Here is a 109651-nt window from a genome sequence, read left to right as displayed (position 1 = left end):
TCAGCTCTGCCAGAAGTGACCTGTGGAAGCTGTCAGTTATCTGTTATTTAACTCAAAAAAAAAAAAGAGAACAATTCCTGCAGATATGAGGCTTTATTCCTAAAAGTTCTAAAAGATTAGTGACATTGAACAGAAGAGCTGGAGATAGACTTTATTATTTCAAGGTTGCAGCTTGAGTGTGCTTTTCTGTGAAATAATCTCTTGTCCTCTTTATTTGTCTTCCCCCCAGCCCTCCCAAAAAAGAATTAAAAAAAAAAAAAAGAAAATGCTATTTCATGAGATTTTTCATGTGTCCTAGGAGCCAAAATTATCCTTCTTGTGATAAATTTGTAGGAAAATATATAGAAGTCACCAGAGGCCACATTGGATTAGATTGGGAAGATGTTACATCACTGAGGAGGATCTTCAAGTTCTTACAAAATCCACTGTATTTGCTAATTTAATAATCTTAATTCAGAAAGACTTGTTTTGGAAAGTTATATAAACCAGAAGTGACATCTTTCATGCTTCTTAAAGGGGAAACAGTAAAAACTCCATTCTCACTGATCCCAGATTCCTGCCAGATGACTGAGATGTTTGCTAAGTTGGTTATTCAGGGATTTTTTTAGTTCGTTTTCTTTCTCTGAAGACCCTTGCAAAAACGTGAGGTAATGCAGGACCATGTTATCTGCTGTGGGAAAGGAAACTAAAATGATTGGTGAAAGCTCATGAGTGTTTAATCAAGGTCTGAAATCTATAGTAAAGGAAATGCAGGATTTTCTGTACCTTGCTAGGAGGTGATTCCTGGAGGTGGGTGTTGAGTAGGGGTTTATGCAAACTGAAGGATATTTTTTTAGAAAAGATTCTGTATTTATGGCTTTGTGATACTTTGCAAGCAAGGTAGCACAGGGCAGGGACAGGAAAAAAGAGAACCATGGAAATACCTGCAGTGCAGTAAAACCCAGGGTGGCCTGTGGTGAGGATTGCTGTTCTCCATTGACATGACATGACATCCCAACACAGCAAGTACACAAGGGGTTGAGCACAAATCTGTGGGATACCTGCTTCCTTCACTGCACATTGTGTTTGCTACAGCAAGGCACACTAGGGATGAGTGCTCTCACTGCTAGATGTAGCTTCACATTTAAGTTTGCAAGGCCACTGAGCTTACTGCAAACTTGAACCTGAACACTCAGCTGAATAAAATCTCCTGCAGAGATGAAGGCATGTGCTATTGACATGTGACCCTTTTGAAGAATGGCTGCAGAAAAAGGAGAGACTGTGGGATTGTGCTGCAACCAGTTTGAATAATCCCCAGCTGTTAAAACTGCAAAATATAACTTGCCTGAGTTCTACTGGACGGTGTGGTGGCACTGGGGCAGGAGAGGCTTCAGCCTCAGTGACTGACACTTCAGGGAAAACTTGAAGTGTGCTCATCTCAAATCTGTGTCCTCTGGATGCAAGCTGTGATTGCATTTATACTGAGCTTGCAGATATGCCACGGGACCTGTAGGAAATCCATGATTTTCTAGGGTAGCATCTGGAGACCTGGAGATCAGGCAGGATACCAAAGGGCATTCAAAATGGCACCAAATGTGCACACAACTACATCAAAACTTAATCAATCACCTCAGAAACAGGAGTGGGGAAAAGTCAGACTGCATTCAAGTGCATTGCAGCCTCTCACTTTTTCTCTAGACTTCAGGAACTGAAGCATTATCAATTCTCTTTTGTCACAGTTCCTTGTCTGCCTCTGTCATTTGGGGCGGTGATGGTGGAGAAACAGATACATGGAAAATTCTAAATTGGATGAACAGATCCTGGATACTTCAAAATTTTCCTAGATTAAGCCTACTGCTAATTATGAATATACAATCAGTGAATTTGACCCTTGTTCTCCTGGTAACAAGCTCTTCTTTCTGGAACAATTGCTTAGGACAGCAAGCAATTACTTTCTTCTGTACATTTGATTACTAATTTCTTACCAGAACAATAAAAAACAAGTAACTTCTCTTCCAGTCCTCACATTATAATTTTAATTCTGCTGCCAAAGTGTGCCTGGCTGCTGCTTTGTACATTTGATGTGCAGCTGTGGTAGGAAGCCACAAATAGCAGCATGGCATCTTGAAGAGCTATGCTGCCAAGGGTAAAAGGACCCTGCAGGGCATCTCTTCTCAAGAAGCCATCCTAGCTATTTGGAAAATTGCAAATCATGTTGTGGTGTGGGAGATGCAGAATTAACTAGAAAAGTGTTCTTTTTCCAACCTTCTCCACTGCAGGAAAGATAGTGGCTTTTGGCCAGCATACACTAAAGAAATGGGTACCCTTTCTCACTGGTTTGAAAGGCTGCCACGGGCTGCTCTGGCTGCATGTGTTGTATATTTATGGAGGCATGGTGCAGGAGGAAAGCATTATACCGTAGATGGCTGTTTGTTCTTTTCACCTGCTGTAGTAGGTGAGGGATACTTACAAAGCAATCAATCTGTAGCATGCCTCAGGATTAACTAAAAGGGTTTTTTTATCATTTATGGTAAGCGTGTGCCTTTTACACTCATTAGAGGAAGGGAAGCATCCTGAAATTGTGCACAGTGTAAACCAATTGCTAGCTTTGATTACAGTGCATGAATATGCACGGGCAGCTGTGTCTGTCTTCAGGTAAAATTGGGAAGCCTTTATAAAGCTTCCATGACTGGCTGTGGACTTTTCAAATTCTGCATGTCCCAGAGACTCCTAGCTCTTTTTAGCCAAGTGCTGGAAGCATAGCACTACTTGAAAGATAAACGTGGGTATTTAATTAACATCTAAAGTAACCTTAAATTTCATCCCTGTATCTATTTTCTTCTCATAGATGCTTCTCCTGATAGCACCACCTCTTTTGAAATTGGTCTGTCCTTTATTTATAATACATATTCTCAGCTCTCTCTTGATAATATTGCAATGAATCATTCAGAGAGGGGGGTGAGTTAGATGATTTCATCCAAAGTAAAAAGTAATATTCAGTGATTTTATGTCTGGATCATGTTCCTCTGAATCACAGGGAAAAGGAGTTTTGCCATCTTTAACAGGAAATGTTCCCTTGCAAAGCACACTGAATGTGCAGTGTTATACAGATGATGTAGGTCCTGGGAAAAAAGTTTAGCAGTCCAACTAACTGATCATTCTGCTTATTTATGTACTTCATCTTCTCATGCCCAGGTACATTCACTAGTAATTTTGATATATATATAAGAAAAATCCATACATTCTTGTCCAACAGAATGCCATTATTGAATTTTTATCAAATTTGATCCTGTGTTCAGAATAAACATGAAACTGCAACCTAAAAATCCCTAAGGGATTCTGAGGCAAGAAAATGAACAGAAGCCTGTGGTAACTTCAGATGTTCATAGGAACACAGGTGTCAACAAGCCAGAAAAGATCAAGAATCTGAATGATAAAATGTTCTGCCTCCTGCAGTAGCCTGTAATTTACTTTCAAAGAAAGTTCACATGGCCTATTTCCATACTGAGTCAATCCTACCTGAAATTTTTGTTAAAATCCTAGTCACAGGGGTGTTCATCTTGAGCCCTAAAGCATTTGATTTGCTTTCCCAAATCATTCTATTTTGAGTTTGCTCTTCTTATTGCACCCCCCCCCCCCCCCCCACACTGCTCCTTTAATCTCATCTTTGATATTTAGGAGGGAAGTCAACCCAAAAAATGAGATTCCTTTAGCTAAGTGTTTCCACATTATTTCCCCATATTTTTTTTCATTAATACACTGGCTTCACTATAGGACATGAAAAATTCTAGTGACATAGAGCTTAATTTCTATGCTTTTTCTCGAGGGATCTTCATTGTAATCTGTATCACTACTATTACTGCCTTAATAATAACTAAAAGAGGTCATGTTCTAGGTTAATAGCCTGCAGCTGCAATGAAGAGAAATCTGCAGTACTAAATGCAGCTACTCAAATAAACTAGATATAGCTAATAGTGCTATCCAATGATGGGAAGTATTTTCACACAGATGTTGACATTAATCTGTAGTGCCAGTTTATTTCACTCTGCTGGAGTTTATTGCATTTGCAGCTACACTGAAAAAAAAAAAAGTAAGTTTTGGAAACAAGTTGACCAGATAATTCTTTCAAGCTGAGGAGTTTCTGAAGGTGTCCAGCTGGAGAGAAAGGTGCCCAAAGCAATGATTTACAGGGGATTTCAGTCATCTTGACAGTCTTCACTTCAGATGCTTTTACACTCACTGTCAAAACTGACTTTGTGAAGACTTCTTCACCTGTGTGTTTGATGGGAAAAAAAACCACAAATCCTACATTGACTTCAACAATACTTTCAGATTTTTAATAGGGACACTGACAGTGTCCACTATTATGTTATGCTCAATACTTGTAGAGTTCAGTAGTCAATTTCAATTCTCTTTCCTGTCAAATCTAATAGTCAAATATCTGCATATATATGCTCAGCTATCAGGAGAGAGCTTACAATGAGAACGTGAATCAAAGGATTTTCCTCCTATATCTAACATGCTCAGTCCAAACAGTTTCACAGTCTCTAGCTTGCACCTTCACAATTCATTATTATAACCCAAGTACTGTTTGCAGACAGCTGATGGGTCTGTCTTGTTCTTTTTCTTTCCTTACAGAAATTATTTAAAAGGCACAAAATTATGATTGTCTTCCACCAAAAAAATATACCAAAAATCACCCCAGTTTTGAAATTTGCATTATCCTCTTTGGCAAATGTTGGTCAGAAGGAAACATTACAAGAGCCTGTTTTTTGTGGCATGCTCAGTAATCAAGCAAGGATGGAGACACTAACACAATAGATGAGATTTTATTCAAGTGCAGATGAACATTCTCATTGTCTGAGAAGATCAGAAAGGCAGCAGAGAGAATAAGATATCAAGAGTATCATTTTCCTGGACAAAGCACGCACAATTGCAGTGGATTAAAATAATTTTATCTGGCACAGAAATTAGCACATATGGCATTGCAAATTCCCCTTGCCCCTAAGATCCTAGTGTAATCTTATTTATATGAGTACATTCTGGTTGTACAAATTAGCCTGTCAATTTCCAGAACTTTCACCATATGGAAAGAATCACTTAGAACTACAGATGTTGCTCAGAGCACAGATGATCAGAACAGCAGAGTGCACATTTTGAAAGTTAAAGGTGCAATGGTGGCATTTCCAATGTACCCTCTGTTTGGTATACATCAATCCATGAAAAAATGAAACTCAGTGAGGCTCCACAGACTTTCTCCATCACCAGACAGCTGATTGACTCACTACTGTTAATCAGCTTGGTTAGTGGAGTGGTCAGTGCCAAGGCACCTTTATATCCTAGGACACATCTTCAACTGATGAAATTTCAGTGCTATTAATAATACTTTTTGATTTATGAATAATAGGTGGATTTAATCCAATGGGAAGAGCAAACACGTTGAGGGCTTTAAAAAGACAGGAAGTAAATGCAACCAATCAGCAAATCTTCTGTTTCTGGAAACAAGTAATGGAACAAGTAACTATTGGACTACCTGGAGGGTAACACACAGAGAGTAAAAACAGTGTAATTTTGTATGTGAGTGTTTGAGAATAGATTATATCAGAATAGTCCACTTTTGTTCTATAATGGGTAAAGATGCTGTAGACAAAGGAAAAGCAATTGCTATTGTATGATTTTACTTTAGAAAGGCTTTTTTGATGGTGGTGGTCATGACATTCATCTTAGAAAACTAAAACACATGATGTAGATGAGTCTTGAAGAGAACAGTCAAAACCCACATTGGAAAGAGAGACAAAGAGACTTCTGAGGTGTACAGTCAGTGTGGGTGTTTGTTTTGAATGGCTTCTATGAAGGTCCAGCAGTATTCAAGTGATACTCGCAGCAAATCAGTTCTCTGGGAAATCTTTCCTGCTAAGGTTGAGAATAAAGATTCTAAATGCCTCTCAGGCAAGTGACATTCTCCTTAACTGAGTTTTTAAATAACAAACTAGGAAAAAACCATGCTGAAAGTATACAGTTAAGACACTGACTATGGTAACCTCTCAACATCCATTTTAAGTGTCTGCTTTGATACTCAAAGACGTGAACAAATACATCTGAGATAATCTTAAAGGTTCATTAACTCAGTGCTTTAACCATAAACACATATAAACTGTATATGCCTCTGTTGCAGTTTCCCATTTTTATGAGCTGTTTAAAGTCTCATAAAGGTTTCTAGAGCTGGCAGCTTCTAATGAACTCATGGATTTTCCAAGACCCTCATCAATCCACTTATGGTCTTAAGCTGACACCAAGCAGCAGCATTGAAATCTACAGTGTAATCATGTGTAAAAAGTACTTCTTTTTGTTTAATTTTAAACCTTCTGCCCAATACTTTCACTGCAGTAATTTAAGCCTTCTCATACACTGTGAGTAATAGAGGCATGACTTACCTCAGGCAGAGGCACTGGAGTTACTGTTACTTACCTCAGACTGGCAAGGAGAGAACATCCTTTGTGTTGCTTTTGTTCAACCTTTCAAGAAACCTAAGCACACACCTGATGGCAAATGTCTTTACTATCAGCTAAAATTAGCCCTAATTTTTCAATCTCACTGTTTGCATTTCTTGCTCTTGTGCCTCACAGTTCTTGGTCCAGTGTTTGCTCAGATCAAGGTGTTACTGTTCTGTGCTGCAGCTGCCTTCCTTCCTGCACTCCTGGGTCTCTGCAAAGGAAAGCAGACATATAGGTCAGGAAAGATATCACCCACAGCTCATCCTGAGAGGAATGGGGTTACTCCTGAGCAGGAGTTCACCTTTTATGCCTGCCCCACCTTGTCAGCACCAGTCTTTGTGAGGTGATGCAAGCACTGATGCCACACGAGACAGCATAGTCTGTGTGGCTGGAACCTTCCATCAGCCACAGAGAGCAGGACCTGCAGCGTAGCCAGAGCCACAGCTTTTGCTCACAACACACAGGTTTGCCACATCTACTCTGTGGAGGATCTCTTTGCAGGTTTTGTACCTTGGCTTCGTTGTACATCTAGATTGAGGCTGAGCAATGTGTCTCACAATGGCACAAATACTTCTGTGCATCCCCTGGAAATGCCCTGTTTCACAATGCTAAGCTAAACTGGTGTACAAAAGAGTGGCTGTGCAGCTGCACATTATCAGTTCTTGCAAGTAATTTCAGCAGAGCTGTACAATGGACTTTGGGCTGAGCCTCAGCCCAGTGTTTTGCTGCTGTGCCAGACTGTGTGAGGCAGACATTCACATCAGTGATGCTTTGCCAGAGGCTGATATCACTCAATGTAACTTCATAAACCTTGAATTATGACAATACGTGGCAGATGTAGGACTGGTCCTATTTATATTTGCCATAGCTTTTAATGAAGTACTAACAAACCACCATCATAATGTGAAAATTTTACATTCCTGAAATTCTTTCCTGCTTTTAGGAATAGGGTGTTATATTAATTACAACAATATTCTATAATGGATAAATAATCTTTATTAAAAAAAAAAAAAGCTAAATTTTTGCCACTACTTCAATGAGTAGATACTTTTCTAACAATGGTCCTTTTTGGCTTAATTTTCTGATTTTCTGTGAATACTGACAGAAAAAATATTACTCAACTGGCTTAGGAATGTAAGATCACCTGGATCACTGTAATTGGTAAGAAACCTAAGGTTATTAGAAAAGCAATAATCAAGATGTGGTATCAATATAGAATTTTTCCAAGCTAATATACACTGCAAATCCCAATGTTACTGACAGTAAGAAAAATTGCATCTTTCATTGTTCCTACATCCTTAGACACTAGTTTTGTGGAAGGGTCCCTTATAAGTAGAAGAGGTTTTCCTGCACACGTGCAACATGGTTGGGTGGGGTGCTGAAGACCCTGTGGTGTGGGATGGACACACAACTCTTAGGCATTATGCTACAAAATCAGGTATTTCAGCCTAGCAGGATGAAATCATTAAAAAGGCATTACATTACCTCAATTGTTTTGGATCAGCTCTCCTTGTTAATCATAATCTGACTAAACCAGGACTACCCATGTAATAGTCTGCAGGATCTGCTCTACACAGCTCCTGCAGGACTAACCCTTTGAAGACTGCTGTTGTCAAATGCTGTTCCCAGACAACATGGAATAATTCAGGGAAAAAATATGGATGAGTGCCAGATCACATAAACATAAAATATCAATGATTTTTTTTCAGTCTTTGAACCATGTGTTAATTGCAAAAAGATGTGTAAAATTGATGAAAATGTAGAAAATGCAGTCTGATGGGCTATTCTGCACACTGATAAAATCTCTATAGAACTAAGACATGTGTCTCCAATTAATCTTGTAATTGCCAAAGGCAGTTCATAGGCCCTCTCCAATTCTCTTCATTCTTCTCCCAGAATTCATGGGGTGAAAAACCTGGCATGCTTTCTCTTCTGCCAGTTAGACTTGTGGAACTTTCATGTTATGACTAGCAATATCATCTCACATTACACCAAGCTACAACAGTTATTAATGCTAGAATAATGTTCTACTGTCAAATTTTGTCCTAACTGAACTGTTGATTTTGGTATGTCAAAGTGTGCATTCTTCCCATTTGACACATTTGTATTAAAAGACTTGAATTTAAAAGCTACCATTTTGGCCTGGCAGTATTTTACACAGGCAGGTATGCTTGAGGTGTGCTTGGTCTGTACTCTGCGTTCATAAGACTTTCACCTGGGAAGTTTTCTCCCAGTTATAGGATAACTGGACATTAGTATGGTAATGAAGATCAAATAAGGTATCTAAGCCCAACCTGAGCAGAACAGGGTGCAGAGCAGTGAAAATCTGTAGCAAAACTAGAAAACTTATTTTTCTTCTCAATTTAGTCCTCTTAATCATCTCAGTGAAAAAGGTCTTCTCACATGTTTGCAGAATCTTTTTCTTTAAACCACTGTACCACTGACCCTTTGAAATCTGTTGTTTCATATGGTTTCAGATGACTATGAAGGATTTGCCTGGGCAAACATTGGGGACTTTTTTATTAAAAAAAATCTTGTATCTCCCTCATCTTGTGTATAAGTTCTATGACCTGCTGCCACCTTCTCTAGTGCTTTTTCTACAGATGATCCACAAGTCTTTTCTCTGGTCCTTGCTGCTTCCTTCAATATGCTTTTGTAGTCAATAGAGTGAAGAAATGTCCAGTCTGAAGGCAGAGAACCCCAGGAGATCACTCAAGCATTCAGACAGTGCTGTTTGGGAAGGTGTAGAGAAGTGGCACATGATCTCATGAAACCACCCACATGAGAAAATATTTCTCAGTGTTCCTTGTGGACAGCCTCTATACAGTTCTTTTTGTCTCCCTTTAAAGCTGCTGGCAGTAATTTTGACCTCTCACAGGCTCCTACACTTTTCATTCTCATTCCAAGAACCAGGTGATTTAGTGTCTAGAGCACATAAATGTTCCTGCATCTTAGATCTCCTCCTCCTCCCATTCTACCTCCCACAACGGGCCCTCAAGAAGAGTTCCCTTGCTCAAATGAGATGGAAACTGAGGGACTGTTTTGGAATCTTAACTATGTCAGCCTGGCCTGAGATTCTCAGGGAATGGCTGAGATTGGAAGGGTCTGCAGGTCCTTTGGTCAAATCCCTGCTGCTCAAGCAAGTGACACCCAGAGCTGGTTACCCAGGACTGTGTCCAGACTATAGTTTTGGGTATTTCAAAGGATGAAGACTCCATAACCCTCCTGAACAATCTGTGCCAGTGCTTGGTCACCTTCACAGTGAAAAAATGTTTCTTGATGTTCAGAGAGAACCTCCTGTATTTTAGTATATGCCCATTCCTCTGGTTCTCTGACTGGGCACCACTGAAGAGAGCCTGGCTCTGTCCTCTTTGCACCCTCCTTTTGGATACTTACCACATTGGTAAAACTCCCCTGAGCCTTCTCTTTCCCAGGCTGAGTTTTTCTTACAGAGAGATGGTCCAGTCCCTCTGTCTTATTTGTGGCCCTTCATTAGATTCTCCCCAGTATGAGTTAGGGTCTCTTGTACAGAGGATCCCCAGACCTGGACAGAGCACACCAGGCAAGGCCTTCCCAGTGCTAACAGAGGGGGTGTCACTTCCCTGGACCTGCTGGCAGCACTTTTCCTGATGTAGCCCAGCATGCCATTAGCTGCCCCAGTGGCAAGGACACACTGCTGGCTTGTGTTGATGCTATTCTGCAAAACATCTTTTCAGCCAGGCATCCCTCATCATGTTTTGGTGCTGGAGCTGCTCCTTCCCTGGTGCAGGACTTTATAATTCCCTTTGTTGAGCTTCATGATGCTCCCATCAGCCCATTTCTCCAGCCTGCCCAGATCCCTCTGGATAGCAACACAACCCTCTGGGTGTGTCAGCCACTCCTCCCAGTTTGTGTCATCAGCAAACTGGCTGAGGGTATGCTCTTGAGAATACTCCTCACCTTATCCAGGGATGATAAAAGGAGATGAAAGATATCAGAGTCCTTGAAACTGCATTCCCTAGCTTACATGTAATTTTGCAGCTGCTTTGATCATTAGTTATCCTTCCTCATATTACAGCTCATTAGATCCTGACCATGATTTCTCAAATGGAGAAAGAAATTGGGTCCTCTTTTATTACTTTTTTTTTTTTTTTCCCATCCAGTTTCTTTAAAATACAAAAAATACTTTCATCTATGGAAGTACAGGCAGGAATCTATATCTTTGTATCTGTCTAAAAACTCAGTGTGTAAATTGCTCTCTGAAACATACAAGAGTAACTTCTAAAAGCTTGAGACAATTATAGGGCCTCTGCTAAAGAGCTTCAATTTCATTATGTAAGGTTAGAAGAATAACTGTAGTGATGGTGAAAATTAGTACATCATATGACTGTTCCTATGTATTTGCTATATATCACTCTGCTTAATTCAGTTGAAGAGCAGCATAAATACTCCTGTTAAACACAGATTAGCAGATGTCTAGTATTTTTCTCAAAGCAATGTTTTGTAGAAGGGCTGTGTGTTCCAGAAAGGAAAATCAATATTATTAGTTTAAGATCTGTAGCTCTCTCCCTGGCCCTAAATGGCCACAATTTACTAGAGAAATAAAAGCATGTATGGCTTCCTCAGCTTTTCTTCCAAGTTGTGCTTACCCAAAGGGAGAGACCCATCATCATGATCAGTTTACCCACATCCCGAGATGTGGCATCGTCCTGCCAGGAAGCAAACAAATTCACATTAATTATAACTGATCCCATTGTTCAGATAATAAAATCTCAAGTACTTTTCTGCAACTACTCCAAGAGCAATAGGAGGAAATAGGAAGCAGTGTAATGAACAACTCTTTCTGGATGTGACCTCTGATGGAGCTGGTCACTCAAGTTGTCCTCAAATGTGGTTTTTTCATGGTTAGCAATGGGTGAAACACCCCCATAGGGAACCAGTCACTTTGAGAGGAATGAGACTAAATTAAACTATTTGTAAGCTTTCATTATAAATAATTTTCTCTGGTCAAACCATGGTTTTACTGGTACCTCTTTTTAAATCTATTAGAATACTGAGTTGATGAGTGCAGCACAGAGAGGAAGCAATATGCCTGGTTTTGTTTGTAAAATAAATGCTTTCCAAAGTTCTGAATGTGAATCCTGGAAAAGAATGGTTTTGATTTTCCCTTGAGCAATGGGCTGATGCATTTTTGTCAATAGTCATCCTTTTCAGATATAAACCAAATTCATTCTGGCCCTGATGAATGGCTTAAGAGCCATATACCCTGGCAGCAATAATACTGTCAGCTTTCTCTCATATTAAATTCACACTTGAGGAGCTGTAGATGATGAATTTTAGATTTCTCTAATCCTTGATGCTGCTTTCGGATTTTGAGCAAACTAATGCAGAATTTGCTTGCTGGAAAAAAGAGGAATAAAGAGTCTGTAAATAAGGGTCTGAGCCTTGAGGTCATATTTTGAAACATTAAAAAAATACGTATTTTTTAATATATATATTTCAGAAATCCTCAAAGAGAGCTGATGTTAGGGTGGCTTAAATAAGCCAAGCAGAGATCAGGACAACTAAGGTATTGAAGTAAACTTCAGTTATAACTATACATTTTAGAAAACCTGTATCTTTCTCTCTTCTGGTATGTATTTATCATGGTAGATAGGGCAGAGGCAGGCAATTTTAGTGTTATGAATGTTTATACAATATCATGAACATTTAAAAAAGATGTGCCCATTCAAGGTGCAAACATGATTGCATTACACAGTGGCCTTGAGCTCTGCATTTAATTTTATGGAGAGAGCACCAGAATGAAAATCAACAAACAGAGGCTTGTGATCAAAGTAAGAACTAGAATGGGAAGCACAGCATTTCTGGGAGGAGGCAGAAAACCAAGGAAGGGGCAATTCTGAAGCAAAAAAAAAAGGCTCAAGCCCAGCTCAGAAAAAGATATTTCAGAAAGGAATTGGTATCCTCTTTTGATGCTTTCTTCTAGTGAGTATTGGCATGGCACTACTAGCCTGTCCACAGCCTTTCTAGCTCAATACAAATACTCTCTCTTGAGTGTAACTAGATGTGACAGCAGATAATCCCATTCACCAAGGCAAGCAGAAAGAAAAGACACATTGAGAACATATGGTTGCTCTAGGTCCTGCTTCTGTGTCCACCCTCAATACATGCCACAAACTCTCCCAAACACTTACTATATGACTTCAGCTCATCTGTCCACCAAGAGATTTTTCTTTAGAATGAAGCATTGCAATTTATTCCTGGGGAACAAACTTCCCATCCTTACCTCAACATAGGAACACAGCTGGATTCAAGCAGGTTCCTCCTGGATGTTCTACTTTCCTCCTTAGGCTTCTTTCTGTTCCTAGAGCTATACTCTGTTCCTGATTTACTGGGCCCAGAATTTAGGCAGAGTACACTTTAAAGTCATTATGATGAATGGCAAAAAAATGGCAGGCTTCAGATTACCAATTAAGTCTAAATTGAAAAGTCTTATAATAGCCACTATTTAATACAGCTTGTACAAGAGAAGATAGAAATAATTAAGACAACATCATTGCAGCATGATCGTGGAGAGAGTTATGTGATTTGTTTCAGTTTTGAGGAAATCAGGCTCAGTGGGAGAAGAAAAAAGTATCAGGCATAAGAACCAGCTGTAGCACTAAAACACAGACAATAAAATAAATCCTGATTTTAAAAATATCCTGAAGCATGTTTGGAGATGCTTCTTTGTTGATCAGGATGGGACAGTTGTACATGTTTATTTGTATATCAGGAACTCCTCTGAAATGATCCACTTTGAACCTGAAATAGGCAGAGTGGATGCTTCACATGATGTTCTGAACATCAGTCTGTATCTTTCCTTTTACAATACTCAGTCCAAGGTATGATGCTACCTCCAGAGTCACAAATCCAACATGTATCTATCCATTTTAGCCCTGACACCACAGAACCTGTCTCCTCACTCAGGTGTCAGAAATATCTGCAAGTACTTCTGGAAGACACAATAATTATTTGCATAATGCATTAAAATGCAAAACATTGCAATTCAATCAATAGAATGAAAAACGTACATAGAGAAGTCTTTCCTCAAAGCACCAGATTCAGGTAACCCAAGCTAACCCAAGCACCAAATAATGTCTTAAACCTGGTAGCAGCCAGGTTCTCTGTACACCACAGGTGTAAAGATGGAGAGAACAGAATCAGGTAGCCGTGTACATGCTGCACTTATCAATCCAAGAGAAGCCCTTCCCACACCCAATAAGGAAAAAGTTGCAGGGAAAAAGAAAACCACAAAAGAAAAAACAGAACAGATTCCTGTACACTGAGATGGTCCCAAGCAGCACCAAATGTAGGGAACTTTCAAATTCATTTTCACACTTGAGTGCTCAGGTTTGTGACTGGTATTTTAGTACTTGGACATCAAAAGGACCAAAGAATTTCCTGTCACTAAAATAATTCTAATTCATGTATGTTTGAGTACTCTTAAAAAGCAGTGACATATAGGTACCCTGGACTAAACTGGTGAAATGCAGAATCAGCCATCACCAATGCACAGTGATAAAGAGTACAAACACACTGCACCACAGCTCCTGCTGGGCATTTTACAACATGATCACACATTCCCTCTTCTTAGCCTGACCAGAGACAGACATGGAGCAGTACCAGGACAATACTAACACAACAGTTGGCTCTTATTTTGTGGTTTTCTCCCTCTCCACATTTTAGCAGTATGTGGCTGTTTGTATTATTTCCTGATCCGAGTCCTGTGTGTGTGTGGAGATCTTGCTAATGGCTAATTGTACTCATGAAATTCTAGAAGGGAATGCATTTCAGCATGAAATACACTGTATATCCTGCATTCATTCTTAATCAGGAAGCTGAGCTTCTAAGGAAGTATGCTGATACATCTTCTTTATTTTTATGTCTGGCACCTTAAAAAGAAGAAAAAAATAAAAGATTGGCAAGACCACAATCTTTATTAGACTGAGGATTTAACTCCTTCAGAGCTTTGTGTTAAGGAAGGATGAATCAGTCTGAATAGGAGAGGCCTTCTCCTCCTTCATGCTGTGGAGAAATCTGGTAGTTCTCTGGAGGTGGAATTTCAGAGTGATGTTATTCCTGATTTCAAATGCTAGCAGGAATTTGAAAATGCAGATATCACCAGCCCACTCAAAACTGAAAGTTTGTATTGAAAGATTTTGTGATGTGCCAGCTAGTTTCCTGATCAGTCAGTTCCACGCTGAATTTGATCCAAATTTTTACATCTCTTGGGGTAGAGAGATGCACGTGAACTGAGGAAATCCATTTAACTGCCTTCTCAAGTCATTGAATCTTAAGGATTTCACTGAAGCTATGCCACCACATACCAGTGTGGAGGCATCTGCTGAGGGGAGTGTTTCAATACCAGCAGATGTTGTTATGGATGATGACATTGCGTGTCATTGTTGCCTGGTAAATAACTTAAAAACAAGAGAAAAAATAGCCAAGCGTATACAAAAATGTACCCTGCATCCAGAGTTAAAACAAAACACTTAACTCATCCTGATCACAAAGAATGTTTCATCAGAGTGAATTTCTTAAGGCTACTCTATGACTTAACAGGTAACCAGTTACCAAAGAGAGGGCAAGAAGTAAAAATGTACATTAGAATATAGGGTCAGAAGTATTATGCTGAAAAACCTGAAAAGTCTGTTTATGTTTCCCAGAGAGAAAAACTCTCATTTCATGAAATCATGCATAGTGGCAGTCAGAAAGGTTTTCAGAAAAAGGTACTAATAATATATGCTTATTTTTAAATACTTTCTTTAAAAAATTATGGAAAAATGTTCTTTTCAAAGCTTGTATACACTGCATTTAAATCCCAAGCAAAATGGTTTGGAAGCAGTAACTTTCTGCAGAATGATGGAGACAACTCAGAAAATGGCCTGGTTTGGTCTGTAGTTCAAACTGTAGCTCAGACCTGGAATGTGTGTGGGAGTACATATGCAACTCTACATATACACACAGCTGCATATAGTGCTGGACCAGTAAGGCAAGCTGACTGAAAATCTCTAGGGACTGAAAAGGGGGAGCTGGAATATACAGTGCTCTAGTGGAGGCCCCTCTCTTGGCTGAGAAAACGCAAGAAGGACATCAAGGCTCTGTCTGCCCCAGAAAGACCCCACACAATTTACCCTGAGATCTTTCAACACTTTGAAGAAAAGCATGGGAGACATAGGAAGCAACAGCTACTGCCCTTCAGTCATGGCAGAATATCTGAGCCATTCTCTTCTGACACCCAATAGTGCCATTTCCACTGGGTGACTTGCCATGCTGTGGTAAGGCAGTCACCTTGGCTATACATGATGAGGCATTGTCACCAGCTCTCCTCAAGGCACAGATTTTGGGGTGGTGGGCAGGGGGGAACGTACAGACTGGACAAGTAGCTGCACACAGTACAAACTGTTCTCACAGCTGCCCCTAACAGACAACCACAGTTCAAGATAATCTATGCTTTGACTGATAATCTTAGTAGTATTTATGGGAACTGTTGTGTAAAGTTACACATGGTGTTCCTTGCCAAAGGATCAATTTAATGTTCTGCCCTGAAGGTGCATCAGTTGTCTAAATAGTTTCCTCTTTATGGATTTAGGCAATATGAGACTGCATTTTTAGATATTCCTGGCTGGGATCCAATCGAGGATTCACAAATAACATTGCTTCAGAGAAGGAAATGAAGGAGATGGGGAGGAATGGGGGTAAGTACAGACCATGATAGTCTGTGTCAGACAGACTGAATCACTCTTCTATTACCTGCATTGGAGGGATTGTATAAAGCAAAGATTGGCTTAAGCAATGGCTCTGAATCACTCAGCTCAGTTTCTAAGTAACCAAGAAGCTTACATTTCTGTGATGTTCATTGACCTTTAAAATTCTTCTTTAAAAATATGATTGTGTTTACTATTCAACAGATTAGCACTTGTCAAAGTGAATCTAGTTTGGGTATTGGAGCAGGCTCCCTTCTTCTCCCCATCCCACCCTTTCCAAGTACTGGTTTCATTCCTTAGTATTTTGGATCACTTAATGTATTTGTAACTTCTTCCTCAGAATCTGGAATGCTGTTTTTTGCAATTACCTGAAGTGGTGCCAAACTTCTACATTCTCACTGTAGCCAATTGACCATCTTAACTTTTCCCCTATACACCTTTATTCGGCTAAGGTTGGGATATCCAGTCTGATTTGCATCATTTGCACAGCACCCATAGAGCTGAAACAGGAACAATAAAATTATTGACAAATTATTAAAAGCAAGAGATATGCTATTATGTGCAAGATAGAGGCAGGGATGGGAGACAATTAAGAGCTGCTAGACCATAACCAAGTGCAGCTAGTTGTGCTCAGACATGATTTTATCAGATTTGTCTATTCTTTCAGATAGAAATAATTTCTGCAGATTATTTCACTGGAATTTGTTAGGAATTCTGCTAGAAACCTGTCTAATTTCTCCCTGTTCTTCTGTCCAGCTTCTGTGCCAATCTCTTTGTAATGGCATGGGGGGAATGGAAATGTCTGATTCTCAGTGTCCTGAGATTCAGAGTAAACTCTGTGTCCACGAATCTAGGGTTTTCCTTCACAAAAGGAGAAGCAGCATTTAATGAAGGGATATTGAAAATGTTCATCTCTGCACAGGACCACCCAGATTCACTGTAACTCAGATCCCCATCAAATGCAGAAATTAATTCTCTCAGCCCAGTTCCCTATTGTGTCTTATGTCTAGCTCTTCAAAATGTGGGGGAAAAAAAAGCAGAATTGGATGCTTTCTGCTTATAAAGATGGGGATTCACAGCCAACCCACTCAAGAGTTTTGTTTTAGTAAGGGAGAAAAAAAGAAAAAACCCAACATGCCAGCTGTTGCAAAATGGCATGTGGAAAAATAAAACCATAGGACACATTTGTGAGATGCTACTGAGATATCTGTAATATATACCACACATTGCCTGCCATGGTATCAAGGTTTTAAAGAGTCTTCTGAAAATTTAAGATTATTATTTTCTGTTTTCCTGATTATTTTCTCACCATGTTTGATAGCAGATCAGGTTTCATAGCAGATCAGCTGCCTAACTCTATCCACAGTATTTGCTCCCTTGCATCTGCTTACATGTGTTGATGTTGCTTAACTTAAAAAAAAAAAAAACTAAAAATGTGCAGATGAACACATGCACATTTCTTCTCTAATTGTTGTTTTCACCAGAGCAGTACATTCACCTTCCTCGGGAAACGGAACTTTTTCCACCTTCTGGAAACTGAACTGTCATTAGATTTAATCTTGTGGCACTTAATCCACACTGTGGCTTCTGAGAGGAAAGAAACAGCTGTAGGATGGAAAGGGGAGGACAATGATAAATAAAAATACTTATAAACTCAAGGTCCACCTTCAGCCAGATGAACACAAAGCAGGAAGAAAGTGTCCTTTCAGAAAATAAATTGCAGAATTCTCTTTGAATGAGGTTGTTACATGTATTTACCATCAGCTGGAATTAGCAGAATGGGAAGAGTTACATAAATTCTGTGTACTGATTGCACAGGGGTGGAAAAGCTGGCAGGGGTGTGGGTGGAGGGTGGAGAGATGTGGTGAAGGAGAAAGAGAGTTAGAAAGGTTATTTTTTATTAAATAGCGTTCCTATCTGTTGTTGGAGGTTCAGTTTCTGGCCTGTGGTTACTGAATTTCATGAATGTAAATGTGTGCTTTCACATGTTGCTGAGTGTCCTGTCTGTCAGTCCAAGGGAACTTGTTCCCTCAGATGATGGGCATCTCAGGGAGACTGCAATAGGTCTATGCTAATCTCTGCAGTAAATTAACAAGCTCAACTTAAGACATTTGAAATCTATCTCTGAAATTGCCAATAATTTAGTGCTTCACTAACTTGGCCACATTATCAATGATAGTTCCATCCTCTAAAGCATCAGATAATGTCTTCAGGGTGAACAAACACTTCCAGGTTTGTTTCAACCAGGAGCACTACTGCATGCAGAAATGCTTTCTGGGCTTCTTTCCTATTCCTGGCCATCTGTTACAATGGCATCCAGGCAGCTTAGAAATCCTTGGGTTTGTTTCATTGGTGCGTATATGCCAATGTAATACTAATAATACTAATAGGTTGACACAGGCAGGCTGTCAAAATCCTTCAAGGGCCACTTCTGTTGAAAGTCTCTAGGAAAAGACTGCCAACCACCTGTCGTATTTCTCTGTAAGGCACTTTGGTACCATGGTGATGAATGCACAGAGAAGATCAAACACTGCTTTGTTATCAGATGAGAAATCAGAATTCTTTAAAGAAAGGAAAATAAAAAGTTCCACATTATCAAAACACTTACAAAGTGCAAGAACATCTTTTCATTGCACAGTCTGACTATGAAGCCCATTTTCTATTATTCCTTGTTTTATTTGCCAGATTAATGTCTCTAAAATCTATAGTTGCATTAAAAAACCCCAAACTCCTGCCAAGACTTCTCTGCAGGAGAATATCAAGGACAATGGTAAAAGCATTTAATGAAGTATCAGTCAAAGAGTACTTTGCATGTGGTGTGTCAGTGAAATAAAACATCCTCTGGGATAGGCCCCAGGTGCTGTTGAGCTGTGCAGGTTAGGAAGATGTAACCGTGGAGAGAACCACCACTGTGTTTCCATCCAAACCAGAAAGCCTGCACAGAGCCTTTATTTGAAGAGAGCCAGCTCTTTTCACCTGGATATGAAGGACCATGGGTGGTCTGCACTGGCTGTTTGTTAATTGCAGGACAGTTAAAGATGCTTTCTTTTCACTCACCTGCACATCTCTGGTCTGGTCAGGACTTTTCCAGGAGGACCAGTGGGTGGGTGGAAGGAAAGCACTGTTGTCACTGATGAGATTTGTCTTCCAGCTCACATTACTGTCCTCTTGCACCAAGTACAGTCCATTGGTAAAGGGGACCTTCACAAACAGGAAGGTGGTGATAGTGGGTTATTGCCTGAAAAAAAGCAGCTGGGTTGGTGGTGGCTGAGAGGGCAGCATGGACACTTGCTGGGCACCAAGGCAGTGAAGTTTGATGCCTAGGGAGGGTACTCAAGGTTACCAGAGTGAAACCCCAGGTGTTCAGGAATGCTGGCACCAAATGGTAGGAAAGGGTAAGATGGTATGCTTAGGATAAGGTTTGCTGTTGAGAATGGGACTACAGTCCAAATATCCTGAATTTCAGAATACTAGTTTCTTGTGAGGAACCTTGGGGGCAGGTAGATGTCCTGAGTGCCAGTAGGTGGATGAGTCTTTGGGTAGAAAGGAGGGATTTATTCCTGTTAAAACCAGGAGACAGGAATAATCTGTACAAAATGGATGTGCTATAGGTTAACTGAAGCCAATACTTTAAAATATTAATGCTCAAATGAGAACAAGAATGGCCATAAAGCAGTTCAGGTCAACTGTAAACAGGAAATTAAAAGGGTAAAGGAAGGACTAGAGAAGTACTTTGGAATGGATGCTTATGCTGACAGCAAGAATGTTATGTAAATACTCAAAGGTGTGAAGCAGTAGGAAATGTGAGATGGTTGGATGACCAATGTATAGAATGGACATTCAGGAAGAAAAAAGAAAAGAAGTGAGCAGAGAAGCTCAATTAAACTTTTTCTTTCCTTTTGCTGATGAAGATGATGGGGAGACATCTGCTCCCCCTGCAGTGGAAATGTGGCTGTGCAACACATCCCATAGCTTGGCCAGCAATGCTGCAGCACCACAGCAGCACGTACACAGTGCTGTCTGCCAGGGCTGGTCCCATCCCAAAGCACAGCTCAGAGGAGGTTCTGGGAACCACAGATTTGTGACCCTCCCTCCCACCCCTGGCAAGAAGGACTCTGCTTTATAAATTAGGTTCTCAGAGCACAAGATGAACACAATCAGCTGGGAAAGAACCAGCAAAGCTTGCATAATGGAAAACCTCCAGTCCAGCCTTCTGGACATCTGTGTGGGTGTCAATAAGCACATAAATACAGGAGATCCAGTCAGCCTCATTCACCTGGGTTTTCAAAAATTGTTTTATAACGTTCCATGTGGATGGTATTCAAGGGTGTCCTGAAAAAAAAGATCCTTCTTTGGATTTAAAGGACAGAAAGAAAATGGTTGGCTTGATGGTGACTTCTTAGGATGTAGACTACAGAAGGGCTCACCAAAGAACCAAAGATCCTGAGATGGATTGTTTTCAATGTCTTTAACAATTCCCTGGAAAAGGAACACTGAAATCTCCACAATGGTGGAGGTAGTTGGAATCTTTCCAGCAGCAAAATACCCACCTGATGACAAGAAACTTGTAAAAATGTGTGTCTGTGTGGTGGAAGTGGTGATAGATGAGCTTCAGGATCAGAAAATATATGTTATGTATTTTGGAGGGAAAAACAATCTAATCCTGCATGTACATGATGCTGAACCTGCAGTTATAACTGGAGGGGTTTTGGAGTTACCACTGACAGCTCACTGAAGCTGTTTTTCACTGACTGCTGCACATTGAGCCAACAAAATGTGAGGAATCATTATGAAAAAACAAGACTTTTGGCCCTAAAAAGATTTTGCACAACTACAATGATCTTAAGTACTGTCTACAGTCCTGTTCACTGCATCTAAAGAAAGGGAGTAAAGCTGGAGAAGGTTTAGTAAAAAGTCAAGTGAATAAGCACCTGCCTTTGTAAGACGACATTTATAGAGGCTGAACCTTCAGTTTGGAGATGTGGAGGTTATTCCTAGGTAACCTCAGGAACTCATTACAGGCAGCTTTTGAAGGCACACTGGATCAGTAACTCAAGGACAAACTCATTGACCATGGAGGGATGCTAAAGGAAATAAGCAGGAATGCATCTTTAGTGCTGCTGCTAAAAGAGGTATGATTGCAGAAGAAACGTGAACAGGGATAATTGAAAATGGCCAGGTTCACAAACTCCTGATAGTGTCTTTTTTTGCCTTTGCTGGCTCTATGGGCCATTTGTTCAAGTGGATTTTCCACAGCATTGTGGCTGTTTTTGGAAATGGGATATTAAAACTCAGCAGAGGAGAATGTGCAGTTTGTTTGTGAGGCACTATAGCCAACCTCATTGTGTAAAGCCAGGTTGGAGGGCAGACCCAAAAATCAGAGCAGTGCATGAAAACAATTGCCCCAACTTCATGAAGGAGCCTGCATAGAGTTAAACTCAACTCGATCACAGTCAGACAAGGGAGGATGCTACACCTGAGTCCTCTGCCCAAGGCCATCATTATTATTCAGCTGCTTCTAATACAGACTTTGGATACTGAGGTAAGGTGCTAAGGATGGGAAGGAGGAACCAGACTCACAGGTCTGGTCTGCATTACTGAGTGTGAACTAAAAGACTGTCTTAGCCTTAGTAAGCAGGAGTTTAAAACAGAACACAGCAGGAAGCAACACAGGTGCTTCCTGTCTAGCACAAGCTGCTGGCCTTAGAAAACTAAGACTAGCCATAGAAACCTCCAAAATATTGTCCTTGGAGATGTGACCTGCTTATAGGATGCAGCCCAAACTATTGGGCTGAGGGACGGAAAATCTGTGCAGGGCAGTTACAGGGGAACTCTTCTTGAAAACAAAATAAGAGAAGTGTAAGAAGCACACTTAAGAAGCTGAAGTCAAAGACAACCAGAGTCTAGTGATGCTCAAGGCTTGTGAGACACTAGGGAAGGAATGCTAGTGAGAATCTGACAATGCTGATTTGGGAGTTGGATAAGGAAAAACGAGTCAAAGTCAAATACAAAGATCGCATGTTGTTTATACAAATAACTGCTCAGCTTTTTTGTGGTGCCCACAGAGCAGTGCTGCCAGAGTTTAAAACCCTGAGGCTTTTAAAATGTTTACCATTAATTCTGTTCTCTCCTTCAATGTCTTGTGGAGTGTGTCCTTACCTTAGAGATGATGCCATTTCCAGTTATAAACTTTAGGACTCAGGAGGAAAGCTGGCAAAACTGATGCAGTCTGCTGCTAGAGCTTTGGGAGGGCATGGGGGTAGGCAGAGAAGAGAAAGGGGGCTGATCCTTAGTTACTCCTTAAAACAGAAGATTCATGAACTGTTTCAGCTGCAGGAAAACATCAGTATCTTCACAGTGTCATAAAATACCAGGTTGGAAGGGACCACAAGGATTATCCAGTCCAAACTTTCTTGGCAAAAGCACAGTCTAGACAAGACAGGCCAGCACCCTGTCCAGCTGGGGAATCCACTGCTTTTCTGGGAGGGGTTATTCCAATCCTTGCTTGTTCTCATCATGAAAAATATTCATGTCCAATTGGAATCTCCCCAGGAATGGCTTTCACCCATATCTCTTGTGTTTTCCATATGAAAACACTCTTTTTTCTTGTAAAAAGAGTGTCTCTATCTTCTTTGTTGCCAGCCTGTAAACACTGGAACATGGTGAAAAAGTCTCCCCTGAGCCTTCTTTCCTCAAGGCTGAAGAAGCCCAACTCTCAGCCTTTCCTCACATGGCACACATGGCCCTTCTCTGGACCCTCTCATCCTGTCCACAGTTTATTGCATAGTGAGGACCTAAACCAAATGCAGTATTCCAAGTGTGGCCTGGCAAGCACTGAGTGGAGTAGGACAATGACTTCTTTATCTCTTCTGGTGGTGTCCTTGTTGATGCAACCCAGCATTCCATGGGCTTACTGTGCTTCAGCAGCACACTGCTCACTCATGCTGAACTTATTCACCAGGACCTCCAGGTCCATTTGCACTGAGCTGCTCCCTGGCCAGGTAGATTCCAGGCTGTGCTGCTCTCCTGAATTAGGTTCTCCTAGGTGCAAGACCTTACTCTTGTTCTTGTTGAACCAGATCACTCTTTCAGCCTATCCAGGTCTTCCTGCAGTGTGGCTCTCTGAAGTGTCCATTTCACCTCTCAGTTTGATTTCATTGTCAGACTTCATCAGAACACGCTTGATCCCATCTTCCAGATCACTTTTGAAGATATTAAACACTGCTGGGCTCAATACTGATCCCTGGGGGACCCCATGTGTGCCAGGCTGCCAGTCTGAAAAGAATCTCTTTCCCACTCCCTCTGTGTGCAGCTCATCAGAGGGTTCCCCACCCACCCCACCACCCACCACAGGAGGTGGCTGTTGGAAACTGCACTGAAAACCTCAGAAAAATCCAGGTAGGCAATATCCACCACTTAACTCACATCAGCAGAGGCTACTTGGGTAACCTGCAAATCCAGCTCTGCAGTCATGTGTGCAGACAGACTAGTCCATTAAGACGAAAGCATGGAGTTCTTCCCATCAAAAAGAAAAATAATCAAACCCTGAATTTTGGATGCATCATTCAAGCTGCAATACCAAAGCACTTTTACATAGACTGTAGTAAGAAAATTATTAGCAGGGAGTGAGGGACAGTTAATAAAAGCTCTTGCTTTTCTGCAGAAAAGCTTAAAAATTCAATTCATATGCACCCTAGAAGTCCCCACTGGAGGAAACATATGATGGTTGGGTTTCCCACTTTTTGATGTAGAGGAGAGTTTGTTATTCTATACAGCAGGGACTGAGATAAGACTCTTAATTCCTATGAAAACCTGCTTCTGTGGCACTGGAGCCTCTTCTGTTCTTCATGGCTCTTTTTTCCAATGTCCTGTAAAAGGAAAGTTAATCCAACTATGCATGAAAATATTTTAAAGGGTTCTTGCAAGTTTCTTCTAATTTAAAAAATATCATTTGGGGGGTGGAGAAGGTGCTACAGAGCTGCTATTGCCAGTACACACCTTGAGTCCAGCACCACCAAGACAGGGAACTTCACCTTTGGTCTGTGCAATATCAACATTTATTAGTCTCTACAGTGATCTGAGGAAGACGAAAACAAGTTTTTGTAGTCTCTCTTTTGAAAGGATTGAATATCTGCCAGTACTGCAGTGATGTTTTTCAAAATATACAGAGTTCAACAGGATGAATTAATTAGTACATTAAGATAAGAGCATGGAGTTCTTCCCATTAAAAAGGAAAACAAAACCTAAAGTTTATACTCATCATTTAAGATGCATTACCAATGCACTTTAAAGTAGACTATAGCAAGAAAAATATTATTCCTCTCCCTTGCTGTGGCACACCTCTAATTGCATATTAAGTTGGTGGATTTGTGAAAGAACAGGCTTTCCACATAAATGCACATCACATGTAATTCACTATTGGAGGCTGATTCCTTCGATTAAAGCCCCACTGATCAATGATCATCTCTTTTGCCACTCCTCATTATCTGTTACTCTCCTAGGGATGTTTACCTTCCAAAGCAGCCATCAGTAAAGCAAAATATTGCTGAAATGCTGCAAAATGTCTTGGGCTTTTGTTCTTGACTTCAGCCCAGACCACAGAGGAAGAAACTTGTCAGGACTTCCTGTAGATCTTAAGGACAACCAAGTCCTACGCTGGATGGAGTAATTTCTCCAGTACTTCTTGGTTTCTGCTTCCCCAAAGAAAGTCCCCATACTGTCCTACATCTCTAGAAATGATGCAGAGGACAAAGTGGAGAAGAGGACAGTGGACAAAGCGGACAAGAGGACAGTGGACAAAGCTCTACAGCTGAGTATGGAGCCTTCTTATCTGCCCAGGTAACAGAAGACACCACCAACAATAGCAAATGCTTTCCAAATGAAATGGCACTGGCAAAAGGGAACACCTGAGGCCACAACATTCTGCCTATTCTTATCAAGTATTTAGCACTATTCCTATTCACAAATAATTCATTCTTATCAGCTAGATCAACATCATTACTGATGTTCTTCATACTGCTCCTCCAATAAGTCATTAACTTCTTTAAGGTTGTTTAACCATGCTAATAATATGCAAAAAATATTTTGATTTACAGTGCTATCTTCTCAATACAGACCATTTTAATGTTCATCTTAACTTACAGAATGTGGCTCTAAGTGAGATAAAAAATCCAGGTCATGAATACTGTAAAGAGAGCTCTGTATGCTGATGTGTTGGGCTCCTGACATTAGGAGCCAAATAAAATGCAAGCCTAGGTAAATCAGAATATGCTGTACTACTGAACTATCTACATCTCACACAGTGACACTATGGACCACAATCTCATCAGAGATGATGACTATTAAAGGAGATAAAACAGTGAAAAGGGAAGCTATGAAATTTAGCATCAAATTTAGAAGCTGTTGCACTTCAGCTGAGAGGCTGGAAATGTGTGCTGAACAAAGGCTGCCATTTCCTTTAATGTTACACAAAATTTATGACATTTGAATCACGAGGTCCAGTTTGTCCTGCACACAGCTCTGCTGGGAATGTAAAGGCTAACCTTTGTTTTCTCTTGGCTGGAAATCCTGGAGGCTTACACTGAGCTGGAGCTCAGTGTGGCTGTGGATGGGCCATAGGAGCAGAAGTGGATGGGGCAGATGGAGACACAGTGTGTGAAAGCAGGAGAGTGTGGGGCAGCAGTGGGGGGAGAGCTTCCTGGCTGTGGAGGGTCCCACAGAGCAGGTGCCAGAGGGAACACATGAGCCCCTAAGGCATATTCCTGCAGGAAGACTCCATGCTTCCCACCCATATGGTGCCAGAACTAACATTAGAAGCGTTCAGCTTGAGTGAAGCACCAGCTCAGGGAAAGGCAACAAGGCTGCTCCTAACAAATGTGAAACTCTTCATCCACATGCCCCCACATGCCATCTGCCCAGTTCATCACCCAAGCAAGGGAAAGCTGGAAGAAGTTCCAGGGTGAATAGACTAGTGAAAGCAGAGGGAACAGAGGGCACACTATGTCTTCAGGAGTCCTGCCAGCACTGTTTGCCATGGTATTCATGTTTTCTGAAACACCCATAGTGAACTATTTATCAAAGACTGGTTTCTGTGATGGGGGCAAATAGTTTGGTCTGTAAGTGGAGCTACAACAGGCAGTGCAAATGAACAGAAATCTTGGCTGTGTCCCTCTGCTAGGTAGAAATGCAATTGCCTTGGATGAATAAAGGTGAAGTGACCTTTACTGCAGTGCACAGACTTGTTATTTGCCAGCTGTGACTGTTTCTTTGCATCCTTTGCCCCATTCTCTTTTTTTTTTTTTTTTTTTTTTTTTTTTTTTTAGCCAGCTTACCTCAGTGCTCTGAGGGAAAAATTCCCCTTTTCAAAACATCTGCTCATGACTTGGTGCTGTCTCCAAGTGCAGGTTCAGGGAAGTCAGTTCTGTTCTTTTCTCCTTTCAGCACAAAAAGCAAGACCAAACAGATCGAGTATTAGGCCACAGCCTCCACTGAACTCTCAATGCACGTGCCAGGTGGGAAGCAGAGGTGAGATCTCCTGTGCAAGCCCCTTAACTCCACAAGATGGATCAGGTTTTCCCCAGGGCTGCAGGAGACAGCACTTCCCCTCTCAGGCAGACACTGCAGTGTAACAGGCTGTGATAATAGCTGGATTGTGGTCAAAGCTGTCAAGGTACAGCACAGGAGCTCTTACACTCTCAGTAGCTGGAGTGAGTTGCTTCCAGTCAGCTGGCTGAGATTCACATCGTGGTGGTTTCCTGCAACTTATCCCTGCATCAGAAATGGTTTTGCTTTTTAATGGATGTACTACAGCAACTGTATCACAAGAAGTAATAGCCTGCCCTGTCCTCTTGTGGCTAGTGTGAGCCATATTTGACTCCAAGGCAATTTGTGTGTTTGCTATCGGATGTGCACAACAGTTTGCATTTCCAATCAGGCTGCTGTAATATCTTCAAAGTTCTACACCTCTGATCAAGACTCTAACAAACTAAGATAGCAAGTTCTGTCTCCAAAGACAGAAAAAACCTCATCCAATGGTTTGTCCTGTTTGAAGTCATTCTGAATGTGCTGGGTCCTTGCAAAGATAAGTGTCTTCCACAAGTGACTGGATAGGAGACACTGTTGGAAGGAAGCTCAGAGATCACTGCCCCTGATGACTGAATCAGCATTCCTCAGTATTTTAGTATCAAAATTCATGACATGCAGACATCAGACAGAAGGAAGAGGAAAGCAACCAGGTTAACACATCCCATGTTATCCAAAGAAACTGAACAACTAAAATTGTGTTTGTAAATAATGCAAATTATGCTATGCCAAAACATCAGGTGGAATCAGAGATCTTACAAAAAGCTGAGTTTTGCAGGAGAACATCCCCAATGTTGTGTGGCTCTCCGTACTGTAAAAGAGACCTTGGTGCCTACTGCAAGATTTCCTTTTCCTTCTGTCTGGATATATTTACTTTTTTCTTGCTGTAACCTTGATCTGCATTTGTACTCCAGATAGAGCACATCAGAGAGGAAGATGAACAGATGTGCAGGAATGCTGAGGCTTTTTGCAACATCATCACCTTGGTCAAGGAGGGAGATGGCATTTCAAAACCTGCTGGGTACTCATTCATAAATTGATGCTGCTGCATAATTGAAGGAACTCCAGTTTAGTCTTCAATGGCTCAAAAAAGTCATCAATTATAGCACAGTACAGAGAAAAAAGCAAAAGCCCTGTGTGAAAAAAAAAAAAACAACAAAAAAAAACCCCACCCACCGAACCAAACAGAAGCAAAAAGGTTAAAATGGAACTAAATCAAATACATTCCATCTACCCGAGAACCAGTCACCAATTCCATATCTGGAAAATGCTGAAGTGGCTATATTTCGTATTTATCTGAAGCATTTGGTTAGTTTATAAGAATATCTCACCTGCCTCTTCAATGGACTTTTAAAACAGTAATTACTCTGTAAATATTATCCTCTCAAAGTTCATTGAGATTCCTTTATTGTAGGCTGCAAACTTTTACACATTCAGTATGCAGAGGTCTTGGACTGCACAAAACCTTTTCCCCTTATCATACTACTTTATTCTTTTCCTCCAAACCCTTTAAGCTGAGCAGCAGATTCCATTTTTTCTCAGATAACCTTGAGAGGTGCTGTTAGGTGACTAATGAATTAAAGCAGGGAAGATCAAGGTTCATATATCCAGAATTCTCAAGAGTTTCCCTCTGAGATAATATCTAATAGGAATGCATGCCTTGTTCACACAAGGAGACCCCACATTTAAGATGCAACTGGTACACAGTAAAACCCTGAGAAACAAAGATTTATTAAAGATGAAAGGTCTTAGCAGCAATGGACTGCTAAGGAGGGAAGCAAGCCCATAAACTGCTCTCGTAATGTTTTTACACAAAAAACACTGAGAGGGATCTGATTAAGAGCATCAAGGCAACCAATTATGACTTTTTTATGTGTGCATGTAAAGTTTTGAAATGCCTATGGTAAAACTGCTTGTAAGAACTACTGACCATGTGGGCAGGTGGGCCACAGTCAATGCTCCTGACACATGACTTAATGCCTTCATTAAGGATGACTTTCTATCCTAGGCATGGCTACTTCTTGCACTTGCCACTAGACATCAAACCATCCGCTAACCAGTCAGAAGGGGGTTATTTTCCCACAATCAGTGAGCCAGTAAAATATTATACAGAATATCAGAGGATTTATTTATTCTCTCTACTTCACTGATTTGCTGTTAATATCTGCTGCTGTCACAGACAGGCATATAAATGGGCTTGGGAGTTCAGGAGCCTTCACGCTGGAATGCCTCGCTTAGCTGAGCACGGGAGCTGAGATCTGCTCCTGCTGACACAAACTGCAGGAAAAAAAAATGTAAAAAGTTATTTTGCTATCAGAGTTCCTTTGGTTGTTTGCTAGAGTTACCAAGTGGCTTCTTTTGCTTTACTCAGAGCTCAAATTTCTAATTGAGGGCTGGTATCAAGGAACAAAGCATGGATATGGGATTACTGTACTGAGCCCTGTGAGCTCCTAGCCAGCTTCAGATGACCCAGGAACAAGTGGAACAGCAGCAAAACAAGGACATAAGGCAAGGATATCTAACCATGGAAAGAACAGGTGGATTTCCAAATGATTCAATGCTTCATGACCTTCTGAGTCTGGGTGATCTCGCTGTTGGGACATGATAAATGTTCAAGGTGGGCTGACTGCAGTTTCTGGCACTGATTCCTGACCCTGAGTAACTCTGGAACGCACGTAGAGCTTTGGCTGTAATCCTGCCCAATGTACCTCAGCTATTCTTGATGGCTGTGCTGGGATCACTTCTTGGAGCCATGCCACAGTACAGAAAAAAATGGATGATTCATGGGGCCAAAAGACCAAGTCATTTAAAATAAAACTTCAAAGGCATCTTGCTGATTTCTATATTTAGCTGCCTAGTAACAAGAATTTGAACAGCTGGCCTATTAATTAAGAAGAGGACACCCTCCTGCAAGCACTTAAAGCTTCAAGTCAGTTCTGGTCAGCTATTTGAAAAGCATCTGCCCTCAGGAGAGAACTCTCTGCTTCAGATTACAACTCAAGACAAATGCCCAGACCTGGGGGAAGACAAGATGTTGCATTAGATCCTGCTGATTAATTCCTGATAGCTCCTTGCTAGAGAACTGTGTGGGCACAGCAGAACCATCTAATCCTCTCTGTGCTCTGTAAATGGCTATGGGACCGTGCCATGATTGCACTGCTCCTCCCCTCTTCCACAAAAGGCCATTTTTCTGTCAGGAACTGTGCTGCAGGAAGAACCATGATGGCTTTAGGTGGCAAAGAGTCAAGGACAAACCTAAGCACAATGTGTTCTCTCATGCAGCTAAGTCAGGCATGGTCCAGTTCAGCAGACAAGGAAGGAAACCAAGACAGACTCTACGATGAATTACGGGGCTTCTATCGACACCTGTTGACAAAACTCTCAAATATCCACGAGTGAAGGACACAGCTCTGCACCTCACACTCCTCCCTTCTCTGTGGGACAATGTACCTTCCACTGGCAGGAATGCAGAGGTAAGTGACACATCCTGTACTGAAGGTGAAGAAAGACAATGCCATTTACCATTCATTTACTTGGATGTGGGATCAATGTAACACATGATTAGAGTAACAGTCTGGGTTTACCTTTGCCCTATGGCCATTTTAAGGTAATAGCAGTTGGTAATGCAGTGGGAAAAACCCCTTGAAACAATTCTTCATTTTGAAATGCCATATTTTGAAAGCCTGCACAGTATAGTTTAGTTAAAATATGGCAACTTGAATGGCAGGATCTACTGAAACGCCATGATTGCAAGGACTTAAGTAAACTAGGTATCACTGGCTCCCATAAAAGATGTCAGAAAATATCTGGACTGTGCAACACTTCAGTGAATATTTTATCAAGATTTTCAGTGCATATATCATGAGCAAACACACAGCTGCTCTACCTGTTAAGGCATTAGTGCAGTAGAACAGTGAAAGACCAAATGCAGATCTTGCCTAGGAAAGCCAGGCTGTTTTCATGGCTGTAAAGCACAGAAATTTAAGGGTGGAATGCTACCCAAGCCAGAAAAAGAGAAGCCAACATATCTGTAGATGACTATATAAACCTTACAAACCATTAACAGGCATTGGCACGGGTAGGAAACGTGAAATTGTTATCGCATGGGTGAATTTGGTTGAGGAGGAGCAATGCAAGGCAAATCAGCCCTGAGGTTTACAAGCATGCCCTCTTTTCTAGCTTAAAAGAACCAAAAATAACAGAGGAAGCTGAGGCATGGACAGCACACTCAAGCTTCAGCTGGTGGTGAGGGCTGCACCTCCACGTGCTGCAGAGCCTGATGTGGTTGTGCTGCAGAGGCCAAAAGCTCTGGAGCACTGCAGCCACATGACACAGAGAGAATGCTCAGGAAAACTCCTTCCACCCCACCTTGCTAGAAAATGTCGCCAGAGCTGAGTAACAGATTATCCTGCTGCACTGCTCTTACACATCTGAAGTCCTTGGTCTACCCATGTGTTACAGAAATGCAATTTCTGTTGGTCTTGTGACTATTTACTGAGCCACTCAGTTTTGTAGACTTCTTGCTGGGTCTTCCTGGCATGCTTTAAATATTAAAGTTCTCATTGAGCTGGTAGAATAAACAAAGAAGTGTTCCAAGGAGATGTGTATCTTGCTACAAATTTCATTTTTGTAAAACATCAGGTTATTCTTTGTGGCCTCTAGAACTCAGACAAAATGAAAAGATTTTCCTTTTCCCCTTATAACATTTGCTCCTGCTAAGTTTGCTTTTCAGGTTATTGATTTCCATTCATCCCTACCCAGACCTGTTTCCTAAAGGTCCTTCAGTAAAGAAATATTAAGATATGATGTTATCTAATGATGTGAACATGCAGTTATTCTGAGTCTTGGTACACATTCCTTTTTGCCTATTACCATGCTGCAGGAGGAGCAAGCCTCTTACTTTCACATGAAGGTTATGGAATTTACCACTGTAAACTGCTGGCAAATACGAAGTTGAATACATAAATAAAGTAAAAAACAAATAAGATTGCAAGACAAGAAGTGACAGAATGTCTCAATGTTAGATGACCCTTTTCCTTGCGTAAGAGAACTGTATGAAGACATATGTGCTTGGTAATGTCATCATTAAAAAAACCTGCTAAAGGATTGCTTTTTGCTTTTGGGAAGAGTCAGGTAACTTTACATTGGGAAGCACTTTCAGAGTGATTGTGATTCCTTTCCTGGCCCAGCTAGGATTTATCACTCTGCCTTTTAGTCTGGTACACTAGAAGTGCAGAAATCCTTAACACAAAACCAGTTACAGGTGTCCTGTCACCACTTCTATGGTTCCTCAAGCACCTAGTTTCTGCATCTTACACAGTTTGGGATGCAGTGGGAGACAACAGAAATTTCCTCTGGATCACAAGTGCCTTTAGATAGTAATTTTAAATATGTAGGCTCTGCCAGCTGCAGAGGATTTGATGATAGTCTGGTAACCGCTATTCTGCAACTGCAGCATGGTTGGATTAAAGCAATGAAACATTAAGACTAAAAGAGTTTAATATGCATTTTTACTTTTCAGTCAGGTGTGTCCTGAAGCTTATTTATAAGCTTCCATCCATTGTAGGTTATGACAGTATGATCCCACTTGAGCCCCTGCAGTGCTGTGTCCCACCAGCAGCACTGAGCTGAGTGTGGAGGAAGATGCCCAAGCCCTGACCAGATGAAGCCCACTAGCACAGGATGCCTCAGTTTTAATAGATCAAAAGTAACTCTTAAGAGCTGCAGAGGAGAATCTCCCTGAGATGCCCCTCTAGCATCAGCTGTTAGCTAGGCAACAGTGCAACACCTTTACATGCCAGAACCTTTGCCTTGAAGAAACCAATCAGGGATCAATAGTGAACTCTTAAAGGGCTGTATTACTTTAATACTTGTTGACTTGCAGCTTCAGCATAATTAGCTGTTAATTTGTTTAACATTTCTGAGTCTCCTGTGTCTCTGCCACACTACATCCATATGCTTCTCTCTTTCCTAGCCCACTCCTTCCAGATGATGGGTACATGCTTTTCCCTCCAGTAGCATTTGGGTTATTTATGTAACTGAAGTGTACAAAACTGAAGAACTGCTTTGAAAAGGAGATGCCAGATGCACAGATGTGCTCTAGCAGCTTAACCAGTTCTTTCATTCTGCTGCTTCATTATGCAGTGCCTGATGCAGCACTGGGATCACTTCAATACCCAGCTGTTAATGGATGGAAGGCAGGCAGAAGCCCAAACTTGTCCAAAATGAGGAACCTTTGCTATACTTCTTACCAGCCTGTCCTACAGTGAATGCACAGCTTAAGGGATTATTTCCTGCTCTGGGAACAGCATGCCCACTGAATTACAATCATACCAGGAAATTCTTGCTGCACAGTACCCACTGTACTGTGAGACAGTCTCAAATCTACTCATTCTAAGAGCCAAAAAATTAAAGGTTAGAGCAGGGGAGCATGAGTGCAAGGCTGGATCACAGCTGGAAACACAGCTCCCTGATAAGAACAAATGTAATTTGGAATTCCCATAGAAAAAATTGCCCTCAGCTATCCTTTGTACAGGGAGGTAAAATCTGTGTGATTCTGTGAAATACTCTGACATAGCTGGAACTACCTACAAGCTGTGCAGACTGTAGCACTGTGGCTGAAACCTGCTGACAACCCCCATATACTTGCTCCAGCCATCCTGTGGCAGCAATGCCCTTCCAGGACCTATATGAAGATATAAATAGCAATTCATCTCACAGAAGCCCGCTGCTAATCTTGACTCATGGTAATGGTGAGCTTTTCAGTCTCACCCTAACTCTGTTCTGCATGAATGCATTCTTACTAGGCTTTACGTATTTTCCTAGTAAACATAATTCTGGGACAAGCTTTCCTACGCCCTCTGCTGGTTTTCCAAGGCAGCCATTTTCCCCCGAATACTACAACTCTTCCTATACAACACCAGTAAGTTCCCACACCTCTCTTCCATTTTCTTCTGAGTAAACTGCAGCAACATGTATAGGACAGAATCACAGGTGCAAATTATACCAATTACTTCTTTCTGCTTCCCTGTGACCTGCAAAATGACAACCAATTTTCATGTTTACTTACCAGCCTTTTTTCTGAACTAGACCATTCAGGAAATTCAGGCAATCCCCATCTCTTCATGAATAGAAGGCTCCTTAGAGCAAGTCTGCACAGAGAACAGGAGTTGCCTTTGGTTCCCTTTCACATTGAGGAGAGTGGCAAACTCCATGCACCTTCAGCCTGAACCTTATGGCCACAAAGTAATTTGTCAGTGGATCAATTATCTCCTTTTATTTCTGCCTTCACTGCCAAGACTCCTTAAACGCTTAACCACTAAGATTTAAGCAATTGTACTAGGTTATTCCCAAGACTCTTCCAGAATAATTCTCTCTGCTTCAGTTTTTCCCTTCACTCAGATCTGCATATTTTTAAACTGTATTAGCCAGTTTACTTACTAAATGCTGTGCCAAACCTGTAGCCTCCATTACTGCTCAATCTCTTTGTTCTCAGAAAATGCAGGAAGAGAAAAAAAACCTTCCAAGGCAGTAGAACTTTCACTAAAGAAACAAAAACACACTAATGAGCAACACAACACAGACAAATCCACAAAACCAAAATGCCCACATAGCATGCACCTCTACTATGAAATTATCACTTTCCTAATAGTCCCACAAATACACTGCTCTCTCAGAAGTGCTGACATGATGATGGTGCTGCTCCTTCTGAACTTACCTCTTGGGGAGGGAGACTAGAGAACTACTTCAAGTCAAAATACAGTGTTAACAGTCTCTTCCCTACTATTCTCAGTGACATCATGGACACACCACTCACAAGAAAGAAAGAAAACTTGTACCAAAATCACACCAGTGAAAGCCACGACTCGGGAATCCAGAGCAATCCTAAAAGCAGAAGTGAAACCTGACTGTAGGCAGCTGCCTTCCCAATGAACTGAGAGGCAAGGAAACAGCCATGTTCCTGTGGCACACGCTCAGTGTCCAGCACGTGACAGCTCCAGGTGTCAGCAGCCAGCCCATGTCTCTGAAGGTGCCCACCTCCTTACAGGAAGGTCAGAACTGATAAAGTTATGGAAATGTTTAACATTAGGTAATGTTTAGCATTAGGTAAGCACTGTCGGCTTCTGAGGACAGTATGAATCCTGGAGTTATGTTTTCCATCATTTCTTCAAACATTTATTAACCTTCCATGAAACTCTGCTCTCAAATTTTCACCTCAACAGTGCCAGCTAGAACTCCAAAACACCCAGCTAATACGTCTGGCACCACAACTGAAAACATTCAATACACTCCATCTGAAGATCTAGGACCTCCTCTTGCCTTCAACCAGTTAGCAGAACTGGAAACAGAAGATATTCAGACAAATGACAATGTGAACTGCCCCCCATAAATGGTGTGCACAAAGATGGGCGCAGGACTACGCATGTGCCTTCAGTTATAGACATGACTACTCTGCCACATGTTCCACTGAAGATACTTTATTTTTAAGTTAGGTCCACCATTATTTCTGAAGAGACAAGTTTCCTGCTCTTCTTCTTTTTACAGAGGAAGGCACACCAGGAAACACATCAGCATTTAACATGTAGCAAGTCCATTTTAATAAGAGGATCTGCAACCCCGAAACCATTAAATCTCTCTTCCCATAACCAGTTGTAGGCAGCTCTCTTTGGAACTCAGAATCTGACTTGCATCCGGAAATGCATCTGCTTTGTAGCATTGTTACTCATTCCTGTTTTGAGCATCCACTTGGACTTCATCCTCTGCAGGTACTGCATGTCACGCTGCTGAGCGGAGATGGACCCTGCAGGGAGAAAGAAGGAAGAGAGATGGATCAATGTCTGTCACCTTTCTTACAACTTGTATGCAAAGCAGCTGACCTGCCCACACACTTCAGCAGCTACCTATAGGTTTTCCTTCCCATACTGGCACTTTTCACTTTTCTCTGGGCAGAGCCAGAGAAAATACCTCTGCAAATACCCATGACCGTGATTAAGGCAAAAGGTTGTTTTGCATTGCAGGCATGATTCTTATATTTCAAAAGTGGATAGAGACCACAACACTGTTCCACAAGTGGAAAAGTATTCTGTCAAAGCATGACTTATGTTATTAACTTGCAAGAGTAGTGGCTTGGACAGGCAGAAACCAAGAAATCTCAGGAAGTCACCAAGTATCACAAACAATGGAATAAAACGTCTGCATAGCAGCTGCACTTGATTTTAGAAACAAACTTTCTCTATCTGCTTGGATGTCAGGAATTAAAATGAACCAAGTAGAAGGCAAACTACTGCATAAACCCCACGTGTAAAGCAAAATGCTGGTGTACTAGAGCCTCCTCCTCCTCTGTGAAGCCCTCCCCTGTCACTCACCTGCCTGCCCCGTCCAGCCCAGGGCGCGGTACTGCTGCAGCACCCGACCCACGGCTTTCTTGTTCTTGGCAACAGCCACGGCTCTTGTCACACCGAATCGCTGCTTGTAGTACCTCATCAGGGAACGGTGACCCACTCTGGCACCTGCTCACAGCAGGGGACATCTATTATCATCATGAACCAGCTCCTGGAACGGAGTACTCAAGCACATTGTGAAAAATACAGAAAACCCCTCTGCTAAGAAATGTTTTTAAACGGTCCAGAACTATAAAAATTTTAGAATTATTAGGAACTCAATGTAATTCCTGTAAGAGCTGCTTGAGGAAAAAAGCACAGAATGTGCTGCTGTTCAAGAGGGCCTTAGGTCAGATAACAAGCAGGCAGTTACCAGAAAAATTTTAATTAGTGGAATGAGCAGAGAGGTGATGCTGTTTCAAGTAAACAGTGAAGCTACTTGCTGATGTTCAGGAAAAACTGTCTAACTGCAGAGCTGGCAGCACTTCCAGAATGAATGGGCTGAAGTCCCCTCATACAAAATCACCAAACAAAAAAGAGCAAGCAAGACTGCCAAATGCTGAACTAGAGAAAGGCTATGTAATAATTTAATTTACTGAATCAGCTAGGAGCTGGCTCTCAACAAAAAAAAACCCTTACACTAGATAACCTAAGTTATAGTTTCTCCAAGTTGTACTCAAATATGGAAACTCTTGTAGGAGTATACCATGAGAATCATATGATAATGAAGATGCAAAATGGGCAAAGCACCCCACTGCTACAGTCCACATATCCATCAGTGCTAAAGAACTTCTGGGCAGTGGAAAATGATGGAAGGTAAGGACATAACCCCAAAGACACTTAAATGCAGAACTACCTTCTCCCTTCCCAGAGGGAAACGCAACAACGGCCTGTGCTGCAGATACTGGAGGCAGATATGGGAAGCACAAAGTTAAGTTACAACACAAACTCTGTCCCCACCTGATGGAAGGATCAGCTCCATGGTGTCATCATCATAATCCAACTCTTTCTCTGCTGGGCGCTTTCCAGGATCCTCCACATCTTTCCCATCCTCGTGATCAGGGTAACTGCTCCTGTGGAAGAGCAACAATACATGGTTTAAACAGGGTGAGCAGCCACAGCTATCCAGACCCACTCTACAAAAGAATCACCATGCACAGCTACAGCAAAGCACAAGCATTGCCACATTTCACCTGCCTTGATCTGAGAGTTCCTAATAGCAGGACCTTGCCTTGAACAGAGCCTGAAGACAATGAACCTCTTTCCTCCACCCGGTTTTGCAACTCCACCTGTCATATCTCATACCATAATATGAGGCATTTCTGACCAACATGAACACAGCTTAGGATACCTTGCAGGAAGTTCAACAAGAGGCCTCTAAATCACAGCAGGCCTCTAAACCACAACTACATAATAAAACTTATGTAAAATACCCAAAGCAGGTGTTAAGCCCACAATCTGTTTAAAAGGTAATGGGAAAGACAGTTATGACCTTTTATGGCCTTTGCTGGAGCACCGAAATCTCAATTCAGCAACAGCAAACATACAAAACAGAATTCAAAATGTACTTTGATGTAGGACTGGTAGTAACAGTCACAAAAGACAACCAACCTTGTTGTTACCATTACCTAAAAGAGTGGGGGAACCAGCAATGCAAAATAAGTACTGGAACCTGAAACACCACTTCATTTTAAGAATAAGTAATAGTTTCTAATGTAATATTTAACTGTTCTTTTGTCTGTCCCCACCTGTGTCCCATTCAAAGAAAAACGACCTCACCTAAAATCATAGAAATCTGCAAATTCCAGGGCAGCATCTCCATCTGTGAAGAGTTTGCAGTGGCTTTTATCATTCATATGAGCCTGGACCGCTTCCGTAGAGTAGAAGGATTTCCCCTTTTCATTGCACCAGATGCAGATTTTCCCAACGCCAACTTTCTCTCCTGCAGAAAACACTGGCATTTCTTTTGGTCTGAACAAAATCTTCCTAGTCAGTAATTATCATTTCTGTGACAAAACCTTCCCAGTTTGCAGGCAGAGAGACTTAAGAGGAGCCTTGAGCCCTAATTTCTAGGATAGCCCTGCTGTTTGTATGCCTCGACCATATGATCCTATTGGGGAAAAGTCTGGCTATACAGATTTGTGACAAGATATGGGCCATTCAGTATTCTCAATAAAAAATTTCACACTTCCAACGTGTTTTTCTATTTAATATTCAGAAGTAATTTTATTCTCATCATTACTTTTAGACTTGAAGGATGATACATCCTTTTCCCTAGCTTTTAGCTCTCTCACAAGCATTGTAAACCAAAGAGACAAATACTTGTGGCTCACTAGTAAGACAACACAGCTCATATGCAAGCTTTAGCAACAGAATTTTCTCCCAAATTTCACATTATCTGAACAACTTTCTCAACATCAGTAAACTATGTGAAACCTACAGGGTACATGACCATGTTTGCTCATTCAAGTTTTTTCTCATTCTCCCTGAAAAGCCTGTAGTCCTGCTCATGATCAAAATACTGACAGCACTCAAACAACAAAAAAAGCAACCCAAACCAGAACTTTTGGTGTCATATCCAAATGACAATTAGCACTATCAGAATATAATTATCCTGACAAAAAATCAGAGAACATGCAGTCATACCAAGATACTTGATTAGTCCTCTGAGATCCACAAGGTACTCTATGTCAGGAATAAAGAAGCTATGGATTTTTGTCATATGTGCCACATTTTTTGTGAGAGATCTTGAGTGATGGGAACAGAACAAGCAGTCTGTGACTGGTATGGCCCCAACAGCAGGAACACTTTCAGCCTCTGCCTGTTGTTCCTCTTCTCCCACACTTTCCATCTCTTCATCGGAGCCAATGTCTTCATCAGAGCCAATATCTTCATCAGAATCCATATCTTCCCAGTCTTTTAAAGGAAATTGTAAAAAAAAAATATGTTTATTTTATCCTTTTCCCAAGCAAAATAAGTCCCAAATAATTTAGAAAAACTTACACACACAAAAACATTCTAGAACATAGTGCATTTTTTTTTCTTACAGCTCAGTGCCACGCAGTCACTTCCAGGTGTAAGATATTTCTTTTTAAGATGCACAGTAAAGCACAAGGCTGCTCATAAAAACCGTTGGCAGATCTGATACTTTTCAACCTCCACTTTCTCAACTATTAACATTTTACTGCTGTTTCTAGGCCTCAAATTTAATTCACCACAGTGCAAGAACACAAGCATGGCTCACTGAAAGCAAGAAAACTCTGGTAACATCAGGAAATTACTAATGTCCAGCAGTGAGGGAAAACATACTCTTGTTCACACATTTAAAAGAACAATTAGCATTCAAAAACCTACCAAGATTTTCACAATACAATTTATGACTAACACATTAATACTAGACTAGCCAAGCAAGCTGGCTTCTTCTTTAGATGTTATAATGTATGTTCAGAGGCAAATGTTTCTTCTCCTGTAGAACAGATTCACTGAACTGCAACTGAAATTTCAAGAGCACAAAACTGCTGTAACAGATGCAGTAACGTGACACAGGGGTTTCAGAAGCTGGAATGAAGTTCCCCCTCATTCACACCTATCCCCTTGCTCAATCACCCCATTCAACTGCTCCAATAGGTGCATTTGGAGCTGCACTGTCAACTACAGCACTGAAAGCACCCATGTTAAAAATAACCCTTTTCTGGAAATTCTGAAGCTCTGATCTTTTCAGCTGTCTGCTTTCCAGGCTGACCTCCAACACAGAGCTGTATTCACAGGAAAAGACCACTGAGGTGGCAACTCTTAAACCCATTTTGACAGATATCAGCATGCTGAGAAGTGACATCACACAGGTTAAAGAGCAAGCTTTCTCCTCTGGTCTTGGTAGGCAGAGGGAAACAAAACCAACCACAGACCCACCTCCCTTCAACAGCTCAGGAAATTAGTTGGGACAGTAGCAAATGATCATAACTGGAGTTCTGTTCATTTATTTTTCAGAAGTAGTTTTAGGGTAACCTGTTATATTAGCCTTCTTTAAAGGAAACTTCCTTTGTCACTTTATGTGGGAAATACTGCTTCTACTAATGACTATTTATTTCAATCTTTACATGCATTAATGTCTGTCTGTAAGTTGAACAGCTGGTATTTCAGACAGAGTCCTTGGCTGCAAACATGGGCCAACCTTAACTCCTTTGCTGAACTGAAAATTTAATCAACAGCAAGATCTTTTGTGATGGAAAATGCTGCACTGCTACAGAAGTAGGAAGAAGCTTTTGCTCAAACCATAGCTTACCCCAAGCTATCTTATGTCAGCGTGTCTACTGCCTTACCTTCTTCATTATCCTCTTCTTCCTCTGCTTGTTGCTTAGCCAGCTTCCTTGCTTGCTGTTCAAACCACTGCAGCCGTGGAGGTACTTCTGGCCGTTCTCTGCTCTGGGACAAGCTGGCGCTCTCCCTGGAAACTGGAGAGCTACTCACATTACTGGGAGGTAGAGGTGTCTTCTTTGGGGATGAAGATGGCTGGGCTCTGATGGCTTGCTGAATAGCTGTGTTCATTTCATCTTTATTTACACTCTCTGGGGCCAGCCCCTTTTCCAGATTCTTCTCGTTTAATATTTTGACCTTCTTGCTGACAGCTTGAACAGCTTTCTTCTCCAGCTCCAGGTGCTTCTTGGACTTGAGGTGATTCTCATAGGCATTGAAGGTGGAGAACCTCTTGCTACACACTGTGCAGTAAGTGGCAGTGATTTTGTTCTGCTCCTCTGCTACCGCTCTCTGTGCCAGGACTCTCTCTTGGAAATTCTCAGCAGTGACAGGAGGCATGTCAGCAACTTTACGCTTCAGGTTGTACCTGTGCCAGTCGGTTTTGTAGTGGGCACGCTGAATGTCACCATCCTTGAAAGCCACACGGCAAGTGATGCACGTGTAGGTGGCCATTACTAGGAAGTGGCAAACAATAAAATCATGCTAAAAAAATGGAGTAACAGACACAAAAATACTGCAACACAACATCCTGACAACTTTCTTTTAAGGCAGTATTAGACACACAGTTCTTGCACAAAATTAAACTTATTTAGCATGAGCATCAGTATTCGTGGGCAGGAGCAAGAGAGAAAACTTATAAATAAGACTCTGAGTTTACTGGTACCACAGAGCAGCCGAGCATCCCAGCTCTGGATGCAGAAGGCTGTGCCTGTTGGGATTGGGATGCAGGAGACAGCCCCTAGTCACATACTTCTCTACACTTTTTTCTCTACACTGAAGATCAGTGACTAAAGGTTCTTAACAAGCTCATGTTCTGCCAACCGTAAGACTTTGAAGAGACTGGTGATTCCTCAGAAATAAGGGTAAAAAGGCAAAACCTGCTTAGAGGTCTATTTTCTATTTTCCACAGCCTTATTAAATAGCAAAAAAAAAAAAAAAAGTTACCGCATTTAAAAATAAAGTCTGCTTAGCCATACATTAAACTTAGCTTTTTATTTTTTTAAGAAGTTGAAGGAATCTCTTAAATGGTCCAAAAGCAAAGAGCAAAAAAACCGTGATCTGGAGATCACAGAAAGTGCCATCATCCTTTAATTATTTAGAAAAACTATGGCTTAATCTGGAAGAAAAAAAACCCCAAACATCAGGATGAGGAAGTCTGAAAGCAGGGGAGGAAAAGTAGCCCCTCCCTGAAGCTACTAACAGGCAGAAGCAGTGGCAGAAGTCATGAACAAGTAAAGTCAAAGCACAAGTTATGAAACGCTCATTCCCTGGAACCACTGGGCTCCTTACTCATCATTGCTTGTGCTATCTACAGCGTGAGAGACAGGGGGGATGCAGAAAATAAAGGCCACATTAGTTTATCTGGAGTACTATAAGCACCTGCTCAGCGTTAACAGATGCTTTTTGTACTCTCTGCCCTCTGAGAGACGCCGAGTATTCACTCCCGGCCCCTCTCCCCACCCAAGCATCAACCTTGGCCATAAAGCACTGACCCAGATCCACGCTGGCTCTCGGTGACAAACTCCTTGGAGGACGCTGAGGCACAACACTGTTCTGGTCCATGACTACAGACAGAAGCTACACGCGACACTGCCACGGGTGGGGATTTAAAAACACCCCATCTCCTCCCGATCCGCCCCACCCAAAAGAAAGCTGCCCAGAAGAAGAGGTTTGTAACTAAGAGAAAACAAGGCCATAAACCTTCACCTCTGACTACGTGGAGTCATGTTTACAGCTCAAACTGCATTAACCAGAGGAATTCCCCGTATTACACAACACCTTCCCATGGCCCGCCTGCATTTCCCCTCCCGCTCCAGGGCACAGGACCGGAGCCCCGAGTCCTACCTTGGGTGGGGCTCAGGAGAAGGGCACCCCGGGCACTCACAAGGCCGCAGCACAGCCGAGCCCGTCCAGACGAACCGCGACCTCCCCTGAGGCTCTTTGTTACGGCTGATTTACAGCTGCCTTCGGCTGGCTTTAACCTGAGGCCGTGCCCCAAATCCTGGCACAAGGCAAGTGTTTACCACACAAAAATTCCAGCAAAACCTATAGATAAATAAACACAAATAAAATTTAAAAAGAGATAAGACGGGGCGTAGGCGGCAGCCGGGAGCCACCAGGCCAGGCGTGGTCCAGGCAGGGATCGCAGGGAGCTTGCATCCCAAGGGAGCGCGGCCGGCTCGGCCGGACCACGTTGCCTGTCCCCCACCCCTGCCATGCCGTGCTGTCCTGTCCGGTCCGGTCCGGTCCGGTCCCCCGCCATGCCGCCCCCAGCCCGGCACACGCACCTGCGGCCGGCGGAGCTGGCGGTGCCGGGCGCGCTCCCGGGCGCGGGGCGGGGCGCGCGGGCAGGAAGCGGCCGCGCGGCTTCCGGCTGGAGCGGCCCGCGCCCGCCCCCTGGCGGCCGGAGGGCGCGGGGCAGCGGCGGCGCCCGCAGGCAAAGGATGCGGTGTCCTGCCGCACTGTGGGCTGGGAGGTGGTTTGGGCTTTGGTTTTTTCTCTTTTGTTTAATTTTTTTCACAAAATCAGTTAGGAAAAGATACCTTAGATCATCGAGTCCAGGCTATGGCCCAACACCGCCTTGGTGTCAACTAGTTGACTAGAGTGCCGCATCCAGTCTTCCCCGAAACACCTCCACGGACCGTGACCCCACCACCTCCCTGAGGCAGCCCATTCCAGTATCTGATCACCCTTTCCCTGAAGAAACTCTTCCTAGCGTCCAACCTAAACCTTCCCTGTTGCAGCTTATGACTTGTCCTGTCACAGGCTCCCCGGGGGAAGAGGCTGAGCCCCACCTGGCTGGAACCTCCTGTAGAGGGTGATAATGTCACCCCGCTTGTTGTTATAGGGTTTTTCCCCATTTCTGGAAGCAAACACACAATGAGATGATGAAAGATAAAAACTAACACATATTTATTAAAACAATCAATATAATAATTCCATGTTTACAAAATAGTGATCAGGCAGGTAAAGTGCTGCAGAATACTTGAATACGGACATTTTGTAATTCTCCAGTTTCTGGTTGCCCGGGTGGGGGTTAGTCACACACTGAGACGCCGCTCATGTGCTGAGAACAGACGCGGAGACTACAGGGATTTGTTCAGAAGGCTGGGACAGCCTGGAAAAAGTGCAGAACGAACACAGAACAAGTAGAATGAGTATCTCTTCAGATCCTGTTACTTTGGGTTACAATTAATTAACTTCCTCTGCATGGAGCAGTATTTTTTTCCACTAACAAACAGAAGAATGGTCAGCGGGTACGCATGGAAACCCGGTGTGCTGGAAACGGGTGGTTTTGCACTGGATTTGACACCCCCAATCTGATGGTGATGCTGTCACTCACGTGTACACACACCAGGGGAAGTTTTCTGAGTATGAGGAGTGCCCTGCCCTGGCCCGGCCCGCGTCCTTTCCTTCCATCAGTATGCGTGAATCAGGCACAGGAGCGCGCCCTTTGCTGCCCGTGGCGAGCACACGCGGCCCCAGCGCAGCATCACACCCACGGCACTGGCTCACACTACCCCGTGCTGCCCGAGTGCCTTTCGGCTGGAGATCACTCACAAGCAGCCTTCCCGTGGAAAAAATTTCAAAGCTTCTCCCTTGCCTGGCTTCCTGCCCATGCACTGAAGGATGGGAAGGTGACGACAGTGCTCGGTAGGAAAGATGCTATGGACCACTGTGACAGGAATTTTTAAGGAACTGCTATTTCGTGGCTGCTGCTATAATACAGCAGAGTTTTCTCAAGCGATTTCCAACTGAGGGCAATATGGAAGGGATTCACAAAGGACAGAAACATTTTCTTTGTGTTTTGCTGGTGACCTGCTGGCAGTGGAATGTATTGTGTCCAAGCAAAGTGTTTCTCACATGTGGTTGTGTGGAAGGAAGAGATAATTTCCTGCAGAAATACGGACATATTTTTACTACCTGAGGAAGAATATTAAATGTTACAGAATTGCATCTTTCCCCTTACACAGTATTTAGGGGGCTTGAATGGACTTGACTACCATGACTGCAGAAAAGAAAAAAAAAATCCTAAAGACACTCAGATAAGCAACTATGTCCCTAACTTTAATGATTTACTTGTTCAAGTTTTGGTTGTTTCTTCCTTTCTGGAAAAAAAAAAAAAAACCCAAAAAAAAAAACCCAAAAAAAAACCCAAAAAAAAACCAAAAAAAATCCCAAGAAGGTTGTACTGGAGAAAAATCAATCTATTTACTTATCGTGAAACCAGAAAATGGGTAATTTACAAAAAGTCTGAGAAAATCCTCCAACTGCTTTTCTTTCTGATCTAATCTATTATTCTAGAAGAGTGCCCCTGTGTTACATACTTTTATAACCACAAGTATTTTTCATAAAACAACAATAAAGTGCACGCTGTTACAATGCCACCACTGACAGCCAGCTAGTCTGTCCTGCCCATCTGCTCCAGAAATGCCTGTGAAGCACTGCTCCCTCCCTCCTGCCTCTCCCTCTCCTGCTTCCCCTCCTGGCACCAGTACTCCTGCACAAGGAAGCACACACTTGTTTGGGGATCCTACAGAGCTCCATCAGCAACTTGGATTTGTATTCTTTTAGCTGTACAGATTGTCCTAAACATGTGGCAAGGAAATGAGGCTTTTAAGTCATCTGAGAACTTTTTAAACTCACTGATTTTTCAACAAAAGCTTTTTTTAATTTTGGTTGGGTATTCTATTTTTTTTTTTTTAATTTGTTTTTTCCAAATGAGAAGAACAGGCTGGTGAAAGCTAAAGAAGAAACTTAGCAACTAAGGCTATGGAAGTGATATGGGCCATGTTTTCTGATGATTTCCAGAAATTCAGTTGTTGAGATATTGTAATTTTGAAAGCTGCATCTTGTGGGATCTATATCCAACATCCACTTATTTCATAATGTATTTGATAATGAAGGCACAGGCTTACCTTTTTATTGGTAAAGGACAGCAACCACGGTCAATATGCATTACTGACACAAAAAGCACAAGCAACAATAAAGCTAGTGTCAAAAAAATCTCACCGTCCTTCCTTTTGCTATACTCTTCTTGGCCATCTGCCTATTTTTCTACCTCAAAAGGAAAAAAAATACAAAATGAAGTACATTTACCTATACATATATGTTAGTGGAAGATTTTTATTATCTGTTGCTATACTTTTTGAGGGTCCTAAGTAACAGTATTTACCTCTTCAAATGCCAGCAAATGGAAATTTACTTGGGTAGTAGTAGCAGCTGACATGGTCCCTCAACTTTGCTAATGGTTTACATCACATTAAAAAAACTAGCTTCATTTCTTCCTATTTCTTGGATTACTATCGCTTGGTATTGCAAGACAGTTTTGTCACAGGTGAACAAAAAAGCCCTAGAAAAATAAGTTATCTGCTTGAGATCCCATGCCACTCACTCAGCATGTATGGACTTTAAACTGGCAAATAATTTAAACAAGTTCTCTTTTTAGCCACATTTAAATTACATGCCAAGAAGAAGATTCTGAGTGTCTTCTCTAGCAACTGACCTCATCAAATGCTTCTAAATATCTTAAAATAATGAGCTTGCAACACAACTTTTGTTGCAAGTGGAAGCAGCTATCATGGGAAAAAAAAAGCCAAACCAAAACCCGCAGAATCTCAAATTAAAGAAGTGGCACCTAAAAAGCTATTATGCTCTTTTTTTACATCTCTAATCTCTACTCCAAACATTAGCTACCCTCACCTGCTCCCAAAAAGGTCATTCAGTTTAGACAATATTAACTTTTAAACATAAATATTCATTGGCTGAGCTTCACATGGGCAATACTGCCAAGGACCAGACTCCATCAAGGAACACAGTGGGTGGTCAGTCATATAACATGCCACTTTACAACTCTACAAGCCTATAACAGCAAAAAATTTGGAAATGCATCACCATATCCAAAATAATTCAAAGATTTTTAAGTATGAAATCTAGGGAGTTTTATAGTGTTGTACACATATTTAAACTCGAGTTGTGCCAGTTAATGTGTTTCATATATATAGTAGATGCACCACACATAATGCTATCTGCAGGGATCCATACTTTCTGGTAGGATTGAAGGAGGTGAGATGCAGTGAATCTCACTGCAGCCCTCTGATAATTTGCCCTCACAATATAAATTGTATTACATGATTGGAAAACTAGAGTAAATAAACTGCTGATATTGAAAATTTGGCTCAGGACCCCAAAATAGACGGTTGGCAAAAAAGTAAAAGAAACCTCTCTCTCAACTGTTTTGAACTGACTTCCACCACACATCTGCAACCAAACAGTGGATAGATAATTCATTTCCATGCTATTACATTGAGGTATAACTACCAGAAACATTAAACTATCAGTATTAGCTGATATTCATCCAGTTAATTCACTCTGCATAAGGGAAATTATTACAACACATCTAAAGGGATAGTTAAAGCTTACAGTTCAGAATTTTCTTCTCTCTTTTTTATTTTTTTTAAATTTTTTTTTGCATTTGATGGTATTTTTTTGTGTTTTATATTTAATTTCTTCTGTGTTACCAGCTGGAACCTCCAGGTTAATGACTTCCAAGCAGATTTGAAAGGAAGCCTGAAGACTTCTTCTTTTCCTGGGATTCTGCTTCTTGACCTTGTGAAAGTCCCAATTCTTTCTCAATCTGCTCCAGCTCAGACTGGTCAAGCAGTTCAAAATCATCAGCCTCCTCTGTGTCTGTCTCCTCGCTCAAACTGGGCGCTGCCTGCGAGGGTGCTTGCTGTAGGGACTGCAGCTGGTCTTTGATGGCAGCAGACACCGCAGCTGTGATGACATTGCCAGCAATTCCACTCATCAAGTTAAAGGTTTGGTCACTGGTCAGAGGCAAGGACAGCCCTGCAGTGGATGGTCTCTCTTTACTCTGTCTGGAAGCGTGATCCGCCTTGACATCAGTTTGCTCTTTCCTTCGCTTTTGCTGGGTGGGCAAACCGATGCTTGAGTCATCGTCATCGTTTGTGCCGGCACCGTTTTCTAAAGAGGGGAACTCTAAAAGATCTCTAGTGAAAGCTTCTTCATGATCACTAGGTCGATCAAAATCTATTAGGGTTAACAGAAGGAAACAGTTAGCACTCACAAAAGGTTTCCTTTTTCACAAAAGGCAGCCATATGTAAAAATACAAGAAACGACTATTCTTCTGAATACACTTACTAATCCCTACTCTAGTAGTCCTGTAACAGAAGGAGTTTTGTGTGACATCTACAACAAAATGGTTTTGAAGTCATAAATCTAGCACCCCAAATCAACTGGTATGAACCTAATTATTTGAACAAAATAACTTTTTAAAGCCTTCTTTTTTAGGTATCTGTCTGTAATGAAACAATCCATGCAAATCTTCAGCACAACTATTTTTAAATATACAAACCAAAAAAAGTCCTAAAATTTATTTTTCTTCACTATATATATAAACTACAAATATGTAAACATGTGAGGATATGTTAGAAGCTTTTAACATGCATATAGAATAATAAAAAGAATGTCTATCCGTTTAAATAAAGATATAAAACCAATGCAAAGACTAATTTCTTTTTCCTTTTCTTGGCCAATGCTTGTATTAAAAAGAAAACAGAAAATGGAAGCTCTACAGATAATCAGAATTGTTTCATGTTTTCAAGATGATAAAAAGCATGATGTCATCAAAAATTAAATTCTAATGGTTGCATTAATGAATTACACAATATTTGTTATTAGAAATGTGTAAAACATACCATAGAGTACATGGCCTGTGGAAGAGGCCTAAGTAAGCACATTCATCAAGTGTTTGAACGTGAAGGTGAAAAGTAATCAGTTTGAACTTACTTTCTATGAAAACTAGCAATAGGAGCCTGTTGTAGGAGCATTCATAGGGGTTAAGGAAATAAATCCTAAAAATGACTCATATGTAATTTTCTCCATTTTCTTTAGGAAAGACAGGCTGGGAGGTTTAGGAGGAAGGGCTGTGCTGCATGCAGAGTGGTGGCTCAAATGCACAGAGCTTTGACAGGAGATGAGCCTCGGATGCATCCCATTTGGTCTTGCACTTTTGTGTATGTTCCATTTGCTGAAATGCTCCATCAGGAAGAAGAGTGGATGTTGTTATTTTTCACTTAGCAAGGCTTGGAATAGAGTTTCCTGCATGGTCCTTACAGCCAAGCTGGTGAGCTAACAGGGTAAGGGAACTGTCAGATGGGTGGAAAAGTGGCTGGACTGCAGGGCCAAGGCAGCAACACAAGGTTTCATCAGCAACACAAGGTGCAGCTGGAGGCTGGTTACTGGTGTGTGTCACAGGCACTGAAACCAGCACTGTTCAAGGCTTTTATTAATGACTGGGATGACAGGCTGGAGTGCACTCTGCAAGTTCCTGAGCAGAAAGAATTGCTGTGGGGCAGGTGTATTTGATATTCTGGAGGTCAGGATGCCTTCAGAGGGACCTCGACAGGCTGAAGAAAGGAACAGGCTGAAAAGGAACATCATGACATTCAACAAAAGAAAATGTGAAATCTTGCATTTGGGATGGAATAACCTGTGCAGCAGTACAGGCAACAAGACAGAAAGCAGCTTTCCAGAAAAAGATCTGTGGGCAGCAAGTCAGTGGTATGCCCCTGCAGCAAGGAATGCCAACCACACACTAAGCTGTAGTAGCAAAATTGAAGGCAGAAAGTCAATGGAAGGGATTTTCCTCCTCTATTGAGCAACTAAGAGTACACACTGAAGTACTTTGGCCTGTTTTGACCTCTCCTGTTCTAGACAGACAATGGCACACAGGACTGAATAGCCTGGAGGGCCAGCATCATTATGTAGGGGGCTAGAGGACAGGATGTATGTAGATACTGAGAGAATGAGCCTTGTTGTCCACAGGAGAAAGTGGTAAAGGGGGAATCAGTGTAACTGCTGAATGGGAAGGTAGAGAGAAGATGGGCCTGACCCTTCTGGAAAGTGTACAGTGAAAGGATCAGAGTAAACTGATACAAACTGGAACACTGGAATTTTGATCCACTATAAGAAAAAAAAGTTTTCCATCATGATGGTAAGCAAATATTGAAAAAGGCTTTCCAGGGAAATTGCTGAATCTCTACCACTAGAGGTGTTCAGAACTCAAGTGTTCATAGCCCTGAGAAACTTTGTAAAGTTTTAATAAAGAGCTTTGAACCTGCTTTGGATAGAAAGATGAAGATGAGATGAATGACTATTACAGCTTATATTTCTGTGATCATACAATGCTGTCTATTTACAACTTGAAATATTAGGAAAATAACTGAAATTATTAATTTGGCCTGTAGTATCATCCTGCTTGTTATTTACAGGGAACTTTTCCTAGGAGAAATGCAAGATGAACAGAGCAACAGATCCACAGGTGAGATGACACCAAACTATTGTTGTCCTTAAACTTTATTTTCAGCAAAGTGTTTACTAATAGCTTGGTCTGTAGAAAGTAAGAACTGTTTTCTGGTCAAGATCAAGCCAAGTGCTTGAGAATCTTTTCCTAGGCTCATTGATGCCTGTCTTAATTTCTAGTAGTAAAACTTGATAATACTTTATTTTACTGGCTGTTTGACAAGTCAGTGTATTTCTTCCTCAGCTTTTATTTGCTTATCTTACCCTCAAAAGCATTGGTAGTAATTTTAAAAGATTTACTTGCTTAAAAGGTTTGGTAGAAAAGAGTGCTACATCTGGCACATATTGAATGTGCTGGTTTAATCCAGCACTACTTATTTATTTAGATACTTGCTGATGTACTTTAACATTTTTAAGATGAGGACAATTCTTACACAAGATGCATCCCAAACTAACAAAACTCTAAAATCAACCTTAAATTTGTTTTAAGAGAAAAGTAACAACCCCGAAACTGTTCTCAAATTCTCTAATAATCTTGAGGTAACTTGCATCTGTGGAATCCACTGATGCTATAGATGAAGCTGTTACCTACCATCAGATGTGTCAGTCTGTGGAGAATATCCCTCGGACAAGTTAAAGGTCCCATTATCGGTCCAGGATACTTCTGAGACATCTGTGTCAGACACTGACAGCTCTTTGGCAACAACTGCAGGACTAACCTACACAGAAAACAATCCCATAAATGGTATTGTTATATTATAAAAACCCAAAAAACCTCACACTACAGAAAGCCAATGCTTAGAGACTGAAAAAAATCCCTTTTGTATGTCATAGCAACATAAATCACCTCCTATTTAAGCCTTAATTGAAGAAACATGAAAATACTATACAATGCTCAGAAGTGAAGCATCCCTCTTAGTAATAACTAAAAGCTGTATTATACATAGAAAATTCCAGTTATTCATTCTGAAAGCAATCCTACTGTAATGAAAGCAAAATGAGAATGCAAATACAAAATATGCATAATGTAACAAAATGAGTAAACTGGGACCAGAAAAAGCAGCCCAGTATCTACAAGACCATCAAAAATCAGGTAATCAAAAAAATAATTATCTTTTACCAATTTACTGAACAATATTTAGTTATGTCAGCTACAAATTTTGATCCCATGGGATATAGTGTTTTGGGTTTTTTCTCCCCCAGCACAAAACCACCTCTGAAGCAATCACTTTTGAAGTCAGGCTTAATATGCTACTGATCAAATACTACATAATAATTCCTATTAAGATGATTTTTTAAATATCAACTGGTATTCTGACTGTAACATAAAAACCTTTACCATACAGTCAATTTAGAATACTAGGAGAAAAATCAGGAATTTGAGTGTTCTCATACATCTCTAGAAAGATTTTATATATAATATACCTATTTTCACCATCATTGAAAATTATTAGACAAGCGATTGCAAAAATATCTGACAAATTACATACATTTTCTATTAATTTTTCCCTTTTGTTTTTAATTTGATAAAAATCAACTACAATTTCACAGTTGAAAATAAAAGTAACCTTTGCTTTTAAATATTAATGTAAGTATTCTACAGTCAATACAAAATAAACACATTCTTAGCTCAGTAGGCCAATGAAAGCATTACCTTGAAGGCCAGAAGTCACAAATGCAGTAGGTTGATTAGTATAAGGCTAAAGGTGGAGACTATGAATCACTTCTAAAGATACTGCTTAGTTCAGGAACACAGCCTCCTGGGGAGGTTAAAGTCTTCCAAGAAGAACAATCTAGACAGCAATCTAGATAGCCTCCCATTATCTATATAGATTTTAAAAGCAAGACAAGGCTGACTGAAAAAAAGTCACCTTAGGACACAGAGCTGATATGTCTAATTCACTGTCATCTTCTGTGGGTTTTGTTTTTGCTGTTTCTGAAAGAAAAAAGATATATTTTTTATCCTACTCATGCCAACAGATTTCCAGTTCAATGTGTGTTCTCTGTCACACAGCTGGTGTAGCACAATAACCTTCCACCTGCTGACTCAGTGCATCATTTATGTGCTATGCTACCAGGGAAACAGGCCTGACAGAGACTGGCTGCTTATCAAAATACAGCAACCAAAGTGGGAGAAAGAATGTTATTCTGAATACATTCCAGTAGGTCCATTTACCTGCATTGTACTTCCTTCAGGAGTCTGTTGCTCACTAGAATGTCATCTGCCCTGGCAATAGGTATCTCTCTTTTAGACTACACTGCTGGTAAAATGCACAGGTGTAAAATGCATGTGCTTTTAGAACAGGCTGTGTGGTTATCCTACCACATTACTTTTACATGAGAATGTGCAATTTTCTTGATAATTGCATGTAATCTTCACTCACAAACCCCTTCTAGCAACAGCCAGCTACCCTGCATTCACAGTCATATGCAAATATGCATACAAAGCATCCTCTGAAGTGTGGTAGAATGTTGCTCTTTACAGATAAGCAGAGATACAAGTTTTGCCTCCTCTGTCTGAGAATCTCTTAAACTAATATGAAATGAAAACCACAGTCATAGTGTTCTTGTTTGCTTCATGCTGCAACCTGCTCCTTCCTCTCTTGTGCCAACACAAGGTTTGTGAGCCCACGTGGTGAATCCATGGAGCAAAGCAAGGTAGAGAACTTGTCTGGGTTAAATTAAGCTTCAGGATCAGATGCAGGAAAGAATGCATCTAACCTCAACCATTTTCCCAGTGCTGGCTTATGAAGTTTATTAAACTATAGTCTGATCTTTTTCTCTGCCAGTTTCACTTAAAAAAACTGACAAGTAGAATAATGCATGAAAGAAAATTTCCAATGCATTACTCCTTATTTCCAATTACTATCACATTACATGTAAGACAAGGGGAAAAGGCACATGGTGGTTCTCCTTGCATCTAGGAACAGCACATTGTATAATGAATTGTATAATGGTTACAAGAAATGCATGTTTTAAAGCAGATATTAAGTTTACTGATGTAGTGTGACTACACTACAAAGGTTTAATTACCAAAACTGGAGCATGCACAAAAAACAAACTAATGCTATTCATATACAGATTTTCCTTGAAATAGCTTTATTGCTTAAAATCTAAAAGTTTCCAGTATTAGAAAGATTTTGGGTGAACTAGGCAAGATTTTGTTTTAAATTTATTTTTCCCCTTTCCATGTAGAAACTTGGATTAATTTGTAGCTACTATCCTGTGGCAATTTTTATATGCATTTGGAGTATTTGGAGAAGAAAACAAATCCTTTTTGCTGGAGGGAGTGAAACCATGGCAGGTTAAGATACAGGAAGAGAGTTTGGTCTCTTACTGAAAATTCTGTTATGTGCTTAAATTTTGAGACTCTTGAGTGAGTCTCTCTGCTGGACAAGTTTGCCTCATCTAAAGAGATACAATCATTGCAAGCTTACAGCAAGTAGTTTTTTTCTGAAAACTTATAAGCAGTACATCTAATCACATACAAAGAGCTTGCCTTGTTTTTTTCAATGAAGTAGTAATTTCTTTATTATCATACCCAGATATTTGACATATATTGTCACTCCTTAAAAAGCTAATAACAGTAGCCAGATTCAAAGTAAGAAATCTCTCTACAGCTGGCTTCTCAGAACAAATTTTCTGCAAGGTGAATAAAATGCTCTGCATATAGAAATGTAGTCATATTATCTAATAATATATGGGACTATAATCAACTACTCACCAGATCTCTCTTTTTTCTTCTGGTTGATATATTCCACTATTCCAAAATCTAGTTTCATCAGAAAAGCCTTTATTTTGCTGCACAGTTTCTGTCCAAATTCATTGCACTTAAGGAAGGGACATAAAAAGGCACACAATACTGTGATAAAAATGAAGACAGAGAAAAAAACAATATTTAAATATTGCTGTACAAGAAGTTATTCAATAAAGCTTAAACAATGCCTTTGCAAAAGGTAACTACTAATTTTACATAATATAGTTAGTTTTACATAAAAATGCACTGTGAAATGCCTATGTCAGACACTTTTATGGTAAAATCCAGTTTTCAGGAGCTATTCCTACTCATCACAGAAAATACCATTATGATCATGTCAAATGACATCTTTTTTACTAGACACTATTCATCCTGATTCAAGACACGATTTATGGTCATTATAACATTTCTCATTACCTTGACTTAGCCTGATTTTGATATCTCAACTTGACAAACATGACTATGCAACGTTGTGCCAGAATCAGCACACTTGAAAAACTTATAAGCTGACTTCCATGTAACAAAAAAATGCAAAAAAATTCTTTATTATATATAACTTAAAGTGAGCTTCCTTCAGTTTAAAACCATTATCTCTTGTGCTATTGCAACAGGCACTGCTCAAATGTTTGTCCCCGGCTTTCTTATAAGCCATCTTTAGGAACAGAAAAGCCTCTCCCCAGTGTTCTCTTCTCCAGGCTGAACATCCCCAACTTGCTCAGCCTGCCTTCATAGGAGAGGTGCTAGGGGCCCCTGATAATCTCCATGTGCCTCTTTTGGACTCAACAGGTCCATGTCAGTCCTGTGCTGGGGACGCCCAGCCCTGCAGTGGGGTCTCACCAGAGCAGAGCAGAGGGGCAGAATCCCCTCCCTCCCCTGCTGCCCACACTGCTCTGGATGCAGCCCAGGACACGATTGGTTTCTGGGCTGTCAGTGCCCATGGCTGGGTCATGTCCAGCCTCTCCAGCACCCCCAGGTCCTCCTGGGCAGGGCTGCTCTGATCTGTTCATCCCCCAGCCTGGGCTGATACCAGGTTTACCCCAGCCAGGAGAAACACCTTGCACTTGGTCTTGTTAAACCTCATGAAGTTCTCATGGGCCCACCTCTCAAGCTTGTCTAGATCCCTATGGATGGTATCCTGTTCCTCAGAGTGGTCAACTGTACCACAGAGATTGGTAACTTCTGCAAACTTGTACTAGTATGTAAACAGGTATATAAATAAATAAATAAATAAATAAATAGTTCCCATACAGAGACCAAATAATGAACAGTACACACATACACAAATCATGACTGGAAAAGAGACCATACTTACACAAGACATAGGAGAGGACAACTCCAGGAATGTAACTTCCCAAGACAGTGAAAAATGTACATATGCTGCAGACTAGTAGGCAAAACTGGCAAAAACATTAAAATTCACCATTAAGATCTTCACTTAAATGATTAGATCATTTTGTAATAGAAAATGCTAATGAAGTCTAGAATGCAGTGCAAAATTGAAGTTTGTTTTTTAAAACTGGGGATTACTTTTAGCACTTCTGGTGAAAATAAGCATCAAGCAGTCCATTTGGGATAATTACGATGCATCCGATGCATCCCCTCTTCTACCATAAAAACATGAAATTTAAATTCATTTACTGTAAAGTTTTAACAAGCTCATGTTTATTGCTAAAATTAGTAGAAATTATATCCTCATGGCATGAAAATAGACTGGACAATTTATATGCAGGAAAAAACCCAAACTGACTAAGTGCAATATTACAGTGCATGCTTGCTGCATGCTTACAAAAGCAAAACATCCTTCCTCTAGTGACAGCTCTCTCCCCTGTTGTGCTACTGTGTGAAACTGTTTTCTCCCATACTCTGGCAAGCAATCTCTTGATGCTTGTTGGCTGCTCTAGCACCCCTGTTAATGACAAGACTGAGCCAAATTTTCAGAATAAAATTTGAGATTTGGCCTTTGTGGTGAGACATAGCAGTGTATTTTTCACATCTGCACAGTGCTCAACTGATCTGTTGAAAGTTTGCAGAAGGGATCCATTTGCTTTTGGAGGTGAATTGCAATAAAATGGTTAATTCAAAGAAATTTTGCACACAGCATTACTGCCTAATTTGCTTCTAATTATAGCAGGAAAATAATGGCATGGCTTAGAGAATGAGGTCAGGGAAAAGAAAGGAAAACATGCTATCAAAATGATGCTTTCTAAACTAGTATTAGATACCTCTTAACATACAGTTACTGTCATGCTACCACATTACTGATACTACATTTCCTTACTTCACTATAAACTTACTTATTTTAAATATAACTATTGTCCAAACACACAACTGCTGATTATTTAATTATTTTTTTCTAGATAATTTTCATTCTTCTAGCATTTTCATTTTTTTCCATCCAGTTGCTCATCTGTATTTTCAGACTAAATGCTAATATTTGAGTATAGTATTACATATTTTCTATTTGTTAATTCTGAATGGCCTGTTTTCAGGAAAGATTTTCTGGCAAAATTAAGAGAAATTAAAAGAAGAAAAAAGGCCTTGTAGTCTTCTTTTAATTTGTATTTTAACATGTATTTAGCAATACAAATATAAAAATGCAATCTATTATTATCATAATATACATTATTTATATTTCTCTTTGGGAAAAAAAACAAACCTGCTTAAGTTTTAACTAGAACTAAATAATAATATTCTTCCAAATTGGAGGGAAAAAAAGCCTTACTCTTGCTTCCCTCTTCATGAACTGTGTTCTCCAGCTCAGTCTTTCCAGTAACAAAAGGAAAATTACTAACTATTAGTGTACAGGAGAAAAATTGCCACAATAAATTATGAGGAACTCTTCATGCAGATACTCCTGAAAACTATAGTTATTTGAGAGAAAACCCCAATGTTTACATTTAGAAACATGCCTATTTACTTCTTTGCTTTTTTGAGGTTTTATTAAATTGTGGTGTTTTAAATTTCTTTTAAAAAGTCCATGGAATAACTGGTGAAGTTCCAACAGCTGCAAGGGGATGGACTGTGTTGCCATAAACTTTACTGTGAACAGCTTTTCTCACTGACTATCTACACATATTCTTCACAGAAAAAAAAAAAAAAAAGTTAGCAGAAACTCATGACTGAATGCGTCAGAATGTACATTTTCTTTCTTTCTTTCTTCTTCTTCTTCTTTTTTTTTTTTTCTTGTTAATTTGTTTTTTTTTCCTAAATCTATCTCACCTTTTTATTAAATCATATAGAACTTAATCTTACTGGGGAGTGCTTACCTTGCCAGGGTTTTGTTCCTTAAAGTGGGACATTTCTTGAAGAAATACAAATAAATTCATCAGTGCTTCTGAAATGCACTGATTTATTCTGGGTCTGTAGTCTTGACTGGAATCGGTGACTTGCCAGCTGAGTAAAACAAACAAAAATACTCAACTTTGTTTACAGCTCACTTGGAAGTTGAAACTGGTTGAAAACATCATGTGAAGCCTTAGCCTCTGGCTGTTGCTGTGCTAGAGACACCTGTGCTTGGTTCTTCATATTTTATATTGAGCTAATTTAATCTTTTTAGCAAAAAAAAAAAAAAAAAAAAGAAAAAACCAACCAAAGTAGTAGTAGCATTTTCAGTCCATACACAAATTACTGATTATTCATTCTGGGCATATGAAGACATTGAATTCAAAGCACAGTTATCATTTGAATCAAGCAACTGACCTCAAACTTGTTTTTTAATATTATTTCTTCTTTTAAAAATATACCACAGTACTTTTCATTGCCACAAGATGGCCACACATATTAATACATTTCATTTTATGCATATAATCTTTGTGTTTCTTCTTTCTTATTTTTTATTTTGTTCTGCAAACTATGATGATGAAATTGCTCCCCAACCTAGAAAAAAAGAAATTGCTCTTGAAGTCTTGCTATTTACATTAATTTTCCTACTGAACTTTAGTTTTTCTATTATATTGAAAGGACTGTTTCTAAAGCTTATCTTATGATTGTTCAGTACTTTTAATAACAATCCCCTCAAAAAATCTGTACCAAAGAATTTTTGGAAAACCATGGGATAGCACATGTGTTTATCACATTTAGGGCTGATCAGTTTATCCAATATTGAGCTTAAATGGTCACATCATAACCCTTTGTGGAGTACAACAAAGCTGTTATATGAAACAACAAATAATAATACAGACATACACAGGCCAGGCAATGTCAAGTCAAACTGGTACAAAGAATGGACGAACCACTGGGCAAACACTGAGAATCTGAATTCTACACCAGCTTTATTGAGTTACTTTTGGCATAATGCACTGCTGAGTACACACAGATTTGATCACAGTGAACACAAGCCAGCCATGAGCAGCTCTGGTCATTTCACTGAGACAAATAACCCATAACATGTCTAATCCATTAATTGTAAATGTCTAATGCATTAATAGTAAACGTTTTGTCACAGGTGGACTGAATTACAAGATAAATAAAAATCTGTATTATGAAAAAATGACTGTATGTGGGTTGGTGCACAGGCATAAGGACAGTGAGATCAATCCCCCAACTCTGATCAGCTACACACGGTCTCTGCAGCCTTATTTTTGTAAAAACACACAATTTTGGTCAAAAATGCTCCATGGAGACCCTCCCCTGCATCCCTGTCCTCGTTCACCACAAGGTGGTGGCACAGCCGTGTGGGGACCAGCCAGGGACGGGATACAGGGGGACATGGACACAATCCCACTGCGCAGCAGGGACACAATGGGGACATGGACACAGCCACACTGCCCAGCAGGGACACAGTCCCACTGCCCAGCAGGGACACAATGGGGACATGGACACAGCCACACTGCCCAGCAGGGACACAGTCCCACTGCGCAGCAGGGACACAATGGGGACATGGACACAGCCACACTGCCCAGCAGGGACACAGTCCCACTGCGCAGCAGGGACACAATGGGGACATGGACACAGCCACACTGCCCAGCAGGGACACAGTCCCACTGCCCAGCAGGGACACAATGGGGACATGGACACAGCCACACTGCCCAGCAGGCACCGTGACCGGCGCCACACAGCGGTCTCAGCCCCAGCTTTTTCACCCCAAAAGTGGTGCCCTATTCCTGACTGCATTATAATATTCATGGCGTTGCAGTGCTGTGATTTCCTCCTACGTTACAAAATAGTCAGGGTGAGGGTTTTTTCCTCCCCTTTGAGGAAAAATACCCAATGAAGTATTTTAAAGATCACACCTGAAATGCATAGGATAAGAGCCAAGTGTCTTGGACTAGGTGACTTTTGCAATTTCCCTGCCATGCAAGGCACTGAATGCAGATATTTGCCCATAACAGAGGATGCAAATAAAACCATAACTCACAGAGATCACTGCAGGAACCCACCTGGAGGGATGAACAATGTTACACAGAACTTTCTGTCTGCATCCCACCCACAGTAGAGATTTCAATTTCCATCATCTCTGATAATTAGAAGCTTCAGAAAAGTATTATACAAGGGTTTTGGCCTATGAGAACTGCAATGTTTATGGATAGGCTACTTCCCCTAAAGAAACACTGCTTCCAGCTTCTGTAAACCATTCTACAGATTACTAAGAAGTATTTTATGAGCTGCCCATTTATTCCAAAACTGAAAACCACTATTATGACAGTGCTCTGAACAACAAAATCCTTTTACAGACTTTTACTCCTACCCTTTATTTTAAATTGTTGACAATCAAAGTAGAACTTTGTGGAAGCACAAAGCAAAAATGAACAGGCCTGATACCTGCTATCAAATTAGAGCTTTGAAATACCTAGTACAACTGTAGATACTCACTCTAATAATTTCAAGCTAATAGCAAAAACAGAGGGGAGAAAGATGAAAATATAAAGTACAATAAAAGGTAAATTATTTTCAGATATGCCAACCACTAATATAAAGACAATATAGATTAAAGAGAAGTAGCTATAACAAGGCACAATGGGATAACTAGCAACAATTTTTAAAAATGCAAATTATGAAGAAAAAGTGCATATTTGCAGGGAAAGTTCTCTGCAGTTGCTTTGCTTGGTGATAGTGATGCTTTCTTCAGCCAAGTTTTTGAAAGCATGAGCTGCAGTGCAGATAAAATATATTGCTATATGCTTTGGCCCAGTGGTCCACATGTGGTGCATGCACAAGAAGACAAGCAAGAAGAGTGCAGGTGAAATTTTCTTCAAAACTTTGCAAACCTGCTACTGAGCTCCACAAAAGAATATTTGTCAGTTGCTTCTAGGCCACAAGAAATCATAAGATACCCTTGTCAGTTCTACAATAGCTACAATTTTCAATTTTACAAAAAACACCAGGGACTATTTTGAAGCGTTATTCTGATTTCAGGCAATTAGAGGTATAAGAAAGTCAGCTTGCTGATCTTCAGTGAGACCAGCAGATGCACATGCTGCCTCTTCTTGTTCACACCTCCCAACAACTATCTTGGTGATAGTCTTGGTGATGTCTATCTTTCCTGTCTTTTTACCCTGAGCTGACTTAAATAGCAGCGTTACTCACAGTCCAGAAGGTTGGAACAAGGGGGAATCAACAGATCCTGGTGAAGGGGGAGTGAGAAAGAAAGGGGGGAACATCATATAGTTTTATGTACAACATATAATGTATGTATACAGAAAGAGGTTATGTCATGACCCTGTTAAAACACAGATAACTGTTAAGCCTGCATTAGAGCAAAAGGAAATAAGCACACAATGATGCATACTACAGAGAAATTAATTTCCCAATGTTCACATTTAAAGACAAAAAGGAGAAAAGAAGACATGTGAAGTGATGAGGATAATGAATGTGGAGTGCTTGACTATGACACAAGTCAACCAAGAATATAAATCTATTTCAGCATAATATTAGTGGAGTTAATTAAGGTACTCACAGTACCTTAATACATTACTTAAATGTGAGCTCTGTACTTCCTGCCCAACAGCTTTGGGGACTGCTGTCTGGGTGCTCCTTTGGGGATAAGCAGCCAACTCAGAATACTTTCAAAGGCCTCTGTGGATCATTTAGAAGGAAGAAAATTTTATGCTCTCATCACTTATCCTTAGTTTGATATGCACTGATACACTTTCATCCTAAAACTACCATCAATAAGGTTGAGGGTGTTAAAAAAAAAAAAAATTACTCACATCCTTCTGACTGCCTATTGCATCATTCCATAACTGAGCAAATATATAAACTGTTGCCTAGTAATTGTAAAAAAACCCTACCCAAAACAGTCTATCACCCAGACACTTCCACTGATCACAGTCACAAACCCTGGCCAGAAGACCCAGTGGCATTACATTCGCTAAAAATGACTGATGGTGTCATGCTCACATTTCGTAGCTAGACATCTGTTCAAGCAAAGCCCCATCACATTTCTCTCAGAAAGGTCAGCAGATCTCATGTTACTGCTTTAAAGATCTCTTCGTGATGTGCTGGATTTTTTTTAATTATGCGTACACAGTTTTCTATCTTCATGCAGATACACTACTCAGAACTGCAGCAGTGACAAGAGAACAGTGTGGTGGATCGGAAGGACTGCACCCACATAAACACAGAGTTAGTAATTAGAGAGCTTCTAAACCCTCTGGATTTCCCAACTGTAACCACACACATCTGAAGCCATTGCACTCTGTAATTTTCAGAATGTAGTAGTCAAAGTGGAAGAACTGAAAGTTACATTCCCAAAGATATGTGAATTGAAATATAGGTAATATGGCTATTTGGTAGTTTTTAGAAAGGTAATATATATAACTCATAGAATGGTGCAGCTGTAAAGGGATCTGGATATCAAAAGACAATCAGACAACCAGGAGTTCATAATGAAACTTAATCAAATGAAATCCAGCACGTAATCTGTTAGCAAACCCCAATCAAGCAGGTCTACCTTTCCACAGTTTTCACAGGCCTCTGCTGTAAGAAAGAAGTCACCACAATGAAGAAAAGAGTGATTATAATGACACAAGTTTTCTCTGAAGCAAACATTTTATACCTGAAGACCTATTAAAAAAAAAAAAAAAAAGGCAGCTCTTGAAATTTTTCTTCTAAATTATTAAGGTACGGAGATAGGGGATTTAAAATAATATCTAGACTAAAAAGTTTTCTGTAATTTTTTTTAAATATAGAAATATCAGGAGTACATATACTGAAAATGAAAATAAACAGCCTTTTCTCTTTCCAATGTATAAAATAGTATTAAAAGGAATTTTTACAGTTAAGTATATTAAAGTACCAATGGGAAAAACCTCTAAAAGCTACTATTGAACTGTGGTGGAACTCAATGCACTACTGATTAGCCTTATAGACATAACGTAGCACATTTGTGAATGTTATGTGCACTATGTGGAAAGACAGAATGGTCAGTGCTACTAAACTCACTGCACAGCATCCCAATGACCTATGTGGCTAATTTTAAAGGTGACTATGTAGAACTGGGCTCCATCCTGTGCCACTTTTGGATCCTATGCAATCATTAAGTATACTAAAATAATTGTAATTGTGTCATGTGGCCATTACCAAGTCATCAAGACCTGCAATTTAGATGAATCATTGGGATACCATGTAAAATTGTCCTTGCACTTTGCACCTTGTGGAAAGACTTCTACAAAAGAAAATGCAAAAGCAGGAAGCATCTATAAATATACTCCATTCTTAGACTTCAGGGATAATGTTCTCTACAGCCTTTTTGCTCCAAATATTACAAAGCTGTTTTAACAGAAATGTCTTCAACTTGTAGATATCCATATGCGTCCTATTCCCCATTGCTAACCCACAGATGCTGCACAGGTTTATGCTCACGAACACGCAGTACTGTGGCTAACATTGTTTAACTGATCACATTTGACCATCCCTTCAATGCTGAGGTTTTGGCACCCTTGGAATCTCTAAGATACAGAGACAGATCTTGTTTTGAAATGGAAGCTGGAGAATTTAGTTAGCAGCCTTAAATTGTAGCTAACATTTACCAATCCAAAAATGTCCTTTAATTATCATACCTCCAGTAGTTCAAATACATTGTTTATAAGAACCAAATGAATTGTCTTAATACTGTGTAACACTGCTTCTCAAACTCTTAAAGTACTTTCTTCCAAGCCTTGTCTGTTTCCATCTGACACTTCAATTTTGTGCTTCTTATTAAGAGTGGATTAGTCCAATTTGCTGTTCCTGTTTGGGCTTTTTTTTCAAGGGAAGGTGTGGAATAAAAAGCTGGAAAAAAGTCTTATTTCAGAGCTTTCCCTTTTTCATTTCCTGAACAAGATGATTTTTTTGCAACATTACTGTGCAAGAAATTTGTTTAAAACATCAGCATTTGATGAGGTTGGATGTGCCTTTCTCAATGCACTGCAAAGCAGACTGCTGGGGCCATGTGACAGATAAGGAACCTTTCATCCCTGACTCTATATACTCCTTGCACAGAGTGTTAAACTAAAGCCATAACTATATTTTCTTCTTGTCAACTGACATGGGAATTTTACCACTAGTGTCCTGCTAAACAATATCAATCCAATAAATCAAGGTAGTTTTTTTGCTTATATTACTAGTTGAGAACAAAGTTTTCTGAAAATGAAAGCAAACTTATAAAACTACACTGAAGTGTTCTGCAAAGAGATAGGGCACTTTATTTTGTCCAAAAGATTGCTTAAACAAAAAAAAAAAAAAAAAAAGACCCATTACTAACAAAATTTTATTTTGGAGGGCATGTGTTCATCTCTTCTATTCAGGTGTAATACATCAGTCATCTTATGAAGTCTTAATAAGGAACTGCATTGTATTTCTTCAGCTGACCAAACATGATCTGGTTAATTCCAGCCTTTTTTGAAGGTGACTCCAGTATACAAGTTCCTCAATACAGCCAACAATATTAAATGTTGTCACTTTTTTGCTGAATGTCCTGCTAAGAAAACAAAGCAGCTAAACTGGGGCATTTCATTGTTGAGCTCCTCTGGGCAGACTCTGTGAGCAGACTGGTAGGCCAGCTCTCACAGGAAACCCTTCCTGCAGTTCGAGGTCATTCCAAGCATCATCTGACAGTCGAGTATCATTAGTCCAAACTCACATCTTAGCCATTAAGATTTTTTAAAATGTCTCTTTGCATGAAAACTGATTGTTTCAGTGCCATGTAAATACTATTATTGACTTGCTTGCTGTTTAGCAAGGACTATAATGCTGTTGACTATGTGCTGTTGTCCTTTTATCAAGGTGGTCCAAGGGTAGGGATCTTTCAGGTCAGGTTCCCATTTGTAACTGCTACAAACACAAAAGAGATTTTTTTGTTCAGAAAAGTAAGAAAACTCCTTACTAAGCAACAAAACCATGAAGTTCTATTTGCAGAACTTTAAACAGATCTGCCCATCTGTTGGAAGCAATTCTTTTGGAATTATTTTTCTCTTGCAGACAACTCTCTTAGTGCTTTTTCACAAAATCAATTGATTTTCCTCCTTCACAGCCTCCACATTCTTCAGCTGGGATATTCCTAGCTCAAGGCCTTTCAAAGTCAAACAGCTAGGAAAAATGAGATTAGTAACCCCTGAAGTGCAGAACAGCTGTACAAAAAAAAAAAAAGAAAACTGTATTTATAAGTGTCAAAGAATATTTTTTAATTACTTTCTGTGTTACAACTTCATTGTACCAGTAGGTTATCACTTACTACTCTGATGGATTACTGAGAGTTCCTAAAGCCATATGTTTCCCCCACTTCAGGACCGATATTCACAGTGTCTTTTATACATTCTTGACTATCATATTCCTCAAAATATGCCAATTTTCAAAAAGAAATAATTATACTGTTTTACACCAAATTGTGGTGGACCCATTGATAAAGAATTACTGAGGGAAAACATCTTATGCTAAACTGCTTTCAATCCTCTACCTGTGGCCATGTATTTCCTCACTGTTCTTCATCTGTTACAACCCATGATCATGTGCCAAAACAGAACAGAAGATATGAGTGGGTACCTGCTCTTCATAACTCTTTGCTTTTTGGCTAGCCTTACTAAGAAGTGTTTGTGCATTTGTTCCTTTGCTTATTTTTCATTTTAATTTGCAGTATGACTAACAGAGTATTGACCAATGCCACATATTTAACTATGATGTAACAATGTTCATGAAATACACTTGTGACGAAGTATTACATATTTTCTGAAGTAGGACATGAACTTGAGAGGAGAGAGGATGTAAGAAGCATTTGCATCTGAGAAGGGCCTACAAGGAGGGCAGTGCACTGAAAACAATCAGGGATCAAAACTCATTCTGCACCTTCCACAGAAATAGTACTGCTCTCCATTTTTAGATGTATACAAGCTGAAGCTTTGATTCAACATATCCTTAAAATTACACCATTATCTGTACATTTACATTACAATTCCTTGCTTTGCAATTCTAAGATTAATTGCTCCTGTACAGCTCCCATAGCTCCTCCTTCTATTCTCTCTTGTTTAACTTGGACCGAAATATTCTGACCTCCACTAAACCTCATTAGCACTTCTTCAGCAATGTTCTCCAGTTATATGCTATTTGTAATGACCAAGACAAAAAGGCAAATTAATTTCAGAAAAAGAAATTGGAACCTTTTGATTAAACTACTTTCTCAAACCTTTTTGCTCAACAGCAAAGACACAAAAGGATGAGGGATGAGCATCAGGGTCAGTTAATTTAATGGCAGCTTCAAAAGTTATAAATGGGAAGAGCAGGCTCTGTTATGTTTTTCCAGGTTACTGCTTTAGAAAAGCTCATCTTTTTTTCATCCAAAACAAAACTCCCAACTTCGATAGAAAAAGAGTCTCAGAGTCTTAGGCCTTCTGTTTAGCTGCCAAAGCCTGCTGCAAGCCTTTATAGAGAAAGAATTGTGAACAAAATAAATAAGGTATTATTACAAAGCTGGAAGCTTTCTTTACGGGGTCATACTTATTTCTGTTTTTCTTTATTGAAAAATAAACACTTGAAAAAGTGGAGACCTCACCAAAGAATGCTGTTTTGAAGAACAGCATTTAACGCTTTGGTGATTATCAGTTATGAGACAACATTTCCTTAAGAGAAGAAAATAATGCTACCTGCAACTAAAATTAATGGTAATCTATGCCATATATATATATAGGGCACAACCCAGATATCCCTGCAAACGGAAATGTGTAGGTGACCCCACCCCTGCAGAGACCCAATTGCCCCTGGGGATCCATTCACCCACGCTCATCCAGTTAGGGGGCTGTGCTTGAATGTGCTGCTCTGCAACAGACAACCAGCACTATCTCCTGCATTTCATCTCACAACACACTGACAAACATACTGCTAAAGCATCCATGTAAATGTCCAGATTTAAATTTAAATAGAAGAAATCAAACCCAAAACCATAATGAAATGCCCAATTCTAATCCCTGTAGTTGCTTAATTTCTTAGATTTGCCTCTGTATTCCGGCATTTTGTTCACTAGATTCTAAAAAAAAAAAAAAAGCACCTGTTTCTACATACGTGACAAATAGTCTTTTTACAACATCAAATATCCCATAAACAATATTTTAGAGCCAACATTTTGATTAGCATCAAGACTATGGAAAAACTGTGTGGACTTTAAGAAATCCAGACTGTCATAGCCAAACATCAATAGCACCTACTTTTCAAATACCTATTTTAAACACTATTTGGCTAAATTTCATTAGGGCATTTATTTCATAGGAATGTGCTGGATCACATTTGACAAAAGAGTATTTTTAAAGTTGCTATCAAGTTTTTGATCCAATTACTTTGTTTTTTTCCTGAATGCTGGTTTTAATGGCTAATTAAAACAAAAGCTGAACTTTAGAAAGACAGGCATACCTGAAAGGAACACAATGCCCTATCTCATAGAAATGAGTTAGTGCTCTGTCAGTAGCATGGGTCCAACTATACAATTCCATGCCTGACATAGTGAGGCTTTGAAGGAAAAAGTGACAAGGTAGGAACCACACAGTATTTTTCCCTTCAGCTTCAGTTTAAGGATCACCTCAGAGCTGTTCCATTTACCCTCTGTCAGACTCACGCTTCCCTCCTGAGAAGGTTAGCATTAGAGGCAAAGCCCTCAAGAAGCAGAAGATTGGTTACAAGGCAGAGAAAGCTGATCTCAGGCTGAGCACTCAGGAGCACACACAGATTAATTACATGAAGCTTCAGTCCTGCTGCACTGCACGGGAGGGCCAGCACAAGCAAAGTACAGTACCTGTCATCCTGTCCCAGATCCTCACTGTCTGGCATTTCAGATGTAAAAGAGAATTCTCAGTCTCTCTCTACCAATCTAGATAATCCAGGCAACGATCTTCTAGTCTGTTTTGTGTTTTAGGAGCCACCAGCCAGGCACCTGTGCTGCTTGCTCCAGGAAGAATGCTCCTTGCTCAGAGAGCAAATGTTTACAAGACATCCTAAGTGCTGCTGGTCTTGAATGAAGTTCAGAGCGGTCGACTTTGATTGGCCGTGGCTATAAATAAACAAGTCGTGACTCACCTCTCACACTATGACAGGGTGTTTAGTGGCAAGCACAGTCAAAAGCCAAACAGTTTGTTTTCCTTCTGGTCATGTGAGGGAGAATCACCACCCATTTAGTACTTTTATTTTTCTGCTTCTACTGGAAATCTTCCTCAATGTGTCCCATTTTTTCTCAGGTGTATGCAGCAACCCAGATGATAAGAAGCAAAATCATTCAAACTTAAATAAAGTGAAAGGCTTGAAAATCTGAGAGTAAAGACTTTACTCTTAAAACTATAAAAAAAAATTTTCTTCCCTCCCCCCAAAGCATCAGTCACAAGTTGTCAGAAGAAGCCAAATTATTCTCCAATGACTAAATTCACAGAGGAAATCAATCCACAAAAACGTAGTAATTCTTTTAAATAAAGAATGGGAAGACAACTTTACAATATGAATTGCATTGCTTTTAAGTTCTGATTTCAAGCTCACCTGCCACAACTACTCTTAGATAGGAATACCAGAACACTGTGCTGAAGGAGTCCTCAAAGACTGAAGTATGCTGGCAGGAGGAGGCTTTCTGACAAAATACTCTGATTGCTTCATGAAGGTGAAGTGAATATGCATTTCCTCCTATGGCTTTTCCTCCTATTGCTGCATGCATGACAAGGATTCTGTCACTCCAGCTACACCAGCCATGTCTCTATTAATTTTCAACACCCCTGCAACCTTATCTGTGCTAGTGAAGCTTTGTCACACAGGCCAGGGCTCCAAGGATCCCGTGTGTCTGTCGTTCAGCACATGACTCAGCACTGCTCCTTCACTGCTTCCTTCCTTCATTGAACAGGTTGGCCTGTTAATATATTTTCAAATCCACATTACATCCAGAGATCTTCATGTAAGAAATCTCTTTTTCTAAGAAGGAACCCAGTGAGATTTATACAGCCTGTCCTGCATGAGACAGTAAGAATTGTTCTGGGGATATCACATATTAAAGATACATTTTTTAAAAAATAAGTAAAGCTGGAAGAAAGGTATGCCATGTATCTTTGATTTGCTAAGCTATATATGAGTAACACATAATTTCTGGAAAACTGCTTAACTTTTAGAACTATGAAGGATTCTAACCATTTTTTTAATATAAATTTATTCAAAAGGACAAGTAAGATCTAGAAAAATGGGAGTAAAGTCCTCTGACTAAATTATGCAATGCATCTATATAAACATTAATAAATGCCCTGCCTACAACTGAGAGTTTCCATGGTCACTGATACTTGTATATTCCAAGGTAATAAGTTTTTTTCTTTTTTTTCCTTTTCTTTTTTTTTTTTTTTTCCTCTTGCTTCTGATAGTTATAGACAAAATAATGAAGAGTTTAATTTCTTCAAGCTTACCCTGAAACAACGGAGCTGCTAAATTCAAAAATCTTAATTAATAGAAACAATTATGTGTAACAGTTTCATCTTCAGATCAAAGTTGTGATGTCTTCTAATTAGGAAAATAAGCAAAAGAAATAATTGAAATCTGCAAACATGTAGGAGCATAATTCAAAATTTAAATGTAGCATCAAAAATAAAAGCAAACAAAACTGAACCCCTTATGCAACCTGGTCTTCTTTAGTTTCCATGCACTGCAATATACTCTTACACAACCAAATACATTTACTATGTCACATGCCCTTTTACAAAATATTCCATTTCAATGCATTTGATGATCACACTCAGAAGTTGAAAAGTTTTCAGTGTCATGTCTATCTCTGTATTTCACCCTTGGAACTTGATGTACTCCAAAGTCTTCAAGTGAAGCTTTGGACTGTTCATTTCTTGGTCACACTCTGTACACAGAGGTATTGCTACAGCAGAAAAACTATTTACTTTGACAATTCCCTACAACTCTTCCAAGCCCTCACTGAGGCAAGCAGGATATTATCACCTTATTTACTTATTCAGAAGGAAGATCTGGAAAGATTAGGTTCAAAACTGTCTACTAAATGAGTACCTATCTAAAATGTCAAGGACCTGTTAGCTTGGAATTAGAGCATTTATAAAACACTTCAACACTCAAAGGCTAGTTCCTACTGGTATCACTGCTCATCACTTTTGAAAATCACACTTGAGAACAGCATGAGTGCATAATTAGTGAAACTGCAATCACACTGAAGTATTTTGCTTGGTATTATACAGAAGACTATCTAGAAAAATCATCTTTTTTTGATCATTCCAAATTCTTCTGCACCCAAGGGAATTAGAATTTGTATTGGCCCATCTGGAGGCTTCCTGCAGATCAGGTTCCAGATTATTTCACAGTGGCATGAGATGGAATGACCTCACCAAGAACACTGGGGTGGAACAGCAGCAGGTGAACAGAAGTACTGTACTGAATCCGGCCAAAGGACTTTGGCATCTTCTACTGTGTCCAAAAGGAACAGCCAAGGAAAAAAAATACATTGCTGCTTTCTACATATAGTCTTACAGAGTACAGCTTGTGAAGATTTGAGCCAGCTGTGATGTCTGTTTTTTAGCTCTGAGCGGATTTCTATCCTATTATAACACCTGTAACATCTTGTGGCAAGGGCATCTGCAGCTTAACTGCTTACTGTTTGGGAACAAAAAAACAGCTAAGCCCCACCCAATATTGTATGCCCTGGTCTAGCCACTTAACTGGTTTCCAAGAAGTCTTATACTCGAACAGGCAGATGGCTAACTAGTGAACTAACTCTCTTCATCTTTTCAAAGTGATTTATTGTTTTTGCAGATCATTATAGTTAGGGGGTTTTTTTGATGGGACTGCAAAATTGAAAAACAAAGTTCTTTAGAAAAGAGTTTACCATTTTTATCATTGCTAAAAATCAGTTTTAAACTTTTCCAATATGGAAAACTCAAAGTGACTAGAAATGACAGAATGAGGAAGGAAAGTATTTTTCTACCCATGTTATTTTTCAAGGAGATTCTTATTTCCTTGCTTAGTTGCAGCTAAGCACTGCATTAACTGCACAGGACTTGAGTCACACTTCTCTGTCCTAAGTTCCTTCTTACCATTTCTGAGGCCTCAATTCACATGACTAGTCCATGCTGCTCTGAGCATCTTCTTTGTCTTCTTTGTACATTCCAGCCTTGCTGTGTCTCTCTCACTTCTTGCAGCTTTTTCTGGAATTTTCCCTCCCTTTGGCTCTGCTCTTTTTGTTCTTCAACAAAAAGAACAACCCCTTGCACCTTACAGGGAATTCCTCCCCCTTGTGCTATTAGTTCTGAAAGGAACATGGAAGGCCTTGGTTTTGAAATCAAGAGGGAAAAAATTCTATCTACAATGTCTTCCTTTTGGTCAGTGCATTCAGCTTTAAAATCTCTATTTTGCTCACCCTTTTCACACATGTAAGATCTTACATGCCCTCAAACATCCTCACTATTCTTTTGTAAATTCTTCCTGTGTTTACCATAACCAGTTTAAGGTAGGAGAGACCAGAAATGTAGTTATTCCCAGTGAGAACATATTATTATTTACACATTTTGAATTCTTTTCTAAGTTGTTCCTCATGCCCTATTGGCTGTCATTACCACATTTTTACACAGAGCTTTCCAGAGTACCTGATCTGCTTTATGTTATTTGGATAACTTTAAGAATAAATTCTTCTTGCTTCTGCCTCTCTCCATTATCCAGTTTTCAACTAAGCTAAGCTCTTCTAGGACTTTCTGAAAACTTCCTTGAGAGCTGTTGAGTCAGAGCTGTTCCCTGTCAGGTATGAAGACACCCCAGAAGATGCACTGGCACGCAGATCTGATTGATGCACTGCCTGACATATTGCTTGATCAGGGAATCTTTCCATTCTGCTCGTGCTGAGTACAGACTTGGACTGAACATGGATCATAATTATCAGGTAAATGGTCTTTTCCACAAAGAGTATGCACATCTATGCAAAATTTTTCTTTTACAGGCGGGTATCAAAGACTGCAGAAGTCTTCAGCAAAAGAAGGGAAATAAAAGCAAGTTTTTCCCAGAGACAAGGAAGCACCTTCATTGAAAAGCTAAAAGGACTGGAAGTAGTGTCACATGCACTGTTTTACACACTCAGACAGACTTTGATGATGCTCAGGGGTTTTAGGAGATATATGGTGTGTCCAAACCTAGGCTGCAAGCTTTCAAAAACTTTAATTAAACAGCTTGTTGTATGCTTTAGCATACAGAACCACTCCAGAACCACTCACAACCACTGCTGCCTTCTATGGCTCTCTTCACCTAAAAGGAAACACAGTGCTTTCAATGTATAACCTTGAACCTTGTTCTAATTATTCAGCTGTGAAGGAGTCTCAATTCCAATAATGTGAATGAAAAAATAATGAACTCCCTACTGTACACTTAAATACACCCTAAAAATCCCCATTGGTTTTATTAAAAAAAAAAAAAAAAAAAAAGTCAAAATGGTCAATTTTTTAAAAAATTACATACATATATATATATATCCCACTCACAAAAGAACATCTAGTTTCGTTTGCATTTCCAGAACGAATAGAAAAATCTAGCATTTTACTTTAGTTAGATGGTTTGTAGTGATTTTACCTTCAGCAAAAGCATGGGTTTAAAAATTATCATCATTGTCAAAGACATGTTTAGGATGAAAATTAATGTGAAAGGACTTTTAATGCTGTTAAAAAAAAAATTAACGTACATGAAGTCCCCCATAATGGGCTATTTCCCCTCTTTTTCAATATGGGAAACTGAATTAAATGATCACATCTGTGTGTATGTGGAGGCATGTGTACATTTATAGATTTATAAGCACACACATATGAAAGCATGTTTTACCATATTTCATCAATTTGAAAGGCATGCCAAATTTTCCTATCTTTTCAACCAAAATCTGCTACAAGTTTCCTGTCCCAATTCTTTCTACGTGAAGCTGACTTCAAACTGCAAATATTTACTATGTCTACTTAACTTTGAGATCTCACTGTGAGGTATACAAAGGTGGCTGGTTTTAAAAGACAGGAAATCTTTTATACAAACGTAAATGAAAAATCCTCAAACTGGACCTGGTGAACACACTCAGTTCTGTGCTGGGGTATTATACCAGGTGCAACCACAAGCAGTAAGCAGTGTGCTAAAAAAATGAAGATACCTATTACACACAAAACAGTCTGGTATTTAGCTGTACCAAGGTTCAGGACTGAAAAAAAAAAAAAGAAAAAAATAAAATCTTCCAACAGTCGAAGACCAATAAAAGCAAAGGAAAAAAGTGCTAAAGAAAATTTTTCTTTCTTCATGGGATTCTGCCTATTATGCAGATTCTTATTTGTACCTGGATGAAATAATTAATTGTTAAACATTTTTAAGATCACAAGCTGCATTTTCAGAAAAAAACTACCCCAAGCAAACAGCATTCCATTTTGACAAAAAAAAAGTAGTGCAACATCAAAAAGCTAAACAAGATACCACATGCAAGAAATATTCACTGGGCAGAACAAAGCACATAAATATGTATTTTTAGAGAATCATTAAAAATTGAGCATGAAAGCAAACTGACTATCAACAGACACCAAAACCTGACTTGTATCAGCAACAATGAATTGTCACTATGAGGTTTTAGTGTTGCTCACAAAGCACGCATAATAATGCTCCCTGGTGCATGACAGTATTTCCAAGTTTCAAACACAAGCAGAAAGAGGAGTTACAGGAAATAAGAGACACTTCAAGGGCAGTTTTCAAAACAGATTATTACATTTTAGTCACATGAAGATAGTAAATCTTGCTCTTTACAAATATGACAGATCATGCTGGATTTGTGTGACAAACAGAAAGGATCTGGAGACAGGAAGGTAGATCTTACCACTAAGGGTGAAAATCTCAACTGCTCTGTGACTTTTTGGCCATGGAATCTTGTTAAGCAGCTATAAAAGAAACAAATATTTGGAGGCAAAAAAAAAAAAAAAAAGACTAAACAAAACAACCCAAACCCACCTAGCAATGAAGTCAATCACTTCCAAAGATAACTGAATATCTTTTCAAAATTTTCAAGAAACCTTTTACATATTGTTTCATGAAATTATTTATTTTTTGTATTTTTACCAAGGTACTAGTTAATCTCATGATCTGTAATTCAGTCAAGTCACATTAAAATGCGCTTTTTTTTCCTGTAGGCATACAGGCTTCTCAAGGTTTCAAGCGAAACCTGTCTCTTGGTTTGTAGCACTCTGAATCTGTTTCTTCTCAGCAGTTGTTTTCTTTTCCTACTTGACAAAAAGATGAACTATATGAGAAGCAGACCATACAGCAGGATACTCAGACCACATACTGAAAGCACCTATGTCTAAAAGATGTTGCTGGCATGCTCACAGTTTGATTAGATGACCCACCATTACTTCAATGCTGCAATTATACTATGAACATAAGGACAGGAGCCAGTTTTCCCCCTAATCGTATAATTTCTTCTCTGGGGCAGTGTAAGAAAATCTCTCCAGAGAGGCATTAGTGCAATTGCAAGCCATAACTAGATCCAAGTCCAGGTCACCAGCTCTGAATTAGACCTTAGAAGCTTCAGGATTAATAACTGCAGGACTTCAAGTACATTATAATGTAAGCAAGCACACAGTTATGTATCATTCATAATTTTCACTGACACCAATCTTACAAAGAGCCAAAATTTTGATTAATATTCAGAATTGCTAGCCAAACGTTTTCATATCAGGTATGATTAATTTTTGATTACTTTAGCTCCACGGCTTTTTTCAATGCCTGAATAGTGGAACTGAGATAGATAACTAAATGACTGCAAATGTATCAACTTACTAATGTCAACTTATCTATTTGTTGCTTACTATGTGACAAGAGATGAATTCTCCAGCGTTTATATGTCCCATAGTAAATTACAATCATATTCTCTCCCTTTAAAAAGAGGGGTTTTTTTATAAGAATTGTCCTTCTTCCAGTCTCAGTGTGATAGTTTATGAAACTGTGCAGCTGCAGCAAAAGAAAAGATTATTAAATTGTCACTAACATGACTCAGTTTCAAGGCCATATTTTCATGTGATGGTACTTTCCAACTCCAACACTTGTAACAGAAAATTAGTAATTCTGATGTACCATAAAAAAGCAGTAACATGTACATTTATATAAGCAAAGTTTAAAGTATCTACAAACTAAAATCAGGGAGAAAATGTCAGAGTGCATGCCACTTTAGAAGGCACATATTTGTGTATGCCGATCAACCAGCTGGTTTAAAAAACAATATAGGAACCTGTCACCACATTCATATTACATCTTGACCTCACATTATAGCCCTACTAGCTAAAGAGAGAAAGCAGACATAAACTTCTTAAATACTAACATCAAAACTTAAAGAGAATAGTTCTACATAGTATCACTTGTGACAAAATAGAAGGGTAAGATAGGTAATAATGAGAAGCAAGAAATACTTTATACAAAGCAACAGTATGGCAATTTGTACACATACACAATTAGAAGCTGGGTAAAATGGTTAATTCTGAGTGCACTGATTGAAACAAAGCTAACTTTGTCCTGAAGTGACTGAGTAAACTGATTTACTCACTGAGTTTCTCTAAAATGAATACTTGTCAAACCAAACCATTCTGGTCTTTTAACATCCAGAAACATCTTTCAACATCTGTGAAACACCTGCAGACTTAAAGCAATGGGAGGCCAAGGCAACACCCCGCTGCTCCATGGAAAAGGCAAAGAGGGCTGCAGGAGAAACCTCAGTGTTCTCCTGCACCCACACCTACCCCCAAAACCACAGTCCCATGGCGCCTGGGCTAGCAGAAGTCAGGAAGAGTTCAGACAAGGGGGATGATCAATGAGGGCCTGCAGCTTAACCCGTTTGTCAGCAAGGGCACCTGCTGGGCTGTGACTGAGAGGAATCCCCCGGGCTGGCAGGCAGGAGCTGCCAGAGCTCCCAGCCAGAAGGGCCGAGCACCCGATAACCTTCACCCGCAGCACGGGGCGACATTCTGCCGAGGGGCCGGCAGAACTGCTGGGGACACAACTAACTACACTTAGCAAGCTGGGCTTTTGTCCCAAAGACAGATTTGCCATTCCCTCCTCCTTTACTATTAATTTCTATTTAAATTCAGTGCATTTTGTAAGGTGGTTTAGAACAGAGGTATAGACCATTTGTAATGAACAAATATAGCTGCTCCTGTCACTGCTAAAACTTCCTTTTCCCTCATTTTTAAATGGACATCAAAAGATGCGTAAAAATAATTTTTCTTAAGTTGTATGAAATACATTTCAGAAGTACAATTCACTGCTAGAAGACTGAAAAAATACGCTTTCAATGTAGAAGTTACTTATATATAAATCTGTACATATCTATATGCATCCGTAAAACACAATATTTTATCACAGATTTTGCTGTTTCCTTTAGAATCTTGAATAAAAATCATTGAACCCATCTCCCTGGATACACCTGTAGATGTTCCTATAAAGAAGGGAAGTAGGAGGGTGGCAAAATCCCCTCTCTACTCAGACTTTTACTTTAATTCAGTGAGGTAGTTTATTTGTATTAGAAAACCCAACAAACAAACAACACACACAAAAGCACCCCCAAACAACCTAAATCAATAACACCCCCTCCCCCCCCAAAAAAAACCCCAAAAAACCAATCCCAAAAATAATTTATTTGGGAAACATTCAGAGCACTTTAAATATATAATTTTTCAACTGCTTTTCAGGCAACCTGCAGAGCTTTTCACCTCCTTTCTGTAACTAAGAGAGCCCCAAAAGACTAATTTCTATCTGCTAAAATTAGTCATTACAAAAAAAAAAGCCTCTTCAGTATGTTTTGAGTTTGATTACTGATTGAAGAAATAAGTATTTTCCAAGGTACATCTGCAAGGATTTTGAGCAAAGTTTGAATAAACTTTAACAAAAAAGTTCTACTTAGGTGTCATTTTCAGAAACTTCTTTTTATCATCATATAGAGTTTCTAGCTGAATTTCCACACTTTGAGACTTCAATTATAATAAAAAATATCGAATTCAGCTTACCAGTTAGGACAGAAGTTGTCAAGGTATGCATTCTATGGAAATTGTCTACTTGTGGTGAATACAATGGAAACAGCTTGTTCCCCTACAGCCCTGACATGAGAACTTCATACAGTTATTGTTCAGACACATCTCAGTTTGTGTTCTGAGCTACAAGTGTTTAGAACAGATTTTTTTTTAAAGATCAGACATGCAAACCTCAGATATTGTTGCTCTGATTAATTATATTACTCTGATCTCATGCCTAAATGCATAAAAGTGCAATGTTAAGGTACACTGACCTTGCAACTTCCTTGGAATGTGCTGGTAGCAACAGACACTCCATCTAAAATTGGGCAACAGCTATCTCACGTGCCCTTCTCAGATTTCTTAGAGTTTAACATTTATATACAATTTATATGCAAATACAGATATAAATAGCTACATTTATTTCAATCTTGCTGTGTCACTTAACTGAATAAAAAGTTAATGCTTGTATTACCAAGACCAGTTAGACTGGGTCTGCCAAAGACCCATCTAGCCCTGTTCCCTGTTTTTAATGCTTGCCAAAACTGAATACCTGGGGATACCTAAGCAACAGAATAAAAATATAGGATAATACATAATGATAGCTCCACAAAATACAACAGAGCTTCCAACAATCTGCAGCTCGGGGACTTCCAAAGCCAGAAGTGATTTTTTATTTAAAAGCCTTCAATTAATTTTCTTTTTAAAAACTGTCCTGTAATTTATATTTAAAATCGATCTATAGTTCTAATATTCACAACAATTATGTGTAAAGGATTTCTGAAACTTATTACATATTTTTATTTTTCCTCAGCTTTCTGTCTGCTATTTTGATGCCTCCTCATTCCAAAAGTGTGTGAGAGAAGGCATGTTGCATATGGTATTTTGAGAAACCTCTGTTGTATTTCTCTCTAATTATTCATTTTCTCTTTTCTAAAGTCCTACCTCATTTACTTGTTCTTCATAAGGAAATAATTCTGTGCATTTGATCTACCTTGTTGCTGTGCTCTAGATTATTTTGTCTCCTGTACCATTTTCAGGAAGGTAGCAGATCAGTCCCACACAGAGTATTCAGGATTTGGACATAAAATAGGTTTACAATAGTGGCATGTCATTTTCATTGCTTTTTCCCTGCATGTCCTTTTTATTGATACTTAACAGTAGATATAGTCTGTTAATCAATACTGGTTTTGTGAAACCACACCTTATTCATAAGTAGTTACAGTCACCTTCAGACACTATTATTTTATACGTGAATTTAGTAGTGGTATTTCTGCATAACTTCACAATTATCTACGCTGAATTTCAGAAGCTATTTTACTGAGAAAGAATCCCGTAAGGATCTTCTGAAATTCTTCATAGTTGGTCCTTGTTATAATTTTCTTGAATGATTTGGTACCTGGCCATCTCACTATTCACTGCCTTTTCAAATCCTTTATGAGTATATTTGTCAGAATAGGTCCAACTAGTGGATATTTTTTTATTCACTGTGAAAGTCTCTTAAGCATTACCTCTTGGTAGGAACTGACCTACAGTAACCTCAATGTCCACAACTGCATCAGTGATCTATTAATCATACTACTAATCCAAGCACTCGGGGAAAAAAGGCTGAACTTCTGAAAGAGGAGCTAGGGAAAATCTAAGCTACGAAAAGGAAACGTGTGTCATATGGTGCTGTGGCCATAACATACAGGTTGACTTGGAAGAATGCATGGTTTTGTGCTACAGCAAATGTTTATTTCTGAAAATTTTAATTAAACTGGTCACCTTAATATGTCTGGTCATCTGTATTCATTGAGTGTGGAAAATGGAAGAACATGCAGAATGTGAGCATATTTTACTTTCTGTTTCCCTTAGTGAAAGAATAAAATAATTATAGTTGTCTAGAATTTATCTTTGGTGTTATTTAGACTGTAAAACATTTTTAATATTAATTAAGAGTTTTAAAGCATGAAATATATTTCAGTAAGTAAACATGCCACATCTCTCCTGTCAATAAGAAATAAGAGAAGAAAATGAGACTTGGAAGGAAAACCATGAAGTCTGTTTCAAAACAGCTGAGCTGTTTTACTCAACTGTATGTTGAAACACCTAAAAGAATATAATATGTTATTCTGCTGATAGGCTCACATGCTTGAACACAACTGTGCCAGGACATTCCTTACTAAATTGGTGACTAATCAGATGCTGGGCTGGGAAGCACACCCTCATGTTACAACCACCCAGACGTCTGCAGCATAAAAAAAAAACAACAAAAAAAACCCCCACTACAACTATATGTTCTTGTGTCCCCTATAAATAATTTCCATCATGCGTTTTGTAATCTAATGCTTGCATTTGGCAAACCAGATGCAATTAAAGGTCATAACCTGACTACTATAGAAAGTACCTGACTTTACTTCTTCTGATCTTTCTCTTGACCATTACCATTCTAAATATTCTAAGCAAGGACGTCCTCTTCCCTCCATGTCAATAATTAGCATATATTTCTAAATGCCTTGTTTCTTTGATCAAAAATGTTTCTTGCTTCTTTTATCAAGTTCTCAAATTAATCCAAGTTGCTTGCTTCTTTTTTCTTTATTACCCTCAGATTTTAATTATTCATTAAAAATTGTTTAGAATTTGAAAATTTGACAGAAATTAATCAGTAGACTGTTGGGAGACCAGCACTTTTTTTTTTGTTTGTTTGTTTGTTTGAGCAGAACAAACCCTATTCTTCTCAAAAAAATAAAATAGCAAAAGCACCACTTCTGCCTACAGGAAACAGTCAATACAGGCCAATGTTAAAAGAGGATAAAAGCTACCTGTATTTGCAGGAGAAAAACATCCTTTTCACATGTTTAGCACATGCTATTCCATTTGCTTTTCACGCAGTCTAGCGATAATTTAAGAATTCAGAATATTATTTAGCTTGCTACCCATTTTTATGGAGTTTTTCATCAACCATCATTAGACTTACACTTAAGAAAAGCCATTCCAAAATGAAACAGTCCAATTTTCTTCTTAATGCTAAAAGGAGTCTCTCTATTTAAGGCAACACTGGGGGCTCCCTGAATGCTATAGTTTATAAATACCCTTTAAGATGACAAGTCAAATGACTTCAGGATTGCAAGTTATCTCTCACAGTTGTTCAACTGTTAAAATGGAAAGTGGTAAGAATAGAATAAAAACACCGATGGCAAAAATATTACAAGTGCAATGGAACAAACATAGTGCACAGGACATGACCATTTTAACATTATTCTTTTTTGCTTAAATTTACTCTCCACCCTCCACCCTCAGAAAAGGTCAGCTTTGTGAACTTCTCTCCTGATGAGCAATTTGAGGTCTCTCATTCCATTCACACTCTTAAACCCATCAAAAATGCAGTCATCCTGTACTTATGATCTGTCTGGTACTTGTAACAATATTCTGCTAGTTTAGGCACTAATTTGATGCAACCCACCTAATTCTAGAATAATGTATATTTTAAAATACATAAAAAAATGTGAAAAATAGCAACATTACATTTGCAAGCAAAACAAATCTCTGAGGCAGGCAAACATATCAGCAGCTCTGTGGCAATCAGACATGATGCTTCTGGACTAGGCAATAATTATATTTATTTTATGGTGTAAACCTACAAAGAGTTCGGAAAGGATGTTTCAGCTGTATGTAAGGTTTCTGTTCTCTTTAGCAAGGCTTGATACCTTAGTACTCTAAAAAGAGTATTATTGTCTATTAACCAATTCAAACCTCCAACAATGTGCAGCTAAGGTCTGACTGTCTAGACATCTTACTATGTCTGCCTAAGCTCCTTGAAGTCTTTGAACTACAAAAGATAGGCTTGCTAACTCAGAGAATTGCCCTAGAAAACAGATGTCCTTTAAAAGGAATTTACTTTTTTCCAGTTTGTGCTGTCTGCAAAGCCTTGGAATACAGTATCTCTATTTGAAAGTAAGTAATTAAAGATTGTGCTCCAGTCAGTAACTTAGTGTCAGCTCTACTGTACTGATATGAAGCTACTTCTCCATAGTCACAACCACAAATTGCAAGACACGTGCATTCCCACCAAAAATTAGAAAACCCCAGAATACAGAATACTTGTTCATAAATCTTTATGGATTAGGGATAAATATTTGGGATGAGACCTGACAGAGGCAGTGACCAGTTGTTCTGTTCAAAATGATGTGACTGAATCCAAGTCATCTCCTTTCCCTGTCTGAGCTGGTTGGGAAGGCTGTTGCCACCCTTCAAGAGGCAGCTCTTGTAACTTGAGCCTATAAGTTCAACACATGAGTTTAAGTACATGACATTACTTTTTGGCTGACATTTTATAAGATTATGTCCAAGCCTTTTGGATCCTTCAAATGGAAGAATCTTTATTTAAGATATGAGGGGTCTTTACCACTTTCTACCACATACACTTGATTCCAAGTTTCATTTTCTTATTGACAAAATACCCGTCAGTCACATCCCTGGACAGGTTTTCCTGTAATGTTATTTAGGCTGGCAGCCAAATTAAGAGTGTATCCTTCTACACCCTACTGCTGAAGCACTCTATTTATAATAACAATGTGTAAATAGAAACAAATAAAAATACCAAACCAAACAAAAAAACCCCAAAGCAAAGTATTTATACTGAAAGTGCAGTTATATCCAGAATTGATAACAATATGTAAGTGTGCCTGCCAGTACTGACAATTTCCAAGCAGCTTTGAAAAAAAAAAATAGGGAAAGAATAACAAATGATATGGCTAGCATGAAAAAGCTGACCTGCTCAAGAACAGCCAGAAAACATTTCATTAGATTCAGAAGGTAACAAGATATTGCCCTTTTAATTCATTTGATACTCTCTGTGGGGGTGTTGCACTCCACAACAAGACTAATGGCTTGCTTCACAAGGGGTCCCTGAGAACAGAAAAAGTAATCTGAGATGGATGGTATCAGCACAATTCCTCTGCAGTTTTTCAGATAGATTTTCTCTACAGAGATGTTCACAGACTTAAGTCCACCCATGAAGATGGGATAGGCAAGTATTTTAAGAAAAGCTTGTAGCTTTCATTGTATGACCAAAGTGTGGCCCACATCTCAAAACAGAAGAGAGTATGGTTTGTTTTCCCTGTAATTAAGATTTTTTAAGTTTTAGCTTGGTTGGTAAAAAATACTGGTGTTAATATTGCTGCATAAGTAAGAAATATGAAAGTATGAAAAAGTGAAGGACACGCCAAACTCCCTTGCTGAAAGCTGGGAAAACTTGCCAAACAGCAGGCGACCATACCATGCAAGTCTGCAAATGCAAATGCAGCACCTGCCATACTTGCACTTGTCTAAGACAAAAGAGTAGATTTAAGCACTCCTTACTGAGTACTCACTGCAGTTTTCTGTATGTGCTTTATAACTTGACTTTCAACTCCATCAGCTTTAAGAAGTTCTTTTATTTTCATCGTGCTAGAAAAAGGCTGAACTAAAAAAAAAAAAAAAAAAAAGCATTCAAATCTACATACCTTCTACCTAATGTTTGGTTAGTACTGTGATCAAAATAAATATTCTACCATTACAACAAACACAGTGACAGAAAAAAGACATGAGAAAGTTGAGATGATGGCAGGCAGCTGTGGGGAGGTGGCATTTTTTCCCCAGTGATGATAACACGGGTGGCACATGACATGCCAGTGAGCATGTCAGATCTGGGTCAGCTCAGAATTAGCAGCTCTTAGGTTGTTCACAGTGGGCAAATCCACCTGCCTGCACTGACAGACACCTTTAACAGAACTGCATCGTAGATGAAGTGGATCCAGAAGCAAAGCTCTCACAAATAACTGAACAGTGACTGAAGCTCCATGCTTTAAAATATTTACCATGGAATAGAGCTGGCTTTACTATATGTTGAAAATTGCTGAAGAAAAAACACACTATGCTTAAACAAAAGATGACAAACAAAAGCTGTGTTAGTATTTAATTTTTACCAATGTGTAACAAAGGAAATTAATTACCAAGCTACTTTTGCACAGGTTGCAGCACACCCTGCAGTCTGCACAGACTGCAATTATGTCAGGTATTTATTTCACACATTTAATCATGGATGCAGAGACTTCACTTGAACAAAGTATTACAAAATTTCAAAACAGTAGTATTGCAAACTTAGTTTGTTTAAATATAGTAAAAATACACATCTCGCAGTACCCAGATAAACTTTTTTTCCCAGCATGGAGCCAAACTGGTAAAATCACAGAATCATTTAGGTTGGCAAAGGCTTTCAAGATCATCCAGTCCAACCACAATACCAGATATAAGGATCTTTTGAAACCTCCACGTGAAATTGCCTTGAGTTCTTCCATGAAATTAATCCTTAATAAAAGAATAATATTTGTTTATCCCTGAGAAAATACACACAGAACATACACCTACCCCAAAAAGCTTTCAATCAATATGCTTAGAAATTATAACTGCAATCACTCATTTGTGAGATTAGCAAGACCAAAAAACAACAGGCAAATATGACTGTAAGAGGTGTTCTTTGGAATCTAAAATTTTTAATTCAATATTTGTATAAGAACACTTCTGTTACCAGAATAGAAGAAAAAAAATTCCCAGCGGTACATTACAATGGTCTTCTGAATGATTCCTTACAATCTGAGTACTGGAACACCAAAATAAACAACATGGAATGCTTTCAGAGGTCTTTAAATACTAGCTCTCTGAACTAAAAAACTATAAAATAATTCTGAATAATTTTGATTTCAACTAGCCAATGTCCCCAAGATTGTGGGACAAATAAGTAGAGTAATAAATTTTTCTAGGAATTGCAGTTTATGAAGTAAAACTAGAAAAAAAGGGCTATCCAAGCAATTTAGATCAACTGCTTTCACTTGGACATTATAAAAATACTGAGCAAGTTACTAACAAAGCTAAGAAGCTGTGCAAGCAGTCAAGGAGGATTATCAGTATCCAAAAATGTAAAAATAAGACATATTTCTTTTTTAAAAGTACACAGCCTGTCCTGAAGACAAGACGAAAGCATACATCTCAACTGCTACAATGCTTTTGAAATTCTGCTATATGATACTTAAAAGCAAACGTAAAAAATACAGCATTTCTGCAATCCCCATACCTTCACATTTAATCAGAAAGCTATACCAAAGGGCAAGGACAGGGTATTAGAAGAGCCTTGTTATATGAGACTGGTATGTCCTTAACATTTTCATTCAGTATTTGCCTTAATCCTTCAGATGAGTGATTTGCAATACCCCAGGAGGAGTGGCAGACACTGGAAAGAACAGAATCAGGGTTCAAAATATATAGGAGCTCAGACTGGGAAATGGCACAAAGTCAATTACCTTAAAGCATCATGGACCCACTGTATTTGACAAGCCAAGTGCATAAACACAAATTGGGAAACAACTTATTTAAAAACAATGCAGTGGAAAAGGAGAGTGTTTCTACTTGAGTTATCTACAAGTCTTTGAAAAAAAAAAAAAAAAATCTATGCCTGAGATGCATTTACAAGACATTTACTATATACAGCACAAGTCATGTCTTTTACATAATACTGATATAAGTGTTTACTGATGCTGCTCAGTTTGAGCATCATACTCAGAGCAATGCAGACACTGACACACAAATAATGACAGTTTCTGTAAACATAACTGGGTTAGAATATATCCTTGTATAAAAACAGTTAAAGCAGCCCCAGTACAATTCTGCTCGTCCTTTGTTTCTGCCCTTACTTCTTCAGAAGTTGCTCTTCTTGAGGCCAAGATAATGTTTAACCTCTATGTTTAACTAACAGGGACAGAAGAAAGGCTTCCAGAAAGAGGAATACAGTATTTGTTTGGTAATCGTAAAGAAACAGGACAATTCCAACATTTTCTCCTCATCTTTTCTGTGCACCCTCCATATTGAAATGTGAGTTGAGCTTCTTGAGAGAAGGAAGAGAGGAAAATGCCTTGTGATGGCTAAGACAGAATTGAGATATAAGCAAATTACTAGAGAACCACAGAGAGTAGGACTTCAAGTTTGCAAACCACTCTGTATGAGAAGAAATTGGTTATATGCACTACATATTATTTCTGGCAAATATAAGAAAAATACCAAGTCAAACAAGCCAACTATTCCTACCAGAGAGATACATGACACCTACAAATGCTGTGCAACATCTCTCATTTCCTTCCCTGTAAACAAAAAAAAAAGAACCAACCAACCACCAACCTTTTTGTATAATTGCATAGAAAAAGGCATTAAACATTTTTCAGACTAAGTGTGACACTTTTGCCAAAGTCACAGCATTTCTGCTGAAGTATTGGGTTTTGCTCCCATAAGCAAGAACTTTACCAGCATGTTGGCTTTAGCATGTATCAATATAAAACAAACTCAGCAGAATACATTACTTGGAAAGGTAGTCAACAATTTGGAAATAACTAGCCAGGAAGCAGGAACAAGGCAAAAAAATCTCTAAAATTGAAGCATGGAGACATTTTTGCAATGTAGACAAATCTTTCTGCAATCTGCATTAGGTTTGATCATTTATGGGTAAAGTGCCTAAGAAAAAGCCCCACCACACATATTGCTGCCTATAAAACAAAGGACAATTACAATCTAGTATTTGAACAGTACAGTGGCTACTGAAAAAGTATGGGTTAAGGCAGCAAATAAAATTCAATTTCCATTTGCTTTCCATAATTATGCATCCACTTCCTGAAGGATTGCAACAGCATTTATACACTAAGAACATTTGGGGGAACCTTAGTCAAAGCACAATTGTTTGAGGTATGTTATCCAGCCATATATATCTTCCAACACAAACTCACATGAATATATGAGCTGAAATGAACAGAACAGCAACCACTGTTGCAAGGCCAAGGCTGGAAGTCTTTGAGTAGTACAGATGCCTTCAGATTACATTGAATAATAACAAATATTTGCTCTCTGGAGCCTATTTGTATCTATTTATCTGTTAGACTATATTCTGCCCTCTCCCTCACTGTAGGTCCACAGGAAGTACTTTCTTCTGTCTGTAACCACACTGTGTAGCTGTGTAGGGCTATGTGAGGAATAGATCCTGTCTGGATGACCAACACAAGACAAAGAGACTGTGCAACAGAAACTGCAACTGATGGAGCCATGTTTTCGTACTGACTGACCCACATGACTACCCTTGGCTTATATTACCTTTGTTCCTATCTAGAACATCAAGGAAATGGATTAACAAGTGTAAAAGAGGAACATTTCTGCTACAGCCTTGATCTTGTTGCAGTTCCTAATGGAAGCAGACCTCTTGTTTCCTAATCCATTCATCTGCAAAGAAATCTCTTTGCAACACCCTGAAGGACAGGACTTTTATTTTGAGGTACAGTGAAGCAGCATATCCTTGGTATCTTGAGAGTGATCTAAATACACAATCATACAGTGCCTGAGACTCATTTCAGAGAAACAGGAGGTAAATAAATCAAGTTCCTGTGCCCTGCAGTTATTATTGCTGTGGATTGGTATTCCTGTGTGTTGTGGCAAGAGTCAGCTTCTTATTGTAGCCAAAACAGCAGTCAATGGCATTTCCAAAACAGACAGGCCTTCAGATTGACAGGGAGCAATGACACAAGGGCTGTAAATGCCTTCGTTGTCTCACCACCCTAGGCTTCCTTTATATATTCAAGGGAAAAAACAGTCACCATTAAGACACAGTATATCTGACCAGCCTACAGACATTTGTTTGGGAAGAAATAGATCAGGATATACATCTCATAAAGCATTTAAAATCTTTCTCCATTGATCATGCAATTAGACTAAGCAGACTACGTCAGAAATATTTAAGCACATGACTTGCAGATTGTCTTGAGCAAACCCAGCAGGCAAAACATATGCAAATCAGAGGTATGTAAAGCCTCTGATATAATAAACAAAGCATGGTAATTAGATGAAAGGAGCAACTGTATCGTTTATATTTAGGGATAACATGAGAAGATTTTTTTTCATTGCTCTCAATGACATATTAGGAATAATTTTGCACAAGTTACAGAGTTATGATTAGGTTCAAAAAATTTTTTTTTCTTCTTGGAAAAAAACCCAACAGTCACACATTACATGAAGTCTGTCAAGCTCTGAATGTTGCTGGCACAGAATATTGTTCTTCAGAACACACTGACCATTGTAATGCATATAAATGTCTATGGGCTGGGCTGATACAAGTGTGCAATCAGTGTAGCTCAAAAGATGAATTCAGGTCTGGAAAAGCTATGACCTGAATTTGAAGCTGATCTGTCACATCAGCTGACCCAGTAATGAATGTTGTTACCAACCAAACAGTAACGCTTGCCTGGAAGTGGGCAGCTCTGGAAGTCCAGAAGTTTCACCACAGCTAACTCTCATAAAAAGAATCCACAAAGAAGGGACTGAAGGAGAGAGAGGTGAGGAAGAGGAATGTCCTGGGCTTAGAAAATAACTCTGTGTGTCTGTCTGTAACCTTCTATCAGTGAAGGCTATTATTTCAGAAATATCCCAGTTAGATAACTACCAAGCTTCACGAGTGCTTCAATATTATCCCAGGGTTTTCAACATCAAGTCCTAAAGTGTTTCAGTAAAGGCAGTTGCAGTTAAAAGCCTGGAACAAAAGCTTGTAAATACTACTGTTTCTTCTAACAGCATTCCAAATCTTCATTGACATGATAAATTGAGTGGCAGTGGATGAGACATGCTGTTCATGGTCCTGCACTCGCTAATTTTTCCCTCCTCTTGGGAATAGAGGAGAACATGTGCTTTGGGAATAAGAAAACCTTTCTTTCAACCTACAGGGCCAGGAGAACCCCTTCAGGATTTATTTTCACAACCCAAAGGATTATATCCAAAACGTTCAACATATAATCATATAGTGTTGCCTGGAAAGGCTGACCTGGAACAGACACTAGACAGAGCAAAAGCAATAAAATAGGTATTTGTTGACAGGATATACTTTGGACAGTGCAAGAGCCTGGCTGGGGCTACACCCAAATCAAATCCAAGATGGATCTTGGCCACGAGTTTCTACACTTTTATAAGTTTAGGTTCATCTACAAATTTGGGTCAATTGTCCAACCACAGCCCCAGCCTGTGAAGTCAGTCTCCTGGCTTGCCCCCTTTCCCTTGCCATTGTTTATGATCTTTGGGTACCTGTTGTCCTTGATTCTCTAGCTGAGAAGGAATTGTTTTGTCTTTCTACCCTGTGAAGAGAACTTACTAACACCTAATACGAAGTTTCAGAATTACACACTAAGCAGCAGAGAGTCTGAAAAATATAAAAGATAAAACCCAAGGCATCAATAGCAAGTACTACACAACTACTGTAATCTGTGTGCCTGAAGCAGCCATTAGTGCAGCAGGGAACTTAACACCATGACTGGCCAGGGAAGGCTCCTCCCAGAAGTCAGTAGCTTTGATTTGAGAAAATGATAGAACATAACAGGGGACTGAAAACAAACTATGCAGAGCTGCTGGTCTTCAGAGCATTAACTCCTTTTTTTCTGGCTTATTCTCTTCAATCACACTCTGATGGCCATTTAAAAGGCCTGCAGCCTAGCTCCTTCTCAGGCTGTCACTAGGGGTGTTTTTAGGCCTGCTATGAAAGAATAATTCTGCATTAATATTGACGTTCTTAAGTTTGACCACTCAAGAAATGAAGGTGTGCTACTATTCCTGTGGATATTCTAATACATCTACTGACTAGAGAAGCATCAAATTTCAAAGAAATCTCACTAGGATAGGAAGAAATGGAACAGATTTATAATGAGGAAGAGTAATTTAAAAAGGGATCATTTCCAGTGCTCCTTTAACAGCTGTCATCCATTTTTTTAAAAAAGGCAAGACACTGGTACAGCAGCTCCTCAGAAACAGAACCAGTTTAGGAAAAAAAGGGTGCTACTTTCCCTTAGGAAGGTTCAGCTTATCTTCAGATTGAAATTTTTAAGTTAAAATAGTACTAAATTAGCCCATTAGAAATATAATCACAAGTCTTCTCACACAGACGCATTTTACACATGAGACAACAAGTATTCTATATTTAAGTTATGGCAATGAAAAAAGTGAGGCTATGCTTGCTTTGACTAGTCAGCAGTGCTCAACAAAGATGAAGGAGGACTAAAAATGAGTGCCACACATTAACAGCATTTTCATTTAAGTACTTCAATCTCTGATACTTGGAATGTACATGCAGCAGATGAAATATACAGTGCACATGAATGTTGAAAAAATGCAAGTTTCAGAACAGGCACAGTCGGTAATTCACCCTCCAACTACCAGAAGTTTACCATTTCACTATAAAACTCATCAGAAATCAGTGCCACCATTTATGAAACATCTTACTGTGATAGTGACTGACTGATACTAATTTTCAAAACCAGAATGACATAACACAAAGGCAGGGCAGGAAATGAGTCTGTTCAGATAATTTTTGGTACTTTCTATCTAGATCTGTTTTGATAAACCAAACTGTGTGTGGCAATTGGTCAGTTCTGCACTTAAACCATTAATATAGCTCTTAGAACACTTTTTTGCAGGTGCCAACTAGTACTTGCCAAAAAAATCCAAAGGGGTTTCAAAGTTGGCAAGGACCAGAAATCCTTTCCTGCCTGCACACAGCCATTCTGCATGGTCCTTAAGGCAGTTACAAACTATGGATGCAGGGCTGTAGGGCCATGATGCCAAAGAAAAATCATGCACACATTTATTAGAATAGACATTTATTAGACTAGGCATCATGTCTCACTGAAAGTAGCTGAGATCTACCACATTTTTTCTCTGTAAGCTACTTAAGAGGAGGTGATTCTCTGCTGGATATGGGGATACACTTGGCACATCTTGCTCATATATGATAACATGAAAAAAATTTTTCATATCCAATTTTGAGTAAAATGAAAAGGATGCACCCAGTACAGAAGTTCTTTCAATTTCAACACAATCAACAGGCACATTTATAGTAGCATTCAGAAAAAGAAAAACCCACCCACAGTGCAAACAAATGCAGAGTCTTTGTGTGAATGTATAAAAGATATAAACAAAAGGTTGGGTGCAACAGTTAAAATTTCATTTATGTGAAACAGCGTCTCTTAAAGCTGCCTTAAGGCAGAGTACTGTGAAGTGTCTAAAGCAATATCTATTTTTAGGGAAGGTATGCAAGAGCCAGAAAATTGCAAACCACTAAACACTCATCTCTGCTCTGTACAAACTGTCAGGAAAACTAACAAAGGACATGTATGCCTGTCCTAATGTAAGCTGTAAAGAACATTGTATCACAAACCTTCTGTCCTTTCAAAAAGTGAGCCTGCTTTTAGATGAACACTGATGTCCATAAAAAGCACCTGGATTTCTGAGAAGGCTTTCAACAAAGTCTCTCATCTCTCATGCTTTTATGGAGCCTGAGAAGTCATGAGAAGTGAGAGGAATTATTCTGGTAAAAACAGAGACCAGTTGCAAGGAACAGCAGAATTTAATAAAGTATCACATGATTTCTTGCAAAAAGGCAGATGAAATGTGAAGAAATTCAAAGAGAAAAAAAAAAAAAAAAAACAAAAAACTTTTAAAGTCACAGGGGCTTTAAGCTAATCTTTACTACTACTACTATTACTACTACTACTACTTTACTAGGATATTGCCTTGAATTGATTATATATCCATGAAAACATCATCTCACAGCTCAGTAGAGGTTAAAAAAACCCCAATCAAGTGTTGGGATTTGTCATGAAAAGAAGGGAGGGACAACATATAATCCAAGGATCTCCCTGAATACTGAATGCTATTTGTAATTCTTTCTCCCTAACAAAAAGGAGATATGGAAGAAAAGTGCAGAAAACCACAACAGACACATCAAAACTCAGAGAACCCCTATTTTGGGAACAGTTAAACAGTCATGAACTGAAAAAAACAGGACAGGACAGAAATTTATAAAAAGTCATAGCTTGCTGAAGAATATTAATACAGAGTTTCTTCAAACAAGAAAAAAATGCAGGAAGAGCTTACAAACTAAAGCAGTAAACAAACAGAGGACTATTCACAAAGCACGTGGTTCAGCTGTGGATCTCTGTGCTAGAGGATGTTGCCAACAGCAGAAGTTTGTATAAACAAAAGCATTGAGACCAACTCATGGAAGGTCCACCTAGAACAGCTTGAGGGGGTGTGGTGGGGGTAAGGTTCAACTGGAAGCTGCAGGGAAAGCACACCAGGAGAACCTTGCAAGCTTATTTGCTTTAATGCAGGACATTACCCAAGGTCGTGTTTCTCCTGGCTGGATCCCTTCAGAGAGCAGATGCTTGGGCTAGATGGACACATACAATGCTTGTATTATATTACCCAAGGGCATGAGCTATGGTGAGCTCATCAAATTCTCTTTTCCACTCTCTGCATTGTCTCCCCACAGAATTGCAAATCAAGTCCAGGATTCTGAACAACTGAAAACCTGAATCCAAGATATTTAAAGTACTATTTATAGTCTTTTCATTAAAAACAACTATTCTGGTTTGGAAACCTGATGAAATGGGAGTAAGAGAAAACAAAAGTATCAGACTGCAGAATTACTTATCATGGAAACAAAAGGCAGACAAAAATCTATGTTTCTTTCAACTTCCCAAGTAATTTGACTTTCTTTGCCTTCCTCTTCTCAAATGTAAACAGACAGGTAAAGTCAGATTCAAAACCCCTAAAGATAGTACATTTTATGCAAATTTACAGGTGGAAGAAATGAAACATAAATCACATTAATCTACTGTGCCACAGCAATAGCTTCTCAATTAAAATTTTTGAAACAATGTCACTCTACAGAGATAGACAAAGTAACACCAGCTATAGTAAAAGAAGCATTTTACTCTGCTCAGTTCATGAACTAAGCTGTCACCAATTCCACATTGCTACATTTCATGTTTATAGGAAAGTCTGAAGAGATTTCATACCCGTGGAAGTTTAGAGGTTTGAAACTGAATAGCAGCTGCACATCTGAACTGCCTTCTGTAATTTCTATGACACTGGTATCCATTTCTAGAAGGAGAACAAAACCTGGTATCTTCCATTTTGTAACTCTGCATTACTGTTTCTTCACTGCCAGGCTATAATACAATAGTGTAGCAGTGGATATACTTTCAAATTGTCAGATATATAATAAATCCTGGTGATCTGTATAGAAGAATGATGCCTTAAATATGCAACCTTTTTTCTGAAATTTGATTGTCTGCCAACCATTTAGACATGGCTTACACAGCTGCTGTGCTTAGGGAATGCTGTTCCCCAATTCACTGTCCCCACTGAAACACTCCAAACCATACATGTTTGCTCACTCCCCCATCACCTCTTTCCCTGTGGAGGGCTGGACATGAGAACTGGAGACAAAAAAGGTAAAGATCATGGATTGAAATAAGAAAAAATTATGGGAAACAGCAATGAGAAAAAACAACAGCAGCAGCAACAATATCAGAGTGAACATGGCAGTGAATGATTCACACACCATGTCTAAACCCCTGACCACACCTGATCCTGCTGCCACACTACTCGACCTGGAAGGGACTCCTGCCCCCATCCCTGAAAAATGAGGAGAGGTGGCAGAGAATAACCTCTGGGTTCTGGCCACACCCCTCTGGTTACTGCAAAAATTAACCTTGTCCTGGCTGGAACGAGGACAACTGCCACAAATTAAATAAATTATACACTCTCCACTAGTGTGATATAAACATTTGCCTAAGACAGGTCAATGACAAGTCAACAGGCTTCAGAATTATTAATTTTTATCAGTTACTTGTGTTGACTTAAAGATAAACCCCAGCAAGCTTACTTACTTTCAATCAGCAGCACTGGTATAAGGAAGTTCTAAAATTTACATCCTTGACAAACACAGTATTCTGCTTTTCAAAGAAAGCAGAATTCTCAGAAAACAAAAACCATGGTAATCCTAGTGTATGAAAAAGCATTTCTAGAACTATTCTGATATATTAATCTATGCTTTCACATAATGCAAATCAGAAGAAAGAATTTATTAAGAGCTATGAACAAGCAGCTATAAACTTAGAAAATATTTTCAGACCAAAATAATTCAGCAATTTATTAGAGGAAAACAGACTTAAAAAAAAAATTCCAAGCCAACTACAAACAATTAAGTAATAAATAACCATGCATTAAAAGTAAAATACCTACTTGCCAGTGATGGCCCTCCAAAGCTGTGCACCTGCAATTGTAGGAATGCAAGATGAAACACAATGCACTAAATCATAAAGAGCAATAATTTTTATTCATAGAACATGTTCAGAACTGGGAAAAATGACCAAGGAATTCTCTGTATCAGTCAAACAGGAAAGCTATGTTATCTTTATCTTACAGTAAGTTCTTGAATTGCTTTCTGTAAATTAACATACACATAAAATCATAAATGGAAAAAGTTAGGAATTTCTATGGCTACATTTCCACATGGAAGGATGTCATGAAGATGATCATCAACATAACTTTTGCATCAACATACCCTTTACTCCTACACACTGACAACCACTTCACATTCCTCATTAATCTGTAATAGTCTTGCCATCTAGTGGCTGACTTCTATCTTCTGGCTGGAACCATGAAGCAGCTACACAGATGTGTTACACTGGAATTTTTTCTGCTTTTTGGAGAGGCACTTCATTGATTTCTATTCATTACCACAAGACTCCTGCAGTATTACTTTGAGAGCCTCATTTTTCTTGAACTCTGTGTACAATGGCATCAAAGAAAATAGTAAAATAAATGAGTTTACTACTAAATAATTATTCTATAAGCTAGGAAAGAGAACTCTTCCTCATCTCACCTGGTTCCATTTAGCCTCATCTCTAAAATGAATGGTTAAATAATCACACAAACTTTAGAGTGGTACATCCTGGATTTGGTCACTATAAAAATATTATTTACAGGTACAACTGAATTTACCTAAATCACTGGCTTCCAGCTAGTAAGGCATTCAGTGCTTGTGGTATTTATACAGCACAGAGCTTCAAAAATCAAATTCTGCCTAGCTTTATAAGTTGCCCTCTGGGCTTGTAATACTCAAGCAGGAAACAGAATGGCAACCAAGACTCCCAGAAAAGGGAATGCCAGTAAATCATCCTTCAGAGAATGTAATAAATACCTGCTGTAACTTAGCAGGGAACAACAGGCTTTAGCAGTCAGAAATGACGTGTTAGTACATCAAAGAGGAATACCATGCTTCTCTGACACTATTTCTTGCCTTTGCACTATGTTCAGATGGTTTTTCAAACACTTTGAATGGGATTTAACAATAAACAAAAGGCAAAATAAGAATATTGGAAAAAAATCTTCATGGCAATGAAAATTAAAAACTTATGATGAGCATTTTGTCAAAGAATTTTCAAGATCGTAATGAAGGACGGGACAGGAATTGAAAAAAAACCCTTCAAAACACCAGACCAGCCAACAAACTCAAAATCCCTTTCAAAATTGGTTGTATTCACATAACACTTTTTATACTCTGGAGACTAAACACTTTACAAAGTAAAAAGAAAACACTGCTCACTTCTTATTTCAACTGTGATAAGATAGGTAATTATTTACAAATTTCACTGATTTATATTGGATGTCCCAAAATTTCCAAAAATTACATGATTAATATTGGAAGAAGCATGAAAGTTTAGGAAAACTTTGTATTTTAGAAAAGAATGCATTTTCAGACCTGGCAGTTAAGAAACAAGAATGACTGTCCACTCCTAACAATTACACTCATCTAAATGCTAAAACAAATCTCTTAATTCCCTCTTTATAAAATATAACAAAACTTAATTGAAAATGGCAACAGACAATCACAGATCTACTATCACACTCTAGAATTAGCTGATTCTTTTACAATAATCTTAATATTGACCTGCTTTTAGTAATGAATTAGCATGTCCAAACTGCATGTATTTAAGCACAGAACTTTAGCAGTACACTTACCTTTTAGCTTTGAGAATACCAAATCCTTCATTATCTGAAAAATTAACACTCCAAGTATTATAAGGGAAGTCAGATGATACACTCTCCAGGGGGTCAATGCAACAAACCTAGAATGTCAAGAAGAAATAAATGTTGAATACTTTAAAACTCACTGGAAGCGTGCAAAACCTGACAACTGCTACTAATACTGAAAATAAATAGGAAAAAATAGACTCGGACTGCAATAACTGAATTCAGTTTCTCCCCACAACCTTTCCATGAGAAGCAAATATTGAGAGCTTTGACCACGACATTCAAAGATACAAAGATTAAACACTGAATTTGTAGTAGATTTTTGTCCATACTTTCATTTACTCACAGAGAAAATAAAGAAAAAATATATTTTAATTATTGCATAGAAAAAATACTACTTTTAAATTAACTGCGGCTTCATTAAAATTAATTGTCTTAGCACAATGCACCAAAAAAGGTTAAAATTTTTCTTTTGTTTCCTACTGAACCTTTGTTTAAACAAGATTTTTATACACCTTATTCTTTCAAACACAAAGATGAGGTAAAGCTGTATCACAGCATAACACTAAAACTTGTCTTCATAACAAGCTTTCATGAATTTTAACTACATAATTTTTTAGAGCATGTCTAGTCAAGTCAAACAGACCTAGACTAAGAAAGTATGAATTACAATCTCATGCACTGCTGACTTTGCTATCCAGGTGTGTTTGGAGATTAGCTCCTCTATCATTTTTACTGGCAAATATCCTAACTCACAAAAAAAGGGTGGGAAGTAAAAATGCATTAAAATTCAACTAACTAAATAAAAAAGCCAAACCATTTTAATAGCTGGTTTTGAGCACTTTAAATCAGAGATCTGAATAGAAACAGTGAACAAGTTAATTTTTTCAAGTAAAAGCAATTAACTTTAAAAAGTTGAGCTTAGCCAAAACCAGTAAGAAGCCACTGTCCAAAGCACTGGATCAAATGAGAATACCAACAAAAAAAAAAAAAAAAATCATGCAAAGCTGAGAGGTTTTCAAGAAAACAGGGCAGCTGGCTATCCAATGAGTTTCTGCTGCAGAGCTTATCTGCTAGAAAGAGAGGGAAGGGGAGTGAAAATAGCAAAAGTGGCCACTGCAGGATGCCTAGAGGCACCCTTTGAGCACACTTGGATTTTTAGAAAGAAAATCTACTTCATAATATTCCTAACAAGCTCAGGACACACTGCTGTATTAGCAAACTGCTCTAGTATTCCTCAAAAACCTGCATTAAAGAAAATGTCCATGCCACTAACTTCCACATTTAACACAAACTCATAATACCAATCACCCTGAGCACACCAGTATATGAATTCCAATGCAAATACATAAGCTCACTCTGAAGATTTTATCCAAATATAAAGGGTTTTATATCTGCAAAGAATTTGAATTATAAGACTATTCTATAAAATAAATGTATAAAATCAGCACCTTTGTATAATTCAGTCAGCTCAAGAAAACCACCAGAGAAGTATAGAGAAAAATTATTTCAAGGCAACCTCTACCAAAACTGCCCAATCATAGCTCAACAAGTCAAAACTTGTAACAGCTTTGCATCATGTTTTGCTACTATTTTTCTTAGTAATATTATTCAGCATTATAAGTCTTTGACTGTGTGTAAGTGTTAAGCTTGAGATGTGATGCTGTATAAGAAATCAAGCGAAAAATTTTTCATCCAACTTCTAGGAAGCAGAAGTTTATAATAAATTCAGACCTTCAAATAATTTGGGCTTAGTACCATGTCCATGCTATAGGGTCTTTATGGAGCTTATGCATGAATGTTTACAGAATCACACAGAATGCCCTGATTTAGCAATTACCATTGGCCACTCTTTATTGGTCTCAAATACATCCACCAATACTAAAATTGATAGACAAGTGTGTGCATGTGAGTACATACACACACCTTACTAGCTTTTCAAGGCAAGATCAGATGATTACTAAGAAGGCTTAGTATACCTTTCAAAAAATGCACAGAATGTTTGACCTACTTTATGCTCACAATTAAACCACACTTAGTTTCACTGCAATCACAGCTGTCACCTGCTGTTAAAAACAATTGCACTAATGCAGAGCAGGATTAGCAAACAAGGATTAACAAGGTAGCATCCTCTCTGAAAGATGCTTCCAAGTCATGTCATTCCACCTTCTTGATACTGCAGTCTCCCTCCTCCAACGTTTGAGGAAAGAAACTGTAATCTAATTGAAGCAGCTAATGTAGTCACCAAACATGGGTTCTTCCCTTTTTTGGAGAGCTTCGAATTGTTCTGATTGAACTTCCCATGCCATAACATTACTAGCTCTTTATCTAGACTGTCATGTTTGCAAGAAAGACCATCCCTTGTGAATTCACTCATCCAACTTGTGTCAGTCCCCAGGTGCCAAAGCAACACAGATTAGAAAAACTGTTTGTGAGCCATATATCAGAGACCTGTGTCCTTGAAGTCCTTCCTGGTGAAAAGCTGACAAGGACCCCCTTGACTTTTTTGGCATATATCTATCATAAGCTTATCAAATGGTTAGTTCAACATGCAGGGATCTGAAAACGAATTATTATGCTACCAACACGGTCAGGATTCAGAATTTTTCTAGGAATTATCAGCATTGTGCACAGAAACCAGAATAATAGTTTCTGTGGTACTTTCACTTATTAATAAAAATTAGGGCATTTTCCCCCTTCTTTAAAAAAAATTAAAAAAGAAATGCTTAAGAGTACAGTCTATTTTAACACATACATATGACAAAAATAAAAGGCTCTAGAATGAAATCTTCATATACTCCTGTTTTGTAAAAGAATACTTTGTAAGTGAAGCTTATTGAACATGCTCTTTTTAAAGCAATAAATAAAACAGACTGAAGTTCAAATTGTTTAATTTCTTCTACAAGTGGTGTGGAAATAACAATCATTACTAGAGAAATAACCAAGACTAGTTTCCCTCTTGAATTCTGCAGTATTTTGTGAATGTTTTTTGGGGGGAACAGGGAGTTTAGGAAAGCAAAGATTAAAAGAATGTACAGAATTACACATTCTAGATAACTACTTCAGCAGTTAACAGGACAGCTTGCACAACAAGGGGACCAGAAATTCTGCTGTAGGCAGTGCAGGGCTGCAAAAAAACCCAGTCATGAGGTGCCCAGGACTGGGATACAGCCACCTGGATTTGAGGCTGCAAGAAATGCCTGTCCCCTGCCTTGATGGCAAGTGTCCTCACTGGGAATGATGTCTTCTGGTCTAGAGGACTCAAGTGAAAGAGCTACTGGAGGTGCTAATCAGGTGGCAGACCACCATGGAGTAGGACTTTCAAAAGCTAAACTGTGTAAGAACCCGAGCAATGTGTTCCAGTTGGAGCACATTTGAGCAAGCCAGACTATCTGACCTCCAGATGTCCTTCCAGCCTATGCTCTTCTATGTAGGAAGAATGTAAGCATGATGGACCAAGCCTGCCACTCAACTCCACTGTGGAAGATTGAGAAATCATTTTGGTAAAATGAAATTGGAGCAATATCAATGGATAATTAAGCAGTGGCTGTCCACAAAGGTTGTGGAATTTCCAGCCTTGATGGCTGTGAAGACAAAACCCTGAGCAATCTGATCTGAATTAAGTATTAATCTTATTTTGAGCTGTAAATCATACTAAAGACCTCATGAAGTGCCTACCAACCTGAATGGTATTTTCATTCTGTGACTATTTTAGGCTAGTATTTTTCAGTAAGATGCTGACCTTAGAACTTAGAGGCACAACAGTTTCTGGGCCTGGTGATACTGAAGCTGTGTATGATGATGAAATGACTCTCAACCGCACAAGCAAGAATCAAAACTTGACAACTTCCATAATTAAAAGTGGAAATTCTTCAACTGTATCATGGTGAACCCAAAGATAGAAAAGTAGCCTTAGGTACCTTCTCCTTCTTTTCTCCAGTCCTTTATGGTATGGGATGGTCACATGTTAATACTGTCTATTTGTTGCATCAAAAAGCAGGTATCTCACAGTGCACCAGAATTGTCCCAGAGCACCTGGGACAATTAACTGCAAAAGCTGGATTGTACAAAGTTATTCAAGTGTCATGAGCCAGCTAAGAAATTTTGAAGGTTAACAATATAATACAGTATTGCAGTCAGGAAACAGAATAAAAACTTATGGGGCATGACAAAAGCTATTTTTAATTGTACTATGAGGGAAGGCACAGACTACCAAATTGCTTCAAATGTTAAATAAATTAATTTGATTCTTTTATTTCAGCTGTCTAGGTTTTGGGTTTTTTACAACACATTCTAGAACTATGAATGAGTTGCCCTTTGTAAACACAAAACATAAGAAAACATTCAAAATTAAATTATTTAGACTATCAGCAGCTAATGCTAGTTATTTCTAGAAAACCTTACCAGGTACATGTTTAATAGCCACCTATCCTTAGATGAATTCCAGAGATAATCACATAAATAAATGAAAGCTGTCAATAACACAGATGTGAGCATGGAGCTTTGCATTACCATCAGTTTTTATTAGCTGCATGAGTGACTTGTGGACTTCAGTTCTGTGTTACACAAGCTCATATTTACATTTTAAAATCAGAGTAATTCTGTGGGGTTCTAAAGAGCACAGGTTGGTATGTAACTGTTTCCTCACAAAATGTTTAGGTGAAAATTTACTGACACCTTTCAGCAGAACTGGTCTTCATCCAATCAGACATTGATAAGACTATTACATAAACCACACAGAGAATGGCCCTTCCCTATGGACAGAAAATATTACTAGAGCATTTTGAGAATACTGAACTGCCAATTTCAAAGCTGTGTGTACTTTGCTCTTGTAGGGAACACCCAACACTGTTTGAGACGAACACCTACAGTGAAGTCATTTGGGTAAGGAAAAGATGTGCAAATAACTGTTTCCTGGTGGTAACTGTTTCCTGCTTGGAGCTGAATGTGGACCATTCTTCCACAATTACTGCTGGAGCAATCAACACATGTCTGGTTGCAATAAATTCTGATGACTGTCTCAAGCAAGAGTTCTGGGGAAGGGGAAGAGAGCTTGTTTTCTTCTAATTACAGCATGAAGTAGATTGCCTGAACTACATTTTTGAAAAACACTGTAAAGGTAGTATCAGAAAGCTTATTCAACTCTATTTTATTTACAGGTAATTTAATGCTTAGACTCTCCTAACTGAAAAGCAATCGCAAAGCAGGTTTGTGAATTCTGGCTTTTACATCTACAAAATTGACAACTTTTGTATGAATTGCTCTTCTATATAAATTATTTTCACACTAAGCCTCTGTAAATATCAAAATGCTGTATCTATAAATACAGAAATCCAAGTCTTGAATATTCAAAATGTTGGAAATCAGAACTTAATAATGCAGTTTTTCCTATTGTTCCTTTAGTATATCTTGGGGTTGTGGTATAACACTAGCTGGCAGTTAAGCTTTCTTATTTTTCTCCTGCCCTGATGAGATGGGAAGAAAAATGGAAAGAAATAAAAGCTGGGGCTTAAGAACATTTCAATAACTGAAATAAAGTTAATAGAGTAGCAACAATAATAAATGAAATGTGATACAACAAGAAGAGAGAGAAATAAAACCCAAGGAAGACAGTGATTGCCAATAGCACTGCTCATCACCTGCTGACCAGTGCTCAGCCCAACCTGATCAGTGATGGGCAGCTCCTGGCCAGCTCCTCCCAGTTTGTGTACTGGGCATGACACACTGTGGTTTGGAATATCCTTTTGGCCAGCTTGGGTCAGCTGCTTCCTGGCTTCTTGTGCACCTGTTCACTGGCAGAGCCTGGAAAACTGGAAAGTCCTTGATTTAGGGTAAACACTGCCCAGCAACAACTGAAACATCAGTTTGTTATCAACTTTGTTCTCATACTGAATCCAATTTACAGCACTCCAACACTGTACCAGGAAGAAAAAGAATTCCATCTCAGCTGAAATCAGGGCACCTGCTCTGAGCCACAGTATTTCGATAACTGTTCAAAAATCATAGTGCAAAAATCCCTTCCCAATTCCTACACAAAAAGTAGATTTTCACTTAAGACAGAGTAAGTTATGCAGTTTTACTTTAGTTCTACAAAAAGTTATACTCCTTTTGGTAGAATCTCCTTATAGAATAGAATTTGGTACAGTATTATTACATTTATATTATATTTAACTGTCAACCTGTATGTCTGAAAAATACACAAAAAATGGTACAACAAATTCTGTGTTAAAGAGATGGAATTACATGTAAAAGCACATCTGTATATGTGCTGTCAAAAATTTTAGAAGGAACAAAGACAAATTCAGTCTAAAAAAACCTTCCCACCCTTCTAAAAACATAATTTTGTTGAAAAAAATAATTTCAAAAGCATTTATTCCATATCTGATGTTAATTAAAATTTAAAATATGCACACCAGCACTCTGCGTATCTTGGACTTAGAAAGCTGTATATCAGTTTAGCTGAAAACCTGTAAAATACTGTAATAGAATGCTTCTTAAAACATCTATATTAAAAATGTTTTAGATCACATCTAATTTAGTGGAGAAAAGCCATCCATAAAGACAAATTAGAAAGAAGCACCATTTTTCACTATAAGTTTTTCTTTAAGTAAGAGTTCCATCCAAAAACTTAGGTATTTGAGGTATTTCAAACAGAGTGAAATGAAGCACTGAAAAGCAGCTGATTTGTAACCTATGTGCCGGATAGAAGAGAGTGTTCCATCGGATAGCACTCAGAAAACTAAAAATTCTATCACTAGGTACAAAAGAATAAACAAATAATTAAAAAAAGAACCCTCAAGCAGAAAAGGCATGCTTATTATTCTAAAACTTGCATCACTTTAAAAAAAAATTCTTTCTTTGTTAAGACAAAGAAAGCTCAGCCATCAACCTTTTATTCAAAGAGCTTATTTGTCAGGTTTCATTGAAAAGATTAGGATCGTATTTATTCAGCCAGAAAGCATAGACCAAATCAGTTTTTCTTCTTGAACTTAGCAGGAAAAAAGAATAATAAATAAACCTCTCGTCCTAAGAACCAGACTCCCAGAAATTTAAATTACTGTTACTTTGACAGCCATCTCTAGAAGGGGTAGGTCTCTGGAAGGTCTCTGCACAGGTTTCAGGGCAAAGGCAAAGATGGCTGGACAATGTTAACTTAACATATAGGAGAGGAAGTCAAATAGTGCATTTTCTCTACCCCTACTCAAGAAAACAGGTCTAAAACTTAAAAAATCAGTCTAAAAAAAACCCAAAAATAGTATAAGTCTCTAAGAAAAAAAAAAATCTAGAAAAATTATTCCAATGCTTTGCATTTAATCACCAAAGATAAACGTGCTTATAAATGGGTACATTTGGAAGTACATTGGTGGTCTGGGAAATAGGATTAAGTTAATAACTTCACATTGCAAAATTATCTCATGTTGTTTGCAAGGAAACCTCTTGAGGAATGCAGCAGTTACAGTCATGTTTCAATATTTGTGCTTTTGGATCAGATTTACTGTGACCTGTTGCATTCAGACAGGCACATAAAAACAACTGAGAAGGAGAAGGTTTAAATGACATAAACTACATACCTTCTGAGTCTACTGTGACATCAAATTCTATTGGTACATCAGTGAAAACAGGGGATGGTATTTCCATGGAAGTTTAAAATTATTTTGATTTAAACAAATAACATCAAATAACCTTGCTTGCTTTGTTTTTGCAGACAAATGCCCAGATGACCTTAAATAACCTGTGCTCTGGCAAAGTACAGAAGAAATCTTAATCCCATTTTCTCATACAGTAGCAGCAGTTTGAGCAGTAGCACCTCTACTGTGCTGCCCTAAATCTCCTTTCCTTTAATGCTCTCATTAGTCCTGTAACATCTACCACAGAGCACAGCATATCCCCCTAAAACGTCCATTGTTCTCAAAATTCTACTCACTATTTGAAAGGTCTCATTATTTTGAAGCAATACACAAAGAAATTACAATTTCTCTCTTGAAACAACTGTTTTAGACACAGCATACGTACATTTCAGCAAGACAGAATAAACACAAGCCATGCTGCAATCCATTTCTATTCTCCTTTGTTCAGGATTTCCATCCTCCATAAAGTTCACATCCTAGATTTGATCCTAAATTGTTTAGTAATGCCTGGTTTTCCTCAATTACCCCACTTGATATCTTTTCTGACTGATCCTGATTTCATCTTATTGGTTGAAAAATGTTGTCAACTGTCCAGGTTTTTATGTAACACCTTTTGGCTCTTAAACAATGTCAATTTTCATTCCTGCAAACTAATCTCTCAGCCAAAAGTATGCAAACTGTCACTAAAAAGCTGTTAATGGCTTTTAATTATTTTTGCTAACTAAATCAAATTAATTTAACTTTCTGCTCCACTTTCCTACTCCAAAGCCTTGAAAAGTTTTCATAATTTGTACTGGAAAAGTGAACATAAACCTAAAAGTTCCTGGGTGAAAACAAGTAGATCCTAAAATTTTATCACAACTTGTGCTGAGGTTGGAATTTCAGCTTTACTTGAGGAATACCACCTTCTAGGAAGCAAAATGTAACAAACCACAAACATTTTTTCAGCTTGAAAAAATATCAGCAATTTGCTGATACTATAGCTAGCTGCAATAAAATAAATCTCAATACCAGTAAGTTAGAAAGACTTAGCAAAAGGCAGCAAATTAAGTTAGAATTATCAGACTAGAAGAAACAAACTAGCAACCATATCAGAAACCCATACACGTGAATGCACAGTGCATTTCAAAACTGTCCATGCCAGAATTTTCTTCTCTTTTCTGATAATGAATGTATTATCATCATTAAAGAATAATGTCAATACTTAACCTACTCTACCATTCCTACTTGAGTGATCAGAGACATAAACTCATACTAGAATTTAGGGCAGGAGTATTCACTTGTGTCTTATCCTGATACTTTGGATTTCAAGAAAGTAATCCCAAAATAACTATGAATGTAGTTCTAAGATTTCCTGTAACAAAAACAGCCAAAGGCCAAAATTTCCCAAATTCAAAACCATAAGTAGCATGCGGGTGCTATAAGGAAAAATCCATGTGTTCTCCTGACTTGGAAGATGTTACAAATTTAATTAAATGATCTGAAGACCAGCATACTACAAACTGGCCTCAGAATATCAATACCTGCCTTACTTCAACTCACATAACTTGCATGTATTTTTCTTTATGTTTTTATTTCAAAGATTTCTTTTATTCCAATTCTCACTTAATTTAAAATTTTGTCACCATGAATGTCCTTTCTGAGTAGCTCCCCTAGACTACATTTCCAGTGATAGCCACAGTCAGTGCCAATAGTGAACAAAAATATACAGTCCACAAATATATAAAACAAGGCTGCTGCATGTCTTAAAGGTCAGTTTCTTTCTTGTAACAAATAAAAATGCAAGCATACATTGTGCATGCACACTGCTCTCCAAATGGGCAAAAATCTTGCTTTATAGGAAAGCTGTCCATTGAGGTATAGTAGTGGTAGCATTTACAAGTTGTGTGCAAATACATGGAAGAAATGCTTAGCTTAGTATTCCTTTCTTACATTGAAAAAATAAGTTAAAGAATGACAAGTACTTTGAAATCTCTTCATGGTACACTTTATCACTGCCAAACAGAGATTTCAAGTAAGAGACACTTCGAGAACAAATCTTAAACTGAACTGGATACTTAAAAAAAAAAAACAAACACTTCAGTAACAACTCCTAAAACAAACTGGATACTTAAAAACAAAACACAGCAAGTCTCAAAATTCTGAATATGTGTTTCGTTACTAATGTTTAAAGAACAATTAGATTTTCTGCCTGGAAAATACACAATCTTTACCTGAAGCAATGCAGACAGACAATTCAGATAAAAGCAATATTGTTTTCTCTCTTGACTGCATCACTCAGATAATGGAAATATTCACTCAGTCTGAGACCAAACAAACAAACAAAGATGAGGGTATGGATGGTGACAAAAGACTATTTTTAATGGCAAATTAGGCCTGCACACCTGTCTAAATCAAGGACTGATATTTTACAGAGTTGGTCAGTTACTTTGTTGAGCAAGCAAATTAACATCATGTAACATTGTTAAGAACAGACCTGCAGTAACATGAAATATACCTTCTGGGGTCAGAAGTTATATTAAAATCCTCAAAGAAAAATGTGGGTTTGGGCTGGTAAAGAGAATAGCAAAGAGGGTAATGCAATAAATTTGTCCCAGAAGGAGACAGGAAGAGAAAAATACCTATTACATTTTAGTCTTTCTGCTACCTCTCTTCACAAAAAATCCTACAGAAATCAGGAAATTGGGCAATTGGTGAACAGATGCAACTGTTGTATATAGGAACAACCTTGCAGACATGAATGTACTTAGGTTTGCAACATTTATCTGCAGATAGAAGACATATTTGAAATAGATATCTGCAAATTACAAAACACATGGAACAGTACAGAATTACTGAAAATAAAGTTGTCCCTCTGATCTTGTAGAAATTTAAAATTACAGATCGGGAGAACAAAAAGCTGTCACTATCCCCTCTATTCCATACACACAGAGAATAATAATTAGAATAGAATGCTAGCTTAAACATTTAGGACTGAATGTTAATACTTGGCTAAGATTGAACCCATGACTGAAAGGTATCAGTCAACAGCCTACACTTAGAACACCTGGAGTGAACTTCTGGCACCAGCACAAAGCTTCTCTGCTCTTGGGCCAATCACTCACTTTTTCTGTACAAAGGCTGTAAAAGAGGGGAAAAAACCCCAACCTTCTTTTCCTGTGTTATTTTGACTTTAGTCTTCAAACTATATACAGCACAAAAATCTAAATAATATTTCAGATGGTTAGGTGAAAAAATAATATATATATATAACTATACATATATATATATATGTGTGTGTGTGTGTGTGTGTGTGTGCATATAAACAAGCAAACAAATAAATAAATAAAGCCCTTGTTCATTTTAAGGATTTTCAGTCAGGTTCATTTGGGGCAACAGGCTTAAAGCTGTTCATGGTTAAAAAAAAAAAGCTAAATGAAAAATGCTTTTTCAATAGCCAGATTTGTCTGTTTTTATTAGTCTCCACAATTATCTGTCAGGAATATTTTTTAAAAAATCAAAGAAATCAGAATGAAATTAAGTTAGTAAATTTCTTGCATTTACAAGAACAATATTCGAGCACTAACAACCAAAAATTTACCTATATACAGTACAACAGCTAAGAGATTTTTAACACTAAAGAGGCTACAATGGAATATATTAAAAAAAAAAAATCCTGGGACACCGAGAAACAATTCACTCTCAGCAGCTGCTCCTGCAACAGTTTGCACACGAAGTATTTTGATGGGTATACATACAAGAACTAAACTAACCGTGAAAAAAACATTCCCAACAAAATTAAATGGATGGAAGGACCTGGTGTTGCTTTTCCAAGATTCAAAAAACTAAAATTAAACCTCACCTTCCCTTTCTCCCTCTTCCACCAGTGCTGTTGCTGCTCTAGTGGGTGAAGTCTCCCATCGAGCAGTACAGACTCTCAACTCCAAGACATCCTGATTAGAGGCTGCATGCCCTGGGAGTGCCCCTATGGGGCAGGAATACTTGCAGGCACACGACAAAGAAAGAAGAGGCACATGAAACAGCAGCTAGGAAATGTTCTTTCTACCTACAGGCTCCAGCCATCACAAAGCCCTGCTAGGAGAGACTTCCCAGGCAGCAGGGGTGGACACTTGTTCCCAGTCCTGAAGCAGCAGTGACTGTCTGAACCATCACAAACCAGGCTGACCAGCTGGATCTCAAACTAGAAAAGGAGAAGCAGCAAACACACTGTGCTGCAAACACTCACAATCCCAAGACCAAAGCAGGGAAATGTGACCTTAGATTTAAATGACTGTTTGATTTTCTAAGTGTCAGATTTCATAGGTTTGTTAACGAGATCGTTCCTGGTGCTCTCAAACCACATTAGTTTACTGGCCATCATTCCTGCTTCCACATACTTCTTAGTCCATCTACACTTCTCAAACCTCCCTGGCACTAGGATAGCGAGCTTCCTTCTCAGGTAAAACACCACCAAATTAAAATGAGCAATCTGTGCCCTGACTTCTGCTGTTCCAACTCATCTTGAAAGTAACAGAGTGAGCTATAAATTTTGATAAAATAACTTCAAATACTGGTCATAACAAGTTGCCAGTAAGACTACCAAAGGAGACTTCCTACAGGCATTAAATAATACAGGTATTTTATACCTTGCTTTTGATCAAATCTCACAAAAAAACAGGCAACGGGTTGCCCAGCAGCTACTGTTCCTTGAGACATGGAAATCTATTCTGCTAGATGCTGAAAATTTTATCAGAGTCACATTGAAAAGAAATATACAGCATTATGACTTTTCCAAATGGCTGAAAGAACAGGTGACCTCTGAAGCATGCAGAAAATGACAGCAAAACCATGTAACTTTCTCAATGAAAGGATTTACCATGGATACCTAAGAGCAAGATGGGTAATAAAAGTCAACCTAAATTAGATGTCACACACACTCTGCTCCTGGGATCAAAAATGATAAAATTATTTTGAAAATATTTGCAGATGTTTTCTTGTGCAGCACAAAGCTCCAGAAAGTTTTCTTTCTATGACTTAGATTCCATGTTTAAACATCACACTGTCAGGGTTATAGAGAACCAAAAAGAGTTTGCTATTAATCCACAGCACTGCTTGTTTACCTCTTACGCACTTAAGAGCAAAGGAGGGAGTTCTAGTCACAGAAAAGGAAACACTATTCAGTCGTAAGAGCCTCTGCAGTATTATTAGTGCACTGATTTATCAATCACTCTACATGACCAAGCAGGCATAAAACACCATTTTAGATCGGACAGCAAAAAAAACCACAGGCATTGGCAAAACCTAAGATCATGGGAAAGCCCTGAAAAAGTTTCACATAGAAAGACAACTTTATTCCTACAGAAATTAGCAGAAACACAACAATAAACACATCCCTATGTTAATCTCTGGGGTTTATTCAACTAAAGTGTCTCCAACTACAAAAAGCTTAGTCCAAAAAGAGAACTGGTGCACTGCAGTAACATTCCGGCTGTGCCCACTTCACAAAGACTCCACTAAGTAGGCCGCCAATTTGCAAAAGCACATACACCCAAAGTGAACTCTGAAGTACTGGACCAGATCATCAGCACAGCCCTGCCGATGAGCTCGGGACTTGATTTCAGAACTCTGCAGAGAAATGCGGGCCCGCGGCTCATCTCGGCTGTGACAAATGCGAGTTCTCGGTGGGGTGTCCTGCTCAGCTTCCATGTGAGACTCCTCACCATCACCACCATCACCATCCCGCATCCTGCTGCGGGCTAAGGGGCAGCCCGTGCGTGTGCGGGCTGGGGCGGGCACCGGCGGTGCGGGAAGCCAAGCAGATGCGCTCAGCTGAGGGCCGTGGCCAGAGCCGGGGGCAGGGAGCGCCGTGAATGCAGGTGCGGCGGAGAGCAGGAGCCCCTCGCTGGGGGCGCGGGCAGCTCCCCGCCAGGGGCGGCGGGGACAGCAGGGCAGGGAACGCGGAACGCTCCCGCCGGGCTGCGGGCAGCGCGGGGCGGGGGAGGAGACGCCCGGCTCGGGCGGGGCGGCGCGGCCGGGCGGGGGCTTTCCCGTCCCGGGGGGCGGTCCCGACCCCGGCCCCGGCCCCGGCGCCCACCCCGGCTCGGCTAGCTCACCAGAAGAGCAGGTTGGCGCAGACGAAGCCGCCCAGGCTGCGGAGGGGCCGCTCCCAGCTGAGCGCCGCCGCGATGCAGCAGCCCACGGCCAGCCCCGTCTCTCCCAGCACCGCCGCCGCCCCGGCCCCGCCTGACACCTCCGTCGGCTCCGCGTCCCCGGGCGCGGCCGCGCCTCGCTCCTGCGGGGCCTCCGCTCGGCGGGGCTGCGCGGGGAGCGCCGCGCTCGCCATGGCTCGGTGCGGCCGCCGGGCTGCGGCTCGGCCGGGCGGAGCTGGGCTGGGCTGGGCTGGGGCCGGGCCGGGCCGGGGCGGCGGAGGCGGGCCCGGGGCGGAGCGCGGCGCTGCCCCCGCGTTACCCCCGCGTTACCGCTCCCGCCTCCGCGCAGGTGCGGCGGGCGCACGGGCACGGCCCGGCCGCGATGGCGGGCGGGGAGGCGCTGGGAGCGGGCGGGCCCGAGGCTGCTGCCCGTGAGGCGGCCGAACCCGGCGGGAGTGTGCCGGGGCTGCGGGACAGACCGGCGGGAGCATTCCGGTTCCCTGCTGCGGGAAAGCGGGGCAACCCAGCTGCTTTCTAGATATGGGAAGGTGGAGCTCACCGGCAAGTGTTGCCAGTGAGACTCGTCTATCCTTCATCTCCTCCTCGCGTGTGTGTGTGCCACAGCCTAGCGCAGCTGGAGCACGTCCAGAGCTGCGCCACCAGGTTAATGAGAGCCTGGGGCACCTTGCCTGCGAAGACAGGCTGAGGAGATCGGGGCTGCTCAGCCTGGATAAGAGGAGATTGTGTGCAGTCCTCGTAGCAGCCTCCCTGTATCTGAAGGGAGCCTGCGGGAGGCTGAAGAGGGATTCTGTCAGGAGCTGCAGTGATAGCACAAGGGGTAATGGGTTCAGATTGAAAGAGGAGAAATTTAGGTTAGACATTAAGAAGAAATTCTTTACTGTAAGGGTCGTTAGACACTGGAAGTGATTGCCCAGAGATGTTGTGAATTCCCCATCCCCGGCAGCATTCAAAGCCTTGAGCAGCTTGGTCTAGTGGGAGGTATCCCTGCCCATGGCAGGGGAGATGAGATTAAATGATCTCTAAGGTCTGTTCCAACTCCTTGACATTCTGTGATTCCATGATTATATAATAACAGTCCCGAAATCCTAAAAAGGCCAAATGGAAGTAAGTTGCTATTGTCATAATGCTGAGAGCTTGTCAGACCACAAAGGAGCCTGTGACAATTTGATGGCTCACATCTGTATCCTAAATATCCAAGAAAAATACTTAAAACCTATACTGTTCTGTCCTGTCATCTGCACTACTACCAGTCTGGCCAGCCCCAGGCTCCAGATGGAAGTGTGGCTCTGTGTTTGAGCTGGTGATGTGCGTAATAGCTGATGTGGCTGCTGGGAATCTGAATTCTGGGGAGCCTGCCTGGTGAGAATTGTCACTTGAGCATCTGTTGCTGAATAAGTAGAGCCAAAAATTGGAATCATTGAAGGTGTTTCACAGGAGAAAATGTGTAAAATAAATTAATTTTTACTGCAAGAGCAAGAATAATAATTTTGGATTGGAAATTGACATCTGTTTCAAGCTTGAGTTACCCCGTTAGAATTAGTTTTTAACGGGACACACTCACTTGAAGGTCAGCATGTCATTTTTTTTCCTCTGAGGTAAAAGAAGACAAAATAAAATTACAGCATTAAGTTGTAACATTGGCTGTGGATTGCAAGTCTATTGTGTGTTTTCACCAAATAGCCTTGGGAAGGAGTTACTCTATTTTTCTTATTCCACATGCTCTCTCTAGCAGCTGAGAGGAAACATACAGAATGTTATTCTGCATAGCCAATAAACATTTTTCTAAAGGACATTTTAGTTTTATGCTAATCTGT

General features: G+C 39.4%; 2 protein-coding genes across 6 annotated transcripts; both read right to left on the bottom strand.

Annotated features, from left to right (window-relative positions):
- Positions 1-35363: 35363 nt before the first annotated feature.
- Positions 35364-42995, bottom strand: ZNF622 (zinc finger protein 622). Its single transcript, XM_079301335.1, has 8 exons — positions 42924-42995; positions 42481-42681; positions 40482-41090; positions 38809-39078; positions 37942-38104; positions 37123-37235; positions 36148-36291; positions 35364-35582 (listed from the first exon to the last, which is right to left on the bottom strand). The coding sequence occupies exons 3-8, from the start codon at positions 41086-41088 to the stop codon at positions 35455-35457; spliced, it is 1425 nt and encodes a 474-aa protein (XP_079157461.1). The 5' UTR covers positions 41089-41090; positions 42481-42681; positions 42924-42995; the 3' UTR covers positions 35364-35454.
- Positions 42996-44794: 1799 nt separating this feature from the next.
- On the bottom strand, positions 44795-108083 carry RETREG1 (reticulophagy regulator 1). Of its 5 annotated transcripts, XM_079300602.1 has the most exons (11): positions 107781-108083; positions 94049-94155; positions 92267-92297; positions 72970-73030; positions 61609-61721; positions 56984-57110; positions 55030-55114; positions 53685-53822; positions 51832-51896; positions 50553-50679; positions 44795-47685 (listed from the first exon to the last, which is right to left on the bottom strand). In XM_079300602.1, exons 1-11 carry the CDS (start codon positions 108008-108010, stop codon positions 47174-47176), a joined length of 1596 nt encoding a protein of 531 aa, XP_079156728.1. In that variant the 5' UTR covers positions 108011-108083; the 3' UTR covers positions 44795-47173. The 5 variants fall into 5 exon arrangements, with proteins under 5 accessions (XP_079156728.1, XP_079156729.1, XP_079156730.1 ...); XM_079300603.1 differs by lacking the exons at positions 61609-61721; positions 72970-73030 and having other exon boundaries at positions 107781-108080; XM_079300604.1 differs by lacking the exons at positions 92267-92297; positions 94049-94155; positions 107781-108083 and adding an exon at positions 74882-74916.
- Between the last annotated feature and the right edge of the window lie 1568 nt (positions 108084-109651).

The sequence above is a fragment of the Erithacus rubecula genome (genome assembly GCF_903797595.1).
Source record: "Erithacus rubecula genome assembly, chromosome: 3".
Classification (NCBI taxonomy): domain Eukaryota; kingdom Metazoa; phylum Chordata; class Aves; order Passeriformes; family Muscicapidae; genus Erithacus; species Erithacus rubecula.
Note: the sequence above shows the minus strand (reverse complement) of the source record. Positions and strands in the feature narration are given on the sequence as shown.

What these genes read in the sequence shown, in the direction of transcription:
- ZNF622 (XM_079301335.1), bottom strand. Translation starts at nt 41,088, where the DNA reads ATGGCCACCTACACGTGCATCACTTGCCGTGTGGCTTTCAAGGATGGT. An exon ending in AGGACTAATCAAGTATCTTG is followed by an intron (nt 38,105 to 38,808) that starts GTATGACTGCAT and finishes TGTTTTCTGCAG; the next exon opens with GAGAGAAAGTTGGCGTTGGG. An exon ending in GGAGCTGATCCTTCCATCAG is followed by an intron (nt 36,292 to 37,122) that starts GTGGGGACAGAG and finishes TGCTGTGAGCAG; the next exon opens with GTGCCAGAGTGGGTCACCGT.
- RETREG1 (XM_079300602.1), bottom strand. Translation starts at nt 108,010, where the DNA reads ATGGCGAGCGCGGCGCTCCCCGCGCAGCCCCGCCGAGCGGAGGCCCCG. An exon ending in TGGAGGGCCATCACTGGCAA is followed by an intron (nt 73,031 to 92,266) that starts GTAGGTATTTTA and finishes TTTCTTTTATAG; the next exon opens with CTGCTTAACAAGATTCCATG. An exon ending in TATCAGCTCTGTGTCCTAAG is followed by an intron (nt 50,680 to 51,831) that starts GTGACTTTTTTT and finishes TTTTCTGTGTAG; the next exon opens with GTTAGTCCTGCAGTTGTTGC.